We start from the raw sequence: 144,179 nt of genomic DNA on the forward strand, positions 1-144,179 counted from the left end.
CCACCTCAGGGCCCAGGAGGAGGGGCTCTCACAATGAGTTCAAAAGAGCATATGTTTCATAAAATTAGAAAAAAATAAGATATTTTAACAGCAATCAGTGAAGACCACTTTCTCCATCCAGATTTTCCTTTGATGTACTTCCTCTTATGGTGTGTGGCAGTGGAGGGACTGCATGTGTTTTTGGGATCTGGTTAACGGATTTATGAGATAACTTGTGTAGTTTGCAGTCTCTTCAGTATATACCTAAGCCATTGCTAGTTATTCTAATGTATATGTAGCTTACAGGAAACTTCTCTGCTCACTCTGTGCTCATCCAGAATCTTCACCTAAAGGTGCAGCATCAAGATCTTGTAGGGGAGCAAATTTGCTACCCCAAGACATGTTACTTTGGCATATTGATTATTTTGAATTAATGTTACTTGAGAAATAGTCTGTACCAGAAGGACACTGTGGCCTTCCTCTCTCTCCCATTCAAAGCAAGAAATAAATCTCTTATGTGAAAGGTATCCTCTGTGCACCAGGAGATAGAGAGACATCCTTATCACCAGAAATAGGAAATTCAGGGCCCAGAAGGCTGGGTAAACAAACTGTTTAGTTTCTTCACTAATTTTCTGCAGCTGGTTTATATTGTTGGGGAGAAAAACATTTTTCCCCTGACCTTCTGGGTTCTTTAGGCTGGTCTAATTATTCAATTGACATGAGACACATTAAAAGGAGAAAAAAAACAAATTTAATTTGTACATACAGAGGTCTCATAGATATGGAGTCTTTTATACTTTTTAGATAAACAAACAATAAATTTGTGAAGAACTGACAAGACCAAGAAACTTAGCCTTGGGTCTAATTAGTGAAGAAACTAAGCACAGGTGGAATGTAAGGCATGAGAAACGAGTCTGTGGAGAATTCTCCCAACTGTCAGACATGTAAAATTGCAATGGAAGGTTCCTATTGATACCTGTTTAAAGCATAGATTCTTACCAGTTAGCATCACTGCATTTCATTTTTTTGCAGAGAATTACATGAATAGAGTTTATCAGAATTCCTGTGTTAATAGGACACAAATCTATAGCAATAGGATAAGTTGGTGAAGTTGCCTGTTTTATGCATTCTGGTACAGCAGGTGGCATGTTAGAGTGTCTGGTATACCCTGCCTTACTGAAGTGTGGCAGTTCTAAACCAATCGGCAGGTAAAATTGCCTTCAGTACAGAGAAACAATCAACTATGCTAAAGAAAAGACTGATATATTCTGCTAGTGTCTGTATTTTGAAAAGATTTCAAAATTATATTAATAATTGATCAGAAATGTAGGAAAAAGTATTATATAGATGTTTCAGATAGATGATTAAGAAACGTTATATTATTTTTCTGGATTTTGTAGTGTTTTCATTTTAAGTCAGCTTTTTAAAAATTTATAACTTGTGATGTCGTCTCTCATTCTAAATAAATAGCATTTTTATACCTAATCTTGTATTTTCAGTTTGGTATTATTTTCTTAAAGAGGGAACTTTCAAATTGTACAAGTGTCAGGTTGCCCCAAACCTGGATCTGCAATATATCTCTGTGGGAGAAATTTTTGCATTATGGCCAAGCCAGAAAGTATATGGATGGAGTGGGAATTGTGGTCCCTGAGCAGATACTTTTCTATTTTCTTAATAAGTTAGGAAATTGGGTTCTCTTCTGAATTCTGCCATTTATTGGCTGAGTGGTCAGACCCAGATCTCTCAGAGAAGAAAAAGGGAGACACATGATATTTATTGGGGATCCAGTAGTAAAATGCCAGGATCATACTAGCATTTTTTATATATTATCTCATTTAATCCTCATAACTGATTAATGAGATTGGGGGAAGCCAAGACAAATAGATGAGGGACCTGCATCAAGGGGCTTTGTGGACTATGACTTCATCTACGACTTACAGGTTTACGATTCTAAGATTCCTCCGCTGTAAAAGGATAATTATGTCTTATTTATCGGCTTCGTGGGATTTTGTCAGCCAGCAAATGAGGGAGCCTGTGAGAAAGGACTTTAAATATTATTCTATAAATAGGAAATAACATTTATGGTCTGCAGCTCTGTACACAGCCATCTGATTTTGGGGAATTAAATTGTTTAACCTTAAAAGCTCTGAGATCTTGCAGCAAATGGCGCTACTTAAATATATTTCATAGATAGTAGCATTGAAGGTTTTTTGTGCTCACTGGGGTGAATTGTTTCCTGCTTGGACCCCAATAAAGATGTATCTCTTCTCACCATAGTTCTTCACTCCATCCAGAGCAGAGAAAAAGGGAAGAAGGATAATCACAATGACAAAAGGAGACAAAGAGCTTAGAGCTGAGTTTGGAGAAAGAAATGACCTTCTATATACAATATGTTGGAGGAAATCATCATCCACCAAAAGAAATTAATAAAGATTTGCTCATTTCTGTGAACCTTGTGCTTTTGCAGAGTCTCAGAATATGTATCAGTATCACAGGCTCAAATCACAAGGTTCCTGGCAAAACTTGGAAGAATAGAAATCAAAACTGGACCAAAACAGAGTCTGTTCTCTTTGCCAGGCCGTGTAAGGAAGATTAATTTTTTTGTTGACAAGAAACTTTTGGTTGATACCAGGATGACATTGGAGAATTATTTAGAGAGAGTTGTTTATGTTAATGTTCAAGTTAACTGTCTATGGATATGTAATAGGTTTCTCATCTCAACTATGAGATTAATAATTCTCAAATCATTTTTTTCTTTAAATTTGATGAATTTAAAAATGATTCTAGATATTTTCATAGAAAGGTACTTGAACTAGGTGGATCATATGTAATTATTGTAGTCCTGATTCTGTTTTTGGGGGAAGGTAAAAGCGGGTTATAAAACTGCTTTAACAAGGCTTATTACTGAATGTGCTACATGTAAAGTCAGACTGAGATATAGAACTTCATAGGCAGGTTAAATAACTGGATGCTTTTTTAGATGAACATTTAAAAATATATTTTAAAACTTTTATATAGTGGAGGTAGGGAGATATATTTTTCTAAGAAGTTACAGCAGATAGAATCACATTCATTCATTAATACTATCCAAAATATTTGTCAAACGATATTCTATTTTGTCTAGACCTCATCTTTCTGTGTTTCTTTTATAATTTTTTATTGTTGATAGTATTAACTTATAGACATTACAGAATTATAGAGCTATAAGACAACTTCTTTGAAGACATGGTACCAGGTTTAAAATTTAGTTACCTATAGTATTCATGCTCCATTATGGAGACCTATATCTGACTTAAATTTGGTTTTAGAAACTCAGCTCACTTTACTGACATCTAACTCACTAAATTTATATATGAACAGGGGAAAAATATTCAGAATATAAAGTAGTACAGTAAGGGCTTTTTGAATTTTGACTGTTTTATCTACGGTACTGAGAAGGGGAGCAAGTTACATTGTGTGACTACATCCCAGTGATGCTTTACTACTCACTAGAAATCAGTGTCCCAGGCAACTGCCCATTAATCCAGCTCTAGATAAAGGTTACTTTTTTTTTTCTTGTCAGGATCTCTTCTAAATTATGTTTTGTTTGGTTCTTGTTTTTAATTTCTGTTTACATTTTGCTGTTTTATTGCATGCGCTCTGCTGCTAAGTCATCTGAAATCTTTTGTAGAAGGTGATAGGCATCAAACAAGTAATATGGGCTGTTTCCGTGTGTCTTGACTGCTTTCCTTTTGGCTTCATCTTTGCCATCTGCCTCAGCGTTAGCAGAATTCCGATGAGCTGGTGGTCTGACATATCCCCACTGCCCTGACATCCGCTCCCAACTCTAATCCAAGTAGCAGCTGTTTTTCCATAGACACACTCAGGCTCGAGGGTGCCTGTCAGGACTCCGACCCTGCCAGGGCTAGACCTTTAGGATGATTCTCAATCTTGGGCTGGCGGTTGATCTGGGCTGAGCATCTGAAGAGATATTGTACCTCTGGGGTCTGCGCATCCCCAAGAGGAAAAGCCTTGCCATTCTGTGCAGGTTGTTCCAAGAGGACCTGCTAACTGTGAAGGCTTCGGAGGGTCACTGTGCTCCTCCTTCCATCTAGGAGAGCACCCATCAAGATTTTTCCTGATGTTTGCAGGAGGGACTGAAGTGTTTCCAGTTTTCACATCCCTGTCTGTGAACAGCAGTACTTCCTCCCACATGTAGGCTTCTATCACCCCCAGGTACCCTATTAGCTTGGTATGAGAATAAACTCATGAGTATACAAAAGGAATAATTACAGTCTAAGGGAACCCAGTAGTCACCTTGAGATAAAACAAGAAGAGAGTGAGAGAGGGAGGGAAGTAGAGAGAAGGAAAGGGTGAAGGACAGGGAATGATGGAGGGACAAGGGGGGGGAGGGGAACAGAAAGTGGCTGGTGCAGAAATAAAACTGTTATGGAGACAGATGATTATTAAAATAATCACAACGAAATGTTTTTAAAGAAGAATCAAGGAAATTCTATTACAGATTTACAAAGACTTCCTGAAACTTAAAAATCTTATACTTTATAAATTTAAAAACTGAGCAAATGAATTAAGGAGACATTAGTCACTGCAGAGACCAGCATCAGCAGCCTGGAGGGTCAGGTGGAAGGCACATTTCAAAATACAGAGAAGTGAAGTCATGAAGAAGAGGAGATATGGAAGGTAGGAGCAGGTGTCCACAGATGCGGAGAACAGGAATAGTCCAATGAGGAGAAACAGGAACAGATGGGAGGAAACATAATAATCACAGTAACAACAGGGCGAAGTAACATGGGATTGAAATTAAGACTCGTATATTCTGATCAAAAGTACCCAGGCTGGGCTGACTCCATATTTGAAGGTTGGAGGTGAGGGGGAAAGCAGGCTGGTGGCCACTGGCTTTTTCATTCTGCTCCCAGTCTTGCCCCTTTGGGGAGCACATAGTGCTTTTGAGAGTGAGGAACCTTGTTATTTCCTGATAACACCATTACAGCCACACCTTAAACTCCTCATGTGACATGTCAGCGCTTGTTTTACCGGCTTTCCCATCAACTGTCATTATTAATGGATGAAACAAGTTACATAAGAGAGTGGTTCCTGTTAATGTGAATTATTTTGAGCTGCTTTGTACCCTGGTGGGTTCGGGTATACAAAATTGGCCTGAGAACTAAGTTTCAGGTTAGGAATAGAGGAAAGCATATTTCTGTGCAATTTATGGAGAATTTGGCAAGTCAGAAACAATTTGGAAAGTAGGGGTGAGATTGCATGTAGCTGGGATTTGATGTGGTGTAAAGTACCCAAAGATAATAATAAAGATGTCTAAGGCCCAATGCTCAGTTTGAAATTGTGTTTCTGTGCCATAAACTCTTCCTGGTTCTGTCCCTCCCTCCCATTATGTTAAATCTGCGATAATTATGGATACCACTGTATGTATTTGAGGTAGAAAGAGGTTTACTACATGAAAATAGGTGCTTAGAAAATAAAAGGAAGAGGTCTAGGTTGGGTTTCCTGAAACATTTTTAGGAAGAATGTGTCACTGTCCCACTCGGGGAGCCATTGTCTGTGAGGCCTTCACTGCAGCTTCCCTTGGAAGCAAGAAGCATCCACTTTCATTAAACCTAAGGAACTGAAGAGTAAACCCTGGAACGCTGATGGAAGAAGATCTTATATTTCCATGACCTTTCTTCTTCACAGCAGCCATGGCCAAGAGTGGCAGGAACATAGAACTCACTGTATTTTGCCTTGGAATCTTATGAAAGATATCTGATTAGCAGAACCTAATTTGCTTCCAGACGATAGCACCTAGAAGATCCTTGGTGTAAAAGTCAAGAGAGGCAATTCAGTGTAGGGCTGACTTTTCACAGGGCCAATGAAGTAGGGGCAGAGAGATAACTAGTATTCGTGGTACATTATAAAGTGTAGGGGCAGGAAGATAATTCATAAAGAATTGGGGAAAGCAGGATCTGGGGGAGTATGATCATGATGCCTCAATTTAGGTTACAGTTGTCCTGGGTGACGTGGATTGTCTTAAGGTGGCTTGGGATGACTTCAGGCTAGGATGGTGAGTCTTGGAATGACTAAACCACCTCCTTTGTCCCAACTAATTGCAGACATTAAGAATGTACATTGACCTGCTATTCCCTGGGCCTTAGAATCTTCAATAAGCTCTTTAGGAATTCAGTTTACCAATTGACTGGAGGTGACACTAAGGGAGAAATGAAACCTATTTGCTACCCTGCTTGTCAATCCTTTTGAAAAAACTTGCCACAGTACCACAGGGCTATTATTGTTTAAAACTTGACCCAAATCCTGTGAGCAGCACACAGAGCTGCAGGCCATACATGTTATTTTATTTATAGAATTTATGAAGAGGCAGTGGCTATCTATGTATTGCCATAGGTAGAAAACAGCAAGTGAACAACAGCATATGTAGGAAGGGAGGCTGGGTGTAAACTGCCTGTTTCATAGTGGTTAGGCAGTCTAGTCCAGTGGGCAGTGGTCCATAAAAATGAACAGAATCATTGGCCCAGCTGAAGTAACTTAACCTTACCAATTCTGTCAATTATTATATTGTTCCATTTTGTTGGTGGTCTTAAGAAACTTGTTTTCATCTTATGATGAAAGGCATAAAGAAAGTTAATATAAGTCTGTACTAACTTTATAGCTGATGATGTGCTAAACATTTCCTATGTAGTATTATGTATGTGTATGTGTATGGTACGGGTTGAATTGTTTTCCCCCAAAATTCATATAACTGACCCCCAGTAACTGAGAATGTGACCGTATTTGGAAATAGGGTCATTGCAGATGTAACTACTCAAGATGAAGTCATCAGGGTAGGTGCTAATCTAATATGACTGATGTCCCTATAAAAAGGGGAAGCGTGGACAGATGTGCACACAGGGAAGAGCATCATGTGATGATGAAGGCAGAGAGTGGGGTGGTTCTTAAACAAGTCCAGGACCCTCAAGGATTGCCACCAAATCACCAGAAGCTGGAGGAGAGGCATGGAACAGATTCTTCTTCTCAGCCCCCAGAAAGAACCACTCTGCTGACTTCTTGATTTTGGACTTCTAGCTTCCAGAACTGTGTGACAATACATTTCTGCTGTTTATGCCACACAGTTTGTGGTACTTTATTATGGCAGCTTTACCAAATAAATACAAAATATAAGAATTTTTAAAAAGCATATAAAGTATACTGAATTGATATTAAAAATTAGGAAGAATGAACTTAATGACATTATATATGCTATGCATTTGCTAAGGGGCCAATCAGGCATTCACCTTTGGTGAAAACTTTGGCTATTGGCTACAGATTTCAATATGACTGAACCAGCTGTAAGGATAGTCTATTATGCATCCAGGAAGAATTAAAAAAATACATACTTGTCCTCTTAGGAGTTATCTGAAAAATTTTGATTACAAATGGAACATTTGGCAGAAATCTTTACCAAAAGAATTTGAGGCGGTAAAGGAACATGAGTCAGAAGCAGGCGGTTAGTGTCATTTCAAAAATTACACGTGGACATATTGCTTCATTTCTGACCTAAAATGTCCCTTGTGGTGTTATCAAAAAAAGATAATCATCTAGAATGAACATTTCTTGGACTTTCGACATTTAGGTTTTCATGGGAAATTGGGCCTGCTTCTAAGTAGATCTCAAAAGCAGGCTGGTAAATGGATCAACTGGTGGATGTTGTCCCTTGGGGCCTGCCAGAGAAGATATAAAGAGGCCACACCCCTAATTCCTCCTCCAGGGAACACGGGCAGCCTTGTCTCTTTCCATCCATAACCAAATCTTCTAGGCAACACCCATAGTAGGTTGTAGAAAACCTGGGGTGTTTGATCCTAAATATAGGGGAAAGCATTTTTATTAATCTGGAAACCTCTAACAGTTTTACTGAAAAGTTAAAAATTTTTTTCCTTCAGGAGTCCCACATTTCTGAATACTTTCTGTATATTTTTTCTACCAGTGTTTGTGCTTTTTAAGAAACAGCCCCTTTCAGAAATGAGAAGATATTTCAACTTTTTTATTGCACAGGAAAAATCACGATTATATTTTTTACCCCCTTGGGAGACTTTACATGCTGCCAACAATTACCATTTCAATACAGTCAATAAAGGCTTCTATCTCCATAGGATATTATTCTATACAGGGCAATCTTGAGGGTTATTTTTCTGTAAGTCCAAGAAAGAAACCAAAACAACTTCTTGTTAATTTGAACAAGGAAGTAAAAAAAAATCTTTTGTAAAGTTATTTGTTTGTACAAAAAAAGCTAGTAACAGCTTTTTGGAATGTTAATGGGATGTTTACCATGGGCCAACCACTGTATTAAAACCTTATACACTTATCATACCTACAAGATTTTTTCAAGGGCCAACATGATATTTGTGAAAAACTTTGGACACTTGAAAGTTGCAGGGCTTGATGGAGCCCAAATCCAGGGTTACAGACCCTTGTCCACTAAAACACATACCCAAAGGCTGTGTTCACATATTTGAATGTCCCTATTCACTAATAAATATTGTTAAGAAACCCCAAAAGGCTTTTATCTGTTAAAATTAATGAATGGTAGCAAACGATGACAATTGGAATATTCTTCTGCTTTGGGATGTCAAAGAGTTTAATGTAGTTATTACTGATATTGGGGCAGGTGGGGTGCTAAGCCCAATGATTCCATAATTATGACTTAATCACCCTGCAGGCATATTTATTTAGATGTGTTAGTTCAAAACCTCAGGAGCTCCCTGGGTGAAATCTGAGGGCAAGAAGAGACCAAAGAAAGAGGCAGACAGCTCCAGATTGGTAGTGGCAGCTTAATAAGCAAGGGAGCTTATATAGAGCTTGTCTTGGGTAGCTGCAGACAGTAGATCTTTGCACTCCCCCTCCAGAGTCTTAAAAGTTTAGAGACCTTAATGAGGTTCAGTCATGTTTACCATCCAGATGGTCTCAACAACATAACTCAGCATAATTATTTTGAGATTCATCTAAGTTGTTGGCTGTATCAGTCGTTCATCCCTTTGCTATTGCTGAGTAGTATTTCATTGTATGGGTGAACCACAAACTCTATCCATGGACCTGTTGATGGGGATTAGGCCTTTTCCAGTTTTGGGCTATTACAAATAATGCTGCTGTAAACATCCACATACAAGTATTTTTATGTACATATGCCTTTATTTCTTTTGGGTAAATACCTAGGATTGGAATGACTGGGTTATATAGTAGGTGTATGTTTAATTTAAGAAACTGTCAGTTTTTCAAAGCATTGGTACTCATTTACATCCCCGTTAGCAGCGTGTGAGAGTTCCAGTTGCTCCATGTCCCCCCCTAACTTGGTATGGCCAGTATTTTGGGGGGGAGGGGTTGGTCGGTTAAGCCTCACCTGAGGATATTTTTTCCATTGATTTTTTTTTTTAGAGAGAGTGGAAGGGAGGGGGAGAGACAGAGAGAGAAAAACATCAATGTGAGAGAGACACAGCGATTGGTTGCCTCCCACGCATGCTCTGATCAGGGCTGGGGGTCAAGCCTGCAACCCAGGTACATGCCCTTGACCAGAAATCAAATCCGAGACCCTTCAGTCCATGGGCCAATGCTCTAACTACTGAGCCGAACCAGCTAGCACAACCAGGCTTTTTAATTTGAGACATTCTGATAGGTGTGTAGTATCACATTATGGTTTTAATTTATATTTCCTTAGTGATGGATGATGCAGAGCATCATTCATGTGCTTTTCTGCCATCAGTGAATCTTCTTTGGCAAAGTGTTTAAATCATTTACCATTTTTATTTTATTTTTTAAATCATGTTCTAATAGTTCTTTATGTATTGGGATAAAAGTCCTTTATAAGACATGAGGTTTTCAAATATTTTCTCCCAGCCTGTGGTTTGGTATTTATTACCCCTTTAACAGAATTGTTCTGGGGAGCAGAAGTTCTTCGTTTTGCTCTAGTTCAGTTATTTTTATTTATGGATTGTGCATTTGATATTTATCTAAGAAATCTTGGCCTAACTCAAGGCACAGATTTTCTCTTGTTTTGGAAATTTTATAGTTTTAGATTTTACATTTATATCTATGATACACTTCTGAGTTAATATTTGTATTTAGTACAAGGTATAGATTGAAGTTCAGTATACACACACACACACACACACACACACACATATGAATATCTATTTGTTAAAAAGACTATCCACTAAATTGTATTTAAAGCTTTGTGGGCAGTCAATTGACTATATGTGTATTTTCTATTTCTATTCTATTCTATTCCCATGGATCAATTTTTTAAAATCTTGGGCTGATACTGTGTCTTGATTACTGTTGTTTATGATACATTTTGAAGTAAGGTGGAAGAATTTGTTCTTCTTTTGTAATGTTATTTTGGCTATCTTAGCTCCTTTGCATTTCTAAATGAATTTTAGAATCACTTGACAACTTCTACAAAAATGCTGCTGGGATTTTGACTGCAATTGTTTTGAATCTATGCATCCATTTTGGAAAAATTCCACCTTAACTAAATTGTTTTCTAATCCATGAACGTGACATATATCTTCATTTAGTTAGACCTTCTTTAATTTCTCTTTTCAATATTTTATAATTCTCAGTGTTAGGTCTTGCACATATTTTAACAGATTTATCTGTAAGTAGCTCATATTTTTATGCTATTTTAAATTTTATATATATATATATATACATATATATATATATATTTTAATATATCTTTATTGATTTCAGAGAGAGGAAAGGAGAGGGAGAGAGAGAGACAGAAACATCAACGATGAGAGAGTCATTGATCAGCTGCAGCCCGCAACCCAGGCATGTGCCCTGACCAGGAATTGAACCCTGATCGCCTGGATCCTAGGTCGACGCTCAACCGCTGAGCCACGCCCAGCCGGGCTAAATTATATTTTTAATTGCAGTTTCCAATGGTTGCTAGTATATAGACATATTGTTGATTTTGGGACATTGGTCTTTTATCCTGAAACTTTGAAAACCCACTTATTAGTTTTAGTAGCTACATAGATTTTCTGCATAAATAGGTTATCAGGACATCTGGGAATGACTAGATATGAGTATGGGTGGTCGGATAATGAGGGGACTTTGGGGATGATCATCATGTGTCAATAAAGGTAAAAAATATAATATGTTTTGCAAGAATAAATACGATAAATTTAATGCTGGATATGTTGAATTCTAGGTTCCCATGAAAATTCAAATGGAAATGTTTAGCAGGCAATCATATTCATGCTTAGGGGAGCTATTAGGAATGCAACGATCAGGAATGAAATGCACTTGGGAGTCATCATTATAGATGGTGGTCTGCTTTGCAGGAATATATAATGTGAAAGAAAAAGAAGAATGTCAATGAGAGAACTATGGGGAGCATCATGTTTAATTTAGGATAGAGAGGCTTGGAGATTTTCCTGGGCTGAGATGAGAGAGAAGTTGTTAGAGAAAGACTCTTCAATTTCCTTTTCTTTGGTGCTTTTTTCAGAATCACAGATATCTGTTTGGATCCAAGAGAAAGTGTGTTGATTCCCACAGGGGTCATACCTCTGTCTCTGGCTTCTGTCTGGATTCAGGTTTCATGAAAATGAATTTGTTTCTCAGACTGACATTGCATTTCTGAAATTGAAATCTGACTGGCAGATTCTATATGATTGTGAATCCACTTATATGCCATATATTTTTTTAAAGTTTTTATTAAAGTTACTTTTTTTATAGTTACAGAAATAGTACACATGCACTGTAGAAAATTGGAACACACAACAAAACAAAATTAAAAATAAAACACATCACATTACCGGTCTCTCAGGGATCACCACCATTAATTAATACCTAAGTACATAGTAATATTATACATCCTATTTTGTAAGCTTCTTTTCTTAATCAATGATCCTCATCTTTCCTGTTCAGTAAATTTTTATCTCACCTAATACCCGGATCATACTGCAAATTTCCACAATTGGCTAAAAAATGTCCTTTACAGTTCGTTTATCTAAGACCACACATTGCATTTGGTTATTATGTCTTGTAGGTTATTTTTAATTGGCACAATTGCTGTTTTAATAATCTGACTTATAAAAGAGACTGTTTTATATATAAATCTTAAAGACTTAGTTTCTAAAAAGCAGCCACTATTGTTCATTGAAAAATACTATTGTAACAAAGATCAGTAATTAATCTACTTGTCTGTTTACTAGTGTTAATAGTTGATGTGCTGTCAAATCAGGCATATTTATATAAGATGCAGACAAGAGCAATATGTGTGATGGAATAGTTAGTACTACTTCTGTGTGATCACTGGGCTTGGGTTGGCAAGACCTAGATTCTCATATCATCTCTCTGAGTGATTCCAGCACTGTCTCCTCTATTCCTCCAGCACTGGCCCCTGGGGTTCCGACTCCACAGTTCTTGGTTTTTGTAACGTCACCTGTTTCTATCATCCCAGACGTAAGGATGGTAGCTGCTTCCTCTGTCTGGCGGTTTTTGAACATGTCTACAAATTCTCTGACATTCCTACCACTAAGAGATGGGGCCTATGCCCCCTTCCCTTGTATCTAGACCAAACTTCCTGATTAATCAACCAACAGAAAGAATATGGCAGAAGTGACACTGAGTGGCGCTGGGTAGGTCATAAAGGGAGGTGGATCTTCTAACTTTTTCTCTTGGATTTCTTGCATTTGAAACCTGACCCATCAGGGAAGAAGCCTGAGACTGTTGTGTTGTGAGGAAGGGCAGGCCACATGGAGAAGTTCTGTGTGGGTGTTCTGACCCCTACTAAGGTCCCAGCCAACAGCCGGCGTCAACTATCACTTATGTCAGCAAGTAAGCTTTCAAGATGACTCCAACCTGCACCACGGATATAACTGCATGAGGGAACCCAAGTGAGAGCCACCTAACAGAACCCGCCCAAGTCTCAGAACTGTGAAAGATAACAATAAAAAAAGATTGTTGCTTTGAGGCACAAAAGTTTGAGGTACTTTGTTAGGCAAAAATAGGGAAATAGAATACTCAGTTATTCATTCCTGAGTGACCTCATCACCCCTGGTTTTCTCTCCTAGATGATTTAACACCCATTGTAACCAATTCCCTCAAATAGCTTCCTCTCTGAGGAACCTAGCATTGCTTGGTTTCCTGATGGGAACCTCACGGATAACCCTCCCTGGAAGGGCGTACACAAAACACCCAGGGAAGACTGAAAAAAAATCCAGATCACAGGTTGATCTTCTTAGTTACACCGTTTATGATGTGTATTATCAGCTGGTTTTGTAAAACCAGCTTTATAGAATGCTTCTGTACACTCAGAAGTTATGAAGGTCACCTTTCCAGGGTGTGTGGAAAACGGCGCTACATTTAAATACGTACAAGATGCAAGAATCTCAGCATTTTTCATTTTAAGTTCTTATAAATGTGATTCCTTAATGATAATCCTTTTTCTTCACTACAGCAAACTGCCTTTTTGCTTTTGTGCCTCCCCGCTTAAAGGGGGACAAGTTTAAAAATAGATGCCCCTGGCCGGGTAGCTCAGTTGGTTAGGTCACCATCCCATTACACCAAGGTCGCGGGTTTGATCCCTGTCAGGGCACATACAGGAATCAACCAATGGATGCAGAAATAAGGGGAACAACAAATCGATGAGTTTCTCTCTGTCTCCCTTTCTCTCAAATCAATCAATTAATTTTTTTTTTTTTTAAAGTTGGTAAAAACACACCCCTAATTTTATTTTTCTAATGCCTTTTCCTTAGGAAAGTTATAATCTGTGCAATATGAGGAAATACAGTGAAGATGATCCTGGCACAAAGTGGTTCTTGCTACTTGAAAGTTGGCTTTGCTTGTGATCTGCAGCATATGTGGTAAGATGCCTGCTGCTCCCGAAGCAGGGTAATTAAGAAGTACAGATTGGCGGTTACAGAATAGTCACAGGGATGTAAAGTACAGCACAGGGAATATATCAGTAAGACTGTGATAACTGTTTATGGTGCCAGGTGGGTACTGGAAATAGCAGGGGGAACACTTTGTAAAGGATATGATTGTCTAATCGCTATGCTGTACACTTGAAACCAACACAGAATAATACTGCAAGTAAAGTGCAATTGAAAAATTAACAAAAACGACTAGGGGCTTAGATGTATGTAGGCGAAGGCAGGAATTCTAAAGTGAACAGCATGGGAATATTTCTCTAAGGGTGTTAGGCTCTGCTGGGCACTCTAGCGGGTGGCGTTTTACGCCTTGGAGGGCCTGGGTCCTGAGCTGGTCAGATACCAGGAAGCTAGATTTTGGTTCCTGTTCCATGGAGAAAGGAAACTCCTCAGAGCAGGCTTTGCCTCAGTTCAAAGCCCTTCTTTTTTTATGGCCAGCAAGTCTGCTTCCATCATTAGTATTGTGATATTAGTTCAGCTCTCCTGTTTCCCTTTCTCATCAATTTCTTTGTCTCCCCTGATTTCATCTGGAGGCTACACATAACCTGGGTCAGCCTTGGCTTCTCTAGCTCAGCTTTGGGCACTGAGATCCCACTTACTTCCTGACACAATAGAGACCAAAGTAGGAGACTCTAGTCTGTCAGGCAGTAGTAGACAAGTTTTGCTGCCAGAAGCCATAAAACTAGTGCTGGCCCACACCAGGCACTGAACTGCAGCCTTACCTTAATTTCTGCATTGCCAGCCTCCTCTCTGCATCTGGGTTTCTACCTGTCTCTGGTTCACTGCATCAGGTCCTGTTGGTACCGGAGCTTAATCCTGAACCCTTAAATGCTCTGATGGGTCTCTGACAAGCGGCCTAGTTCTGGCCTCTTTTGCTAGCTCCCTCTTTACCACCCATGGCTGAAAACCATCTCCCATTTACTTGGGCACGTGATGGATTCTGTTCCCAGAAAATGCTGACTCAGGATCCTGACCCTGACCCCTCCCCCACCCCACCTTAGCCTTGCATTGAAAATGACCCCTACCGGGAATCTGCTGCTGCTGTGGCCCCCTCCCCCACTCCTTATTTAATACAGGCTCAACTCAATGGAAGATGAGCTTGAGCTTGTCACACTCCTCTGGATACTAATTACTCCTCTTGGTCTGTTTTCTCTGATCCTAATGCTGGCCATTCCGGGTTTCTTTTCTTTTCACTCCCCTCTCCCTCCTCAACTGGTCTTGCCTGTTGTTTGAGCCTACCTGAATTATGACACTCTTCTTTGCCCTTTACCTTTTTTCAGGCCTCTTTTAGGCTTCACTTTCATTCTTGTTGTTCCAAATAAAAAGCACATAAAAAGCTTTGCATTGACATTTGAGAGGGGAGGAAGATAAATGCCAGGTAAATTTGTGAGGCAGATGCTGCAGCACAACAGGTGCTGAACAGAAGGGAGAATAATGGAGAAGCAGGTGACCAGCATTTATCAGGAGAAACTAGCAGGAAAGCGGATCCATAACAGTACTTATAGCTGCAGGTGGCTGTATAGTCAACAATGCACAGAGCTTGCAATGAACAATTGAACTTAAAGCTCTACCTAAGAGGGTGAATATGATCCCTTAGGCATTATGGAGACTTGGTAGCATGGGACAGAGTAATGGAACAATGTCCCCACTGGAAGCCGGTCTTTGGGTGATGTCCCTGACTATCCATGCCACCGATCAAACTGAATTTTATCTCTGTTTCTTTCTAGTTCTGACATCCATGAGCATCGCCTATGGGTCATCCTCACAATTGGGCCTGCACATTAAGGGCTTATTCAATTGTTGTTTGCAGGTCTTCAGAATTACACATGTCCCAGAAATGGAAGAAAAATTATAGTTGTTAGGGGATGATGATGTACGAAACCAGCTATATCAATTGTAAAACATTTGTTATTGTGCAGTATTTTATTTTTGGTTTCATAAAAATCACAACATTTTGACATCTAGCTAATGAATCATCTCCCAGTACCAACTGGGTTTTCCAGCTCCCCTTTAGGGACTTTATTTTTTTCCAAATGATGATTCCAAAAGGTGTTTAAGCGCTGGTTGAGTGAAACCTTTCTACTGCACAGAGGCTGTGGGGAGAACAGGTCATAGAATAAGCACGTATTAAGGATAAGGAGCCTTTTGCATCTTCTGGAGATGGCAGAAATGTGAGAGACAGGAACGTCAGTGCGTTGGCCTTTCAGTTCTGATACCATGATGTCTATAATCTAGAACACAAGATTCAGCCAGATTTGCATTTGAATCCCAGCTCTGCCTTAATGATTTTGAGTAAGGCATTTAGTGTCCCTGAACCTCACTTTTCTCATATGTAAAATGGGGACAATACTACACATTTCATAGGCTTATTTTAAGGACCAAAAGAAGTAACATGGGGAGCATTTTTGGGAAATAATAAATGTAACTTTTATCATTATTATAGGAGATACTGTAGGTTCAGTTCCAGACCCACCACGATAAAGTGAGTATCGTGATAAAGTGAGTCATAATCTTCTCAGAGGGTCTTACCTTCAATTTGTAAAACTGCAACACCTGTGAAGTGCAATAAAGTGAAGTGTAATAAAATAAGACAGGCCTGTATTTACTGTTTATGAAGCATCCAAAATGGAGACTCTTCAGTAGGAAGTTTACCAATACAGGCTAAAGTGAATTTCTCCCTTCCAATTTTACTATCTAAGTATCTAAGTTCTTATTTTCTGTTAGACTGCATAATTTAAAATGAAAAATTTTGATTTCTGAAAAATTAAGGAAAATGAAATTTAGAAAATAAAATGAAAATGCAAGAATATCTGGGCATTCAAAGCAGCAGTCTAAGCTATCAAAATAGGCCATGAAATTGGAATATGCTTTTATATCTTCCCAGTACGAGAGGCAACTTCTCGGTTTCATCTTGCTGTTATGATAATAGCTATAAAATAGCAAAAATATTTTTTGCAGGAACATTTTTATTTAAAGAACTAATCCTGTTTATTGGACAGTAAGTCACCACTGCTGGCTTTTTTATTTGCCCTCCACATTGTTTTATTTGTTAACTAAGTAGACAGTCAATAGAGGTGGTAAAAATATGTCTTTGGACAAATAGTACTTTCAGATACACATGCTCTGAACCGTAGCTCTAAAAATATTTACCCTTTTTATAAAGAAAGCGAGGGGAAACCATGTAGCATATTAAAAATATTAAGAATTCTTGAGAAGGAATACTTGGGTAGATTTTCTAATCTATAGCCTAGCTTGGGAAAAAATAATGACTGTAGTGACTTAGAATTATAAGATATTTCATAGGTACTCACAGGTGTTCAATAAATCTGTATTTATAGGTGTTCTAAAACATGTTTTTGAATGAACGGACTACTGTCCAGTTTTCCTTTCACTGAGGATGAAACTCAGAAAAGAACTTGTTTTTCTTTAAATGTGCAAACAATATTTTGATTTCTATTTGTCTTTACTGGATAAAGTCTTTTCTTCAACATTCTTGGGAATTATAATAGTAGCAACTATTATTAGTTTTTTCCCCGGAAGTTCTCTCTAACCTTCTGTGTCTGAGCTAAGCGTCACTTCTACCTCCCTCCATATTTCTCCATACTTCATTCATCTCTGTTATACAGCTTGTCCAACTATACTGTGAGGATGTGAGGGCAGGAGCTTAATGAGTTTTGAATCCCTGCTGTTTAACACGACATGTGCTTGATCAAATAGGCTGAATGAACATTTGAAAAATGAATGAAATAAGTGTCTTGTGGAAGGAATAAAGGTGATATGCATGCCCACAGATGGATGTGGGTAACAGTCATAAGATCTGGACTCCTGTTTAGTTGACAGTTACTGGGAATGGAGGTATCTAAGAATTCTAGGGTGGCCTTAGGATTCAGGCCCTATTGGATCTATTTTCCAAATCCTCCCAAGGCTAGTGTGGTCTGGGAGGAAAATGAAGAGAAGTTAGTTCAGTGGTTCTTACAAAGGGACATATACCCCTAAGAGGCACTCTGGAAATTGTGGGAGAGTTTTTTTTGGTTGTTAAATATTTGGGTAGTGGTCTCCGTGATCATTTAATGAAGGTGGATCCAGGGATTCTAGATGCCTTGCCATGTGTAGGAGAGTCCTCCACAACAAATGTATATGTAGCCCGTGCAAATTACATATTATCTTAGCCTTGACATGAACTCCATTTGACATGAATACAAGGTGCTTTTTATACAGTTTTATTTTTATTTTGTGTTTTTTTAATTGAATTTATAGGGTTGACATTGGTTCGCAAAACCATACAGGTTTCAAGTGTGTATCTGATAAGGGGTTAATTTCCAAAATATATAAAGAACTTATAGAGCTCAACACCAGGAAGACAAACAACCCAATTAAAAAATGCGCAAAGGACCTGAATAGACACTTCTCCAAAGAGGATGTATCGGTGGCCAATAGACATATGAAAAAATGCCCAGTGTCACTAATCATCAGTGAGATGCAAATTAAAACCACAATGAGATATATAGTTTTAATAGAGTTTATATTTTCCAGAAAGCGCAACTGATGTGTAAATTGAGAGGAGTCTAGTATTTTTTGTTTGTTTGTTTAGGAATCTGTCAAAAGCTATTTATCATTTCAGAAAATGATGTCACCATGTTGGTCACAGTTGACATGAGGCAGCCTTGTCAGTTTGCAGGTGTGCCTGTGGTACCCGTTGATGGATGGTTCTGTATCTTGCTTCAGGCATCAAGCCACTGCAGTACATCTTCTATATCAGGTTCAAGGGCTTACATAATGAAGTGTATGGTTTCTTATAAATTAGTATTATTTTTTTCTTCATGCTAGGGTTAGGCTGTTACATTGAGTTTTTTGTGTGAAGGTAGATTACATGGTTCCAAAAGCCCTTTTCTGAATCTCTTAGCTCCAAGTGTTTTCAGGTATTAGAAAGCCAATGCAGTATATATATCTCTGATAAAGTTTAACAGTCTCAGTGGGATGCGGAAGCACCCCAGTAGCCAAACACATTGCTTTTGCTGCAGCAAATAGTCATAGTAGATGTGATAAAACAGCATAAATCACTTTCATCAGCTCAGATCAAGGGATGTAGCCATGTGAGCTTTGGTCAAACTTTGATAAAAGTTGTCAGATTTCAGTTAATTAGGCTTTAGAATAGTGGAGAAGGAAGGAGAATGAATGTATTATTTCTGTGTAGATGAACTATAGTATCCGTGCATTTCATTTCAAGATAGTAAGCCAGGGTATTAGAATATTTGGTCTAAAAGGAGATTTGGGGTGTGTTATAGTTAGAGACCGTTGATGTAGTTGAAGAAACTCAGGCTTTTAAGTTACTATATGCAGTGAAATCATTGACCGAGTTATGACCCAGACTTGAAGTCTGAAATAGTTCCCTGAGGCTAGAGTCCATTCATAAAATACGGAGATGAACAAGCCAGGTGTTTACCTCCATCTGCTGCACAAGGATTGCACTCCGGGCCACCGGTACTTTGTTCATATGAGAATGTTATATAGTCCTCTACAGAAATGAAACATAAAAGTAACAGTCATAAAAGCCAGATAAACTGTCTTTTTGTTAAAAAGAGGCTTTGTCTTTTTCCATTTCCCCTAAAAGCCCAGCTGTACCATGTTCTAATGTTGGAGCTTATTCATGCGCTCGCCAGGTACCAGGGCATAAAAGTGAAACGTGGTGGAAGCTGCAACAAGATCTTTCAAAAACAGGAAATGGCAATAGGGATAGAGGCAGAGAATGGAAAGGAAAAATAGCCATATGGAAACACTTTAGGGGGGTAAAGTGCACACAGAATTTTATTAAACAGAGTGGATTTATTGGATAAGAAGTGATCATTAATCCATCCATCTAATTGTTTCAGTTGGGTTCACGGCTCATGGTTCATCCATTCAGATTCTCTGAGCTATATTTTTACATTTAAAAGCAGGGGGGGATAAATGGTGATGGGGAAATAAAGAAAATAAAATTTAAAAACAACAACATAGGACCCAAAGCCAGTTCTTCGGGAATTTGGAATAAACCCAGACTACTAATTCTGAGTGCAGTTTTCTTTTCACACAGAGGGTTGGGGTTAAGTGGAGACTCGGAGAATGAGAAAGGACATGCCTGAGATATATTTAGAAGGGGGTATAATTAGTACTTGTGGACTTGGTAACCATGTAGAGGGAGAGACAAAGGAAGGGGAAGGGTTGGGGAGCCGAAATTTCACATCTGTTCAAAGGAAGAGTGCTACCGGCAGAAGTGGGGATGAGGAAGGGGGGTGGGGAGTAATGAGGCTCTACTTTAGGTACATGCTTGGGTAACAGTCACACCTTGTTGGCAAAGTCGGGTGGGCATGGGAATACAAATCAAAGTCACGGAGTAGATCTGAACCATCAATATATTTTGATTCAAATGCTCTGTTTTCCTAAAGCCAGTCTGTGTACCTATCAGCTCCAGAGAGTTCAAGATTTTCCCGCGTGGAATGTTGGGTGCCAGAGAAGTGAGCACCAGGGAGCTTATGCCTGGATGATGTTTTGTAGTAATAAGCAGGGGCGACTCCTTGGTGAATTTTCCCCATTAACTCAGGCAGGGTTTATTCGCTGTAAGCAACATAAAGCTGTTCAAAGCAGGTTTAGTAACCAGGCGGGTTCACTAGCGGTGTGCATGGCAGGGCATTGTGCCAGGCCTCACGAAGAGCCAAGAGCCGGAAACCCCCAGGCAGCAAGACAGCTACTTTCTCCGCCTTGTTCTGGACTGAATTTGTGGCTGTGTTTTGAGAAGCCCTTTCTGTCTGGAGACTTGGCTCACCCGAAGCCCGATGGCTGCTGTAGAATACCAAGCTGCCCCTCTTCAATGGGGACCCCCGTTCCTCACACACGAGGCTCCACTTCCAGGTGTCCCCTAAGAGCTCGGGCTGCTCACTGCTGCTGTCGGCTGCCTCCGTCTACTGAGCAACCTGCAGCTGCTTTCCTGGTGCCACCTGTTTTCCATGTGTCTTGCTCAGTAAGACCAAGTTCTGTCAGGAAACTGCGCTCCGGGATGCGGGATGCAGGATTCGGGATACGGGATGCGGGATGCAGGATGCAGGATGCAGGATTCGGGATGCGGGATTCGGGATGCGGGATGCGGGATGCAGGATTAGGGATTCGGGATGCGGGATGCAGGATTCGGGATGCGGGATGCGGGATGTGGGATGCAGGATTCGGGATGCGGGATGCAGGATGCGGGATGCGGGTTGCAGAAGCTAGGAGCCCAGCAGCCTGGGGAGGCTGGAGCACTTAGGCCGCCTTAGCTCCTCCTGCTCATCAAGGACAAAGGGCTGAAGATACTGTGCTGGGCGCTGATAGCCACACCATGAGGTTAATGGCTCTTAATCACTGGGGGGTACTTTTGACAGACACTTAAAAACATTAAGTGTTAAAAACTCAAATCCTCATTCAGGTCTACTTCTAAGTTCACTCCTATGAAGTTACTGATGCGTTATCATTTTAAACATACAGCAATGACATTTTTATATGGTTAGACCTCATCTTTTACAGGCAGAGAAAGCATAGTTCAGGAAATTAAAAAACAAAACAAAAAAATAAGTCACACATATTGACTCAGAACTGGTATTTAAATACTTGAGAGTTGGCTCCTGGGTTCGCTATCCTTCAGTTGCTGTGCCTCACTGCCTGCTGGATCCTGTCTCGAATAGATTAATTGGTTCTTTCTTTGGAGAGCTTGCAGGTGAGAACACACAGGTGCAGAGGGATTTGTAAGCCTATGAAATCCCCTGATCCTGTAGAGCACTGATGCAGGGCTGGGACATTTGGAGCAGAGGGTGAGACCCTAGTACCAAAGCTTGTGGACACTAAGAAGGCCCTGTGGGGTTGAAAATCAAGAAGGGAAATGGGCAAAATAATCACACAGGGAGTCCAGATAAGACGACCTGCAAGGACATTGCCGTGGTCCAGATGTGAAACAGGCCTGCCGGACGCAGGACACTGGCACAGTTTCCCAATAGGGTTCCTTAAATCCCAAGCTCCTCAACAGATGTGTGGAGCCAAGTAGGCTGGAAAACAGCATTCTCCTGAATCGAGACTGGAACTGTTATAGGAATGAGACCAGGAACCAAGAAATGTCTCCCCATCTCCCTGTCCTGCTGCTGCCCCACCCACCCCAAGCTCTGCTTCTGTTTTCTTCAGGATATCCGTATCTTCTCTTTCCCTGTCTTTACAGTTTCTTAGTTTCTCCCTGAATGGGGTGAAAAATTATCAGTGAGAATGCTCCTGTATTCCAGTGCCCACAAAGACTGATGAGAATCACTACATCCAGTTAGAAGTTGCCCAGAGACAAGCTGATTGATCAAGCTGGAGCCAGGGGTGGGTTCTGCACACACTCTTTAAGGAGGGGACAGGGGACAGTAGGCACATTGGTACAGGCACTAGAGTTGGCTGTAAATAAATTGAGAAGCTAGAGAAGTTTATTTTCATGCTCCCTCCCCCGTCTCCTGGCATCTTTGTGCTCACTCAGGATCCTCATAGCCTGTCCCAATAGTGGAGTCTGCCTTTCCTCTTCCCAAGCTGTCCTGAGTTGTCCCGAGCTGTCCCATGCCACTAGAGGTTGGTGATGCCCTGTTTCCATGCTTCCCTGGGCTCCAGTAGGAAATAAATCCAATAAATGGTGGTATTGGTTCTAAAGTAAAACTTGTTTTGATCTTTGGTAATGTGAGGATTGGTTATAACCTGTAAAACAATAAAAAAGATTATGGGCACATATAAGAAAAGGAATCATCCCTTATGATTTGTAAGAAAGTAAATGTTTGGAGAGATCCCAAAGACAGCCATCCCTTTCTGTCCAGAACTGTCCTCGTTTTGGTACTGAAAGCCCCTCGTGCCGGGAACCTCGCCCACCTCTGGTAAACCGGGACTACTAGTCACCCTAAAAGCCCAATGAATGCCTTGTTTATCTCTCTCGAGTAGCTACGAAGGGTTTTTTCCTTCTCATTGGGTTAATCCACATAGTTTATCCCTGCAAATCTACATTAGCTTTAAAAATGGGTATTTTTTGAGCTGAGGTTCAATAAACATCTAGTTTAGCAGGCATGGATTTATTCCATAATGTATAGCTCTAAGGAATATTCCATATAAATGTTTTAAAAATTCTGTTTTACTTGTAAACTAGCACTTCTCAAACCTTGATGTTCACAGGAATCCCCCAGGGATCTTGTTAACAATCAGATTCTGATTCATTAACTCTGGTTGGGGTCTGGAGGTCTGCATTCCTGACATGCTCTCAGGTCATGTTATACTAATGGTCTGAGGACCACATGTTGTCTAGAAAGGTTCTAAATCAATTGAAATATTATTTTGGGGTATGCTTCTCTATGATAATATAAGAATTATGAGGGCTCATTTGGTGATTGGAAAACGGAGGGGAGGGCTTTGCTCACAGTTTCCCAAAGCAGTGAGAACCCGTGAGAGGTTGACATCTTTATACATTTTCCTGCAACACAAGTAGATCTTTGGGCATCAAACTTTAAACTTGTGCACTTGTTTAATTTTTGAAGTTCGAATGTGCTTTGCTGTATAGTACATATCCAGAACTAGCTATGCTTCAGATAATAAATGTCTGAGTTTACAAATAATTACTGATGGAATATGTGACCTGTTTGGCTGCCAGTATCATCATCTGATGGAAAATTCAAATTTTCTCTCACTGAGAAGTTACTTGGAGGATCATTTTGCAAAATCAGCTTCTTCAGATCCCATTTTTATGACTTGATGTGAGAACCATGGGAAAGCACTGAGAAAAGTGCTGAATCTTACTCTCATAATTTTATGGGTTGAGTGCCACCTGGACAGCTTAGTAGGAAATGCTCCTCAGGAGTCTAGTCTCAGTTGCCCTTGGTCATCCTCTAGATGACAAAACATCACTTGATGATCTTTACATATTTCTGTTTAGAATAAGAACCTGATGAAGAGATACAATTAAAAGTGCTAGGCCATTTTCTGTGCCTCCTAATCGATACTCCTTTGGCGTGTGTGTACTGTGCTGGCTGAGCCTGCGCAGACTTTGATCTTTTGAACAAATGCCCGTTAGCTGGGCTTTAGGGACGGCTAATGTCTCCATGGGCTGCAGAATGTTATTAAGGCTTGATTGCAATCTCCTGACATGATAAAACTGAATGAAAGAACAGGAACTGCCTGCTTGGCAGCACTGAGGGCGGTTGGAAAGCTCAGAGAAGGCACAAGCATTAGGAGGACAGAATGTTGACAGGAGCTGGGCAGGCAGACAGGGCTATTTAATTCAGGGGGGAGGGTGTGTTAATTAATTTATTTGGGGTGAGGGAGATCTGATTTCTAAGCTAGACTACAAGCTGTTGCCAGTCTAGTTAGGGACAATGCCCTAACAGCTGTAGGAATATCATCCGTTGTCTGGGCGGCTGACCTCATATCATATCCATCTTCCTGGGCCCAGACTCGCCGTGTTGTGTCATTTGGACACCAGCAGCTCGTTTTTCTTATGCTCCAACATTTCTTTTGTCGTACGTGACTGTCTAGTTGGTCGTCTCTGCTCCTAATTTCTCCTCAAACTCCCCTGGAGCATGGAAACAATCCATGGCAGGTGGAAGGGAGGAAACCGGGAGAGAATTGGAAATTACTGTTTCTTCCAGAATGGCGTAATTTTAAATGTATGAAGTCTTGGCTTCCTATACTTTTAAGATGGGGCAAATGATAGCTGTAAAAAAGTCTAGTCATTAAAATTTACTAAAGCAATCGTTAGGATCATGGTGTCCTGATTTCCTATCTGGTCTCCTTTTTTGACTGCCCCAAATTATTTTCACTCAGTTCTATTGTTTCACATAACAAAGGACATGCCTAATGATGTCCTCCCACATGGAGTTCTGTGGAGGCTTTTATTATCGTAATTAATGTTTCAAGGCAAAAAATGGTATAATGTATTATGAAATACAAGCAGAAATGAATGAAAGTTATGGGGTAATTTTAAAAGTGTTTTGATGTAGTGGGAAGATTGGATCTAGAACGGAAGATCTGGTTTAAGCAAGTCACTCAAAAGTCTAAGGAGTCCTGTACATATTTATCAAACCTCATCAATCTATAGCATTAAAAGGGTGACTTTTTTTGTATTTAAATTAAACCCGTATAAATGTAACTACAAAAATGTGTTATACTATGCTTTATTTATTAAATATGAAGATAACACATACTCATCTGAAAATACATAAAAACATAAAATAATAATAAAAAACTAGCCATAGCACTCAGCCACCAGCTAATCACACATCTATTGCCTGGTTACAGTGGGGCAGATAATCACGTCCTGCTAATCATGCTGCTCTGTCATCGCTGGTCCCTGCAAACTGCCTCTTTCCCCGTCACCCCCACTCCCACCCCCATTGCCCTCCTCTGTGTTATGTCTGAGATTTATTTAGCTTTTATGTAGAGGGTGAAGGAAACTTCTGAAAAAGGCGAAATAACCATCAGTGATAGCACTCTTTTTTGGTATTATTGGCTCTGGACTGTTCTTTGAATCAGGACAGTAAGATTGGAGTTATTTATGAAGGGCGACTATTTTCCTTGCTGAGGGAGCTCAAGGCAGACCGCACACTAGGAAATGTCTCATATTTTTCTGTGTACTTCCTTGGAACAGAGAGAGTTATTCTCTGTGAATAACACTATTTTTAGAGTATTGCCATTTTAAACGTGATGGCTGGGAAACTTTGGGAGGCAAAAATACCCACGTTCAAGTTGTCCTGTGTTGGTGCTGGAACCCGATGAGGGCTTGAAGAGAGAGCGGAGCAGGCGCGTCCCCTGCGCCTGAGGATTAGCTTTGCCATAGGGTGTGGGCAGGGCCACGGGCCATGCTGGGGACACGGGAAGTACTAGGAAACACCTGCTGAATAAATGACTGGCTTGGGAAATTATGCAGTTGGGTTTCTAAGGAAAAAAGTGGAAGCGTAAAGATGAGTATTAATCTCCTGACTTTCTGAAAGGCTACTGGCGTTCACCTTCCACTCAAATGGTTCGTGTATGTAGGGCGCTGAATGGGGAAAACAATGAAGTAGGAATAATTTTATCTCCTTGTGCCTCACTTTCTGAAGTCTGCAGATTGCACATATTAATATTTACCTCCTTTTTTATTTTTCCCATGCCTCCTTTGTTCTAATTGTTTTAAAGTCTGGTTGCCATATGGTGTGCATTTTTGTAACCTTTTACTTCCTATAAGAATTGGGTAGAGTAACTATAAATTGAAATACTGATAGCCATTTTATTTTAAATCAAGTTAGACCCTCTGTAACTGAGCCTTCAATAATCCTTCATAAATAAACATTTGTAAGCTTATATGAGTAATCATTATTATCACACCCTTTGCTTATTACTGATGTAATTAAATAAATGATTATTTCCCCCGTGTAAGTCACAGCTAATATGCTGCCCTACCTGCTCATTCTATTGGTCCGTGTTAATCCATGACTCACTATGTAGTCTCAGTTTTCCTCTCTGTAAGATGGGTGTTTCATAATCATTTCTCAGGATTGCTATAAGATTACATAAGGTAACAGGCCGTATCCTCTGTTTGTGTTACCCGGTTCATTCCTTCCCACCCTCACCCTGCTGGAGGGGACTCCCCCCGCCCCCACCAGCATTAACTCATTGTGTTTATGCCGTGAGATGTGATCAGAATTGGTGAGAGAACATCTTCATGGATTCAGAGGTGCTCTGTTCTGAAAGACCTGAGCCTATCCCCAGAGAGGGGTGAGAAGAGCCTGATTCAGTGGCTGTTCCCACACAGAGTGACAAATAAATGGAGTGCTGGGGCCCTGGGGGCAGGGCAGAGGGGAAGAAAGGGAAGAGGGGAGCGGGAATGGTGAAAGTGGGGTGGAGGAAATCTTGGGAGACCCTCTGAGGCTGACTTCACTCGATAGAAAGGTGACCCTATGGAGAGAGTAGATAGATGAATGGCCTGTCCTCTGGATCCCAGTGTTTTCCTGACAGACTGCTAGTAAAAATGCATCTTTTCTGGTAAGGAAGGTCTTTCTTGTCTGTCCCTCAGGATGTTGTGCAGCTTTAAATAGAGGTTAAAGATTACATGTATATGAATATTGTGGCATAGGCCCATATTTTATTGAATCTAAGATGCTATCAGCTGGAAGATGCATCCTATTTTATGAACCATTGAGAACAAAAAAAGAAGTCCTGCTAATTTAACCATGGCACAATATTTTAATGTCACTTGAGCTTTTTATCTTACACATATGGGAAAAGCTACTTTAGATGTATTTACACATAGCTTGCTCTTACACATCGCTCCTGAGTATACATATAAGGGCAAATAAATGTAAAAGCTATTGATTAGGATATTCCTAAATGTGTTCCCACACAGAGTTTATTCCTGTGAATTGTTTTCCACTCAGTGTCATTGATCTGTGTGCTTTTTCACACAATTCAGTTGGTCCTTCCTCCAATCAAGAGCCTTGATGGTGTTGCGTTATTTAAATGTGCGCTTTGCTATTGTCTCTGGTTTTCTTCCAAACCAGTGACACTGTCTGCAGGTGTTGATGTGCAGGTGCTGACAGCTATGTCATGACTGTCACCCAGTGATCTGCACACCAACTTCAGAGATGTTAACATGTGAAAAAACAAATGTCTTAGAATTTATGAAATAGGGTAGTAGATACTCAAAAGTGCTCTTTTAACTACCCGAACAGCATTCAGTCGAGTCTTTCACATTTACTCACTGGTGAATGTATGTTGTCGGCTTCCATAGCCTGATAGAACAAATGATTCCGAAATCACTGGTTCTGAGCCTTCAACTGATGGATGGATGGACGGACCTCAGGGTCCCCAACTCTAAAGCCTCCAAAATTATTACTTCTGAAAAAGGGGGTTCAGTGAGTCTCATGTGGAAAACGACACAGCCTCATGTGGTGAGCTTTCCCCCTTCTGCACCTGTTTCTCAATACCCGCCGTCCCTGAGGTTGCCTTACAAATGCCAACTGATGCCCTGCCCCTGGAGAGGCCACAGTGTCCACGCCAAGGTTGTGATCTTCTAATGCTCCCGGTGACTATTGATCTCCAGGGTGTCCAGGGTGTAGGGGTTTTCATGCAGAAGTGGGGACAATGGTATTCCCCTCAGTTCCTCATCTCATTTTATTCCCCAGGTCCCAGAGCAGAAAGCTTCACTCCTGGAGTCAATTGCATCTTCCAAGAGACTCCCAGCTTCTAGATACAGAGAACATTTCTTCCCCTCATTGAATACATTTTTAAATGTTTATTTATTGATTTTAGAGAAAGAGAGAGAGAAACATAACATCAATTTCTTGTTCCACTTATACATGCACACAGAGATACAGAGAACATTTTGATGGGGAGTTGGTGGATGGGTGAAAACGGCAAAGGGATTAAAGTTACAGAACAGTCATAGAGATGTCAGGTACAGCATAGGAAATACAGTCAATAATATTCTAACTAACTATGATTCATAATCTGTCAAGATTTATCGGGATGGTCACTTAGTAAGTCATATGATGTCTAATCAGTGGGGTGTGCACCTGAAACTAATACAATACTGTTTTTCAACTGTAATGAATTTAATTTTAATCGTAGCTTGTTTCCGTCCAGAAGACAATAAACTCCTTGAGAGCACGGATTATCTCACATATCCTTTGTGTACATCTTCTAATGGTGGACATTCAGTATAAGTGATTAAGGAAGTTTTATTTAGCTTCTAATAGGACTTATATGTTGCAAACAGAGCCGATCCAAGTCAAATCGCTCAGATTACCATAGAGTTCCCAAAGCTTTGGAAACTGCATTAACTCATTTTGCAAAAGATGACACAAAAAATATACATCTGCCAAAGCCCTCTCTGCAATGTGTAACTGGGCTTTGGGAGAGGCGACTGAGCCTCTGGGATGATGTACTTGCTCAGCCACAGAGCTCATAATTCATATTCCATCATCCCTTCTGTTTAGAGGAACTTTGGCCTCTTCTGGGCACCCCTCAAGTGCTCTTGAAAACTTTCTAGTTTATCTGTAGACTCAGAACTACAATCCCACCAGAAAAACAAAAACATCTCTAGATTTCTAAATGAACCCAGTTGTTGTTTTCTTTCCTGTCTTGCTGGCTCCCCATTTTCCTTCTCCTTGCCAGCTTTAACCTGCATCTCAGACAGTAGAACCAACAGTCCTCTGTTACCTTGGCAACAATGATAGGATAATAGAATTAGAATTTCCCAGGGGTCCATTCTGTCATCATGCTCTTGGAAGAAAAGATACAATGCAATTTTGAATTATAGTTTGTGATACTTTAAAGTGGGAGTGTCCAATCTTTTTAAACTTACGGCATTTATTGATAAAAAAAATAATGTATGTTAAATTTTCAGTGATTTTAAAAAGTTCAACCACAAAAATAAGGCAGGAAGCTTGTCTCATTTCTTTGTTTTCCATTTCTTTAATGTATATATTTTCAGTCAGTCTTGTATGTTTCCCTTGACATTCTGCTTTTTCATTAATTTAAAGTGAATGAGAAAAATGTATCAGCAGGGTAGTCGCTGAGAGCATTGCCATTTTATCTCCATGGATTTGCAATTCTGAAGGATCTTTTTACACTCTCCACAAGAACATTCTCACTATGGAAAGATAAATTGCCACTCTAGGGATTTACTCTCTCAGGCTGCCACATGAAGCACTGACGTTCTTTTCTGCTGCTGATTTGGAGAAATGCAATTAGTTTCCTAAGCTGGTGTTTCCAGGACTGTGACTTTACTTCCCTGTCCTCTTATTTCTAGACTGATTCTGGAAAAATCTCAAGGATAAACACTGGTCTTTTTGATATTTAGTAGGCTATCTTGAGTATCTCTGGGTCTGATTCAGTATTTTTGCTGGTTTATCCATTAGTCTTTTTTTTTTATAAATATGTCTTTCTTGATTTCAGAGAGAAGGGAGAGGGAGAGAGATAGAAACATCAGTGATGAGAGAGAATCATTGCTCGGCTGCCTCCTGCACGCCCCCCACTGGGGGTCGAGCCCACAACCCGGGCATGTGCCCTGACCGGGAATCAAACCAGGATCCCTGGTTCATGGGTCAGTCCTCAAACACTGAGCCACGCTGGCTGGGCTTTTTATTTTATTTTAGATAGTTTTCTTTTAGCAAGTCCTTTTTTAAAAACTTTTATTTATTGATTTTAGAGAGAAAAGGAGAGCGAGGGAGGGAAGGAGAGAGGAACATTGATTTGTTGTTCCACTTCTTTGTGCATTTATTGGTTGTTTCCCATATGTGTCCTGCCCAGGGATTGAACCCACAACCTTGGTGTTATCAGGATGATGCTCTAACCAACTGAGCTACCTTTTCTCCACCCCACAGCAATTGGATTTGCTTTGGGTATGGTTCCAAGAAGAACTGTAAGAAAGAAACTTCCTATGTATAGGAGAAGAGTAGGCATCATTCCATTCATTGATTATCTCTTTTTTTGAGATTAAAAAAACATCAAATCTATACACCAATACCTTGGAGTAATAATGCAGTTAGTTTACACATCTTTTTACCATAAGACATATTTATGAGTATTCTACGCCTAGTGACGCTCTGATTGAAGATGGACATATAAAAGTGATCTTTTTCTTTCTTGCCCTTTGAAGAATGTTAGCCACACAATACACAAGAAACTCATTATTGCCCGGCTGGGCGTGGCTCAGCGGTTGAGCATCGACCTAGGATCCAGGCGATCGGGGTTCGATTCCCGGTCAGGGCACATGCCCGGGTTGCGGGCTCAATCAATGACTCTCTCATCATTGATGTTTCTGTCTCTCTCTTCCTCTCCTTTTCTCTCTCTGAAATCAATAAAGATATTTAAAAAAAAAAAAGAAACTCACTATTCAAGAGGAAATAGCAGCCCTGGCCAGTTTTGCTCAGTGGTTGGAGCATCAGCCCCAGACTGAAGGGTCCCGGATTCGATTCTCGCCAAGGGCATGAACCTGGGTTGCAGGCGTGATCCCCAGCCCCTGTCAGGGCACGTGTGGGAGGCAACCAATCAACGTGTGTGTGTCTCTCTTCCCCCCTCCACTCGCTCTGAAAAGCAATGGAAAATATATCCTAGGGCGAGGATTGCAAAAAAGGGGGAAAGGGAAATAGCAAAATCCTTGCTTCATGCTTGTTCATGCTTAAGAATGACACTTAACACTTACAGCGGTTAGTGCTAAGTGGTCTGGATGTTTGAGTACTTGGCTTTCGTAAGCTGAAGGCAGCCAAGCCAAGTTTTTAACACCATTTAATAGGTAAACTTCTTTCATGATTCTTTTATTTCTTCTGGCGCTTGGATTCTATAGGCAGAGTATATTATTTGCTGTCCAACATTCAATAATTTCTTATGGAGTGTAGACGGTCCTTAGGCACCAGTAGCATTGACTTAAATATTTTGCCCAAAAAAGATAATAAACATTATTTCTTACCTTGCATATGGACTGGAAGCAGGACCAAAAGAGATGAAAGTAATCGTATTAGTTGTTATTTACTTCTCTCCTAAATGCGAGGTTCATTTGTTCTGACATGAAAATCTAACTTCGCTGATTTTAATTCAGCAAACATTTTTCTAACCTTTGTTTATATGCAAAACACTTTATAAGATCTGGGGGCGGGGGAGAGGAATCAAAGATGAAAATTTATTTTGGGAAGCTGTTGCTCCATGGGTTCTTTATTCAGCCCCCCTGTGTTAATTTTAGAGAGTTTAGGCATACTTGTAAAGCAGAAATGCTCGGCATGTGCCGATTCCACAGCTGAGCAGCCCCAGGATCTGAGGCGGCCGGGCCCATGCAGGATCCACAGTGACAGCCGAGCTCCAGGGTGGGCCCCCCAGCGTGGAGCACAGGAAACTCCAGGGCAGGCCCCCCCAGCGTGGAGCACAGGAAGCTCAGCGGGAGATGCCCAGCGTGGGCAGGGCTGCTGGAAACCGAGCCTCTCCAGGACCAGGTGACGGCAGGCTGGCTCAGCCCTGGAGTCGCAGACTCAGGCCAGCAACGGAACGGCCGCCTTCACTCCCTGCCGGTTAATTATGCTTTTCCCCTTCCAGCCTTCTCGCCGCCCTCCAGACGGCATGCGCCCAGCTAGTTTAAGCAACCAGTGAGAATCCACAGCTATCGTTCCTCGAGCAGCCTGCTAGCCATTCCATAGACATCATTCTATAACCTTTGAGAAACCTCTGTGAAATAGGAACTACTGTTTGACAGATGAGAAAACTGAGGCTCAGAGTCAGTCAGAGGATGGCCAATCCAAGATTCAAACCCATCATTTTGTGGACCCACCGCCCCCATTCTTAGCCTCTGACGTATGCACTAAGAAAGCGCCCATCTTTCCTGCTACATAACCAGACACTAGTCCTGTTCTTGAAGAATACTTCCCTTAATGTACCCACTTTCTTTTCTTGTTAGAAGTTCTCTGCATTTCAAGTTAATTATTGAGCGGTGTGAATTTTGATGATTTGTGTATTAATGTTGGTTAAGAAAGATTCAATATTCTACAAGCTGGAAAGTGTCGGCGATGGCTTGTTTTCCCTGTTTCACCGATGATTACTAAGTCTTTTCCCCTCTAATCATAAATGTAGTTAGAAGGTAAAAATTGATAAGTTGTCTCCACCCAAACAGAAGTTCTGAGAACAGCATTAGGGAGTGAGTCATGGTTTATTGCTTTTCCGGTGACAAGTGTTGCAGGAGAGAAGACAATGACTTTGCCAGTGACTGGCAGAGTTTCTGCTTCACTTTCAATAATTCGTTTTTAGTGTTTTCAAGACCAGAAAACAAAATAGTGGATGTGATAACTTTAAAATAACAACAAATTGAGGCATTTTTCATGTACTGACTGTGATTCAAGTGATTTTAAAAATTATGCTGCAAAGCCAGGCATATTGTTAGAATTACATCTCACCAGGCAATGATAACCACACAGAGAACAGCATGAACGGCTATAGGATAAGGGAAATAATAATTATATTTCACTGTCATTATTTTCCTAGAAATAAGAAAATAATTAAATATTCCTGATTAAAAAACTAAGAGCAACAAGAAATATCCAGGCCTAGGTCTGGCTACTAGGTTACCATTTCTACTGAGAATTGAACAAGGGGTATTTTTTCCTCTAAATTCAGCATTAATAGGATTTTCCAAAATAGTTCTAGTTTGGTTCTACACCATTGTACCCCCTGTATAGTTTTGGAAATTTATTAACTTACTATTTTCAATAAATAGATGCCCAGTGACTATCTGAAATATTTCTATATCGGTAACATAGAAATGGTTTACAGATGTTGGGTTTCATGTGTTGAGGAAGTTGCCTAAATCATGGATTATCCTTACCCGAGAAGAGCTTTGTGGAATGGGAGTCAGACTTGTCTTCAAACACTCTACCTATTTTTAGTTCTTTGAACAAACCGACTGGTTTTCTGCCTTAGGACCTTTACACATGCCACTGCAGCTGAGGAGCTATCTCTACCACCCCTGCCCACCTCAGATCTTTACACGATCAATCTATTCTAATTTCGATAGACTTTCATTTAATGTCTCATTTTCAGAGAGGCTTACTCTATTTTGTTTAAAGTAGGCCCCCTTCTTCATCATTTCCATTCTATACACTTCTTTTTCTTGTTATAATGCTTGTTATAATTTTTACTATATCATAATTTGTTGATTGTATGTTATCTATTGCTAAAGGCAGGGTGCATGCATGTTATTTTCACCTGTATAGATCCAGCAGCTCTCTAACATTGAGAGGGTGCTCAGTAAATATTATTAAACGAATGATTATAAGAATACATCTGAAGGAAGAGAAGGAAATTCTTGCTAAAGGGGGATGCTAACCTGGCAAAGAGATGAACGTGTAGGAAATAATAAACTGAGACCGGGAAAAGGTGGCACATGGAGTAGCTGGAAGTTGCTATATTGACATCAAGCAGTTGGGAACAAATTATAAACAGAATGAGGGTAGAGAGTGTTGAGAATAGGTTGGTGTCTTGTGTTGGAGATGACCAGTACTTTGGTTATTTCAAGGAACAGGGATTTTACATGAGCTTAAAGCACACTGTGTTGATCTCTAGCTGTTTTGTTTAAACATATGTTACCAATGGCAGACATGGGCATAATTTTTATATCTTTATATTTAACATAGTATCTTGCAATGTCTTACCTTTGTGGGGGGCACTCAGCAGATACTTGTAGAATACTCATTGCCTGAATGAAAGAAGCATTGCAAAGATTTATCCACTTTAAGAGCAGCTTATTTTTTATTTTTGCTTAAGATAAGTGTGTGAGTTATAATTATCAAGGGCATATTATATGTCAGGGCACCTATCTTCTCAAACTAGCAGATACTTCCTTATACTTACAGCAGGCTGGTTTCCACTCTACTGGACTTTTAGTTCATCCTTGAAAGAGAGATGAGTCTTGCCCGGCTGGGCGTCGCTCAGTGGTTGAGCGTCGACCCAGGATCCAGGCGAATGCGGTTTGATTCCCGGTTAGGGCACATGCCCGGGTTGCGGGCTCGATCCTCAATTGGGGGCGTGCAGGAGGCAGCCGATCAAAGACCCTCTCATCACTGATGTTTCTCTCTCTCTCTCTCTCTTTCCCTTCCTCTCTTTGAAATCAATATATATTTAAAAAAAAAAAGAGAGAGAGATGAGTCTTAACTAGTCTCATTATTCAAAAATATTATATAAAATATTTTATATGCATGTGTACACGTACATATATACACACTGTATATTTTTAAGGTATCAATGTAAAATATCACAAACTTTCCGGTCATTCTAATGACTTCTCTCCTTCAAATATATTTACTGACTGAGCATGTAGAGCCGTTGTCTTACCTTGTCAGACTAGAGTGAGTTCTTGTCACCTGAAGAACACAGAGGATCTGTGCACATCCCCACAGCCTCACTGAGTGATACCTTCCACATACTTTGCAAGCACAACTCCCTGGGGTGGATACTGTCTTTGGTCTACTGATGGGGAAATTGAAACTTTAGGTGGTAAAAAGCAAGTCTCACTAAGATATGCTGGAATTTGAACCTAGGTTCCCTTGCCTCCAAAATCTTGCTCATGCTGTTTCCAACTCAAAAACATAGAAAGGTAAAGCTGAATCTAAGTGGGGAGCTCAGGACAAAAAATTATAATTGGCACAAACACATAATTTTTACTTATTTTTTCTTGATGAAGCTAATATTCATGCCCTCCCCACTCAGTACTAAGTGTTCTGGAAGATCTGGACATTTGGACATAAACTTGCATTAATATTTTTCTTCTGCTCCAATAAGTATTTCCTCACTTCAGTTCTCATGTTACACACTTTGCTATAAACTCTCTTACTCTTCCCAGTTAAAACCACTTTATACTGTCACTTAGATATAGTTGATACAGAGCTTGCTCTCTCCCCCTCCCTCCCTCTTTCTCTCTCTTGCCCTCCCCCTATTTCATCCCCCCCCTTTTTGCATTATATAGAATTCTCTAATGTTTGATTCCCAATTTGATTATCCATGAGGTAGAGATTCCCATTTTTTTCTATTTTCCCTTCAGTGAGAGTTCTATATGAAGAAAATACTCAGAATGAAAGTCTTCAGTAGTGTTTAAAGTTGGGAAACTATAACATCAATGATATCCTGCTTTTCACCTTGGCAAAATAAAAGTGATTGACAATTGGTAATATTCAATGCTGGCACTGGCACGAGTGCAGTAAAATAGGAACTCATATACTAGTAGAAGTGCAAATTATATAGCTTTTCTTATAAGTGATTAACAGTTTGAATCAAAAGATTTACATTGAAAAAATTCTTACCACGTCAATTTTACCCAAAGGAATTTATGCTAAAGAACTACTTAGATATATGTGCACTAATTTTTGAGCAAGAATATTCAGTACAGTATTATTTTACTAAATATTTTAAGTAATTAAAACACCCAGCTCTCCAGACAGAATAAAATACGGTGCAGCTATTAGAAGGACTTTTCATACACACCTTGTATTCATGTTTTTCAGAAATAAAAATATAGGAAATGACTCACTATAAAGTGCTGAATGACAACAGCGGGATACGAAATAAATGCAATCTGATTTTGTATATGAGAACATTAGATTCAATAATGATAGCTTCTCTAACAACCCTTTAATTTCCATTTTCATTGCTTAACACAGTAAAGTCTTATTTTTTCTCATAACATAGTCCAATGCAGGGTGGTGGCTGTTGTGAATTTCTCTGTAACTCCGGCAAGCTCAGTATATGGCTTCAAGATTGCTGGGGTCATCCAGCCAGCAGATGGGGAAGGAAGAGAAATAGCATGAACAGACTTTAATTTCCTTGGTCCACAAAGGATGTATCACTTTTGCTCATATTCCAACAATAAAAGCTAGTGCCTGGGCTGTGTAGTTTTACAAGTCTTGGAGCATCTCATCTTCAAACACACTGGAAGCAACTCACAAATTGTGAACACCTATTGGGAAATTATTTGTGACTTTAATTTTCAACTTTGTGCTATTATTTTCTGGATTTTCTAAAATAAGAATAAATTAAATTCATAATCATATAAAACTATAATCGTTAAAAAACTTGAGGTGTAGTGTGAGGCCAGCTGCTGGTTTTCTCCCTGGAGAGGCAGACAGGCTGGGGCACTCACCACAGTGTAGGTTTCAGTGTGGCTCTCGACCTGAACAGGTTCTTCAGGCGCCTGCCAACGTGACAGAAAATACACTGAGCACAGCATAAGGAGGACTATTCTCTATGCATGGGTGGTTTGGATATAATATTTATCAATGCCGATCACCTGGATTGCTTTGGCTGATCTGGCTGGCTTGGGGGATTTTCCATTCTTCATTGTTCCATATGTTTCCTTTCCAAAAGCATTCCCTCTGTCCAAGAGAACAACTGTTTCTAATAGCAGAAGTGGGAAAGTAACAAAGCAAAAGTTTTCTCTTTTCACAGTCTGCTAGAAAGTTATTCTTTAGAAAAACCACTTGTGCAGGACGGTGTAGGTTGCAAATTCATCTTATACAATGTCAATGAAGTCTAACTGATGATTTAAGAACCAGCAATGATAGCTCTCTGCAGAAATGTAGCAGGTTCACTGTCCCTTTTAAAGACTGCTGGCTGAGAGTGAAATGCAGAAGAAATAAGCGCTGTGAGAAGACTCTGACGTCTCTGACACTATACATTTGATTCCATATTTTGTCTCAGGCCCCCCACTCTGCATAGTGGACTGTAGAGATATGTCTGTGACTAAGATCCTTTGCAACACTCACTATTGGCTTCCAAGTTCAAGTCTTTCCTTTCCTTGCCCGTAGTTATTTTCTGTCTCATTGCATGCCACTTTCTTGCACTTGTCCTGTTAAACAGCCCACCGTGGCTGTTTAATATTTAAAAGCTGGGATCATTTTGCAGGTTTTAGTTTAAAGGTAACCATAGCACACGCACACATGCATTATTAACAGCAGAGATGCACTGTGCGTTCCTGGGAATCTTCTTTCCTTCGACGCTGGCTTCCCGGGAGGGCTGCTGTGGCTGGAATCGGTCCGATAGCGCTGTGCGGCGGGGTCGCGCTATGTGAGCCCGTGGCCGGGGCGGAGGGGACCGCGCTCCAGCGAGCGGGAGATGAAGCCGGAGGGCGAGCGGCCGCGCAAAGTGCGGTTCCGGGTGGCGTCGTCGCACAGCGGGCGCGTGCTGCGGGAGGTGTACGAGGACGGGCCGCCGGGCTGCCCCGACGCCGGCGGGCTGAGCGAGCCCCGCGGGCGGCCCAACGGCCCCGCGGGGTCCGGAGGCGACGAGCAGGGGCGCGACCAGGAGAACTTGCTGGTGTTAGCGAGGGCCGCCAGCGAGAAGGGCTTTGGCACAAGGAGGGTCAACATCTTAAGCAAAAACGGCACAGTCAGAGGCGTCAAGTACAAAGTGAGCGCCGGCCAGGCTCTGTTCAACAACCTGACCCAGGTGTTGCAGGTAAGTCGCGGCCCGGGCGCCCCGCCTGTCCCTAGCGCCGTCTGCTCTGCAGGAGGGCCGGCCTCCGACCCCCGACGCCCGCACGCTTCACGGGGCCCTGCCCGTCTCAGACACTGTCTCACGGCCGCCGACTAAAACAGGGCCGCTATGCCTAGCAAACTAGACTGACGTCTCAAAGCCTAATTCCTACCATTCAGGGGCTTTTCTTCCAGCGTGTAACGACTAAAACGACACGTCTGTTTCTTAGCCAGGAAAGAATGACACACTCTCATGTTCAAAGCATCTGAGCAAAATTTAGTTAATTTCTGGTTTATCACCCTTAAGACAACAGGTTAGTGTCGATCATTACTTGTATAAATATTTAAACCAGAAATGGAGTGAGTGCCGTGCTCAGTGAGGCTGGATTCATTTGGAATGTTGTAAAGGTATAAAGACTGACTTTGACACCCTTCTATTGCTGAGGAGGTTTCAGGTTCGTCTGAGTTGCATTTCTCCATTAATTTGCTCTTAAGAACTCTGAGAGTAGCACTTGAAAAAATTATTCTGCAATAAAAAACAGACTGAGATCCAGATTTTACAGTAAAAAATTCCCTTTATAGTATGGTAGATTCTGCACAGTAATGTAGGAATGTATAATTCAGGTCCTGGGCCTTTGGCAAGGATCTAATGTTAAGACAGTTTTGGAATCACCTAGAAGCATTAGTAAATGATTTTCTGTTAAAAACAGGGATCATATTTCAGGAATGATATTTATAATCACTATCATTAAGGTAGCAAACCAATGTTTTTCATTGTAATATCATTTTATATTATCCTCAATATTTAAATAAAATGATATCTTGTGACAAATTATTCAATGCCTTGACAATATATAAAGCTGCTGGAATAGTAGGGAGGAAAGGTTTTAAAAAAGGTACTTGACTATTTTCTCATCTTGAAGGAAGTATTTGGAAAGACCGCACCATGGGGACTTTAAAAAAGAAATTAAAGGGTAAAAGCAGTTAAGATCACAGGTTATTTTCATATATAAACCTCATGAAGGACTTCACAGATTAAGGGCAGGGGTGGGGAACCAAAAATCACAAACGGATGACTATGTTTTACTAGGTTGTAAACAATCTTGTATAGATTTCTAGATATGTGACTATTAGGTAGAAATTGTCTCAGTGGCCTCTGTGTTTTACCCAGTGCAGAAACTATTTTTGCCAAGGGTAGACCAAGACTGTATAACAATTACATTTTAAAATGATTGCAGTCATTGTAATTAATTTAGATTGTCATGGTTTGAAAGGCTTTACGGTTGGGAGCATTATTTATAAAACTGCTGTACCAATTTTAGTACTTTGATTTGAATTTGTTCAAATCTCCCAAAAAACTATCTTTTTTGAGTAAATATCTTAAATCTTCAAAGCCTACAAGAGAAAAACATTTTCTCCTTATGGCTTTGTTCTGATGGTGCTATAAATTTGCAAGTAGGAAACAGGAAAAATTCCAAGCAAAAATTTAGTTCTAGATTAGCTTACAGTATTTACTTGTATATTTTTCTATGCATAATTCCATTGCCCTTTTTGGGGGGATAAAAATTTCAATGAAACTGTCATTTTCTAATACTTCAATGCCATTCCATATACACTCTGCTGTAAGAGGAAAATAGTGGTTACTCGCAGAGGACTCTCAAAGTCCTTGATATTTAACCAGTTTCCCCCCCCCCCCATCTGGTTCTTCTTTCTTTCTAACGTGGGTAATCAGCATATTGTAGGTATTCACAAGTTTTGGTCATCTTCAGTTTCATCATCATCATCATTCAATATTCTCTGATCTCTTCAGGACCAAACATAAGTTAAAGGAGCACCTACCTTGGATCAGCACTACCAGTTGCACTATTTCAGGGGGCTCCATTCACATCATTGTGTGAGCAGCACCCCCCGCAGTTGTGCGACACAACCTACCCAGCATTAGGGAGAGCGGACTCGGACACCTGCTGCTTGCTCAGGGATGTGTCATAGGCGGTGATGAGTGTCTTTGGCATATGCCTTAGAATGAATGAGTGGGTTTCCACATTCGTTCCACGGTACAGTAGCAGAGAAGTCCGAGGGGCTAAAAGCAGAAGTTACGTTTCAGTTCCTTCCATGCGTGGGTAGGGGACCAGGTGGGACTCTTCCCTGGATCTCTTCATAGTTTCCATATCCCTTGGAAAGTAATCATCCAGCTTAACTAGATGTAACTGTAACAAAGCAATTTCTCTCAGAGAAGACAAGTGAGGAGTTGCATCTTGGATATTTGATTAAGGTTCCAATGCACAGGCAATCTTATTGAAGGAAGGAACTGTGATTGAAGGAACAGTCAGGCCTGTCTTCTGTTTTCAGTTATAAAATCTTGAAACACTCAACTTGAAACTTGAGAGGAAACTCTAAATATAACTGAAGTCTTTCAAAGGCCCTGTCAGTCACTTTGCTTTCTTCCTCTCTACTAGTTTTCCACTCTGTTATTCCTGTCTCATTAAATATTGGCGTGGGCCGTGTAAAACTTTCAACTGTGCAGAGAATAGTCGCTGAAGTTATTTGCTTAAAACATTTTTACTTTGTAGCAGCACTTATTTAGAAAACTGTCTGTAAAAGAGATATTAGAACAAATTTCCATTTGATTTGTTAATTAATTTTCCATATAGAATTCTGAGCAATTGAGGTTGTGCAATATTAAACAAGGTTGCTAAGGGCAGTAATGGACCAGGAGGCACAGAGAGAAAGGTCACCTGGATTCTCAGGGGGGCCTTGTAGTGGGTGGGTTTTGGGTCCCTCGGTGAATCAGTCAGGGACCTCCAGCTTGTCTAGATTATAGCTCTTCAGATCCAGATGTTTGACTTTCCCAGCTCTCATGGAGATGACAAAAATTTAATGCTCAAGAGAGGCCAATGCAGAAATCTGAAAACCTATAATCTAATAGTGGCCTTGAAATACACATTTATTAGAAGCTCTTCAGGTCATTCTTACATTCATTAAAGCTTGAGAATGACTGACTAGAGTATAGAAGGGAAACTCATACAGTTTCCTAAAGTTAAACATATTCCTTCATGTTTTCTATGTCTTCAGTATTCAGTGAGGAGAACAAAGAAGATATGTATTGATCTATGATTTGATAGATCACAAGGAGGGTCTTTCCTGAGCCAAAAGTAAATAAAGATATCCTGACAGACATGTTTCCTATGGGCATTGTAATTTATCAATTAGTTGGTTTAGGAACAGGCCCAGAAATCTTACCAGTATACTCTGATGTAGGTGTAATGTTTTAGATAGTTTTAAGAAATTCTGCTGTAAGGATATTTCTATCTAGATAAATGATTTTATTCCTCATTAATGTAATATTTTAGGAAGAAGTTATTATTTTTTATATTTTAAAAGCAGTCACTGTTACCCTATGCAAGACAAATTACAAAACCATTGTATAGCTCACAGCTCTCATCACCCAGTTTGCATGATTAGATTTGAGATATACTTTACTCTTAGCAGCAATGCATTTCCAAATCTCTTAGGGTGGGTCAGTGATGCAGATAATTAAGGTCATTAATTTTTTCTAATTTATTCTTACAGGATTAAATTTCAGACAGTAATTAAATTTCAGATAGTAAGCTTTCTTGACCTTCTCAAACGTGTATACTTTGTTGTACACTCTGTTAGAATCTTCATTGTAATTTTCATAATTTCAATTCCCTTTTTTTCTACAAATTTAAAATTATTGTATAGAGAAAAATAGATACAAAGAAGGAAAACAATTATTCCACATACTATAACTTGGTGGAGCCTTTCTAGGAACTGAAATTAAACCTATTTCCTTCATCTCTGTATGTACATGCACATCTGTGGTTAGTGTGCTATATTTATGAGTATTCTAATATTTCAAGACAAGTAAAATAAAAACATTATTGAATTTGCAGAGTGAGTTGCACTTTGCAGAAGGTTTTCACATACATAATTTTGCTTTAGTGTACCCAACATTTTGTGAAATAAGCAAGAAAATTATTACTATAATGCCTGTTTTTAGATAACTGAGTGTCAGAGAAATCAAGCATCTGGTCCAAAGCTAATAACATAGGAACTCTGCCTTCCTCTGTTTTAGCTATGTAAGTTTTTAAAAACATAATGCTATATACAAAAACTCCCAACTTTACCTTTTTGAAGTGCTGTGATTACAAATATGGAGATTTATAAGGCTAACTATATCATGTTATGGTATAATCTGATCTTTTGAAAGGTCAACATTTGGTTAGCAGATTTTAAAATTTATTATTATTATTATTTTAAATCTTTAATGTTGAAAGTATTACAGATGAAATGAATATTCAGCCTTCACCTAGGGAAAGCTTTTTCTGTAGAGTTAAATAGCTTCTATTCATTTTTAAATTCTATTTCTAAAACTTATCAAAACTTATCACATCTGTAACATCATTCGATTAAATTATCATGAAGTTATAAGAGTCCCCATGGGAAGATGATGCCTTGATTATCTCAAGGAAGCCTGCTGCTCGGTGTTGTTCACTAACTTTAGGATGGATAATATGAACAGAAGCCTCTGGCCATACTTATGATCTGTCTCTGGTTCACTGACTCTAGCTTTGTTAGTAGAATAGTATTCCAGTGAAAACAAGGTGATATGCTTTATGAATCCTTGGCCCCAGGGTTTATTTGAACCACTCTGGAAAAAACAACAAGAACAACAATAATAGTAAACATTGATTACATATTTACCAAATGTCAGGCACTGTTCTTGTTACTTATGAGCATTGACATCTTTATTTTTCACAGCAACGTTATGACTTAGTATCATTATTAATCAACTGATAATAACTTGAGCTTCTTCTCTGTGTATGAAACATTAAATTGTAGAATTAAAATATTACTTATCCAGATAAATTTTTATGTAATATTCTATCAAAATAAGCACCCACTAATGGAAATAATTGCCTTTTTAACTATCAGGAAGTAGGAAAGAAACTGTAGAATTTTTGATACAATTCCAAACAATACAAGAAACTACATTAAGAAATTAGATGACTAATAATTCAAGAAACAGAAAGGAAAAAAAAAAGCACCAACAATGAATTGGCACTACTGATATATTTTTATGTATAATTAAAGACTTGCAAACCAACAGACCTTAGAATCCTGTGACCACCTTCCTCATACAGCTCTTTGCTTCTCTTAGTCACAGAATTTGACACTGAGACTGATTAGGGCTTCAATAAATCCTTTCTTTGAATTAATGAATGAAGTGAGGTTCTCTGAGACAGTGGTTGTTTTCGTCTTTTCCATCTCTTTTGGGTTTGGAGATTTCCCATATTGGATAGGAATAGAGTTTGCGAGGTGAAGCATTAGTAGCTTTCTCCATTCAGTCCTTTCTGTTGTGGGTTATCTCCTACATTCTTTCAGTCATTCATTAGCTAACCACTTACTGCCTGCCTGTTATGCAGCAGACACTATGCTAGATGATTTGAGAAATAAAACCCAATTCTTGCCTTCATGGAATATTCACTAGTGTATTGTAAATGGCTGTGTAAAGGGATCATGAAAGAATTCAGATATAAAATGTGATTTTGTTTCTTATTGCTGTAGGATCCTCTGTCTTCTTGTTGGCTTAACATAGCTGCTGCATTTCTCCAATTCTTATCTTTTTCTCCTCTTTCTCTGATTAGGCTATAATTTTATTGCATGCCTTTCTCCAGCTTTTCTTGCTTTCTAATTTAGTTCTGTCTCCAGGCCCAATAAGTGAAGGGTCATCTGTATAATGAATGACTCTTATCTTGATCCTACATGTCTCCAGAAGTCTGTCTTGGTGACCAGACCATGAGCACTGACTTATCCAAGTTCACCAAATCTTATGAAAACCTTCTCTCTTTAGTTCAGTGAATATCTAGTTGGATTATCTCTCCTTCTCTTCATTAGAACCCTTACGTCATCATGACATTTTAATTTGTGGGAGCTTGGTTTTAACTGCTTGAAGCTTAATCCTACAAATCTATCTGAATTCTGTCTTTAGAATAACACACTGAGCAAAACCATAGATTCCACAAGATGACTTGGAGCTGCTTAATGAAATCTTACCAGCAGCCTGTGAGAACCACATAATTAGGGAATTAGCACCTGATGTTTCCAAACTTTATAAAAGCAGTGTGACTGCAGGACTAAACAAACATTCTTTGGGTGGACTGGTCATGCTTGCAGAGTTGCTGATATTTTCTCTAAAATTCAGTATTTTTGAATTGTTGTGTAAGAACAATATAAACATTTAATAGTCTATAAATTGACGTGCTATATAACTATATCAATCCATCCATCATTACTTTCTGGAAGGAATTTTAAAATTATAAACAGGGTAAAATGTCATAAATAAAGTTTTGGTTAGGGGAATTTTATTTATGATCTCTTTGCTCAATTTTGTTTTCCTAATAATTCATTATCTCACCTAATTGATGACAGGGAACTTCATTTTGCTTGGTGTTTCCACATAAGATTAAAAGTGACTCATGGCTCCTATTTATAAGGGTGGACAGGAAGTTCCATATTAGTCATCATTGGGGCTCCTTTCCTCACTCACTGTGATCTGCCGGATATAGAGGCTTACACGGGACCAGAAAACCTAGGAATGGTCCTGGTCCTGGGATCCTGGTGGATCCATCATCGTTGCTGCCGCTTTAGCCCTGCGATGCTGTGGGCAGCCCGCGAAGCCCTTCGCATAAGTCCTTTCCCAGTTCTCACTTCTTCTGACTCTTGGAATTACCCAGCTTCATTGCTTTATGTCCAGCTCTTGAAATCATAGCTCTATCAGTTATTCTCAGGGCAAAAGAAGACCCACGTTTCTAGGAACCACAGCCCACTTTTTTTTAAATGTTTTTATTGATTTTAGAAAGAGAGGAAGGGAGAGGAATAGAGAGAGAGAACACTTGGCCATGTGTTTGGGAGAGGAATCAATGAGAGAGAAACATTGATCAAAACCCACCTTTCTATGTGAGAGAAAGAAGAGACAAGTGCTGTAATTCTCTACTGTGCTTATTTTCTCTTCACTAATGGGCCAGAGTACTGTGCTCTGGAGGCAGATGACCTGGTTTCAGATGCACAGTCCGCCGCGTCCTAGTTGGGTTTCCTGGGGAAATTTACTTCTATAAATGGCAGTTTCTTCATTGATTAATTGGGGATAATGATAGGGACAATTTCCTATAGAAAATGACCTATTGTATATAAAGCATTTTTCACAATGCCTGGAACTTTTAAGGGCTCAGTAAATACTGTTACTATTTTTATTACCCGTCCCTCAGACAAATTGTGAATTAATTATTGCTAAGAACTCTGCTAGGCAAATAGGAATAAAGCATCATTTCTGTCCTCAGAGGAACTAAATTCCTTCTTATAGAGACAAAGTCATAGTTTCTGTAAAATATAAGTATCCAAAAGCTTCCTGGGGGATGGAAGCAGGACACCTGACCCAATTCTGTAAATCTTACAGAGACTCTGTTCCCCCTCATGTAACATCTTTTAAAACTAGGGCTGCATGGGAAGTCCTGGGCCAGTCCTCACAGCATCACGGTGCTTCATGCTTTCTTGGCGCAGCTCACTTCCCTTTGGGAAATCTCAGCCGCTACCTCTAAACTTGGCTTAGCCCCTGCCACACAAGCCTGTTTTCCCAAGGCCAGTTCCTCTGTTCAAGATCCTGTCTTGGCTTCAGCGCCTACCTGGGCCTTTGTCTTCGATTTGTAGTTCTAACCTCCCCTGGCTACTTGGCCATGTGTTTGTCAGCCTGGCTCCGCTGCACTTGGCTCCATCCCTGTGAGCTCTGCCAGCCAGCCACCGTGCGCCTGGTGGCTGAGGATTCCTCTACAGCGCCTGTCGTCCTGGACGCCGGGCCTGCTCCTGGAGGGACATAGGCTCTAGCTCTTCTTTAGCAATAGCCTGGGTTGATTTATAATGCCTGTCAACGCTAATCCGGGTAGTGGTAGTTGTTTGTATCGATATGGGATGTGCTATGCTGTAAGCTGTGTTGTTTAAGAAGCTCAGAAGACGTCTCTCAGGTTGTTTACTGGCTTCATAATGTGATAAACAAGCCAGTTCCTACTCTGCTCTTTCTTCTTGAGTTTATTTGTGATGTTTCCTCATGGATTCCAGATGGCTGACATAGCTTAAAGCCAGGCCAGAATCAAAAACAGAAAGGGAGGAGTGGCCAAAGAGAACAATCTTTGCAGGTGTGCCTCTTCTCCTAGAAAGGAAAATTCCAGAAACTTCTTTGACGCTTTCTTGTAGAATTCACTGGCCAGAATAGAGTCTTATGGCCACCCCTTGTTATACTAGGAGGCTGGGGATGTGAGCTTATGGCATTGCCTAAATGGTAGGAGAGAGCATGGGGCATGGGGTTGGAAACAGCTCATGGGTAAGTAAGCAACGGCGCCTACCATGCCCTCATCCAAGAATGTTGATGAGACAGTTTTTATTTTGTGCAATTCAAACCACATTGGATTATGCTACTTGAATTACAAAACCATTTTAATAGTAATTCTATTTCACAAGCTGTGTACATTTATTTTGCCTGTCCTTGCTTTTTGCTTTTTCTCTCTTTCCAGGTTTGTTTTTCCTTAATTTTTTCCAGTATTCATTCCTTTCGATTTCTGACTGCTATCCATATCTTTCTCAAGCCTCAGGCCTTTTACCTGGTGGCTCTAATTATTCTACCGCTAAAACTTCAGAAACCTTAAGTGACATAGGGGATGCTAAACCATTTATTTTTAACTAACAGCAGTTAAAGGTATAAGTGTATTAGTTATCTCTTACATCTGTCTTAGGGTGCTAATCGTGCAATTTTTAAGAGGTGCATGCCACATTTGACCCAAGCTGAGCAATCCACAACAGAAAGGAACTTCTCCCAAACAGTGAAGAGTGCATGTTGCTTTATTTCCCCCCTCCTGCCTGCTTACATTAAATCAAAACCAAAACAAAATACAAAACACAATGACTGAAGAGTCACAGCCATCACCCCCGCAGCGCCTTCATTCACTCCCCACCTCAGAAGCCAGTCACCTCAGGGCCTGCCGAGTTAGTGGGCTGGAACTCATTTCACATTTGAGAACAATGGTAGCTAAACTCTCTGTATGCAGAGCAGGGCAGACCCTACTCTACAAGCCTTTTAGCAGTGCTGCGCCTGCTTTCCTAATTCTGCTAGTCATAAACAAGCTTAAAAATTATTGAAAAGAATACTGTTAGAATTAGTAATAAGAGCAATCCTTTATTGAATGCCTACATGCAACAAATTATTTTAGGTTCCTTTCTTATAATACTGTTTCTTTAATCCTCAAAGAAATGTACAAGGTTGATTTAACCTGTTTTACTTAATAAGAGCTGACAACACCCCAGTATGATTTAAAGGACCATGAAAAAATGGTCCCCAGATATTTTGGCCTTCATGTTGATCTGCTACCTGAAATTTTTTCTATTGTTTTTCCTACTTCCCTACTCTAGAGATCTCTTTTGTCTTTTTTAAAATTGAATTTATTGGAGTGACATTGGTTCACAAAACCATACAGGTTTCAAGCTCACAACTCAACACAACATCATCTGCACGCTGCATTGCGTGCTTGAGTTCCCTAGGAACAGAACCTGAGATTGGTTCCTGTGTAAAGTGATTTACTAAGAGAGTACTTTCAGAAGAAAAGGGGCGAAGGAAGCAGGTTGGGACAGGGGAAGAACCCTAAGCGAGGGAGTGATCTTGGCTATAAACCAGCTTCAGCCTGGACACTCACCATAGGAATTGCACCATGGATTTGGTACCCCCCCTTACAGCAAAGAGCTGGCATTTTGTAAGCCTGTGTCAGTCTGTCACTGCCCATTGGCTTTGCCCGTGTGTGTTTGTGTGTGTATGTGTCAGGGCATCATTTATTCTGCTGAGACATTTTGAAATATTTATCCAGAGAAGTAGGAAGTGTGACCTTTTAGCAGCCAATGTTTTAGAACCAGCATTGTGAAAGAAATCTGGAAGCATCCACTACAGTCTGCTTTTTGCACTAATTAGAATGAGTTGCTTCTTCCATTAAGTTTATTGCATCCACATGCAGCCTTGCTACCAAGCACTGTGCCTCTTTGTTAGATGTAAAATATGCAAAATACAACAATTTTCCCTTTCCTTTTGAGGGGACTTTCCAGCATGGCCTAGACCACAGACTCCTAAATAATTCACCAGCACCAGAAATTCCAAGTTGTCAGATCTTTGTGGGGTTTATCTCCCACACTCTGGAGCAGTTGTGTCTTACATCCAGATACTTAGTATTTCTTGCTCGTTAGGTCTTAGTATTTCTTGCTCGTTAGGTTACTAATACCCGTTGACCAGTGTGAGGTTCTTTCTAATGTCAATAATTGAGCACCCTCCAATCTCCTGGATGAAGCAGTTCCCACTCATCTGAGGGAACAATTAGCAGACACTATCACAGCAGCCGGAGATAGAGTACCGGCCTAGTGAAAGGAAGGGAGGGGCAGGGACACACACACAGGACCCACTAAACGTTGTCAACAAGATATGATGCTATCTGGAGACAAGGGAGGAGTGGCGGTGAGTGGGGAGGGGATCAAAACTCAGGATCCAGTACTAGGATTGCACATGAAAGTACTGCATTGGAAAGCAGTGAAAGAGGGAGGGAGAAGAGAAGCAAGCACTGGCTGCCAGAGCTCTGAGGAACCCGCCTTTCCTGTGGGAAGTGGCGGAGGTGTGGTAGAGAGAGGGTATTGAATACTCAGGGAATTTGTGAGCCGTTATTAAACCTTTTGCAGTTTGAAAGTGATTTGCCAGCATACCACTGCTACTACAGAGGGGCTAAAAAGTACATCAAAGTAGGGACGGTGATGATTTTCTCCTGGACCCAGAGCTAGTCCCTGCACACGTTCCCTTTCCTAAAATGAGCTCAGAGTGTGCCATCTGGTTAGCTGTTTCTTAAGACGATTATTATTCTCTCATTGAAAACTCTGTTTACCTCCTGGGTTTGGTCAGTAACTTTATGCTGCCTTAAGAGAAGAAATTCTTCCTTTTTTGTTTTCCAGCCTCCAGGCTCACCTCTGGCCAAAGTTTCCTTCGACAACTGAAAAGCTATTCATATTGCTCCCCTGCTAAAAACAAACCCGGGGTCCTCTGTAGCATTTACATATAAAATCAGACTTGTTAGTCTGCTGTATGGGCCTGAGTTCCTCCCAAAAGCCAAGTGTGAAATAGGCTGTGGGTACAAGTCATTTACTGGGGAGGTCACTTCAGGGCAGGAGGGAGATGGAGGAGCGTGGGGGGGGTGGTAAACCTACACAGAGGTGCACCGTCACTGCCATGGGCAATGGGGTTCCTCCCATCCCGGATCCTGAGGGGCCTTCTGGGAGGGTAGAGCATGTCTTTCAGAATCCACACCACCTGAGAACAACAGCAAGAAGCATTTATGGCCTCTCCCCCCTTGGAGAGGGTCGTCCCAAGAGATCTATAGCCCCCACCCCACACAGATGCTCCTGAACTCCATATACTTAAGAGCTGAGGAGCTGGAGAAAACCCAGGGCAGAAAGAAAGGTGGCACAGGCTCACGGTGGGTTTCCGTCACGGCAAGATCACTTGAAGCTCAGGCATATGGAGCTCTCCATGGTTTTCCCTTTTCTCCCCCAGCCTCGCCCTGGGCTTGCTCTCCCTGACAGCCTGCACATCCCGACACAGGTATCCTAAGCATGCTGCGCTATTTTATACATCCCATTTGGGGGAAGAGGGTACATGCTGATCTGCTAATCTCTCTTCTTGAAATGCAGCCACTTGCTTGTCTTTAGGCAACTCAATTTTTTAAAAGTAACCTCAGATGTGACTCTCCAGGAACCGTCCGTGCTTCCCCCAGTTAATGTTCAGTGCGCCTATAGCTCTTGCAACATCCTTGCTGTAGCTCTGCCACAGCCCCCTGACAACACGCTGTAGCTCTAACACGGAAATCTCTGCAGGGCTCAGTCTTCCGCACGGGGCTGAGGAAGCGTATCTTAAATGTCCATGTTTTGAGGGCCTTGCATCGTACACGACTGCATAGCTACATAATAAATGATCTAGAAATACTTGTGGACTGAATGAATGAGCATATTTTGATTTTGCAGTGGATTTCTTTTATAAAAAAATCGAATCGAATCTAAGACTATAGCAGAGCAATTGAAGCACGGGTCTGTTTTCGACGAAATCTACTAGGTACCCACATATGTCATTCGTTATATGTGTAGGTAAATAAATAACACTATATAACTATATGTGCAACTAAGAGCAATAATAATGACACTGTAAGGAACGTCAAGCACTAAATCAGTCACAATGAGTGCATGACTCCTGTCTTCAGCAATTAGGTGAGACACAAACCTAACAAGATAGAGGAGGGGAAAGAGCACGCAGCTGTGAAATGGTGAAGGCAGTGCGGCTGAATAGGGAGGTGAGCGGGAAGCCCGTCTGCTCTGGCATCAGAGGACTCTGCAGTGTTGTGGGGACAGAGGGACGGGGTTGCCAGGCAGCGGTCAGACCTGAAGGGGGCAGCATGGGCTCAGCGGCTGCAGCTGCGACTGGAGAACTCTGCGGTTCACGCTCCTGGGTCAAGATTTGTATCATCTTGGGCAAATTTCAGCTGCCTCATCTAAAAATGGGAGTTTATCATTATACTTAATTCATGTTTTTATTGTAAGGATTAAAATCATATATTTATCGAGATCAAAACAACGCCTGGCATATGACACACCTATTAAATATGACGTCGTTACCTTTAAACATGGGGAGGTTAGTGTCTCAGCAGAGACGACCTGGGAGCCCGTAAAGGGACTCGTTTCCTTGTAGCGGAGAGTTCACGTGGGGAAATGGCAGGATTAAGACTGGAAAGCTGTTCTGATTCTTAGCAAGGATCCTGAAAGTCAGCTAGAGCCAGGAAGGGCAGCAAACAGATAACTGTGGTTTCCCCTGGACAACTGTGGTTTAGTTATTGTCTTGATGTAATTATCAGGGTAACTTTCACTTCCCAAAGTGTCTTATTTGGATAAAAGGTACCTCAAAGAGTGACATTTAAACAGGGGTCATAGGGATTTGTGGAGATTATCTGGCATAAATGGAAGGTGCTCTGGAGCAGAGCAGTGTATGGGTTGGTAGCAAACTGTTGCATGTTTATTTAAAAATCACATTTCTTTCCTTAGAATCAGAAAAGCTCGGGACCTGGGGGGTAATCTGGTAGAATTCATTATTCATTTTTTATATCATCTATCCTGGTTTAATGTTTCCTCATGATTACATTCAGGTTATGCACTTTTGGCAGGAATAATCTATAACTGATATATCTTCTCTTTCTGGGGGTATCGTATCTGAAGTCATATGATGTCCATTTGCCCCCTATTAGTGATATTAATCTGATCACTTTATCATGGTATTGTCTAATTTTTCCACTGTATAGACATTTTTCCCATGGTGATTAATAAACAATGTGATGGGAGATACTTTGAGGCTGTGTGATTGTCCTGTTGGTCATCAGGCTTCTACACCCAAGACTGAGCACCCATTGGTGTTTGCCTAGGTCAATTTTTAGTGTTATGTTTGCAAAATGATGATTGTTTTCTATAGTTATTAGCCAACATTTTTCTGTAAGGATGATTCCTTGTTTCTCCTCAGTTTACAGATTTACTTACACATCTATTTATTATCAGTATGCAGACGCACAGATTCCTACTCACTGGGTGCTAATCCATCACTGTCCTTATGCTAATGCTCCAAATGTTCCAGCCTTGGCCAGTGGAAGCCCCTTAAAACTGGCCCTGGTGTCTTTTTGACGCACTTTCGTCAATTCCTCGAGCACTTTCTTACTTTTGGCGTAAGGTGTTCCAGGCTCACCTTAAACCCCTCCAGCCCATACCAGGAATCAGTCGCTTCCTCAGAGAGCCTTGGCACCCTCTGGTGCGGAATGATGCTCAGAAACAAAACTCCGGGTGATAAGCTTGCTCCCTCCTCCTGCCTTGCCCTTACTGTGCGTCGGTCTTTCCGTGGACAAAGCTGCTGCTGATGGGGAGGGAGCTCTGTTATAATTCGGCATTAATTTCCTCTAAATTGAAGCTTGTGCTATTCTTTCCCTCCTAGTAATTCTGAACGCATGGGACACGTGTGGTTTTATTTCTGCTCCTGGCTGGTCCTATTTTTTGGGGGGAGGGATGTGTGTGGAGTGATTCCGGTCAGGACGCCAGCATTACCTGAGGGCTGACCAGAACCTCCGAGATTCAGTCTTCTGATGATTTCCTTATCTATGACACTCTTAGTCCCCAGAATAATTAACATTTAAATGAAGATTTTTCAGTGAACTAATGTATGTGTCGATGAAATATTTGAGAATAGAAATGTATGCTCTGTCTCCCCACAGTCTTTCATTTTAACAGTGTGTGGTTGCTCTAGGGTCAAAGCCTGAGAGGAAACGAAGCCAAGAATTACCCCCTTAAAATGAACACTAATAGGAGAATGGCGTAGGCAATTTGTCTGTATACAGTTGTCTTCAGAGGCTGCTGTTGTTTACCCAATACATTGGGCATTTTTTCTTTATATAGACGTCCGTGTAACCAGACGTGCAATCTTTGGCATTATGAAAGCCTAATCGGATTTTATTGCTGAAAACAGGTTTATAGAGGAGGCAGAAAGTGTCCCATTTCCTCCAGTATTGATAGTATAAATGAGAGCTTAGTGTTTCTTTCCAGTGAGATTGTGGCTTTCATTAATCTCACACTCAGCTGATGAATGAAAATTGCTCTGTGGCGCTGGGCAGACTGCTCCTGCGGAGTGATTACTCCCGGCGAAGGCTGGCACAGCTGCCAGGGAACACGCCGTCTGTTTGCAGCCCCGCTGAGACCGCCCCGAGGGCTTTGCTGGCAGCGACTCAGGACTTACATTCCTCTCTGACACGGGGAGAGGGCCACATGGAGCTGCTGCCCCTGAAGCAGGTGGCCAGTCCGGGTGAAGGAGGGCTTCTTGGATAAGAGCTTATGAGGGGGAATGAGTTTCACCGGAAAAGATGCCCTGGGCAGAAAGGCTGCCTTAGGGCTTCTGTGTGGAACTGGAACAGTTGGGATTATGAAGCACAAACCATAGTCCTTGAACAGAAAAACAAGATAGGAATGAGACCCAGGGATAGGAGGAAGGCAAGTCCATGAAATAGTCACCGTATTATGCAGGTTTTCAGTATTAGGAGATCGGATATGGGGCCTAACTGGGCAGTGTGCATTTTAAGATTCCAGCACAGCCGGCGCTTACTTATACCTGAGTATGGAGCGGTTTGAAATCAGTTGTGTTTTTGTTTTAATCTTTAGCCAAGGATATGTATTTATTGATTTTAGAGAGAGAGGAAGGGAGAGAGAGAGTGAGAGAGACATCGATGAGAGAGAAACATCGATCAGCTGTCTCTCAAACGCCCCAACTGGGAATGGAACCCGCGACCTGGGTATGTGCCCTGACCAGGAATCGAACACACGGCTCCTTGGTGCACAGGACGATGCTCCAGCCGACCGAGCCACACCAGCCAGGGCTACACTGTCACTTTCTTATACTGGCCTGAGTAGCCTTGTGTTTCTATTTCCTGCTTATATCTGTGAGCATTTGAATTTAAGGTCATGGGCCAGCTTCATAGTCTACCTTCTTGGACATGTTATTTTTATAAACATGCACTATAAAATTTTATTTCTTTCTGGGATAAACCTAGAATACTGTGATTCCAAACATATACAGACAGGGTCAGACCTTTCAGATCAGTGCCTTCAGATGGAGAGCTCGATGGAATATGAAAGGGCTACATTTGGATAATGCTGAGACCATTGTAACCCAGGAAGCATGTTTTCCTGGTTGTTCTCACTTGACCCCTTGGAATATCCTGAACCAGTGGTGGGCACAAGGCTGTTTCCAAGAACATGTCACGTACCAGGGGACAAATAAATCCCCAGAGCTTATCCTTTATTTTATGTCTAGGGCTTAAATTTTAATTGCTAGAGATATAAATTTCTCTGATAATTCTCACTTATATTAGTGATTTGAAAATCTCTTAGTGGACTCCTCCGTCTCTCAAGGAGCCTGGCGCATCCATCCTGCCATGTGGTCTGCTTTGGGAGACGCGGAATGTGGAGAATTCCCGTGTCTGTCCCAGCAGGCCTGCGGAGTGTGCGCTTGGTGCAGAGCAGTAGGACCCTTGTGGCCGTGTCTGAGGGGCAGGCGGGGACTTTGGCTTTGCTGCCCATCCACCAGCAGAGCTTTTCCACAGTGTGCCGCTTCTGCATCCCTGGCAGAGGGTTTGTTGCAGAGCAGCGGACACACTGATGAACCACGTCCGGAACTGGCTGCCTTACTTGGAGTCAGCAATTGCAAAGGTAAAGGGGGAAGGGAAAGTGGATGAGCACTGAGCACAGATAGTGAGTATCTTCCTTGGCGATTTTCTCAACTACAGAGAACTTTTTAATATGCCTAATCATGTGATTGCCCATTCAGCCAAGAAGGCTTTATTTCACAGCTCATGATGAACTAGCTAATTTGCTTCCCCTGCCATGAGCACCTAATGCACACATCAGAGAGAATGGCGCTCAAAGCTGGTTATGAAATTATGATATATATCTTGAGACAAATGTTACACAGAAATAGCAAATAGTAGTGTATTGTGGTAATCATACCTAGAGGAGCTGGAAGCTTAGAGAATATGTTGACATGGTATGTGCAGAGCACACACTAAAATCGCACAGAGTTCTGCTTCAGATCCCAGGCCTGTGCAGCACACTAGAGAGCCCTTCTCCATGTCAAACTGGGTGAATCCAGGAGGATCTAAGTGCCACTCTCTCCCTCCCCCTCCTCATCTCTTCCTCCTTCTCTCCCTTTCTTCCTTTTGTTATTTCTTATAAAATTTCTTGAATATAATTTTCTGCAAATGAAATGTTTCATTCTTGTCTCATTTTCCACACCGAGCCATTACACTAATCCTGATCAAATCCTTATTATATTCCCCTTAAGAGATCTAATCCCCAGCTTTTCTGTTTCAATCTTCTTTAGTCAGCAGAAGCCAATAAATTATTTCCAGCAGCATTATTAAGGCCTGCAGTCATTTCCTTTAAAATCTCAGAAAGTAAATGCCAATGAGTTTTCCACATAGGAAAATTTGTACTCATACCCCCACTTTTACTCATTTTTAGATTTCCCTTTTTTCCCCTAAGGATCTCCTAAATTTGGGAATTCAGAACGGGATCATGCTTCTTGTCTGAAGACCCATGCAGGAAATACTGTGATGGAGGACAGTGGGTCATTTTGTAGTTTGATTTCAGGGGTGGGCATCTTGTACATAGGAGATGCTATAATTTTACACACATAGACATGCTCAGGCCATCTCTACATAGTTTATTGAATAGTGTGAATTTTGTAAGATTCAAACAATAATGGTTTTATATTTTTCAAAACACTGTCTTTAAATGTGTATGTATTTTTTTAATTTTATCATCTTAGACAAATCCCATAGTGATCCCAAACTTTTCTTCTCCTAAAACATCCATTTTCTTATTCAAGGATATTCTTTCCCCCATTACTGACTTGACTTAGGGCTGGAAAGACTTGGAGAAATGAAGGGTTCTGATCTGTTCCTAGAACAAACCATTTGCCTTCCTTTCCTTCACACTCCCTCCTCTTCTAGGTCCCCAGGCCTGTGTTGCAGGAAGGGGAAAAGTGGTTGACAGTGACAAATGTTTCTCATTTATCTTTTGGCTAACACGGATGGGCTGCCCCAGATGCATCTCTCTTCTGTCTCTAACATCTGTGGCGCCTTGGGCATGAGTACAATGAACTAGTACTGTCACTATGGAAAGCATTATGGAGGTTCCTCAAGAAATTAAAAATGGAACTACCATATCATCCAGCAAACCCACCTTTGGGTATTTATCCAGGAAATCAAATCACTCTCTCAAAGAGATATCTGTACTTCCATGTTCGTAGCACTATTCACAATAGCCAAAGTATGGAGACAACGCGTGTCCTTTGACAGATGAATGAATAAAGAAAATGTGGTGTATATATACAATGGAATATTATTTAGTCTTTTTTTTAATCCTCACGTGAGGATATGTTTTCATTGATTTTAGATAGAGAGGAAGGGAAAGAGAAACATTGAGGTGAGAGAGAAACATTGATTGGTTGCCTCCCATAGGTGCCCCGACCAGGGATCAAACCTGCAACCCAGGTATGTGCCCTGACCAGGAATCGCACTGCAGCCTTTTGGTGCATGGATGATGCTCCAACCAGCTAAGCCACCTGGCCTGGGTCTTATAGTCTTAAAAAAGGAGATCCTGTTATTTGTGACTACATGGATGAACCTGAAAAGCATTATGCTAAGTAAATAAATCAGACAGAGAAAGACAAATTCATAGTATCACTTTTAAGTGGCTGCCTGGGGCTGGGGTGGGAGAAATAGGGAGAGGTAGGTAAGAGAGTACAAACTTTCAGTTATAGGATGAATAAGTTCTGAGGATCTAATGTATAGCATGGTGATATAGTTAACACTGTGCAGCATAATTAAAATTTGCTAAGAGAGCAGAATTTAAATGTTCTCACCAAAAAAGAAAAAAATCTCAATATGTGAGGTGACTGTGTTAAGTAATTTGATGAGAGGAATCCTTTCACATGTATACTTATATCAAATTATCTCATTGTACACTTAAAATATCTTACAATTTTATTTGTCAGTTATACCTCAGTGAATCTGGAAACAACAACAGAAGCAGCAACAGCAAAAGAAGTAATGAAATTGTGTTGCAGTTCAGGACCTTCTGACTCCTCAAACCAATTTTCTGTACTACTGTTCCCTTCTCACCCTTTTTTAAATTTTTCCCTTTACTTAACAGAAATCTATAGAAGATATGTTTGTTTGTTTTAATTAATTAAAAAAATTTTAAATTAAAGTTGACATTCAATATTATATTAGTTTCAGGTGTACAGAATAGTGGTTATGCATTTATATAACTTGAGAAGTGATCTCCTCAATAAGTCTAGTGCCCACCTGGCATCATACATAGTTATTACAGTATCATTGACTATATTCCCTGTCCTGTACTTTACATCCACAAGACTATTTGTAACTGCCAATTTGTACTTCTTAATTTCTTTCCCTTTTTCACCCAGCCCCCAACCCCTCTCTCATCTGGCAACACTCAGTTTGTTCTCTGTATCTATGTTTTTGTTTCTGTTTTGATTGTTTTTAAAATTTCACATATAAGTGAAATTATCTGACATTTATCTTTCTCTGTCTGACTTATTTCACTTAGCACAATACCCTCTAGGTCCATCAATGTTGTTGCAAATGGTAGGATTTCATTCTTTTATTGCCAAGTAACATTCCATTGTATACATGCACCGCATCTTCTTTAGCCAGCTATCAATGGACACTTTGGGTGCTTCCATATCTTGGCTATTCCATATGAAATGCCATTCTGTGTGTCTTGTTATCGCCTTTGTTTTAAAGCCTATTTTGTCTGATGCAATATTGCTACCCCAGTTTTTTTTTTCCATTTCCACTTGCATGAAATATGTTTTTCCATCCCTTTACTTTCAGTCGGTGTGTGTCTTTCGATCTGAAGTGAGTCTCTTATAGGCAGCATAGGTAATGGTCTTATTTTCTTCTCCAGTTAGCCACCCTGTGTCTTTTGATTGGAGCATTTAATTTATTAATTTAGTTTATTTAAAGTAATTAATGATAGGTATGAAGTTATTGCCATTTTATTATTTATTTTTTTGATATTTTTATTCTTCTTCAAGAAGTCCCTTTAACATTTCTATACAATATATACAATACTGATTTGGCGGTGATGAGCTCTGTTAGCTTTTTCTTGTCTGGGATGCAGTACTTGTTCTGTGCCAGGTGTATTTCTAGGTGCTGTGTACACAGCAGAAACACTTCAAAATGCCTGCCTTTCTGGAGCTTATAATCTACTTGGAAAGGCAGATAATAATTAAGTGAATAAATAATGGAACAAATAATCTACCTTCAGTTGGTGGTAAATGCTATGAAGGAAAACCCCAAAAGGTAAGGAGATTCAGAGTGAGGGGTGGAGTAACAGGTGGGGTAGGAGTAGGATGGCCTTTCATAGACAGGACTCAGAGAAGTTTAAAAACTGATGTGCTTCATAAGCCACCGGCCACTTTACTGAAGTAGCCAAGTTCCACCATGGCCCTGTGAACAACATGAATTTGTTAGTGGAAACCCTTACTTGCTTTCTGCAATTTGTGTTAGCTCATGGGTTGTTATGTAGCAATGAATACTTTTGTTCTGAGCATCCCCCATGAAAAGAAAAATTTGTGAGATGTTTCTAAATCAGGGGGAGGGGAGCCTGTTATCTGCCAAGGGCCATTTGGATATTTATAATATCATTTGTGGGACATACAAAATTATCAACTTAAAAGTTAGCTGTGAAAAAAGCTCCTGGATTTATTGAATTTTGAGTCCCGCCTGCAGTTACCTTGACAGGGCCAGACCACAGGATTTCACAGGCCACTTAGGGCCTGCGGGCTGGACATTCCCCATCCCTGGAAGATATCTCAGTATATTTAAGAACATTTTAAGTTCTTACATGGCGAGCTAGTACAAATCCTGTGTTTAGGTTGGATGCCCCTTTAACTAAGACCAGTATTACATGTTTGGCAGGAGTAAGAAAATTAGATGGCAGTGAGAGGTCAGTGAGGAATTTGGGAGGGCATGGGCCAAGGCAGCTTCTTAATGAAAACTATAGATCCCCAAATGGAAGCTTCCAGTTTGTTTTACTCAGGAATGGATAAACCTAGGAATAATTCGATTCTAGAAGCAAATAAAAAGTGAGTCATTTTACAGAGTGGATCAGACCCCTAATTAGAGGTTCATTTTCAAAATAAATCGCAGCAGACCAATTAACTGAATTTTTCTAATTTCAATTGCCAATGATTTTTTCCAGCAATTTGATTACCATTGTAATGTATTTAAGCAATTTCCTTAATAACCGTCTCAGAATGACATGTTCAGTTATGACTGTCTTCAAAAATATGCTGGATCTATGCATCTGAAATCTTTGGTCTCTCTCCTTTTCTACAGTTATAACTGAAATGGAATCATTTGGACTTAAGCCCTTCCACCATCTTTGCAGGGGATTTAATGAGGTGGAGCGAGAATGCAGGATGGGGACACGTGCTCACTTTGATAGAGATGAAAAGTGCATGAGGAGGGATTGGAATGAAACATAGATGATTCAGTTAATCCCACCAACCCATCTTCACCACCTCCAGAGATAAGACCCTGAAGCTGAGTCGGGCACTTCTGGGAATAAATGAGCAAGAACTTCAGTGTAGAACACCTTTGGGTGGGAGAAGTTCAGGTAGCTCTGACTCATTAATTACTCCTTTAAATGCTGCCGTGGGAGAAACTGCTTGGACTGTACATTTCAGATCTTCACTAGAGAAAAGGTTTCTTTCCAACCTTCTAACTCTTTTTACCCAAAGATGCTCAACTGATAATTTTTAGTTCTTCCAGCTAATGTTGCTGTTTGTGAGTGGGGAGTGATTCAGCATGTCAGTGCTCTGTTCTAGGTTTTACTAAACTGAAAAGAAAAATGGAAGTAAGACTGTGTGGGTACCTGGACCTGACTCACTGTCACATCAGTGGGAGGTTTTAATTAGAAACCTCTCAGCAAGAAGGAGAAAATGAGAAAAAAGGTGATAGTCTCACCCTTTGACAGTCCTAGGAATTAGGCAAACTACCTAAAAAATGTTTACTGTCTGTGGAGTACAAATGGAATATGCCGTTTAAAATTCTGTTTTTTGGGAAGAACATCAAGAGACTTTAGGTTCCAGTGATGTGCAATCTGCAGTGTGCATCAGAGTCACCGGGGGTGGTTGTTGCAGAGCAGAGCTACCGCACCGGAATCAGTGGGTTGGGGCCTGGGGCCTGCATCCCAGGAGACTCGATGCAGGAGATCTCTGGACCACGCTTTGAGGGGGCGATGATAATGCGTGTTGTCTCCTATAAGAATTCTAGAACATCGTCTTCTTTTCTTCCTTCCCTTCCTCCCTCCCTCCCTATGTTCAACTTTATTTTAGGAGTAGACAATAATTAAAAAGATGAATGACTTGAAGATCTGAAGCTTACCTTCTCACAATCTCCTTGTCAGACATAATGTCATTGATAAATGACATAAGAAAGCATAGGTTGAAGGATAAGGGGCAATAGGAAGATGATTGAGAGCAAAAGGAAGCCACATAGCTCTTGGTGGAAGGACTGGGATGTGATAAGTTAGTGGAAAGCATAGCATTACTGGTTCAGGGGTAGACCTACAAGGGCTCAATTCCATTTTTCCACATCATAACAAGTAGTTTTATATCTCTGAGTCTCAGCTTCCACATCTTTCTAAAAAAATAAAATGAAAGCATTTACATTGTGGAGTTGCAATGCATAAATATAAATGTATGTTTATATTTTTATCAGCAAGTTACTGGGAGGAAGGCTTAAAGAAGAATATTCTGACATTGGTAGTGGGGAGAAAATAGAACCAGATTAGACAGGTGACTTAGCGTATAGCAATCCAGGAAAAGGTGATGATAGTTCAGCACTGCATGGGGGCAGTGAGAAGAGAGCAACACAGGTGTGAGAGAAAATAAGGACACCATCCCGAAACTGGTTTATGATTGGGTTTGATCAATAGAGACAAATGGATGGCAGGTGACTCCAGTAGATGCTGGACAGACCAAAGCCAGAGAGGGAAGATGAGAGATGCTGCATAGATAGCTGGACATCCGACCTGGATTATTGGAGTTGAGTCTCAGCTGAAGATGTATACTTGGAGTTCATCAATCTTTAATTAGCTATTGAAATTTTGGATGAGGTCATCCAGAGAGGAGGAGGTGGCCAGTGGACCAAGTTGAGAATCCATGGGAACCAGAATGGTTAGGAAAGAGCGACCCTAGCTGAACATGGAAAAGGACTGGCCAGACATGTAAGGGAAAATATAGGAAAGGAGGATGTTATATACACCAATAGGAAAAGGTTTTTAGTATTTTATGACCTTGAGCAAGTTTGCAATCTCCCTTTGGCTCATTTACTTTGACAGTGAAAGTGGAATAATAGTATCTATTGCATTATATGTTGTCAGGATTATGGTGACAGTAAACGCATTCATGTGACATAATGCCTGTGGTGTAAAATTCATAAATAAATAATTTTCTGTTTGCAATGTTAATAGCATTACTAATAAAATCTTTCATGATAAAATGTTCCACTTAATGGGACTTATTGTTTAGTTTAATAATTTAGTTAGATCTCTTTCCTAAAGTCTGAATCTCCAAAATTTAATAATCAGCTCTAGTAAGGAGCTCTGTTATCAAAACAAGCAGTGTCTGATAAAGAACATTTCTAGAATTCATTTTCTTTTTTTCCTTGTGATAATACTGTGATCAATCTTGTTTAAAAAGAAACCACCGGCATCTGTTTCTTATTTGAATATGAATCAGTATCAGGTGTTAAACTTCCTTTCCCAAATGACATCAGTCATCTCAAACAACACAGTAGACACTTGAAAAGCGTAATTCCTAGGGTCTTGAGCATTCCCCTCATCTGCTTCTGTAGGCTTCATTTCTCACAATTTGCTTGCTTTTATTAAAGCAACCTGATTTGGGGGAATTTCAGAGAAGAAAGGAAGGCAGCATTTTCATGTTTTTGACTTAACAGTTGTTTGTTCTCTTTGAAACTGAACTGAAAAATTAGCTAGATTCCTTTGTGGAGCACACAGACAAATGGAACCTCTGGCTTTACGCAGGCACTTCAAACATTTTCATTTGTACTTTCCTTTTCACGTAACACAAAGCACCTCTCTCTTTTGGTTGTGCTTAGTGCTTGATTTTCAGAGCATTTTTCTAAGGCTTGTTTGACAATGGGGAGGCAAAGCATATTGCAAGGTAAGAGTAGGAAAGAGTGGAAAAGACTGAGGGGACACAGTAATTGATAAAGGGCAGGCAAATCTTTCTTTAATGTACTTATTTATATATTTTATTTCTTCAGTAGCCACTTAGAGAATAGTCCTGCTCACAAGTAATTGTGTCAAAGGTCTTGGAAGAACAATGTGTTTTGTACTTGCTTTACTAGAATGTACCCTCATTTTTTGATTATAAAACAAGTGGATAAACACAATGAGGAAGATCTAGTCTGGTAATCGGAGGTTTGAATGTATTCTTCACATTTCATGCATTTGTTCAGGCTGGACTAGATGATCTCCAAGTTTCCTTGCATTTTAAGATTGTGTACCTTTTGTTCCTGTACCTAGGATCCAGTACCTTAAAAATCTAAAAAATCTATCATCTATCTCTATCTATCTATCATCTATCTATCTATCATCTATCTATCTATCTATCTATCTATCTATCTATCTATCTATCTATCTATCTATCTATCTATCTATCATCTATCTGTCATCTATCTGTCATCTATCATCTATCTATCTATCTATCTATCTATCTATCTATCTATCTATCTATCTATCTATCTATCTATCTATCATCTATCTATCTATCATCTATCATCTATCATCTATCTATATCTATCTATCTATCATCTATCTATCTAATCTATCATCTATCTATTATCATCTATCATCTATCTATCATCTATCTATATCTATCAATCAATCAATCATGTATCTATCTATCATCTATGGTAGGCTGAATAATGGAGTCATCTCCCCCGCACTCCCACTACCAAATGTGTCCATGTTCTAATTCCTGGAACCTGTGGATGAATATGTTACCTACAGCAAAAGGGACTGTGCAGATATAATTATATAGAGATGGAAAAATTATCCTGGATTACTTGATGGGCCCAATATAATCATAAGGGTTCTTATAATAAGAAGGCATGAAGGTCAGAGTCAGAGAGGAGATATGGTAATAGAAGCAGAGGTTGTTATAGTACATTTTGAAAATGGAAAAAGGGACCACCATCCAAGGAATATCGGCAATTTATAGAAGCTGGGAAAGGCACGGTACTGGAGTCTCTTCTTTATCTGTTGAAGGGAGCATGGTGCTGCCAACACCTTATTTTCTGCCCATTGAAACCCATTTGGAACTTCTGACCTCCAGAATTACAAGATAATAAAATGCTGTTTTAAACCATTTGTTATAATAGCTCTAGGAAACTAATACACTATCTATCTAAAATCCCTATATATTTATGAAACTTGAGGATTCATAAATTTTCTATCTATCCCTCTAACTTCGTGTTCTCGATCAGATGAGATGGGGTGTAGATGGGCTCAAAGAGAGTCAGTGCATGACCAATAGGGTCATATAAAGAGTTAGTTCTATGATTTACTTGAAATAAATACTAGCTCCGTCGTACTTCTCTGTGCTTCAGTTTCCTCAGTGAAAAGTTAAGATAAACCTGGCCTGGCGTGGCTCAGCGGTTGAGCATAGACCTATGATCCAGGAGATCTCGGTTCAATTCCTGGTCAGGGCATGTCCCCGGGTTGTGGGCTCGATCCTCAGTAGGGGGCATGCAGGAGGCAGCCGATCAACGATTCTCTCATCATTGATGTTTCTATCTCTCTCCCTTCCTCTTTCTGAAATCAGTAAAGATATATTTAAAAAGTAAAAAGATAGTGCCTACTTTCCTTAGAGAATTAAAGGATACCATGCTCCTAAAATAATTTTTCTTGCCCTAAATACAGTGTTTAGAATCTGGAGAAGAACATATTTAGGTGAGGTTGTGCTGGTACCATGACAATCAGTATAGTCAGAGGGACATTATATTTAAAGCTGTCAGCCTGAGGAGGAGGCAGGAATGAGGGACTGGCCTGCAGCTGGGTCCAGTCTTCTCAGCTTCTAAGCTTTCACTGGCTCTTTTGCTCTCAGTCTTCAGTCTATTCTGGGAAGCCCACAGAGACTGAGATCAAGCCTTTTCATCATACTGGCCTTTATAAAAGCATCCAGTTCAGGTGAGATGTAGGCATTTCAACCTGTAAAGTAGGTTCTTATCATATTCAAACTCACTAGAAGAGATTGACTATATTTAGCTGATAATTCCGGCATTTTCTTTGATGTAGAAAATCAAGGACACTTTAATCTTTTATTATTTGATTTTTATTCATGATATGTATATATTTGGGAGAGCTGAAGAAATAGAACACCTTTCCCTTTTAGAAAGAGTACCAGGAGCCCTGGCTGGGTAGCTCAGTTGGTTAGAGCATCGTCCTGATATACCAAGGTTTTGGGTTTGATCCCTGGTCAGATCGATGTCTCCCTCCCTCCCTTCCTCCCTCCTTTTCTCATCAGTAAAAACAAAAAAGAAAGAGTGCCAGGATTTTTGTAAAACAAAAAGATATAGGACATTATGAAAATGGTCAAGGAAGGACTATCCAAGCACTTATTACTCTGATGCTGTTGTTTAATGTTTTAATTCCTTTCCTTCTGGTTTTGCAACTTGACTCTTTCATAGGACGAGAGGGAAAAATAATTTTTCATTGTTTTCATTTGCAGAATGTTCCTGATTCATTTGCTGCCTGGCTTTTTTTTTTTTTTTTTTTTAATTTATCTTTATTGTTGAAAATATTACCGATGTTCCCTTTTTTCCCCATTGACCCCTTCCACCCCGTACCCACTCCCCGCCCCAGGCCTTCACCACGCTATTGTCTGTGTGCTGCCTGGGTTTTTACTGTGGTAGTAAGCATATCACTCTGGGATTGGATGCTCCTAAATATGGTGATTTTGGCATTTTTTTTTATATCACTTTTATCTGCCAAGATGAACAGACTATCAAATGCCAAAAAATAATGTTTGTGACAATTTCTATAGAAACCAAAGTATTTATATTGGAAGAGAGATACTTTTGTTTGGTAGGAAAGTCGTTTTCATTAGATCCTAGTTCCTCTTATCCCAGCTGTGTGACTTTGGGCGATGATCATAGCTGGTGTGTTTGTAAAGTTTTATAATTTACAGTGTATCTTCGGGTGCATTTTACATATGATCCTACAATTCCCTTAGGGGCTACATTATAGCTACTCCCATATTAGAAAAGAGAAAACATAGCCCCAGAAAAGAAAACTGGTTTCTCCTGTTTATGCAGCTAAGTGCCAGGGCAATGGCTCAGGATAGATTTTCTTCTACTGCAACATGCTGCTTACCCCATAAAAAAGTTTGATTCAAACGATTAAACTGTAAGTCTCAGTTTCTTCCTATTTAAAGTGTGTGTGTAGATATATTAGACCAGATGTGATGTCATAAATTCAGCTCTAAAGGAGTAATACAGGCAATGTTAATGCAAGGAATTGTCTGTCCAGACATAAGGGAATGGTATTAAATATGGCATCAGGAGACATGTGCCACTGAGTGGGGTAACTGCCGCCAAGCTCCAGTTATTGTTTTTCTGCAGGAATGCAATAATACTAGTGCTGTCAGATTTTTCTGCTTTTTCAGGAGAAGAAAAGGTCTAGCTTTTCAAGTGAAACCTCTGTGTGTTTGATCAATACTAAATTGGCAGAACTTTAGTATTAATGTTCTTTTCAGCGTCTCTGTGGTGGGAGACAGGGGCACCGTCATTCCTTTTATCTCTGATGTAAGTGAGCGTTTTTCTTTTGCATGGAGGACTTATTAGGTTCTCTGACTTTTCAATTAAAGTCCAGGCCAATTCAGTGATTGTTTTGGGCACACAGATAAGTCCTAAGGAAATAACTGAAATTCACTTATTTATACGATTTTGGAGCATTGTGAAAACAGAAAACGTTTGCATATTTTCAAGCATCACTCATGCATTCCTTAGTGCCACCAACAAATGAACTTTTCTGAACTTAGAAAAAGAGGTGTTTTATGACGTCTGATGTGTACACACCACTCTGCTGCTTCCACCCAGAATTGATGGCTCATCACATGTAAGTGGTGATTTTAATTCATTAAAGAGATTTTTTATCATCGTGTAATTATGAAATTAACTTTTGCCATTCAGACTTACGAGGTCAATGACCTATGAATTTGGACTTGGTTGTAATGATAGTTAGTGGTGATAGTGCTGGTGTTGGTGTGTGTCAGTAACATTTTATTATAATAATGATATTAATAATAAAAGATACCATTTTACTGAGTGTTTATTATATATCAGTCTTCATGTCAAGGGTTTTTCTATTCATGAAATCATTTAATCCTCACAAATAGCCATGAAGTGAGCATTAGTGTCCCTGTTTCTCAGATAAGAAAACTGAAATATAAAGAGATTAAGTAAATGGTCTGAGATGATCCAGCTCCTAAGAGGCAGATTCAAACCACTGTGTGGTAACGAGGCCAGAAGATACTTACTGAGCATGTACCAAGTACTGGGTTACTTCCTGGGCTCTCAGTCCTAGTGAACAAAACTTAGTTCCTCCTTCACTGGAGTTATATTTTACTTGTGGAGATTGACAGTAATCCAACCAACACATACAATATAAAGTCCAGCAGTACTAAGGGACAGAGTTGGGTTAAAGGGTAGAGGGCCTGTTTCCCACAGGATGATGGGGGAAGGCCTGGCTGAGGGGTGACATCTAGCAGAGATACTAGGATGAAGAGGAGAGGTGCGCACTGTGAATTTCGAGGTCCGTCCCTGTGACGGTCCCTCGAACAATCCATGGCTCATTTCTAGAGTGGTAGGACCCATTGCTCACTTGTGTTTAAGGGGGATATGTGGTATATTCTCCTACAGCAAGAGCAAGGCCTTAGGAGGAGACCCAGGTCACATTCTGGTTCTGCCGCTGCTGCTTCTGAGCTGTTCGGGCACCTTAAGTTTATTTTCAACTTTTAGTTCCCTCACCTGTAAAATTTGTATAATAAGCCTTATCTCTTATGATCAATGGAAACTGTACATGTAAAGGCACCTTCGAAGTCCCTAGAATTGCATATAAATATGCAGGAGTCATGCAATAAGTAATAGTTACTATCGTTATTTTTACCATCTGTGCCTGGCAGAGGGATGCGGAGAGGTTCCCAGGGCCTGCTTTATCTGTGGTGGGAGTGCGGGGCGGGGATACCGCACGTCACCATTCACTTCAGAGCCCAGTAGGGAATAGCGATGGGATGGAAGCAGACCCCAGGAAACAGGCAGAAGAGGAACCTGGCGCGGGTGAAGTCGGGTTGAAATCACATCAGTTAAGAGCAAGCATGAGATTTCAAGAGGTGATTTGAGAGTAAGGTGCACAGGGAGTTACTTATTTTAATTTAATATTAAGAATCATTCCACAATATACATAAAGCTCCAGAGGCTTACAGAGTCACCTGGAGAGGGAGAGAGACAGGGAGGGAGGGAGAAAGGGAGGAAGGGAAAGCGAGGGAGAAAAAGAAAGAGAGAGAGAGGGATTTGTAAAATTCCCTGCCCTTTACAGGCATGCGTCTGTTATTGAAAATGACAGTTTCTGGAGCCAGGTTGGTCCATTTTATGATAATCAAGAAATCTGGGTCTAGCCCCAGTTTGTCTCCCGGCGAGCTGACCTTGAGCTAATCTCTTGGCCTCTTTGCCTTCAGGTGGAGGAGGCAAGATCCCTGCACTTTCCCATCTCAAAGGGATTTGTTTAGACTGAAAATAATTAGTTTATTATTATGTTCCTCCTATGATGTTGTTTACTGTTAAATGTGGGAGTGTAATTTAGTAAACCCGCAAACCTCTTCAAGTCACAGGGGTTGCATCCCAGGCAGTGAGTTAGACCCACAGCCGCCTCTGGTTTGACAGCAAGTTTATCCAGCATGGCTCACTGGTTCCGTGTGGTGCCGGGGAAAGCACAGACTTGGAAGCCTGTGCATCTGGGTCCAGTCTTCTAACCTGGATGAATTTCTCTCTGTCATCTTGTCCAGGACACTGATCTCTGAGCCTAGGTTTCTAGATCTATAAACAAAGAGTAACACCATGGAAGTTATTGTGAGGATTAAGTGAACACATAGCATTATATCTGCCACTGACATTTTTAAATGTTACTTTTAATTTTTTTATTTTGTTTACGATCTGAATTCCTGAAGTTGTCTAGAGGCCCCTAGTTTCTTGGTGACTTGGGGACACACTGGGATAAGACCAGGAGGCCTATTTCAGGAGGCCTTGTCAAACACGGCCAGGCTGGACAGGCAAAGGGTCAGGTGGAAATGACCCCCTGGGTCTGCTCCTGCCTGAGGAGCTGGGTCTGCTCCAAGTTGACCGTCAAACAAGGAGGGATGGGGTCCAGTTCTTGTCCTGAGTTCCAGTGGCAGCCCCAATGGGTGTGGGGGCTCCAGGATTGTCCCAAGATGACTAGGGGGCTGAAGTACTTACTGTTCCACAGTGACTAGTGCAGGACATATGTGCAGGCTGAGGACATATGTTGGCTATTTAGTAACCTCTTAGTCTCATTCACAGCAGTTTCCATACTTTGTCTACATGTCTAAATTCGCTGCGGGTTGTTGTGAGGCTTCGGGGCACCACTAATATTAATAATTTTTTAAATAAATTTTTAATTTAAAAATACTTAAAATTACAGTTTATATTCAGTAGTACTTGGTATTAGTTTCAGGTGTACAGCATAGTGGTGAGCCAGTCATGTACTTTACAAGGCGATCCCCTTGATATTCCCAGGACCCGACGGACACTAAGATGCGTCGTTTTATTCAATGGGAAGGAAGAAATGGCCTGCCTTTATTAACATCTGGGCCAGCTCTCAGACCAAGCAGGCTGCGAATCCCGGTGGCTCCTGGGCGCTGTCTGGACGCTTCTGTCCTTCATTACGCATTCCCATGGTAACCCTCAGCCAGGGAGGAGAGGGACCGCTAACCACTGAGAGGCTATTTTTAGATTTCAGGCAGATGCTTGGCCAAATCTGTTGAAGGAAAGAACATGAAACAAATGTAGAAGAGGATTTCTTTATGACCAAAAGACAGTATCATTGAAAATTCATATTATAAAACTGGGAAAGACTCGAGAAATCGTTCAACCTACCCCTCCCTACTTTTAAGAAGATCTATTTCCAAGTCATACCAAACATTGTGCAGTAAGACTTTTTTAGCACATTTTACCTAATAGCCTATTCTAATGGGTGCCCATATTTCCTACCCTGAACTTACCCTGTGTTCAGTCTCAGTTCCGGGAGCAAGGGAATTGGGAATGAGACTGAGATTGCTCAAGCTGTGAGGCATAACTCATTTAGACTCTGCTGCTAGTGACACTCCCTGGGTTTGTGCAGTGCACGTCCTATGCAACTATCCGCACTGGCCCTGCTTGACTTACTTTTTTAAAATGTAAGTCCCTCCCACCCTCCTTAAAAACCTTCAAGGATTTCTCGTTGCTCTTAGGTTAGAGGCCCTAGGTCTTTAAAGTGGCTATAAAGCACAACATGATATTGAGCCTGCACACCTGTCCAGAATCAGTTAGTACTATTATAATTCTCTCTGTGTGTGTTTCAGTAAAAGACCTTCTTTCAGAGCCTCAACATGCCACTTCCTCCCATCTCAGGATCCCTGCACTTACATATAATACTTTCCCCCTTGCGCTCTACCTAGGTAATTTCTCTGCTAATTCTTTCTTATACTTCCAATCAGAAGTAAAAAATCAGGAGACACTTTCTCGACCTCTAGGACAAGGGAAGGCACTCCTGCAATAGCCTCTCCTACCATTTTGTGCATTTACTCAACAATACTTTACAGTTTGTAATTCTATATTTATTTATGTACCTTTTGGGTTTGTTTTTTTCATTGCTCCAATGAGCTCTGTGTTATTAGAGAATTATATTGTTTGATCACCATTATGTATCTAGTGTCCAGCACCATGTTTGGCAAAAAATTATTCTGATAACTGAATGAATGACTAGTGGTTATTTTAAAGGAACATAACCCCAGATTCTCTGTCAAGTCAAGCTGCCTCAGTGATTGCACTGGGGCTCCTCAAAAATGTAATGTGCATCCAGCTTTTCCAGAAGACTTGTTAAAATGCAGGTTCTGATTCAGTAGATCTGGGTGAGACCGATGATTCTGCATTTCCAACTAGTATCTAACTAGCTCTAGAACTTGTTTTCCCATTGGAATTACCATAGGAGCTTTAAAATAATCTCAGTTCTGAGGTCCCACCCCTGGTGATTCTGATTTAATTGGTATGTGCTTGGTCTGGGCTTTGGGGATTTGTAAAAGCTCCCAGTTTGTTCTGCTATCTCACACCCTTGGAGATCCACTCCTTCCAGGCAGAGCTCTTCTGCAGCAGTAGATAGAGGGATATTTTGTTATCCTTCGCATTAGACAGCATCCCAGTGACCATCTGATAGGGGTGTGTCTTAGGACTGGTGTTTAAATGCACGGCTCTCAGAAACGTGCAGCAGAGTGGTACCTGGCATTTGCTGTGTGAGTAGAGAGAATCCTCTGTGAGCTGGTGGATGTGGGGCAGCGAGGGCCAATCTTAAACTTTCCCACTTCTACACATGGGGCAAATGCATTTCTTATCAAATATTTTTAAAACTACCTGTACCTGTTGACAAAAATGTAACACTTTGGTAGGACCAAAAGCTGTTATAATGTCTTTGCAGCCAGGAGAACAAGGCATAAATTCTCAGATGGTGACAGGGAACTGAGAACTCCGGTGCTCTCCTAAAAGCTGCCGTGCTTGCGGCGAGTTCCGTGACTCCAGGCTTGCCTGTAATTGTGAACATGAAAAGGAGCTATGGGCTCTTGGGCATTGGGTTGCTTTCTTTGAAGATCAATGCTTCTTAATCTAAAGCATAGTGATAATTACCTTTTCTTCTCATCTATTACCCTTTTTTCCACTGACTTATTTTTGTCTGTGTTTTTAATCTTAGAGATTCCACAATGTAGAATGTAATATTTTTGCACCAGCACAGTACTGTATTTCAGGCCCCATACTAATTGTTTTCATATTCTTGCTTTATCTTCTCAGTAAACCTTTTAGGTAGCTGTTGCTATTATCACATTGTGCAGATTTTAAAAAACCATAAAAACGAAAGCTTATTAGTTCATTAGCTTCTAAAAGACACACAGATGGCTGGTGGCAGAGCCCAAGTATATCAGGTGCTGTTTCTACCCCAGTGGTAATATATTAGCAGTCTCTAGGCCAAACTCAGCCTTTAGATATATGGGTCTGCATGGCCTCAAATTTTAATGAGGTGCCAAAGTTTAGAAAGCAGAACATTTCTTATAAAAATCCATATTTCAAGCTTATATTTAAAACAATCACGCCTGACAACACTGAGTAACATGCCTGCAAAGCCTAAAGCTTACCTGAACCTGAGAAACGTTTTTCTGGGTTTTCGACTTAGCCACTAAGCTCTATTGAGAGAAGAAATGAGTCTTTATCTTTAATAAACTTTATCTTCAGGAAAGAAAGATGTCCTTTCTTTCGGAGGTAGAGAATGTTACTTTGCCATCTTCGTGACCTTGGACACTTTTAGGACTATCTGCACACATGCAGCTGGCAGAGTGTTCTGATTTCGTTGAACTCAGAGTGGTGGAGCTTGTATCCTACCTTCTGATTCTGGTATCTAGCTGGCTGGAGCAGTGTCCACTCAGTTTTGACTTCATGTAGGTTTACAAATTGTGTGGTTGTGTTTGAACAGCTGGAGCCCTGTGAAGACTCACGTGTCCCTTGTGTCATGGTATAGCAGCATTCTGTTCAGTCTCCTGCAAGTAGGACTGTGCTAAGGAGGAAGAGCCTCTTTGCCGATGTCAGGACCAACCTGGTATGGTCTGAGCAGTGCTGGGCAGGGCTTCCCAGGAATGCAGTCACCGATTTCTGATGTAACAGAAGTGCAGAATAAACGATTCTCACACAGGGAGTCTTCTCCTTTGTGTCGAGAGTTGCTTGTACCTATTTTTTTGTTTCCTTGTCATGCCTGCCTTTGACCCACTGCCCATTTTGCTGCTGGGTCCTACGCAACCCCTCCGAGTCACTCCACTCTTCATGCCTTGTGGCAGAGCCCTGTCACTGTACACCGGAGCCCTGTCCTCAACAGAGCCATGCACATGTGTTGTGCTACTTAAACCTCAGAACAATCCCATGATATAGGTCTTGTTATTTCCAAGAAATTGTGGCTCAAGAGACTATGAAATTTGGTAAATTGATAAGTGAAAAAATTTTCAAATGGTTAAATGCTAACCTTGACTAATTTGTTCCATATTTTACTTTGGGTTTAAGGAGTGTTTACAGTTGAACAATGTCTACAAAACATGAGAAAAAGAATTCAACCATTCCTTATTTTACCACATGGCATGCCAAGTGAGACATCACCAGTTTTAAAATGTGCCATTATTTGATGTGCCACTGAGACCAGAAAAAATGTCAATTAAATTATGTCTAACATTTAAATTAGGTTGATTGCTATCCCTATGTCAATTATAGACACTCTAACTTAAAAAGTCCTGTCTGAGAATTGACAGATAGAGCGCTCATTCATCTTGTATTGCATGCCCTTAATATATGACACTTATTAAACTTGTTAATTAAAATAAGATGTAAGAAAATAAATGCAAACATATTCACACTACAATCTTTTCCCTTTAGCAACCGTCAGCCGAGCTAGAATTTGACCGTGTGGTGATTTACACCACTTGCCTTCGTGTGGTGCGGACAACCTTTGAAAGATGTGAACTGGTTAGAAAGATCTTCCAAAACCATCGAGTGAAATTTGAAGAGAAAAACATAGCTCTGAATGGTGACTATGGAAAAGAGTTAGATGAACGATGCCGACGGGTTTCCGAAGCTCCTTCCCTCCCTGTCGTGTTTATCGATGGCCATTATCTTGGGGTAAGGAAAATCTTATTTTTATTAAACTCAACCTGTATTGATAGAAATCTGTAAGCCTATGACAAGGTCATTTGCCAACATAACCACCGGGACACGTGCTGTTTTCCGAATTCAAAGAGATTGAAGCACTTATTCCAAACAATGTGTTGCAAGTGTGTTCATCCCTGCAGAAGCACAGTGAGATAAAATCAGCATGAAATTGCCTTTTTTAATAGGATACATTTTTTAAACGTTCAGTTGACTTGAATTTTGCGTTAGGAAGCTCGACATGTGGGATAAAAACTATTTTCTTGGTACAGGCAAGAAAAATGGATTATTTGTAAGATATATATTTGTGAATTCTCTTGTACCCCATTCATTACCCAGCACTCAATTTCCTACCTAACGAACCTAAGATGATAGTCCTGAAATGAAATCAATAAGAAATGGGGCCTGGAGCCGGAATTTTATCTGCGCGTTTAAAATTGTTCTTGATTTTGGTAATGCAGCAGCTTGAGACACAAATTGAGGCTTATAATAAGCAGAGAGAACTCCCAAAGCAGCAAGAAAGCATGTCTGCTTCATTTCTCTTTGAGTAATACTATTAGCATAATAACTCCCATTGATCTGTGGACATGCTCAGTAGGTAAGAAGCCCAGGAGAGGGCTCTAGAGAGTACACTTTGTTCTTAATTTTATTTTTTTTAATTGATTCTAGAGAGAGGGAGGAAGGGAGAGAGGAAGAGAGAGACAGAGAGACAGAGACATCGATTTGTTGTTCCACTTATTTATGCATTTATTGGTTGCTTCTTGTATGTGCCCTGACCAGAGATCAAACCTGCAACCTTGGTGTATTGGGACAATGCTCTGACCAACTGAGCTACCCGGCCAGGGCTGATAGAGAGTACACTTGGGAAAGACTGGGAGCAAAGAGCCAAGAGACACCAGCAGTGGATCCATTACAGGAAAACTCAGGGAACAAAGAGGGACTGTCAAACCACACATGGATACTTGGATCTAGCTTTTGTTTTGCATCTGGTCTTAACCTTCAGCTTTCAGGGGAGGTTAGAAAAACCCAGAGCAGAAAATATTCATGTTTTGTTACAGGGAATTGCATGTTCTTGTCATATTCTTGTAGGGAACCGGTGTTCTGATTTCCTGTCTGGAGTCCTAGTTATTAGAGGCAGGCTGGCATCTTGTGCAAAGATAAACACAGGAAGCCATGATTCAATAGCTATGACGTTATGCAATCTGACTTGCAAACAGAGCTGGTCTAGCCTGCATTCCCAAGCAGAAGAATTTTGCTTTGAATTATTGAGCCTCATATGTTATATTTCAGCATAGACCCTGAGGTCCCAGAAAGCTCTAACAATGACAGTGATAATTCTGATACATCGTGATGATAATACTAAGAATAATACTAAACTGTGCTGTCAGTGTAACACTTGCCATCTCATCCCGCTCTCAGCTCCGCCTTGGAAATCAGCTCTCTGGTTACGAGGCAAGACCACCTCGGGATCAGATAGCCTTGTTTCAGATTCCAGCTCCCAGGCTTTCATGTCATCCTGGGCAATTTGTAAACCACTCTGTGCCTCGATTTCCTCATTCGTAAAATGAGAATGATGATGGAACTATTCTCATAGTCTTACTGTGAACATTTTATGATATACAGGGTTGGGCAAAAGTAGGTTTACAGTTGTTCATGTGGAAAATAATACAATTAATAAATAATAACACAAGAATAAACTCTGTGTTTCGAGTACTCACAACTATAAACCTACTTGTGCCCCACCCTATATGTGCTTAGTTCCTGTGTATGGAACAAAGTTATGTTTTCAATAAATATTAATAGTATTATTCCTGTTTTGCACAAGAGAACCTTAAGTCCTTTGTGCCAAGTCACATATATAGCTGGTAAGGGGCAGGGGCAGACTCAGTTAGGTATGTCCACCTCCCCAGACCCTTGCTCTTTGGTGCGACCTCAAGAAGGGATCTTTGTTTACTCGTGCATTCTTGGCACCTACAACAGGGCTTGGCACAAAGTCTCAAAAACATAAGTTGAATGGATGTATGAAGGATGCTCTTGTCCCCTTAAAATCTTTCCTTCTCTCCTGGAGATATTTTCCTATAAGGAAATGATCTGATAAACTCATCCACACTGGGGAGAAACTCACTGATGAGGGTTGTGGGCATTTGCCTTTTGACCCAGGAAAAATCCTTCTGACAGTGTAAGACATTTCTCATGGTGGAACTTAAGTCTCTGTGAAACTGCACAAGGAAACTTAGTGGGCCACGCGCAGGGTTGGCCACGCGCAGGGTTGGCCACGCCTATTACACTGCTCCCAGCCGTGCTTATCTTCCTCTTGCTTCTGAGACGATCTAAGAGGCCGGGGCGCCTTTTCAGCTTTTGTCTTTTAGTTTGAGGAAAGGGAAGAGAGAGCAGCAAAGGCGGTAGGGCACAGATTTCTTTCTTAATTGCCTTTGCTCTGCGGTTACTTTATTTTCCCACGTAGAAGCCTAGAGGAGGGAGGATCGCCCAGGTGCTCCCTTGTTGCTTCTGAAATGTGAAGCTAATGTTTCAAACTTGGAGAGAGGCCAGAGACAGAGGTTTTTCACCCTTGTTTTTTTTTGGTCTTGTTTTGTTTGTTTGTTTCCTTATGAAAGGAGAATTACTTTGAAATCTATCATTCAAAATGGAGGTGAACACTCCAGAATAACTTACATAACAGATTCCCCTCCTACCACAAGAGCCTATTCATTTAAACTCCAGCGCACAGTTGTAAAGGGAAAGCCTTTTGGCTGCACTCTTCATGCATCTGAGGTGGAAGGGTGCCCTCTGCTGGGTTTCGGCATGTGGAGAAACATAATTTTTAGCGAGAAAAAGAAGCCGATGTTGGTAATTTCCTTATGTCTGTGATATAGTCACATGAAACCATTTGATTTAGTTAAATTTAGATGCGTGAGAAAACTCTGGATGTGTGAATCATCTGCATAATACAACTTCCCGTAAGGAGGGAGAGAGAGAAATAGAGGGACAGAGAGCCAGAGAAAGTCAGACAGAGACTGAGGCATTGGAGGCAGGCTGCAGGAGACAGGGAGACGGGATGTGCAGAGAAAGAGAACACCTTGCAGCTCCCTTATTTCACTGCCATCATTGCCACTCAACCCCGATGGGTGGCACCCAAGGAATTCAGTTACTTTCACTGAAGAGATGGTAATAGAGTTCAGTGGACAAGAACAGAAGAATAGACAAGGGTGCTATCATCTTTTTTTCCTGAGGACTCTCCCAGCCAAACTAAAAACTGAAGTTGAAGGCAATGCAATCATAAAGGGAGGGAAATTACTTTAGAAAACAAATGTATTCCACCCTGGGATGATTCACTCCCTGGGGGTAGGAGGCGGGAGGTGGGGTGGGGAGCAAGTTCAGCCTGGAATTTACTTAGGGCAGTTGTCCTGCTGTTTTGGCACCAAAAAAAAAATCTTCTTTACACAAAAAGATTGTGTTCCAATAGTTTAGACATAAATTATCTTAGAAATTGCAGTAAAAAATAGGTTAGAAATAGTGTTTTGATTCTGGAGCAACCATAAAACTCTACAGTGGAAATCCATAAAACTCACACTGGAACTGAACTGAGACACACAGAACGAACCTAAGGGGAAAATTTGGTAGCAGAGAGAACAGAAGAGATGTTGATTTAATTAGGTCTCTTAGACTAGCTGATTTGGAGATGTGACTGCTTGATAATTCTATATATAGAATTAAAGTATTGCTTTATCCCATTTAAGAATGAAGAAATTCTTATTAAGCATAGCTAGTTTACAGACTAGAAATGCCACTCGCAAACCTCAGCACAAATAATCACCAAGGAAGCCTCTGCCACAATCAGGAAGTGGCCAGCTCTAGAAACTTGATGTTTTTGCCATGGTTCACTAGCAAAATGAATGATTTGAGAGACTGGTGGGAAAACCCTGGAGATGAGGTTGCAGAAGACTTCCTTTATTAGGTTTTGTAAGGGTGGAGGGGGAGAGAGTAACCAAAGAATTTATATGCATATATACACAACCCAAGGACATGGACAATGGTGGGGAGAGGGACTGGGAAGGGGGAAGAAACGGGGTGGAACGGGTCATTGGGGAGAAAAAGGGACATCTGTAATATTTTAAACAAAAAAAAAAAAGACAAATGCAGATAGATGCACATAGAAGTTTCACACAGAAACATAGAATATTGGATTTGAAAGGAACCTTAGGTGTCATCTTGTCTAATGTTCCTCTCAGTGCAAGAATCTTCTACCATATCCCTGTGCAAAGATTAACAATCTTTGAACACATCCAGTGACAGTATCCTCACTATTGTTTAAGTCAACCTATTTTATTGTTTTACCCCTTTAAATATTAGAAAGTTTATTTTCATGTTGACAACAGACCTGCCTCTGACTTTCTTCACCCGTTAGTCTTAGCCTTCTACCTAGAGCAGTGCAAATTAAAACTGTTTTCTCACCCTTGTAACTAAACCTTCATATATAAAAATGATGGCATACCTTCTCCACGGTTCCCTTGGTTCTTACTCTTATCTCAAGGTTTTCTGAACTTTCACATCCAAATTTCTCTCTTTAGGACACATTCCAGTTTTTAAGTGCAGCAACCAAAGCTAGAGGCAACCTTCTGGATGATTATCTCCCTGAACAGGGTCTCTATCCCTCTAATAATGGAACCTAGATTTACTTTAAGCATCATTACCATACCTTTGGTCATACTGAGTCTGAGGTCATGCAGACTGGTCTCTTGGGGCTTGGCTAGAGCTGGGTGGTCCAGGATGGCCTGTTACACAGCTGGAAATTGGCTCCTCAGATTTCCTCCTTATGGCTTCTCTGGGAGATTAGCTGGGATATGATAAATAGTGGCAAAGGAGTTCCTAGCAATGAAAGAGGACAAGCCCAGCACTGAAGCACATTTCAAGTTCTGCTTGCCTCATGTTTGTTTTTGTCCCATTGACAGAGCAGGTCATGTGGTCAGATCCAGTTTCAAGGCGTGGAGAATAGACTCCAGCTCTTGATGGGAGGACCACCAACGTCATGTGGTAGAGAGTGTCCATACAGTGAGGCATGGACAAGTTAGGACAATTACCACACAGTCTACCAAGAGGCAGACCTTGGGCGTCACCTAATCCTGGCTTTTTGCTTGAGACAGGTGTGCTCACTGACGTTTTCATGTTGGAGGACTGCATACTTTTACCAAAGCCAGTTAATTATGTTTTCACATTCCATGTGCCCAGGAAATTTGTTCGTGGGGCAGTTTGGCATTCAATGAACAGCTGTATGAAACTAAATCAAAGTACCAAATCCTCCTCAAATTTCCAGAGTCGCACACCATCACTTTAGTAATGTTCCTTTAGTAATCCTGTAGCATCACCGTAACACCTTGGGATATCCTTGGTCCATTGGCCAAATGGTCACCTTCACCACAGGTATGTTTCACTACCACCTTGTTCTCAGAAGAAATGCAGCAGCAGGACTTTCTTTGTCTTGCATTTTTGGGTGCTGGAGTTAATTCAATGGCATGACAAGTCCTAGAGTATTAAGTACTTTGAAACCTGTTTATGCACAATTCAGCTTTCACTACAAAAACTCAGAGCCTGTTAAAGAGAGAGAACTTTTGAGGCATGTAGACATTAAGTACTTCTAAATGGTAGGCCCAAGGAACAACTTCACCCATGTAGGCTTTTCCTAATATATCTCCTGGCTTCATCATTTCACCAGTGTCAATCTGTTGTCCCATTTGCCCAACACTTTGGCACTTCTGGTTTTGTCTGGTGTAGTATGCCGAATGGCAGGATACTTTAAAATGTCTGGTAGATCCATTTTCTATTTATTTGCGTAATATGTCACAACCTGAGTCTTAAATTTGGTGCTTTGGATGTGGGTGGTGTAAAGTATAAATCAGTTGTGTTTGTGACTTGGCCACAGTTAAAGAGGCTATAGAATATGCCACTTAATAAAGGGCTCCAGGAGCCAATTTGCCTATATTTCAATTTAAATGTAAATTGCCAACTATTCTCAATCTGATTGAAAGTAAAATGTATTTGCCCGTAATCAGTGCTTTCTTTTTAGGATTTAAAGATATAATGTAAGCATTTAAGATCTTTCTTTTTAATCCATAATGCATAAAAAATAAATAGAAAATGCATAAAAATAAATTGATATAGCATTATACGAATAGGTGAAATTTAATAGAAATTTTAATAAGCACCCCCCCATTTCTAATAGAACTGGAAATCCGTTTCTCAGTAAAGAAAAGCTTTGGTTTGTAATGAGCTCTATTTCTATTCTGATGAGCATAGAGGTTTAGTGTCTTTTTCACCACCAGAGGGCTCTCACAATATAAGAAAATACATTAAATAGGAGAATAAAGGAAAATAGGAGAAATCATTTGTGATATACTTTTCTTTAGAGCTCAATTTAAGTTAAATGTCTTAAATAAATGGATTATAAACAAAGTTTCCAATATATATATATTTCCTTTTAGGAAAAGAAAAAAAAGATAGGGGAACAATTTTGAATTGACTATTCAAGAACTTAAAACAAAAGTAATAAATATTTTACTCTTTGGAGGCCTAAGCCTGAATCAAATGTCTATACCATTTATATTTTGACTGGAAAATAAATAAAAAGAAAGTGCATGTATTTTCTATGAGCGTTTCTGGCCCTTAGAGCCTATTTTTCTATAAATACTTAGTTTGTTACCATGGTATTATATATAATTACAACTGAGCAGACACTTCACATGGGGATTTGACAAAGTAAACAGCTCCTGAGCCAAGTGGCAGGCTGCCTTCCACGGGGGTAGAACTATGATACATTGTGTTGTGGTTTTGTTTTGTTTTTAATCACTCCTTGGGCTCCCAGTTTGCTTGAGCTCATCCCAAGACGCCTGTTTCTCCAAAAACAAAAATTAAGCTAAAGACCTGACCATATGTTTTGGTCCTGATGGTGTTTATTTTCTGGACTGGATTCGAAGAATGAATAGAATGAATGGAATGAAGCAAACGACCTGTCCAACGACAAGCCCTGAAGCGCTGGCTCCAGGGTGCGTCCACTTTGCGTGTAACCTGGGCCCACCCTGCAGGAAACAACATTCAGGCCCCGGGGCCCGGGCCCGTCCTTTCCTGTGAATGTCAGCCCTCTCTCTGACTCATGCTGCTCATTTGAGGGTCTAAAGAGGCTGAATCAGAATTAGTGGTTTTCAGACAGTTCTCTGTAGTCCCCTGGAGGTTCCTTTGACCTTTCCTTAGGGAGCACCTGGTAGGTAGTACCAGCAGGAGGGATGTCAGTTAATCTCTTCTCCAAATGCCAAATGACACCTGCTGATCCGTACACACGTTCTTGTATTCCACATATGGTTTCCCATTGAAAGATTTGAAATAAACAAAAAAGTTCAGTTGAAAGACTTGGGAAAACACAGAAAGAAATGTTTCAAGTTCTTTTCAGCTATTTTATATTATTTGTATTTCTCTGGAACTTGGGCCATATTGCTAAAATACAGGGTGGGTGGTGATGTACAGTCAGATAGGACAGGTGTGGATGTGTCTCTTTGTACAGCTTCCAGACTGTCATAAAAATAGTCACCCTGAGCCTGGCCAGCGTGACTGTGCTTGAGTGTTGACCCATGAACCAGGAGGTCATGGTTCAATTCCTGGTCAGGGTACATGCCTGGGTTGCAGGCTTGATTCCCAGCAGGAGACAGCTGATCAATGACTTTCTCATTATTGATGTTTCTATCTCTCTCCCTTCCTCTCTCTGAAATCAATTAAAACATATGTTAAAAAGAAAAAAAAATAGTCACCCTGAAAAACCTAGGGGAAATAAAGGGAACAGTCCTTGAGCAAACATTAGCACCCTCTGTGTTCAAGGCATTGTGCAGTGTTCTAGAAATTCAAAGATTTTAAATCTCTAGAATCTAGACTCAAAATGTAAAGAGTGTGTGAGGTGGGGAGTAGGGATAGGTACTATGTCACTCTACGCTGGGTGCACTATGTGCTAAGTTAATGGCGAACCAAATTTTATTTAGAAGGAAGAAAAGAGTGATTTCAATCAGGGCAAGGACAGAAGGTTCTAAGAAGGAGGCAGCATTTGTCTGTGCTCTGTGAAATGAGTTAGACGTCATCAACAAGTGGAGGGAATGAGCCCTTAATTCCATGCCGCATGTGTTCTCAGCAACAGAGATTTCTGGAGAGAAGTCTAGTGCTGTGTTAACGTGTAGACATCTTTGATTCTTCCTAATGAGGTGGGATTCAGTTCAATTCTGGGAAAGAGCTAGATAATGAAATGCAGGGTAAAAGAACTCTAGGGAATAACTGAGTTTTTCTGAAAGAACAACAGGTCAACTTAGATCTCTGTAAAACGTGAGTACCTAAGGAAAGAGTTGTGAGCCTTCTCTGACATTCAGCTTAGCTCCATGCTGACTGTTTCCAGGTCCCTGCAATCTGCCTTTCATCGTGGCTGCCAAGTCAAAAGCCCCAAAGCCACAGAGTCCACAGAGGGTCCAAGGGCTCAAGTGTCCCTCCCTGTTCTTCTCAATGGGGTCCTCGGATATGACATATTTTTTGAAGTGTGCTGTGCTTTGGAGCTTGAAATGACTTGAGCCTGAGCTTCAGTCTTTTGTTTTTCCCTTGAGTGAGTCAGGAGAGTTTAAACATGTAGCATAGGGTATGAGAGGTGATTGGAAGGACCTGGGCATTGGAGAGTGGTATCTTTGTTGTGGAAATACTTGCTGAGAATCCTGGCTCTACTCTGTCTACTGTGTTTTGTCCCTGGGCTAAAAAGGGCAAGATCTACATTTTCAAATATTTATGTCAAAATGAGAAATTAATGAATTTCATGCTGCTACTGACTGAGAGCGCTGGTGCAGAATGACACCAGATCTCAGTTCTTTCTCAGGCAGAGGAAACAATAAAAATAACAGTGTGATTTTTCCTGAAGACTGCTAACTTCAGTCCACTCATTGGCATTGGCAGTGCAGAACTCAGGTTAAAGGGAGATTATTCACAATAAATAGTCTTTCAAGGTCACTTTTCCTAGGTTCAAAATCATATATTTAAAAATGTATCACAATTCAAAGTATAATTAATTATTAGAAAATTGGAATTGAAAATATAATTGAATATTCAGTTACATTTTCACTTTTTAGAAAAAGACTCGGTACATTTTCCTGAACATCTCTTCATCATTCAACTAGTTTAACATTTTGAAATGACCAGTTAATAAATGAATGGGAACCTATTATGTGCTGTGCCCGGCCTTTTGGATGATTAAGTAGCAATATAAGCTGTGAGATTTGCGTGCCAGAAACTTGCAGTAAGACGGAAAAGACAGGGGTATATACAGAGTATTGTGAGCCATATAGTTTTTTTCAAATTATAGTTGCTATAGGATATCAGTGGAGAAAAAGATCACTGAAAAGGGGAGTTATCCTAAAACAGTTCTCAAGCTCGAAGCATTTCACTCCTTCATAATCCATCTCCCCGTACATCTAACTTAACTTTCTGATTGAGTGACCTTGAGCACATTACACACTCTATGTCCGTTTTCACATTTATAGTAGAGGAATAATCATATCTGCTTCTTTGGATCATTTTAGATATTGTTTTAAACAATGGGCATACAAAAACTGGTAACATTACAATCTCTGCCCACAAGAAACTCATAGTCAATGTGAAGGTAGACATGGGAAAAAGTGTCTGAAGGTAATATAAATATGCACTATGTCGATATATTGACATCCAAAAGACATCAGGGGTAACTCTGACATGCTCACTGAGGATGAAATGCTAGGTGGGTCTTACAAGTTGACTTGAAGTTCACAAAGTGGGCAGAGGAGTAGTAGAATGTGCAGACTCACAGAGATAGCCATTTAGTATGACTGGGGTATCAAATAGGTTTCAGTTATCACATTCTTTGTAACAAGTCACCCCAAAACTTAGTGAGTTAAAACAACAATTTACTATTTCTCACTGTTTCATGGGTTGACTACGCTCAGCTGGGGGATTCTTCTGTTCCATGTTGCATCTGCTGGGACCACTCAGAAGTTCTAGAATATAGTTCGTTACACTGCCTGTTGGTTGAGCGAGGTCACAAGCACAGATTCAAAGTGAGGGGATAGACCCCACCTCTTGATGGGTGCAGTGACTTATGTGTGCAGGGAGGGGAGAAAGTGATGGTGACCATTATTGTAGATTATATATAAAATGTATGTAAGGAACTGTGGGAAATGAAATTGGAAAGGTTGCTAGAGCCAGTTAATGGAATAATCTGTAGGTTGTGCTCTGTTATATGGAGCTGGTTGGTTTTACTTACACACTTCTAGAGCCAGACTAAACGGATTTTAGTGTCCATAATAATGAAATAATTTTTAATGGTTTTATAAATTTTTTTTGGCATGTACCACATTTTTTTCTTCTTTTCCCTGCTGTTGAGAATTTAGGCTCACCATTGGAGAAAGTACTACAATAAACATCTTTGTGACTGTAATTTTTATATTGTTAGACTATCTTAGAGAAGTTTCCAAAAATGAGACAGTTGGGGCCAAGGGCACAAACATTTTCAGCCCTTTGGAGACGCTTTTGTCCTCACTGAGATCATGTGCTCCACAGAGAGGTCCCCTGACTTCCACTTGCCTCTGAATGAGCAAGTGTGGGTCATGTGTTTGGAAGTATTTCCCACATTTGCTCAGGCATGCAACTCCCTTTATGGTGGAGCTCATGGGCCATTCAGTCCTGTCTGCCCTTCCTTTTGCATCGTATGCGTTAAGCACCTGACTTGTGGGTGTTATCCTGTCCTCATTTTTATCACTAAGTGAAATTTCCCCCAGCTCTTACATTTCTTTTTCTTTTCAGGGGAAATCTGGTTGTGAAGGATAGAAGAGGTAGACTCAAGGGCTTATGTCACCGTCTTACTCGGAAAACCGTATGGCTGTTTCCTAAGAAAATGCTAGAATGTAACCATAGGCATGATGTTAAAAGAAAGCTGAGCAAATGCCCTTCTTCAGAGAGCTCAATAATTTAATACAGTTGATTTAATACAATTTAATACAATTGATTTAATACAATAATTTAATACAATTAATAGTCAGGAAAAAGAAGAGTACTACAAGCCAAGCCTGGAATAACCATTTCATTGGAATGTCAATTTCTCCGCACACCATAGTCATTCTTCAAATCACTTAGAACACAGATGGCTAACTTATTGTGATTTTGTACTTTATATTTTATAATGTAAGATGTATTATGCTGCCTGCTATTTTTTCTACCTTTGAAGATTGCAAATGTTTTATTATTCAGATACATAATTCTCATTCTTTTCTCTTGTCATAATTTCCCTGTTTAGATCTCTAATATTAGTGTGGAAAAGGGTTGAAAGTCAGATTTGTTTACATTACATTCAGTACATTCACAGTGGATCATGCTGTTCCCTCAGTAATCTCAAAACCCTTGCTTTTGTTTTCATATTGGGACCCAGAAGCCCATAGTGTTGAGTAGCTTGATTCAGGCAAATAACATGCTGAGAAAATGACTTGCCATTGTTCATGTTAGTGCTCCCAGAATATTAAAGCGAGGTGATCGTGGGTGAAGCAAAGTTCACCCACAGGCCTCTACTTGTTTTAGTAAAATTACTTAAATAGAAAATATAATTAAAATGGGTTTCTTAAAAAGGATTTAAAAATATTTTTATAAAGATGTTAAATTTTTTTGTAGGGTTTTTTTGTGTGTATCTAATTCTTAAATCTATTATGTCCAATTTGGGGAGAAAATAATAAAAGTGTAGTTTTTTTTTAAAAAAAATCTTTTTTCCCCCTACTTTCCCCATCTTAGCAAACATGACACATACTACATTTCAGCTTAGAAAATGTAAATGCAATTCTAACCAATGGTGGGATTTCCTCCCTTCTCCCTCCCTTCCTTGTCCTTCCTTTCTTTCTTCCAACTAGAGTGTATTTTATCTTTCACAGGCAAAATATATGGGAAATTAAAAGAACAGCTGAAAATGTGCTCCCAGCCAGATTGGAGCAATTCACTTTGGTAACATCTCAGAAACACTCCCTTTATCTTCTTTGGTATGTTTCCTTCTTGCTTTTCCTGGACTCTGGGTTATTTATTCTTAACCCAGAATCTCTGGGTTATTATTCCTTGTTGAATCTCTGAGCTAAAAAGCCTAATGTATCAACTTCTCAACAATAAGCTCTGGTTTTCAATTACTTACTTTCAACTGAGAAACATCGTTAGGTTTCAAGTAGGTATCAGCAAATTTGCTGGATGCTGTGCATATCCTGAAGAGTGGAGCAGACAAATTGTCTTTTCTCTATTTCTTTCATAAATAATCAAGTGTGGAAGAAATCAACCAGAGCTCTGTGAGCATAAGCCTCTATTTGCTAATGCTGACCATGAGAAGGCCTGGAAGGAGCTTTCTTATTTGGGAAACTAGGGTGAAATGTTTTATAGGGCTGTAGCAAGAGTAGGTCAGTGGAAGTTCACCGCACCCAGAGGAATAATTGGCCAAAGATGGTTCTTGAAATAGGCAGTATTATTCTTGTAGATTAGCAACAACTGTTGATCAGTTTGGATTATGTCAAGAAGGGTCAGAGGGCTAGTTAAGGGCTGAAGTCATGCACAAGAAACTATGAGAAGAATCAGTTTAGGGCACAAAGACAAAGGGTTCCAAAGTTAAAATCCTTCGTTCGTCAATGTCTTTTCTGAAGATAATAAGGGTAGTTGATAAACAGGAGCAATGAAGAGACAGATTCCTATTAACTCTACCAAGGGTACTAGAGAATTCTAATATCAAAGTTCTTACGTGGCTCAGTGAAAATGGCCAAAATCAATGGACCGTCCCCACTCCTTGTTCTGCTCCAGCTCCTACGGTAACGGGGACAAGTGGTACAAGTTAAATATCTCATTGAGTATGTGCTGTTATTCAGTTTATTCCACCAATTTTTTGAGTGTTTTCTGTGTACACAGTCTTTCTCTCATAAACTAGTGGAAGAGACAAACTTTAATAATCACCCTAATGAGTGTATAATCCCACTCTGAAGGGAAGGAGTAGGGTCTTTGGAACACATGGTAGGGTAGTTTTACCCACAGTGGAGGGTGAGAAAAGATTTTCCTGAGGAAGTGAGAGGCGAGTAGAAGTTGAAGACAGAGCTGATTAGATCTGAGTTTTGAAAACTCTTTTGTTAGCTTATCCTTACATATTATTCTGAAATAATTTGCAATCTAGGTATTTTTTATTCTTTAACTTTTTTTTTGGAAAGATGAAGGATTTTTAAATGTTAATATACAACACAAAGAATAATTCTACGGATACTACTATGTATGAGACCATAATGATTAATACATGTCATTATACATTTGTCCAAATTCATAGAATATACAGACACCTCGAGTGAATCCTCATGTAAACTATGGACTTTGGGTGATAATGAAGTATCAGTGTAGATGCAACAATTATAACAAACATTGTCACTCTCGTGAGGAATGTTGATAATGGGAAGAATGAACGTGTAGGGTAAGGGTGTATGGGAAATCTCTATGCTTTTCTCTCAATTTTGCTGTGAACCTAAAACTGCTCTAGAAAAACAGTCTTTAATAAAAAAGTATATTGTGCTAGTACAATCATGTTCATTTTCCACACACACACACACACACACACACACACACACACACACATGATTTTATGGTGACTTTCACAATATATGGACCATTTTTATTCTGTTTGTTAAGCCTAATATTTTATTAAAAACATTTAAAATTTTTTCCATATACTTATAATTATCCTTGAGAATGATTTTATTATATACCATCATGAGGACACATTTGAATTGTTAAAACCTTTCTTGTTGGAAATTAATGTTTCTAGTTTTGGAGTATGCTTTATGAATATTGGATAGAGATTTTTGTCCCTTTTGAATTATGTTTTAGGACAAAATCCCAGAGATGGAAGTATGGAGCTATAGTAGTATTTTAGCAATCCACATCAACACAATTTAGTTTTCTTGCTTTGGATACTTTACAATGTGCTTTTTATTATAAAGAGTTATAAAAATGTTTACTTATACAGTGTATTTTGTTTGCATGTGTAGAAATGATCCATTTAAAATATTCCTGGTAGCAGTAATTCTTTTGGAAGGGAATGAAGCAGTATATATTATTTTTTCAACTATTTTTTACTCTCCTGGAAATAGTTGCACAATTATGTAGCAACCACCAGGAGTCACTAGTTCACCACATCCTTGCTGTAAAGAGCTCATACTTGGCAATCCTATGCATACAGCTGAACTGGGTGGTGTTGAGGTGCAAATCTTACTAAAATGCCAATACATTTGCTGCCTTAAAAAATAAACAAACACAAAGTACATTTATGCCACACTTTATCTCAATACAATGAATTGGTAAATTAGAGAATGATATTTAAATTTTTCCATGGTTTTTCCCTTCTAAGGTAATGTGCAGAGTGAGCAATTTTATCTTTACAGAATTGGAAGGTCCACTCGGCCAGCTCAGGACAAAGTCTCATTGAGTCTGAGGGCTTAGAAGTTGTTTGAAGTAAAGCCGTGGCACACTTGCTCAGGACTGATGTCAGGCAAAACCAGGCTTTGCCTGCCACTGTTGATTCTTGCTGGAGAGTACCTCAATACAAACAGCCCGACGCTCTCCGATTCCTCATTACGTTACTGTAGCCATAAACAGCATTTCATCAATACAGGGTGGATATTTTTTCAGACTATTGTCGTTTCTTTAGAAACATGGAGAAAAACCTGTATATTTTTTCCAAGTATGTTTTTAAAGATGAAATTTAGTATCAAAATGAATTCATTAGAGGTAAAATTAATATGGAAGTGAAGTGGAAATTTAATTTGATTTATAAATCCTGCTTTATATGCAATGTCACAGAAACTGATCTCTAACATAAATAGAGTTATGTCTTCTATCCTCGTGACTTGTGGTTTGCTCTGCTGTGGCTAATACTGTCTGATTAAAAATACGCATTGTGGCAGAGTAGAAATAGCTTTGGTTACAAAATGACAGGGAACAAAGCAAAGACATAAATTTACTGTATCCAGTGCTATTTTATGACCCTAATAACTCATCTTTAACTTTGAGGTTATGTGGAGAATAAATCATCTTAGTTTTTCTAACTTGTGCTTACTGATATGTGGGCCCTTTGGTTCCCACAGTGAAGAAATCTTGACTAATAGCCTATGTATTTGGAAACTGTATTTGTAATTCTAGTAAAATAAAAGATTTGCCTGTGACTAATTTTTATTTTTACTTTAAAAACTGTCAAATATTTACTTTTGTTGCGAATTTATACAGCACAAACATAAATCCTACAAGTTTGGATTTATTGTGGAGAGCTGTCATCTTTAATTATAGTGTTTTGAAGATAATTCTGTAATTCCTCTCCCCCCAAATTGCAATTATAAAAGATGGTAAAATAACATACTGACTTATTAAAATATAAACTCTAGTAACTACTATACACTTTATAAGTTAATATTTTATATTAATAAAACAGACATAATAAAATATGAACATCTTGTAATATGCGTATATGTTCCTCTCTTTATCTCTTTCCTCACAACAGTCACCCTTGGTTACAGTCCCTTGGCCAGCAGGTATTCTGGATTCTGCTTCCTGAATATTGTTTACTTCTGTTCTTTTCCCTTAATTTTCACTACATTAGTTCCGTCTCTTGTCATATTTAGTCTTTAGCCATTCTGACAATTTGTTGAGCAATTGAATGACATATAAACTTCTTTGTATTTTATTTATGGATATTTTAATTGTAAATGTATACAAATATTTTATATTAATAGGAGATTATTACTCATAGATATGGTACATTTGGATAGACAATGTCTTAAAATAGATCACTGAAAGTTGGAATTTGGATTTCCTACATGCTATTTTTTTTAACTTATTTTTGTTTAAAATATTACAGATGTCCCTTTATCTCCCCAATGACCCGTTCCACCCCATCCCTCCCCCTTCCCCAGTCCCTCTCCCCACCATTGTCCGTGTCCTTGGGTTGTGCATAGATGCATATAAATTCTTTGGTTACTCTCTCCCCCTCCCCCCACCCGCCTTCCTCCATCCCTCTGACATTTGACAGTTTCATCTATGCTTCCATGTCACTGAATCTGTTCTGTTCATCTGTTTATTAAGTTCTTTAGATTCCACAGATAAGCGAGATCATGTGATGCTTGTCTTTCTCTGCCTGGCTTATTTCACTTAGCACAATTTTCTGCTATATGCTGTTTTTTCCTTGCCATCTGTGGGAAACTTCAACTATTTGGTGGTTATTACTTAAAATTTTTAAAAAAATTATATTCGACACATAACGTTGTGTAAGTTTAAAGTGTACAATATGTTGTCTTGATACACTTACGGTGAAAGTTATTATTGACCACAGAGTAGTTGGCAAATTGCAAGTTTTGTGAGCAGAAATGTTTTATGTCTGTTTGCATAACAGGCAGTGTCCTGGCGAATGTGCAAACTCCAGCTAGAATTTATGGCAGAAGAGAAACATAAAAATCTGTAGTTGAAGATGCATTAAAAGTGTCTCTTACTTTCTGTATTTTCAGATGCTTTGACATCTGGGGCCTTGCTGACACTGGAGGGTCTCCCCTCCCAGGGTTGGCTGATTCCTGGAGACAGCTTGCTGTGAGGCGTGCCCTTGACACAGACCAGCCAATCCAGAGCCCACATCCTCAACCTTGCTCTCTACCACACTCGGGGCCACTCTCCCTTTACTCCAGGGCCCCGTACCAGGCCACTAGTGACAATCCCTATCCCCTAGGGCCCACTGAAATTATTCAAACCGGCCAGTTATAACCTGTTTAACCTCCCTTCCCTTGTCCTTCCTGTGGAAACCACAATAAAGACTCTTGCCCATGTTGCCTCCCCTCACCCCTGTCTCCTGACCAAAACTCGCACTTCTCTGTGTGGTCCCTGCATGGCCGGGCATGCCCCCCCTCTTGGGGACTGGGTATAACAGCCCTCTTTTCAATGGCAATTGTCTCCTGATCTGTTGGCCTCAGCCTATCTGAACAATAATAAAACCTACATTTTAAGATAGGTGAGAATGTAATACTTTTTTAAAAGCTTACATTTGTTGAGTAGTCTGTGACCAGCACAGTGGTAAATGTTTTACAGGCAGGATCTCACCAAATCCTCCCAGCTTTAGGAGGAAGATGCTGTTACCCTACCATTTTACAAATGAAAGGACTGAGGCTGTGAGAGATTTAGAATTCTGATTGGAGAGATTTTGCACATTCAAGCATGTGCTGATGTGCTAAGGCCGGAAGAACTGGAATGTTCTAGGAGCTAAAAGAAAATGAGAGATGGATGGATTCAAAATAAACATTGCAGGTGAATCAATAGGATTTACAGATGGATTTGGATGTGAGGTGATGAAAAGTGAGTCAAGTTCAGCTGCTAGAATGTTGATTTGAGTAACTGCCATTAATAGTTTAAGAACTTGGGTAGTTTTCATAGGAGGGTTTATGCCTCATTTATGCATGCTAATAAAATTCTTTGGCTTTTATTCTTATACCTCATAATAGTTTAACTGCTTAATTTTACATTTTCAATTTTTTAAAATTTTGTTTTATTTTTTAAATGTTTCTAGGGCTCTCTGTATCTTAATTTTCTTAGTTTGCTGCACTGGTATCTTTTCCCTAGTTTTTATTTGCTTAATCTAGTTTTCACTGATTATAATAAATTTCTTTTTATTCTCAGAATCTACTTTTTTAGTTTACTTTGTACTGCTTCTAGCATGCTTTCCTTTCTCATAGTTTATTTCATCTTTTTAGTGTTTGGTATGTTATCTTTTATCTGTGACCATACTTTGCCCTATTAAATGGTTGGTAAGATGAATGGTCATTTCATGGATAACTTTTGTATTAGCCCATCCTCTAAACAAAGAGACTATATATTTAGTCTTTGGATGCCCTAAAACAGACGTGCCTATGTCCCTTAAGAAATGACCTATATTTCCATCCATTTCCTCCTGTGCTTCAGAGGAAGGAAAATAAGAGGTACACAGGTCAGCACTTCACAGCGTAAGTTTGCCTGTCCTGATGGCAAAAATGAAATGCTGAAACGGGCAGTGAGCTGTAAGAAATGACAGGATGTAAAAGCTATGTTCTTTATCATCTACCATCACTGAACATTAGAATTCACAAGATATCACTCTCATGGTGTTTGAGTATAATAATAAAAGTAATTTTAGTACTATGTTTATTACTTTGTTACTATGTTATGTATTAAACTGTGGCTTAACATGTGTTTGTATCATGCTTCATTCTCCTAGTATCTCTTAGAGGTAAATATGATTTCAAGTTATCTATTTATTTATTTATAAATGAGAAAAGTGAAGTTCAGTGAAGAAAAGCATAGACTTTGGAGCCAGGTAGGCCTCGATTTGAATCTTGACCCTGCCCAATGTAAGCTGTGTGATGATCTTGAACAAGCAACTCTTGTAACACTTGTACTTTCATAATCTGAGACTGAGTTTCCCTATTTTTAAAACTGAGGGTTTTAAAGACAGCTTGCAGGGGTGCCATGAACGTTAAATGAGTGATGCTCATAGAGCATGTGGTTAATGGTAGGTGTTCATCAGACTTCTCCTACAGTTTGCTGCTTTCTCTTTGCACAAACCCTCTCCTCCCTCACCCCTTAAGAACCGTCCTCTTTCCATCAGAAATTGTACAGCATTCCATTTTCAACTTGAACTTGTATATTTATTCCTTCCCCTCTCCCAGAAGTATCTCCTAACTTTATATAAGCTTGCATCTGAAAATCTTTAGTTGGTTGCTCTAACATACTTTCCTGTGACAATAAAAAATGTGTATATATAATTTTAAAAATAGGACAGTCCTCTGGGATTGTCCTATTCACTGAAACAGCCAGTGGCCTCTGGAGATGAATCACAGAAGCCTTGTAACTTTGAGGAAATCCCAAGCTTGCTTTCTTTGGAGGCTGAAGAGGCCAGGACGAAGGGAGATGACACAGGAATTCCAGGCTTTGTTCCCGTTCCATTTTTAGAGACCCGAGTGTAGTCATCCTCCCTGAACTTGACTACACAGGTAGTTCCTCGACTTACTTCTTCAAATAAGAGACAGTTCTAATCAGGGGGTCTCTGGAGGAATGGAGAAAAAGAGTCTTAAAATTTCTACAAGAGCCACTCTAGACAAGGTTATTATTGCCACCTTGTTTTACTTTTTTTCCTAAATGTTGTAGCTAAACAAAACAAAAACAAAAACAAAACTCTTCAATTTGGGCAGTACCCGAGATTTTGTGCTGACCTCCAACTCATTCTAGCTAATGTCATCCTCATACTATCACTATCTCTCTCTCTCTATCTATCTCTATCTCTATCTCTATCTCTATCTCTATCTCTATCTCTATCTCTATCTCTATCTCTATCTCTATCTCTCTCTATCTCTATCTCTATCTCTATCATCATCTCTATCTCTATCTCTAACTCTCTCATCTCTATGGCTCTCACTGTCTCTATCCATCTGCATCTCCCTCTCCCTCTCTCTCTCTATCTCCATCTCTACATAAATTTATGCACCTATTCATCCATCCATCCATCCATCCATATACATATATCATGTTTCTATATCTGTCTCTGTATTATCTATGTCTTTATGAACCATAGGCTACTAATCCAGACAAGGCTGGTATTTGTCTCTCAGATAAGTCTGAGTGGTGCAGAGGTGCGGAGGCCTCTGTTCCATGAGTGATGCTTTCCTCTTGTTGCTCCTCCCTTTCACAGAGTCCTCGCCTCATGGTTAAAAATGGCTCAGCTCCATCATATTTTTTCCAGCTTGTTAAAAGGTAAAAAGAGTAAGTATGAGGTGATCAGTTTGCGTTTAAGAGGATGGCCTGGAAGTTGCATGCATTACTGCTGTTCATGCTTCACTCATGGACTTAGTCACGTGGCTGGATCTAACCACACGGAGGCTGGAAACAGTCTTTCACTACATGCTCTGCCCAAACAAATTCCAGAGGATTTTCTACCTAAAAGGGAGAATGGGGAATGGACAGTGACAGTGGGCAGGGGTAATTAGGATTCTCTACACACTATTAATAGAAGTAGGACAGTCCTAATAAGAGAAGGTCACTGTAGTTAATTTTCAAAAGCAATTGACAATGAATCCTTCAAAAAGGGTCTTTGGAATTAGGCTCAATGGAAGATCTATTACTTCTATTAGTCTGCTGAAAATAACAAGAATAAACAAATATTATTCTTGTTGCTAAAGCTCTGTGTGTGCCTGGCACTATGCTAAACACATAATATGCATTATCTCATTTATTTCTTACAACTCTACATGCTAGAGGTATTTTTATTTTCATTTTATAGCTGAGAAAACAGGCCTTGAGGTGTTTAGTAACTCGCTCAAGCTCAGACACTAAATAAGGAGCAGAGGCAGGATTTAATGTATGGCCGAGCCCACAATTTTAACCCCAGTGCTACAGCCTTCCCAGCGGATCTTGTTGCCCACATGATTCCCTCCCCATCACCCTAAGACTATGGGAAGATTCTCACCCTTATTCCATTTTTCTGAAGACAGATATTAAATGGACTCAAACAAGGATCAGCCCCGAGAGAATGGAAGAAATCATCTGATTCACTGCTGGCTGGGCAGGCTACTTTCTGTTTTCCCTTCCAGATCCATTCTCTCCCCTGCTCTGGCCTGCTCTGAGTCTCAGGAAGGAAAACTTTACATCTGAATCACATGGATGCCTCTGCCCTGTGATTTCTAGTTCTTTCCCCTGACTTCAGTCAGAGGGAGGCTGGAGTGGGAAATCAGAGTAAGGCAGGATGGAGAAATTGAGGTATTTATTTTCTCTGATCCCATCATGCTGATGCAGTTTTGCCAGACCCTGTGTTCCTCTCAGCTCTATTTCCATGGCTATGTTTTTGTTAAGATCTGAGTAATACCTTCCCTATGAACATGAGACCAAGGGCTAGTAACAGCTGCTTGTTTCTTCTAGCCCCTGGGAGCTTCAGCAAAAGCCTGTTGGTTCACTTCATGTTATCCACACTTCTTTCGATGGGCCCTCCATCAGGCCCATCTAATAAATAATAGTAAATAAATAACAGTAAATGCCATCTGTTTCCTGCTGGGATCCTGAAAGATGCATTGGGTTATTGTCATGAGTTTAAAACGAACCACTGTTAGACAGTCATGACTCTTTAGCGTTGTAATACCTTATAAAAATGGGGTATCTGCTTCATTTCATGGTCATGAACTTCAGCACACTGCAGAGAAGTCTTTACAGGTGGCAACTGGGGTGGCATCTTCAATCTTTTGATAATTTTACTAAGATAGTAACATGAAAGGAAAAGTAATTGTTATTGAATGTGTAAGCTGCAGCGATGAGTCTTTAGGAACCTATCCAGGCCTAAACATCCTTGGACACCATCTGGGATTAAGGCCCATTCAAGTTGTAGCTCCCTCCTGGTAATGAAATTTTAATTGACATTTTGATCAACTGATTCCATTTCTCAATTTACTCTCATTATTTGATTCTTACTCAAGTATTCGTCCTGCTCAATGATTAAATATTCATATTGTCCCAGAAAAACAAGCAACTCAGTTTTCTTCAGCAATATTGGTCACTAACTGTCCTCACTTTTTCACTCTTTAGAGAGCCCTAGCTGAAAGGTAGGTAAACCCCCCACAGTAAAGAACACTTTAGCCATTTTCCAACTTAGCTGAGAAGTTTTGTGGTCTAAAAAGTCCTCAAAGTTTATACCAACTTTTCTTTTTAAAAAGTCACAAAATTGAGTCTTGCATTCTAATATTTTACACGAGGCCCCTCTTTTTTATCACACACTTTTTTATTTATGGTGACATCATCCAACAACAATGCAGACTCTTGTAGAGGGAAAATGTTTCTGGGCAAAATTTTGTGTGCTCAGCATTGATTCTAAGTTACAAATGCTCTCAGTGAGTTTGATAGAATAATAATAATACAACTACTATTTATTGAATTCCTATTAAGTGTCATGCCATATTCCAGACTCATATATTATCTCATGTAATATTTGCAACACTGTAAACATTATTATACCCAATTTACAAATGAGGAAACCAAGTCTTAAAAGAGTCTGGAGTCTTACACAGAAAGCCTTTGCTAAGCGTAGTCACTGAATTCCAAAAATCAGTTAATTCAAAGAGAATTTTCTGACTCAGTAGAGAGCAATCGTAAATATATTGAATAGAATAGCCTTCTGGCTTCTAGCTCAACCTCCAATACTATATATATATATACACACACACACACATATATATATATGTATATATACACACACACACATACACACTTGATTAATATATTAATTTATTATATTAATATATATGTTAACTTGATGACTTGCTATCACTTTTATATGATTTGATATTAATTTTAAAGAAACAAAAGAGACGGTCTTCTGCATAAAGAAGATAATAATACATCCCCATGATCACCAATTTTGATGATATTTCTTTTTTATTTATTATTAAAAAATCTAGATTGGCCTTTACAGCTACACTGAAAAAAAGTGGCTCAGCATTAATTACATACAACTAAAATCATTTTCTCTGGCAGGCACCCTTTTTGTAATACTCCCAAAGATCTGTATTATATAATCGCACAAAACAAGTTTACTAGTTTAGGTAATTTTGCCATTAATTCTTTCTGCCAAGGACACAGCAATGAGATTGTCCAAGGAGCTTTTTAAGACACTGGTGGGATCCTGCTACACCTGCTTTAAGTGTTTTCCAGACCTGCATTGGTTGTAGAACTTCAGGGCCTTCATGCATTTTGCTCACGACCTGGAAAAGATCCAGAACTGATTCTGGAAGCAAATACTGACTTTGTCAGCAGGGCTCAGGTGGCTGGTCTTGAGGGTTGATGTGACCTCCCATGCTGGTGGGCATCGCAGCCCCAGCAGCACACATTTATTGAGCACATCCTTTGGCAGGCGCTGGTTGAGCTCCTTGAATGCCAGCCCTGCCATCTGCTCTCCTGATTACACAGCAGAAGGCTTCCCTAGCAGCCAGCACTAGACAGCCCTCGCCTCCTGGCTGGCACCAGGCAGTACAACCTCCAGTGGTTTGCTCTTCACTTCCCACCAAGTGCCCAGCTGAGGGAAGTCATGGCTGGAGGAGGTCATTTACAGTGTTCATCCCTTTCACTCCTCTGGCATCTGCTATTCTATCATCAAATCACCTCAGCTTGGTCCCTGTGCAGATTTACCTCCACCAAAGTGCATTCGATACACGCCCTGGCTTGTTTTTCCTTTTTAAATCAGCAGTCCTTATAATAAACAGCCACTTGGAATATAATGCTGCATTTATTCCAAAAAGGCTGAAGTTATAAATAGAGCTAATATGTATTGAGTGTCTATGGTGTGCCACACAAAGTGCTGGATCCTTGAAAGAGTGCTATCCCCACTGTGGTCACTGTGCAGTGGGGCAAAGAGTGATCTGAGGGAACAACTGATTTTTGGCCTGGAAAATCAAAGAAGCTCCACTGAGAAGGTAACGTTTCCATTGGGTTTGGAAGCATGTATAGGCATTTTCCAGGAGAAGGGGGTGGGGTGGATGGAAGAAACCATGGGCAAAGGTCAGAGCATGTATGCATAAAGACATAATATCTCATATTCCAGTAGAAGGGGAGGAATTCAGAGGGACAGGAGCATATGGTGTTAAAGGACAGGGCGGGAGAGATTGATGCAGCCAGGTAGTGAAAGCCTTTGTAGACCATGCTAAGGACTTTGGGTCTCACCCCAGTCACTAGAAGACGTTCCAATGAGCAGTGTAGGGTATACAATAAAATAGAAATAAATTGTAGGGAGGCAATTAAGTGAGAGAGAAAAGGAGCTGTTTGATTCAAGAGCCAGTTCTGTGATGGCATTTATCTGGAGACTATGTTTTTATAGTTAATTTAAAAGCAAGACCATTATTTATTTTATCAGCCAGTTTGTCTAAAGTCTTATGTAAGGCATTGCTTTGTTGGACTACCGTGCTAAGAAAAACTTTGTTTTAACTGAGGAGCTGACTTAGGATTAAAGTCAAGGCTCAATCATAGCTATCATTTTGAGATTTATTTAGGACATTCCCTATGTCCTGAATTCCTATTCAAATTTTATTTTATTTTATCATTGTATCGGTGTTTTGTTGCAAGCTGCTTTCTTAGTAACATGAAGTGTTATGAATAACACGTGGTTGGTGTATGAATAAATGCAGGTAAAAATAAAATAAGATATATAATATATATGCACATAAAGTTTGCATTTGGTTTTGGTTAGTGAGAACATTTTTCTAGTTCTTTTGGACCTCTTAGAAATGTCAGGTGAATAGTTTTCAAATATTGTGTTCCATGTGGAAGCCGGAGCCTGGAAATAAACATGGAGATGTATCAGCATGGAGATGGCTAAAATCTGTATTTGTGATTTCAAACAGTGTTTGAAAAAAATACTTAAGTGTTTGTGTTGTTTATTTTGTTTTTTGATAATTGTGTTTGGAAACTCTTGACCTAGCAACTCTTCCCAGAAATCTAGAAGAGTGTACTCAATACAAGCTGGTTTATACCAATCTATTCTTTTCTTCAGCTTATTGTTAAAGTCGATTGCTTACACTGGTATCTTACTTCTGTTTTCTATAGGGCACTGATCCAAAATGCTATGCAGAATATTACAGGACGTTTCATGAAACATAGATTTTCTCATTTTGAATGAAAGGATATGGTGAATGCAAAGGGTGATGTACATATAATACTTGATAACCTTATTGCCCTAATTAATTTCCTTCCCTTATTTTATGTGCTCAGTGAACTACTATTCTTCCTAATGATTATTTAATCATTATGTTGTGGGGAGAACTTTTTCTAATCTTCTTGATTAGGTTAAGTTCACCTCATTATATGCGTTTATAGCATCTTGTACCAGTGCCTCTTTCGTAGCATTGATGACAACGGCAAATTTACATTTATTTATGTGACCTTTTGTTTAACATATCTTTCTTCCAAATGACTATATTCCCTCAGGAACAGGGAGCCATTTTATTTCTTATTGTTTTATCTTTCACATGTAGTACAGTGTCTAACCCATGATAGGGGCTCAAAATAGTGCTGACCATGGGAATGAGTGAATGGGTATCCGTATAACTGAGTATGGTGCACGCTTTGCACATTCAAGCGTCAGAAGTGAAGGGCATGTGCTCTGGCAGCCCAGGGGGCTGATCTCTCTTCTTACCTTTTCCTTACTCCTTGAAGGTATGGGTTTCTTCTTGAGGATCCAAATATGAGGAAAGATTATGTAGACTGTCTTATCTTTGTCCAAAACATTTGTTACATGTAAAATAAAGTGGCTTGTTCACATGTCACAGCTCACTACTCAGAATTTTAAAGTGGGAACTATTTGAGAATCAAGCTAATTCTATGTATGGAAGAATAATGAAATAGGTCCTTTCCTGGCATATGCAGTGTATTAGAAATAACCGAAAAAGGCATTGTAGTGAGATATAAAAGGACAAGAGCTAAGATGTCCTGTGTTCCTCTGGCACTTTGGTTCTGTTTGGAGTCATTGTGGTGAGTGTTTTCACTTAATTCGCCTCCTTGGGCTTCTGCTCAACAGTGATTCTCACTACAGACTGAAGTGTCTCCTGTTATCTGTACCATTTTTTTTCATTAATACAATTATGTTGTATTAGTGAGTAGTTAGCATTCATGGCACAATGGAAAGAGTATAGATTATGGAGTCAGCAAGACCTGAATTGGCGATCTGGCCAGGCCTTGTCTTGATTAAGCAAAGGCCCTGGGCATGTCCTCTATTCGCTTCAAATTTCAGTTTTTTCATTTTAAAAATGGAAATAATATTGCTTACTTTGCATTGATGATTAAAAGAGCCAATATCTGTAATACACTGAATACATTGCTTTTATCATTATTTTCAGGATTGCATTAATTTTCAGGAAAAAATGATTCTGAATCAATTGAAAAATGTACTAGAAATATTTCCATAGGTATCCTGGAAGTCTCGGTAAATGATGCCAGGTAGTAGAATGATGAATTGAATGTGGGGTTCTATTTAAAAGCTAACAAACTCACAAGTGATATTCTTAGCCAAATGACATCCAGGAAAAGATTATTTCCCATAAATATCAATATGTAAGGAAATGTACTCTTTTATGGACACAGGGTCTCTTTTTCGGCCAAGTAATAATCGAGATACTTTTGATGGAAAACTGTAGAGGATGAGACCTTGGGAATATGTAAATGCAGTGCAGAGCAGGAGAGATTGAGAGCTACCCAGTAAAAGTCCCAAGTCTTAGAATGGGAGGAATCTAAATTTTGCCTGAAACTTTCCGATGATCCTGAAGTCTCCATTTGCTGCTGCTCAGGAGCAGAGAAGCACCATCTGATCGCCTTGTCTGCCTGTAGGATCTTGTGCTTCGGTTCAGCAAGGACAGGGTCAGGCAGACGGTAAGAACATGGTACTATGGGGATACAAGGAGGTCTTTGGCTACTCTTTCTGCTCAGCATGTACACAAAGACCAGAAGCTCCTCCCAAGGGAAAAATTTGAGGGCTGGCCAGATGGAGTTGTGGGTGGAGGTTATGTTGTGTAGCAATATTTGAGAGAGAGACCTCCAGGTCTCTGTTACAGAGCCAAGTTTTTCCCACCTTAAGCACTTGGCACAGCATCTGTGCACTAGACACCTGGGTGTCTTGAAGAGCAATGATCACCATGCCTCTCGGTACATTGCTTGAAGTGGGCAAAGTCCGCATTTCACCTGAAACATGGGGCCTACTCCCATAAGAGTGACGGTGCTGGAGTTATTTGACTGAGGCCGAGCACATTCCATGCATTTGGGGTAATGAGAGTCCTTTTCTGGCCTATGCATTGTATTCTGAACAGCTGACCGAAGCTCTGGCCGCTGGGAGAAGAGCTGGGAAGCAGACATATGAGAGCTTCTGTGGCCCATTCAGTTTGCTTGGAGTTATTGTGGCGCATTTTTTTCATTGAAGAAAAATGACTCGTGTTGTTTCCTTACTGCTTTGGTTCTTATACCAAATTCCCCAGAGGCTTTTCCCATTTTAGCTCAGCTAACTCTTAAAAGAAATGGAATGTAGCAACAGTAAAATATTACTAGATATTACTACATTTTATACTTTAATGTTTTATTTTGGTGATTTCGTTACCTTTGTTCTCACTTTAGGGGTGTCACGTCTATATTCCTGGAGAAACTACCCACAAATAAAACATATAACCTGCCTTGTAGGGCTACATGTGTTCTCCATAGCTGTGTGTATTTTTTCATAGTGCTTTTTAATATGTCAGTTTGACATTTCTGATGGTGATTAAGATGTCATGAATTAGGTAAGATAAAGGGAAGTGAAAGCCAGAATGAAAGGCTTCTGTACTCACTACAGGAATTGCCGAGCCTGCCTTAGAAACCTCACCAAGTCTTCATGGTCCGGATCAAATGCCGCCCACCTCAGAAATCCTTCACTAGCCTCAAGAAGCAGATCTTTTGTTCCCCCTGATGTGATTTCCTAGCTCGCCCCTTTTCTGCATCATTCATTCGGCACTTATTTTCTATTCCACCCTGTGCATTGCTTTTTTGTATGTTTAAATGAAAGTGTATCATAACCTCCTTAAGAACTAGGACCTTTTTGTTTTCTACCCCGCCTTGCAAATAGGAATGCAAAAACTATGTATTGTGTGCTGATATTTTGCTGTCTTGTTGATTAATCAACAGTGGATTTAGCAGTTGGTGCTGGAAATATGGGGTGAGCAAGGCAGATGGGGTCTCTGCCTTTGGTTAGAAACAATTACCCCAAGTTTTCCTTCTCTCCCTCCACCACTCTATGTTGGGAAGCAGACTGGAAGAATGTGAGAAGACACGGGGAAGGAAAGGAAATGGGTAGTCAGAGGAAGCACAATGAGTTTGTTGGAAAGTACATTCGTTGCCTCTATTCTCACTTTCACAGTGAAGTTTTAGAAGTTAGAAACATTGGTTCTGGAGTCAGCCCCCTGCCTGTGTTCAAATTCCCACTCAGCTTCCTTTCTGGGTGATCTTGAATTTATTTCCTCTCACTGAGGCTCAACTTCTGCTATTAATAGTCAACCACATCACATTAGACGATGTTGGGTGCCTACCTCACAGTATGTGCTTAGTGTCGGAGATTATTAATTGTATTATTATTTTAGCTACTGTTATCTTTACATGCATGATTCTAAGGAAGGCCATGTCCAAGACTGCTTGGAATGGGGCAGAGACAGCCCAGGCCTGGAATTTGCTCAGAGGCAAATTCAGCTTTCCCAGATGGAGGAGCTGGCTCCAGGCTCCCTGGACAACCCTGAAAGGAGTGCTGCAGGCTTTCGCATCTGGACTTATTCTGACAGCTGTGGGCTTCCCGGGGCTCACGTCCTGCTGGCCATTTTCCTCTTGCCCCCAGTAAGCCTTACTAGTTGGGAACATGTGGAAGGAAAGATAAGTTTCTTCTCTTTGGCCTCCTGGTTGTAAATTTACTTAGATCTGATGGGAAGAATCATGTTTAGTATTTTGTAGGTTAAACTTTCCTGGCTAGAACTTTGTTTTCTCCAATACTAACAAAATGGATTTTCTTTCCCCCCTACCCTCTCTTGTTAATAGGGTGCTGAGAAAATTTTGTCAATGAATGAATCAGGAGAACTGCAAGACCTCTTAACCAAAATTGAGGTAATTGTGCTTTTAGCAACTTATTTTTAGTAATCAAAATGTTAAACACATTCTGATTGTAATTGAGTTTTCCTAATTGAATTTTCCCATGTTCTTAACAAATATGTAAGAGTATACATGTGGCAGTTTTCATTTGATGTCACCTGCCATTAAGTTTGCTCCTGCTAGAGTGACTTTAGTGTTAGCTTCTAACAGCCTCATAGTATTAGGTGAAAACTCCAGTCTACTTTGTTAGAGCCTAATTCTCTGTAATAGAGATGATGATGATATGTTTCAAAGCAGACACTTGCCTTGAAGCACATTTAAAATTTTTTGCTTAAATTATTTTATTTTTCTCATAGACCGGGTCATCATTTCTAAAGATTACAGAAAATTGATTTCTACAAAAGTGCACATTTAAATTTTGTTCCTGTACTGATAATTACAGCATCAGAGAAATATTTATTCAAAGGTTCAATGTATCAAATCAGTATGCAACCAGAAAGCCTCAATACCTCCCTGCTAAGCTTATTTTTCTTTATATGTAGGCAGACCATGTATTTTATCATATAAACTGGGGTACTTTGAGAGTGCATGGGTGCATTTAGAATTATTCTGGGACAGCAAACATGAACCAGGACTTTCCCAGAGGGAGTAGGCAGTCTGCTTACCTGGAATCTAGTGGATAGTTCATCATGGTCTAGTCCCCTTTGCTGACCTTGTTTTTGATTGTCTACAATTCCTTCCAGTTCAGTGGAAAGAAAGAGCTCTTCATGGTTTATTACTTCCATTCCTCTGTGCAGCTGTTCTGTCTGCCTAGAACGCGGTTGTTCCAATCCCTCATTTCCCTCCCCCATTGCAGCATCACTCCTTCCCCAAACCATTTCTGATCTCTCCCACCTTCGAATTCCTGTGCTTATCAAAGTCTTTTGATTTTTACATTACTCTTCCTTGGGTATTTGACTCATGTCCCAAATGAACTATATGCTCCTTGGTTGTAGGCATCATGTTTTATTCATATTGTGACCTTGCCCAGAAGGACAAACACAATGCAGGTGTGTACTTGATAATCTAAAACTCCTTACAGCTCAAAAATCTGCATAGATGGAATTAATTTCTTTCCTTTTGTACCTATGTTTCCACCCCCATGAAAACATTAATTTGTGTTAATATATACCTATTTATTTAAGTGAGTTAAGTTGGTTAATTTGTGTTATTATTTTCTGTGCACACTTTTAATTTATATAAATGGTGTTATGGGATATATCTAATTTTGTTTCATATTATTTTCTCTAGGCGCTATGTTTTTAGGTAACATCTATATTGCTGTGAACATTTAATCTATTTCTTCTCACTGCTGCAAAGTTCTTCATAACAACACTGTTCCACAGAACTTTCTTCAGGGATGGAAATGTTTATATTTCTACTCTCCAAAATAGTAGCCACTGGCTGCATGTGGCTATTGGGTACTGAGTGTGACTGAGGACCTAATATTTTAATTTATTTGATTTTTCTTGATTTAAATTCAAATAGTCACATATGGCTGGTAGCTCCTGCTTTGGACTGTGTAACTCCATGAAGCCCACCTACTATTTTTTTCTCTACCCTCTTTTCCACTAGCGGGCGCCCAGATGTCCTCCAGCTCCTTCCATCAAACAAACAGTGCTGCAAGGAACAACCCTGAGCATGTTCACTATGGGTTTCCCGGGGAGTAGAAGTTGTTGCATCAGAGCTTAGGCATATACAGTACTTAGTTTTCCAGAAAGTTTCAGATGTCTTTCCGGAATGGTTGCACCGCCCAACACCCCCTCTTGTAGAGAAAGAGGTTTTGTGTGTCTCCCCACATTCCTGACAGTTACTTTACGGGGTTCTCTAATTTACAGTTGTCTGATTTTTGCAAAAGGAGTAGGTATAGAGGTATATTGCTTTATTGTTTTAATTTACATTTTTCTGATTACCACTGAGTTTCGACATTTCATTGTATGTTTGTTAGATTTTTACCATTTCTTCTGTAAATTGTGTATTCTTATACCTCGTCCACTAAATGTATTGGACTTGCCTTTATTTGGGTTGATTTTCAGAAGGTCCTTCTATTCTAGGTGTTAATTTTTGTTAGTTTTAGTTACTGGATGTTTTCTTTCCTTTTTTTAGATCCTTTCATGGTGTTTTCATGCAATAGAAATTCTCTAATATAATCAAAACCATCATTTTTCCTTATGTTTTGTGCTTTTGAATTTTTACTTATGAAATACCCTTCCATCTTAAGGTCAGAAAGATACTGTCCATATTTGCTTATATTAACTTTATCATTTTTCACATCTAGGTCTTTAATTCATATAAAATCCAATTCCATTTTTTTCACATATGGTGAGCCAGGTTCCCAACATCATCTAATAAATTATTGCTTTGCTGTGTCAATTTTATATTATAGTAAATCCCATATATACTTGGATCTTTGTCTGAGCTCTCTAGTAGTTTCCACTCATCTATTTGTTTCTTGTTGTACCAGTATCATACTGTTTGTATTTTTGTGGTTTAATAATAACTTTTAGATTCTTACAGGGAGAATCTCCCTCATTACTCTTTTTAAAGATGGATGATTGACTTAGCTATTTGTGGGCTTTTAGTTTTTTGAGACTGTAATTCTTTAATTCTGCAACTTTATTAACACCGCCAAGCTATATTCATGTAACTCATCTCTCTCAGCTCAAAGAATTTTGTAAAGAAGATTTTTTTTGTTTCATTAAGTCTGTCTCCATTGTACTGATGACATAAATAAGGCACAAACATTTAAGACGATTCTTAATGCTGAAAAGAATGGTATGGTACTGGCTTCTAATATTACAGGAGTTGTAGGGGCTATAACTCTGTTAAGCTGCTTTGCCCATATGACCAAAAAGGTAGAGAATTTGAAGTCATCTATGAAAGCCCTGAACTCTGCCTGTGAAAGGGGCTGGGATTTAAAATAAACTAACCTAAATAAAGAGAAATAAACTAACCTAAATAAAGAGACTGGCTCTGGAGAATCAATTGGAAGAGCCAAACAAGGTGGCTAGGCAGATGCAAGATTCAGATCCAAACCCATTACATTCTTCCGGTTGTCTTTTGGCAATGGAGTTAAACATTCATGATGTAGGAAACACTGGTGTCTTTACTATGTAGCAAGTAATATTCTTGGCATTTTATATATTAAGTCTTTGAAAACTCACAACACCTCTGCAAGGTGAGTTCTCTTATTGTCCCCATTTTGCAGACAAAGTAACAGAGGCACAGAGGATTAAATCACGTTCACAAGACCTTACCGAGAGTGTTCGATTCATGATTCTAATCAGCCTGACTTCAAAGCCATGATCTTAACCTTGACTCTAAGCTATCCTCACTCTGGAATTAAGTGTCATGTAGGTTTCTGGGAAATCTGACCAGATGTGGCAGGACCAAGGCCCAGGTGAGAAGTTTACTGGGAGGTAGACAGAGTATTAGGTCCAGGGAACAGACTGGGTTTTAACACTGGGCTCTGATACTTGTGGGGCATCATGGAAGGTGTGCAACTTGGTGATAACTTTAGAGGGAAATCAGACAGATCCCACCACGTTTTAATTTGCTGTTACTTGGGTGCCACATAGTAGACTTGACTGCCCTGGTCCTCATAATTCAGGCCCCCGTTTTCAGTAGTAATCCCAGATGGTGGTGAGGAAAGAAGCTAACAGTTGCAGTTGGGCCATGAGAAATGGTGTCAGCAAATAATTTCAAGTTTCTGGTCCAAAAATCTTAGCATACATTTCTCCCAAGTGAAAATTGCTCTGGGAAGCTGAGTGGGTCTGATTCGTTGATGAGGACTGTCAATGGCTTCTAACATGAGAAGCTGGCCAAAGGCAACAGAAGCGAGTGAAATATGGTGATAGCTGGTATGAGACATGGGTTCAATAGGCCAGCTGTACCAATAGAGGCTCTGCTCCTGAGACAGTCACAGGGGATCCTCCCACCAGAATATGAGCCCCATCCAGGTTAACACAGACTCTTATCTATTTTGTCCTGTTCTTCACCTCTAGGGCCTAGAACAGGGTTTAGCAAATCATAGACACCGGTAAATATTTTTGAGTTGAATGCTTTTTCATCCAAGGTGTTTTTGAGAAGGGAAAGCAGTTAATTGATGAAAAAGAGGAGAAAAATTGTTGCTTTCTGTAGGAGAATACTTGGCAAAAAGAAGGAATAAAAACCACACCATTTTTTGGTAAAATTTATTTATTGTTATGTTTGTGTATTTTTATTAAGAAGCAGACTAAATATTAGAAGCAAAGAGGTGAGTAAGAATCCCCCAGAAGCAGTAACTGGGATGGATAGCTGGTCCTGCTGGTGTCCGCACAGCGGAAGCCAGGAAGCCTGCAGTGTATTAGCAAACACCTTGTTCAGGCAGATACTGGGTTCAAGTTCTCAGCTGGTAGAGAAGGGCTAAGTAAACTTTTGCCTTGCTATTTTTTTTTAAAGATGTGAGCAAACATTTTGTTGTCATTTCTAGTGAGATTACCAACATAATGTCCATTTTGTGCACTTTTTTTTTTTCTTGGAAAGCCTGATTCTTCCCTAAGGGCTGGGGACTATTTGTTCATGTAGAACAGAGGCAAGATGCCCAGCAAAACACTGAGGATGCTGGAAATGGCACAGGCTGTCTGTACAAGGCATTGGAGCTGTCAAAGCCCGTCCTTGCCCTCCCCGGAGAAGCACCATCTGGATGATGGCCCCTCCCAGTGGGGAGGTGGCCACAGCATGTTCAGAGCTAGAGCACCACCTACTCATTGGGGAAATCAGGCCATGTGCTCAGTCTGCCACTCTCTGAAATTTGAGCATCTTTTTAAGTAGGTTTATGGCAGTATATCCCATTGGGTTCGAGAATCAGGCTCATACATTCAGGCTTATCCGTTTAGTGTCATAAGCTACAGATTTCCTCTGTGTCTGCATTTTGTTCAGTGGCTTCTTTCCCAACTCAGCAAATTGAGGATGCTACAATCTCTAACTGTTCATTAGCAGCTTGGTCAGACAGAGAGGTGTTTATTAGGCACTTAACAAGCATTTGCTGAATTAAAATGTTGACTATAGTTTAAAGCAAAATACGTAAACAAAGCTGAATCATCCGGAGATGATTACATGTCAAGTGTGCACTCTGACAATGTGTTGCACAGATTATGTCTCCTTCATAGACAATCTGGATGAGCTTTATGGTCACAGAGACTCAGATAAATTGCCTCCTCTTTGGTAGAATACTTAAGGGACTTTCAAGCTCTTCTGAAATAGGGTTAGATGTTCTGAGGTTAAGAATAAGAAGTGCATTTATTTCCTGATCTTGAAGGATACATTGAAGATTATGGATCTTAGCATCTTATTTCTATATTAGATAGCAGCAAAAACTTTATATTTCTGAAATTTGAGTTGCTACCAAAAAAAAATCTATTTGACTATCATTTATGAACTCCACCCTTGTATCTTTGTCTGTTGGGCATTTGTTAGAGCTTTGGGAGTTCTTGTTGCTTCAGTTCAGATGATTGCAGTATGGAGTGGACCTTTTCAAAGATCTAAGGTTGGGGCTAAGAGGACAGGGAAGTATCTGTTTCCCTGATGCCTTGCACAGTGCCTGGCAAATGGACACCTAAAAATATTTGTGGGATGAGTGAGTAAGTCTCGCCCATTGAGTATCTATTTTTTTAAAAAGTCCTTCACCAAGAATATGTGAAAAGAAAGAAATGAAAAGGAGGATAATTTTTCACTCATTTTTCTTGGATTGTACTCCAAAGGGGGCATACTTCTGCCCAAACCACTCTTCTGAGGAGTGACATGCTGTAAATTCCATGTTCTGGGTGCTATTCTCAACTAACTCTGCACACATTCTCACTTTGCTGGACACCAGGACACTGACGAGCTACCCTAGATTCCTTAGTGATCGAATGTCAAAGTCCCATAGTGGGACCCTTCATTGAAAGTGGAAATCTGTTTTGTTGCTGATAGTAATGACTATTGTTAACTTTAGTTATTCCTCCTTCCTCCAACTGGAACTTTGGTTAAGTTTGGGCGAATTCCTTAGCTCATTTTACATTTTTCCTTGAGGGCAAATCTGTCTATGGAGGTGCTGGACTTAGGACACAGGAGCATCTAATATAAGCGAACTTTTTTCTTTATAAGGAACTCTTTAAGATGGAACCAGAGTTCCAGTGTAACAAAAGGACTCTGAAGGCGATGGCTAGGAATGACTCAACTGTTTATTTTTATTAGAAGATCAAATGGAGTAGATTGTACTGGATGATGTAACAGGAATGGGATTCCTGAAGGCTGATGGATTACTAGGGGAGCTTAGGGAGTGGTCTCAAGACCCACTTCCTCCCGCCTCCCCCCCCCCATTTCTGCTTTAGTCATAGCATTTATCCTCTTAACTGTTTTACATTTGGGAATCCTACATAATATATTATTTTGGGGGGAAAATGGATGTAGCCTGGCTGTTGTGGCTCAGCAGTTGAGCATCAACCTAGGATCTAGAAGATTGGGGTTTGATTCCCAGTCAGGGCATATGCCCGGGTTGCAGGCTCCATCCCCAGGAGGGGGCGTGCGGGAGGCAGCCGATCAATGACTCTCATCATTGATGTTTCTATCTCTCTCTCTCCCTTCCTCTCTCTGAAATCAACAAAGCCATTAAAAGAATGGATGTATGTAAAGATTGAAACTACTGTTAAAGAGAGAAGACAATGGTTTTTACTCTTGAAGAAAGTTCTTCAATTTCTTCTAATTCCCTGTAACCTGAACATTTTTTTACTCATTCAGAGGCTTTGTTTCCTCATTTGTAAAATGAGGTTAGTGTGAGAATTGGGTATAGACTCTACAGGCTATGTAAGCCATCCTCTCCAAGACCAAAGCTAATTTTTCTTAGGAATAGAAGTGGACTCATAATCTTTCCAACACTGCTCCGACATGAGAGTTCACACATGAATTGAAACACATTTACAGTTCTGTAAGACTTTAAACCAAAAGACTAAGTATAGAAGTGTGTGAATAAAACTTTAAGAATGTTAGAAAATGGTCGTATCATGTGACCAGGCAATTTAGCTTGAGGCAGCAGTTAATAAAAATCCCTTCAAATAAGGATTTCTTAATGAAATAATAGCTAACAATGACTAACTTGACTGAGTGGTTACTATGTGCCAAGCAATATTCTATTCATTTTTCATGAATTAACTCATTGAATCCTTTCAACAACTCTGAGTAAAAGACAGATCTCGTAGTAGCGTTGCATAGATTCTGATGCCATTATTTCAGGATGGCCTTGGTCCATTTGTGATTCCCTTTAAAGTGCCAGTTTAGCTTTTAGTATTTATATATTAATTTTATTTTAGGGAATTTACTTGATCTGACTTGTGGAAGAGATTTGAATCTCTACAAATCTGACAAAGTTCCTTATTTGTGTCATTCAGATTGGCAGCCATTACTTTCCATCAAAGTAGTTCTGTGCCACTAAAACGAGCTATTATATGGAGTTTGCTATCTTGGTACAGTAGCTAAGTCAAATGATAATTGCACATGAATCCTGCAAAAAATGCAAGATTCTGAAAAGTGGTCTGGGAATATATAAATTTTAAGGCAGCCATGTCTTTAATGTTTGTTTCCCAAAGTACATCCCACAAGGTAGTAAACATAAGAATTACAGTTGTTTCTTGGGGAAAGAGTTTATAAGTTGTATGTGCTGGGGAAATGGTGAGTTAAACACAGTTAATCAGGGTTTGTTTTTTCAGTCGGATTTTTGGAGACTTTTACATGTGCAATTGTGAATCTCCAGAGAAGTTGTATGTATGTTTGTCTGAGTATGTGTGTGTGCATGTGTGTGTATGAACCCACATTTCCCAGCTTTATTTTAGCCATTTTTCTTCAAAGCTGTGCTTTCAGACCGTGCTGCAAATTCCCATTTTGCAACTCGGAAGCTTGGTATCCACTCACTTTTTCTCTGTACTCATTTTATAAGGCTCCTAATCTGTCCCCTGCTTATGGATGTCACCAGTGAACTCCAGCAAAGGTTACATGCGCAAAAACCAAATAGAAATGTGTATGGATGATTTCCAAAATAGTATCCTCAGCACACTGCCTAGCTACCATCATCCTGCCATCCAGGTTCTTCATCTTTACTTGAAGTAGGAAGGCTGAGAGCCACTGTGCCAAGTTTTACAGACTTAGGTAAACGTCTTAAGATTTTTATGCCTGTTTCTTCAAATATAAAATGAAGAAAAAGTTGCTTGAGTTATCTGCTTTACAAAGGTGTTTGTATGTGTGAAGGAAGGGGTGAGGGAAGTTTCTATATAATAATGTATTTGAAGTGCTTTTAAAAAACAGAACACATTCATATGTGCATTATAACATTGGATCTCCTTTTGGTAGGGCTCCTCCCCAATTCAGCCTTCAGTTTTCTGACTGTCCAGACTCACTATTATTGATACTATTTTGTAAACAAAGACATAAAACTGTTAAGAGAGACTAGAGAGGAAGTTAACTGTATTTCCCTTTAATGCAAATCACCATCTCCTGAGTTGTTTGGTTCATAAATATGTGTTTTTATATGATGGATTTCTTTACGTGTGTGCCCTTTGACCTAAAATGCACCAAGCTTTATAAATTAAGCTCCTGCTATTAATGGCCATCAATGAGGCAACGAAGGTAACCAGCTAGCTTTCCCCAAGTCTAGTAACATATATGTAGATCAGTGACTCCGATTCATAGTCATATTATGCCAATATTATTTGTATGACCGTCAACAGTACAGAAAGACAGGAAGGCTGATTGAGTTGTCCATGCTAACACCTTTTCTGTTCTCTCTTGTCCCCCTGCCACCCTACAGAGAGTGCAGCATCCACACGAGTGCCCTTCCTGCGGAGGCTTCGGCTTTCATCCGTGCTCCGTGTGCCATGGGAGCAAGATGTCAGTGTTTCGAAACTGCTTCACAGACTCTTTCAAAGCCCTGAAGTGCACGGCTTGCAACGAGAACGGTCTTCAGCGCTGTAAGAGCTGTGCTGGTTAGGCCGAGCTTCCGCCAGGGAAAGCCTCATTAGCCGAGGCAATGATTTGCTTTATACTTTTTTAAAAAATGGTCACGTTTATGGATTAATCAATAAACTTTGTTTATTATAATTGACTTTGTTTTGAATTTTTACTGTGACCATTTTATTTGATTTATTAAATAAGTGTTTATTTAACAACTATGATGTGCCAAGCCTTGTGCTAGATCCTGATTTCTAATTGGAGTTACCCAGTACCGTTCCAAGATATCCAAAGTTTGACTTTCTAAATGGGTTTGATTTTCTAAAGAAAAGACAAAATATGTCTATCTAATCGTGCCTACTGCAATGTCACCCTATTGATGAGTTGTATAACACTTTGAAAAGTGTGTCCCAGTGTCAGGGAAGAAGAGAGCTCTGGATGGTGGGAAAGAATATGATCATATTTATTCTCAGACTGTAGAATTTGTATTAAGTCTTGGATCAGATGATATTAATGATAAATAATTAATGTTACCAGATGGATTTCTTGGTGATGATAAAAAAGCTGCCAGAAGACTTCTCTGGACTTATTTCTTTTCAAGCATCTGCTTTGTGCTATTGTCACAGAAAGTCCTCCAAAAGGCTGCTATTATAGCCCTCCTGAGCTGGACACAGAGAACTACCAATTGAATGCATCGTAGGCAATGACAGCAAAGTGGACAGAGGAAGGTTTGCTGTAATTATTGGCTATACTGAACTGCACACACATCTGTACTCTGATGAATTCCTTAGCAGTGATTTTAATAAATCACCCTCACAATATTTGTAATAAGGTCATCAAAATATTTTATATCTTGGTTTTAGAAAAAGCTATAAATATTTACCAAATATTTTCTAATCAGCTAGGCACAGTATATAGTATAATTTCTGCTTTCATGGTGTTTACCCTCTAAGAAGAGAGGAAGTACTAAATATCTATAAGCAGAATGAGTCTTAAATGAAACAGTGTGCTATGGGAATGTACAGCAGGAGGAGCAACCTAGATGAATTAGAAAATAGTAAGAAGACACTGTTAAGCAACTGATACTTAAACAGACATGAAGGGTAATTGGAAACTAGTTAGTCAAAGAGCAGGAGAGATGGTGCTTCAGGTAAAGGGTAGTGTATGTGGAGATTCTGAGGTCAGAGGAAAGTTGTATGTCTGAGAATCTGTAAGGAATCTAATATGGGGAATTTCAGTCTGGTAATAGTGGACCAGTTTATAGCAGACTAAGCCTACAGCTAATAATGCATTTAGCATGAACAAAATAGTAAAAAAATAAACAACTGTTCAAGGCAGTGGGAAGCAACTGAAAATGGAAACAAAAGGGAAGGGATTCAATTACTAGACAAAGGGAAACAAAACGAACCCCACATTTATCCAGCATATCCTCTGAGAGCACATCCCAGTTTTCACTGATTATAACTCATAAAGAAAGTGCATTGAAACTATAGACATCTTTAAAATGTTGTCACCCAATCCATAAACCTGGTAGATCTGTCCATGTATTTGAATCTTCTATAATTTCTCCGTGATATCTGCACTATAGTGTTGCATTATTTTAGTTTTATATTTTAAATGTCTATTGCTTGTGTATCATAGTTCTAATTTTTGTATGAGGAGCTTGAAGTTAACAACTTTGTTAACTTCACTTCAAGGTTCAGCAGTTTGTAGATTCCTTTGGATTTTCTACATTTCAATTGAGTTATTTACAAATAATGAGCTTTATTTTTTCCAATTCTTATGACTTTTTCTTGCCTTATTTAGGACTTTCATCACAATGTTGAATAGAAGTGATGAAAGTAAACATTCACACACTCTTCCTGAAAAAATAAATATTGGAATTTGGGGATGCAGCATGCCTGGAATTGAATGGAAAATTCTAAGAAATGAGAGGACCAAAGACGAGTCCCCAAATCTGCTCATTAATTCCACTCAAACCCTTGGATGATTCCTAACCTAAGTACAGAGAGTGATATCCTGGGACCAAGCAATTCTCTGACACCACCTGGGTATCCTACAATTCAACTCAGTTCTGACACTATTTTTCTGAAGATAGTGTCAGATTCCACAGATTAAGGACTCATTCCTATAAGACTGCCCTCCCTCCCCACATACTACCTGTGTTTCCAACCGACTGACTATAGATCATGATTCCCTCCTTGGGTCTAATTAATTTGCTAGAGCAGCTCACAGAACTCAGAGAAACATTTTACTTACTAGATTTATTATAAAAGGATATAACTCAGGAAGAGCCAGATGGAAAAGATGTATAGGGCAGGGCATGGGGAAGGGGTGCAGAGCTTCCATGTCCTCTCCAGGTGCATTACTCCCCAAATTTCCAACTGGGAAGTATCTAGACCCTGTCTCTTTGGAGTTTTGTGGAGGCTTCCTTACATAGATGTGATTGATTGAATCATTGTTCATTGGCAGTTGATTCAACCTCCAGTCCCTCTCTCATCCCCAGAGACCAGAATGGGACTGAAAGTTCTAACCCTCTAATCACATGGTTGCTTCCCCTGGCACGGGAGGCCGTCTTGGGTGAGTTCCAAAAGCCACCTCATTGACATAACAAAAGACAATTTTATGCTTTTATAATTTAGAAAATTTTAAGCATTTCTAGGGGTTCTGTGCTAGAAAAGGGTAAGAAGACCAAATATGTATTTCTTTTATAAGTCACAATTTCACAGAGGAAAGAAGTAGCTAAGAGGCCAGAATTGAGCAGAGAGTTCAGTAGCTGCCAATGTTGCAAGTCAGTTTGGACTTCACAAGGAAACACATGAATGTCTCCTTGAAATCTCAGAGGGGTCCCATCTTTAGAGTAAGGCTAGAAATTTAGGGCTGTGTTGTAGAGCTAAAAAACAAACAAACAGAAAAAAACACTAAACAGACTTGCCCTTAGAAGACAAAACCTAACTTCCATGGTATCATGGTTATCTTTTAGTATGTGACTACTTGTTATAAAACTCAAATGAGAAATATAAAGGAACTCATTGAATAGGAAAATCTACAGCTAACATAATGCTTAATGGTATATACAATATTAAATATTTTCCCCTTAAGATCAGGAAGAGTGCATAAATGTTCACTTTCATCACTTCTATTCAACATTGTGATGGAGGTCCTAGCTAGTGAAATAGGAAAGAAAAAAAATCATAAAGATTGGAAAAAAATAAAGCTTATTATTTTAAATAACACAATTAGGATGAGAAAATCCAAAGGAATCTATAAATTGTTGAACCTCAAAGTGAAGTTCACAAAATTGTTGAATTCAAGTTCATTAGACAAAAATTAGAAATACAGTACACAAGTAACATACACTTAGAAAGTAAAACTAAAATAATACAATTTATAATACTGTCAGAAAACATCAAGTACATGGAATTCATTTTACAAAAGATGTGTAGGACTTTTACATTTAAAACGAGAGTGCAGATTTTGATGAAAAATTATAGAAGTTCCAAATACATGGACAAATCTACCATGTTTATGGATTGGGTGACAACATTATAAAAATGTCTATAGTTTCGGCGCAATCTCAATTAAAATCCCATCGGATGTTTTGTAGAATTGACCAATAATTCTAAATTTAAATGAAAATGCAAACAATGTGGAGTATCCAATGCAGAGTACTCCACTTTGAACAAGTAGAGTAAAATTAGTATAGACAAATAGATCTGAGGAATCTAATGGAACATACAGAAGTAGATGAACACAATAAGGTCAATTGTGTTTTCAGGAAGGATGGCAATTCAAAGCAATGGGCAATGGAAAGTCTTTGTGACAAATAGTGCTGGAAACTACCATAGTCCCACATGGAGGAAAATGACTTTGAAACAGCTGCTACTACCACGGCTACCACGACTGCTACTGGCATCTAATGGCTAGAGGCCACGGATACTGCTAAACACCCAAAACACAGGGTGACTCCTCCCTTCCACAAAGGATTATCCAGTCTAAAATGTCAGTTGTGTGAGATTGAGAAACTCTGATCTAAATGTTAAAGCTGAACCAGGAGAGTAACTTCACCATACTGGGGTAGGCAAAGATGTTTTAACAAGTCACAAGATGCCTAACTATGGACAATAATAAACTGGACTTAAAGTTAAAATCTCCTCATTAAAAGACATTATTTAAAAAATGAAGAGAGAAGCCACAACTGGTAGGATATATTCACAGCACAAATCTGCCAAAGGACTCACATCTGGGTAATTTAAAGAACTCTGAAAAATCAATAATTAAGACAATTTAATAAAAATATAGGCAACAGCCACGTCACAAAAGTAGACATGGGTGGCTAAAAACGTAGAAAAATGTATATCACTAGTCATCAGGGAATGCAAATTAAAATCACAATGCGGTATTACTACATCATGTTTAGAAAGGCTAAATTTTGAAAAGTGTGAAAATGTGAAGTGTTGGTGTGGACATGGAGCAACTGGAACTCTCATATGTTGCTAATGAGAATATTAAGTGATTAAAAACATATTTCCACGTGGTAGAAGAGTTTTATGGAATCTCTATCATTAATAGCTGAAAAAGTGGAAAGATCGCTAATGCCCACTGACAGGAGAATTGATAAGCAAATTGTGATGTATTATCACAAGGGCATACCACCGAGCCTCAAAGAGGAACAAGCTATTAACTCGAGCAATAACATGGGTGAATCTCAAACACGTTATGTGAATACACTAAGCCAGACACAAAGGCTTTGGACTATGTGATTCCATTTATACAGGGTGGAGCAAAAGTAGGTTTAAAGTTGCTCGTATGGAAAACAGTACAATAATTAATAAGTAATAATACAGGAATAAACTCTGTGTTTTGTGTACTCACAACTGTAAACCTATTTTTACGCCATCCTGTATGAAAGCTAGAGACTAGGCCCAAGTTAATCTATAGAATAGTTGCCTCAAAGGCAGGAGGGAGCAGGAGGAGGAAATTAAATATGAAGACAAATTACAGCTACTCCAGAGAAGATCGCTCCTCTGTCAGAGTGGGGGGAGAGTTTCCTGCATCGAAGAAGAGTTTCTCATCACAGCTCCAACGTGGTTCAGAGAGTCTATGAATTATCTATGAAATGTCCTGACTACGCAAACCCTGGCTATGTTTCTGCAAACCTAGCCATAGTCCCAATGCCCTTGTCTGGGGCAGAATCAGGGTGGAGAATTGGAACAATACTAGGGATTCTAATTTTCAGGCCCCATCTTGGACAACGGGCTCAGAGAACAAAAGCTCTCTGACTTGCAGTTGTGTTCACAAGGAATTTGTTTCTGTTTGTATCTTTTATTCTTTCTTTAGTGCATTGGCATGGAATTAAAGTGTTATGTTTTCTGCTGATTATTTGTGAGCCTTTAAAGAAGAACATCATGGAAGAGTAATGAAATTTTTAAAAAATCTCAGATACCTCATAGAATTGCAGAAGTTAATGAGAGCAACAGGCTCAGGAAATAAGCTTATAATAGGCTTATTTAAGCATAAATTTATGTTAACTTTCTAAGGGAGCTTGGTTTAGACCTCTGTTTCAGTTCTATAAAATATAAATGAGAGATAATTATACCTACTATATTTATCCCCTACTGTTGTTGTATGGGATTAATTAGAACCCATAGGAAAGTACTTTTAAAATACAAAGCAGTATGCAGAGGCAGAGGGTAATTTCATAATTACAATGAAAATCACACATCGGCAATATATATTTTTATTGACCAGTTAAGGAAATGAACTAACATTTATTGGACACTTTCTGCATGCCTGTTTTTTTTTAGAAGGTATCTCATTTATCCTTCATAATACAGTGAAGAAACTGTAATGCCAGTTGTTCAGTAATTTTTCTCATCTTGAAATTTATGTTAGTTTGTTGTATCTTAAGTGTCCACGTGAGCTGCCTTTATTTCTGGTATAAAGTGGGAAATCAGTCAAGCGCACAACGCACTTGCTCAAAGATGAACACCTGCATAAGCCAGGGAGCTGCAATGAAAAGAAAAGCCTGCGCTGCGCTTTTACAACTTCATACACTCCTCTCCGCAACTCTTCAATTACTTCAAAAGCCAGGCAATGCTTGTTGCTGGCCAAGGATACCTAGTAATATAATCAGGGCTAGGAGTGGTCCATAAATAAATTTTTAAAAAAGATTAAATTGGGGGGAGATCTTAAAAAACTGACACATACCTATAAATATAAATGCATATTTATTTCTAAATCTTTTTTTTTTGGTGTCATTTCAAGGTCTTTTCTAAAAAGATAAATTATTACTATGCTGATTAGAGTTTTGTCTGGTCTTTCAGGTACAAACCTCAGAGGAGCCATTCTGGAATTCTTTGAAGTGGCGTGAAAATTTAAAGACTTTTTTTGGCAAGAAATCTGAATGTAATAGCCCTTTTAATTTGGGGGATTGTTTCTCCTGATCTTTTGTAGTTTCCTCACCCACAAAGACTTGACAGTAATTTTCTTAGTACTGACTTTCTGAAGTTATTTCTAAAGCATTAAACTTGCTTTCCATAGAATAACCATCTTCCTCTTTGTGCTCATATTTAACAAGCCTACGTAATATTTAGTTATAACGAGTTATTTCACTTAATTAAAATTAATATGCTATTTAGGTATACAATTATACACAAACTATAAACGCCATCGTTAGGTTCGCTGATGTGGGAGCAGACCAAGCTGACTCTGGGAGCTGTGCGCGTCTGACGGTGGCAGACGCACAGGCAGAGGCCCCCTCCCCGCTGCAAGCACTGGGCTGGGGGCACCGGGAGGCCGCGTCCAGAGGGAGCGGAGACTCGCCAGACGCGGGTGCTGAGAGGTGGGAGTGGGCTGGGAAGGCTTTCCCTGGCTGAGGGGACCACGCAGGAGCCAGAGGCATTGGGACGTGCCACCTTCCTCACACCCGGCAGGGTCACCGGCAGCTGGCGGAGCTTAGCTGGTGCATTTCCAGCGCAGGCCGCCTGACCTGCAGGGAGGCTGAGGGCCAGGGCCAGACGCTTCCACACCACCTCTTGCAGAGGGACAGTCTCTTCTTTGCGTGGCTCACTCACTTTGCATAATGTCCCCTGCGTGATCTCTCCTGTCTGTGGAATCTACGAGAATCGAATACCTTGAAGCAGAGTGGAGAACGGGGGCTCCCAGGGCCGGGGGGGTAGGGGCACGGGGAGATGGTGTCAGAGGTGCAAACTGCGGTTACGCGGCATGAAGGACATCTTAGAGGGCAAAGTGCCGCGTGAGGACTCCGGTCAGGGACAGCGCCGAGTGCACTGCAGATCTGCTAGGACCAGATGCCAAGGGCTCTTACCACATACGCAAAAAGTGTAACTGGGAGGAGGTGATGTGTTAACTCGCTTGACTGAGTAACCATTTCACTGTGTATATGTATATAAAATCACCAGGTTGTACACCTTAAGTATATACAATTTATATTAGAAATAAAATGAAACACATTTTAAAAAGAATGAGAGAGTCTCATTGAGCAAGCAGTCCGGCAGACTTGCTGGCCTGGCTGTGGTCGCGATCCCAGTGGATTCCTATCAGGAAGCACTCTCCCCAGAGAACCACCGCCTTGGAAATTCTTTGATGAAGGACAAGTTTCTTTTCCACTCTGGAGAAGTACCCATGCCTCAAACAATTCCTCTAGGTAGAGAAAGTGCACCCATTCTGATGAAAATATTTTTGTTCTGGCTCTTCTCTGAACTTTTGGAACTCCCATTAAACCTAGCAGAGGTCACATTGGAAAACTCCAAATGCACGATTTGGTGGCAAGGTGGATGAATAGTAATACAGCTTTTATAGAAGATCATAAAGTGCCCTAAAAGAATTGCTTTTACGTAGCACAACTGAAGCTACTCTTAATATTAATCAATACCTAGAAAACCCAGCTGATTCTCTGCACTGCACCTGCCTCAGTTAGCAGCCTGTGATCATAACCCTTTACTCCCTGCCACCTTGTTAGAGGAATATCTGTAAAAGTCTCATCTGAGTGCCCCAAAATTGAAGTACACGGATCAGTTAAAAAGCAAAGTGTTTGCACAATCTGGAAAATGGTGTTGGGTGTAGGCTTATTTATAACAATGAAAGAAAATGATTAAGACTGATGGAGGATAGGAATCTTTTCAACGCTTTCCTTATAAATTGCCAGTTGTTTTGCATATTGTATTGTTCTGCGTTTGACGGATGAAGACGTTGTGAAGCTGAAAGGGCCCCAGGAGAAGCAGTGGCACAAATCGAAGCTGCTGTTTCCTGGAAGACCAGATGCCACTTCATTGCCCTGGAGTTTACATATTTGCCCTGACCTTTAGAGGGCTGTTTCGAGTGCTTTCCTGTCTGCTGTAGATTTTACCTGGAGACAAAACTGTCAATATACTTTCTGCCACATTTTTGTTTTCTGCCTGGGAAATATTATAGCATGCTTTATTCTTAGGAAAAAGAAATACACCTGCTTTCAGAACATTGCTCCCTAAGGTAAGCGTGTCTGCACTCTTCATTCTTTTTCAGTAGCTGCTATGAGTCCTTTGCTGTTAAAAATGGGTGAACAGCTGCCAGTAGCTGTTACCTCTTCCTACCATGTTTTCTCCAAAATGTCTTCTACTTAAGTGTTTGCAGAGATAGGGACAGGGGAAGATTTTTGAGCCTATTTATGATGTAGGAACACTTCAGTCTCTGAATAAAATATTTAAGTTCATTAGTAATGTTCTTGTGATAAGCAATTATAGAAAACTCCTTGAGTTTCTGGAATCAGGACTAACCATATCAAGAAATGCACCAGGCATGGGGAGGGACGCAAGGATGAATGTGAGGTGGCTTGGTCTCTACCAGGACTGGGAGATAAGACATGTTCTACATAAATAGAGCACAGACTGTCAGGCAGGTAATATATTGTCTACCAGATGGCAAAGGCACTACGTGTTAGCATGCTCAGAAGAGCAGCATAGAGGAAGCAGGAGCCTCCTGGGGAGACTTAGCTTGAAGCAGTGCCTGTGATACCAGCTAGGACTTCTATAGGCAAAAGTCACGGCCCTGCTACGGAATCAGGCAGGTGGAAAGCGAAGTGCTTAGTGCCAGGGCAGGCATTCATTGCACGCTCCGGATGACCCCAGCGATGGCAATACACGGTGTGCTGCTGTGGCCTGGAGCACAGGCTGTGGGCTCTGACTACACGGTGCTGAATCCCAGCTCTGCCATTTACCAGCTGTGCGACTTTAGGCAAGTTTCTTAGATTTTTCTGTGGCTCAATTTCATTGTTTGTAAAATGGAAGGAATGCTAATACTTAAATTATAGGGTTGTTGCGAGGATTAAATTAATACCCATAAAGTATTTATTTTAGTACCAGCCACATAAGATTACAGCTAGTGTGGGAATAGATTGAGAAAAGCTTTGAAAGCACAGGACTTTCGTATTCATTCTGCGAATGAATGCTTTTCCAGCCAAGTTATTTATTCCGTGGAACATTGGTTTGGAGAAAGAAAGTAATTATATATTAAAAGAAGTGAGGAAGTTTGCAAGTAATAACTTAAGAGTTTAGGGTGCAGTATATACTCTTTAACCAAGACAGTAAGTGCTGATTTTTTTTTTTTTTTTTGCATTATCAGAATATTTTGGCTCAAAACCTTTTTTGTGTTCTTCCTGTCCCCATGGTGTTGGGTTATTGACCTATTAGTATCCAAAGCGGGAGTGCTTTCATCAGAAGCCCAACAGCGGCCTGTGGAACTGAAGGTTGAGATTTCCATATTTTTCTCACTGGTTGGAAGTATACACTTTGCTGCTTGTCTTATACCAATAATCATTTAACCTGAAATGTAGGGAAATACTGTGCAAGATAGTCATCATTACTCAAATAGGCAACTCTTAAAAATAAAGAACTGGAATGCCGTTACACTGTGCTTCTTCTAATATCTGGATGTGCTTATAAAGAAAAGTGACATAAGGTTTAGCTATTACTTGGTAGATTGTACTAGCTATGACATCCCATCTGACAGCTTTAAAAGAGGTTTTAAAGTGAACTGTTCAGGATTTTCATCAGCTAAAATAATGATCCAATGAACAACTATGAACAAAAACTTACAACATGTCTAAATATGATTCCCCCATATAATTTTCGTGACTGCATTTGTATGATATTTTTTCCAAAGAATTCTATCAATTCTTCCTCGCATAGGAAGTCTTAGCACAATGGCTACAAGTATTTCTAGGTGTTTGTGTGTTTGTGTGTCCGGGGGGGGGGGGGGTTAGCAGTATAGATTATGAGGATTTGACATTCTGAGATCTGAACAAAACTCACATGATTAGATGATTTGACAAGGAAATTGATGGCAAGTTTTTAGTAAAATGCCTTCTTCTGAGATCTAATATACACATAGGTTTTCTTTTAAAATTCTTTTTGCCTCTTATGTTTAGAGTTTGTACACAGCTTGAGGCAGATCACACTCTACCTCTGCTCTAAAGGACTTTCAGCTTTATTGAACTTTTCTGAGCAGGTGACAGTCTCCTGCAGTCACACTCCATTACTCTGTTTTTGCTCTTTCCTCTCCTATGAAGACTATTTCAGCACATGGGAAGTAGAGATCTTTTATTTTCTTTCATGCTTTCTTCCTCCTCAAATTGTTGTCTTAAGAGACAAGAGATGAACTAAAGTGTTTACTAAAAAGTGGTTGCTTAATGGTATTTAGAAAATACACCATAAATACGTATAATATCTGCCAAAGTTAAAGGGAAAAAATGATTAAGAATCCAAACATGTAATTAGGTTAACATCTTTTTTTTTTTCTTTTTTCAAAATAGTGAACAGGGAAGTTTACCAGTGCATTGAAGATTAAGTGTAGCTGCAATAAAATGGTAACTTTTTGTTTTCAGTCTTACAGACATTTTTCAAACACTGGCCAACATAGCAGATCTGGGTTAATGTAGAGACATTTTTCATGGTCTGAAAGAGGGTTGTGGATGCTGGTGAAATGCGTTATTACTTCTCGGTGGTCAACATACCACATCGTGGATGTCTGTTTTGTTTTAACATAGACATTGTTCTATTGTAATAAAGAAAACAAGTTCAGGAAATTACTGCCGTTTGAAAAACAAATTTTCACTTGAAACTACAGTGGGGCAGTCACAACATAACACAACCAATTGCTGGGTGTCAAATTCTGCTGAAAGACTTTCACAGAGAAAGACTTTGATAATTATCACTCTATCCTCACCGGCATCTTCCAATGAACAATAAATTTTATCTCATCACGTTCATGAATTGTAGCCAAGAGAATAATAAACCGTCAGCAGACATGTTTATTTTAATTCTGAAATTGATGGTGGAATCCAGTGCCTTTGGTTTCAAAGTGAACAAGAGGGTTTCCACAGCTGGGATTGAACGACATGCAAATCTGAGCTGGAGGGGCCACTGAAGTGTGAATGAAAGACTTACTGCCTTCGGCCTGCTCATCTGAAGCTTTTTCCTAGCTGTGCACATGTTTTCCAAACCCATTCATCTCCTATTGAATTTCCTGCAAACATGCAGACACTTCTGCCCCATTGCACAACCCACCTAATGCTTTATTCATTTTATTTGATTTATTTATACTGTGCCTATTTCTCCCAGTGCTCCAATGTGAACTTAATACAAATTCAATATTTAAGGCAAAGCCAGCAGCCGACACTAGTTTTAATGAAAGCAAATATTAGGAAAGTACGGAAAGATGAGTCACATGTTACATGCTAAGGATTCTATCAGTCGGGGGCAATGCAGGTTCCAATGGAGGTCCAAATTAAGATATTTTTGCCTCTAAAAACTTTTAGAGGGCAAATCTGGGTTGGCAGTCAGACCCAAAGTAGTACATAAGAGAGAAAGGTTGAAGTTTTGAAGGCAGCTGTTTGATGATGACTGGAGTGTCTTTATGACTAACTTATAACCGTTGCTGAGTTTCATTCCCATAGTCTTCTGGATATTTTAAGGGGAAATGATATATAAAAAAGGAATAATATTATATCTCTCTTAATAAAATACAAACACTATTTTGTGGGACTTCTGAGTCTGAAAATTTTAAAAACATATGATTACCCTGGGCAAAAGGGATCAGACTTCAGCTCATGCAAGCAGAAGTGAGTATTATTTAAGATTATTTAAGAAGTATTATTTAAGATGAAAATGCTGCAACTGAGTGCCTTGAACTTGATGTTAGAGTGACTAAGAGCATTGACTTTGGAGGATTGTACATTTTATAGCATATGAACAGCAGTTAAAGCTGATGGCACGTTTCAACAGTCTTTTAAATCGGACATGGTATAATCGAGAACACAGAAAAGCCATCATGTATTCTAGGTATAAAAGATTTAATATATGGATTAAGGAGGTACACAATTGTTGGAAGAGCTGGAGTCAAGGAAGCCAACAGTGAAGATCTCAGCATGAAGCGACAAATGGATGGTTCTCAAGTCCTTACCTGGAAGCTGCTGCAATTCTTAAGCATTTTCAAGTGGCTCCCATGACACAGTCAGTTTGAGGCTGGTGGTTCCTGAACTCCCTACGAAGACTCTGAGTCTCATATTTGTCCACACATCAGACTGCAACTTCCCCTGGAAAATAATAGTTCCTTAAAATTCTCATGCAAATGCCTTTCATTGGCAAGACTTACCCCTGAACCATACAAAGAAGAGAATCATGGGAAACAGAATGCAGTCCTTAACTTCACAGTCATTACCTGCTGGATTAAACCTCAGAGGGAGGTAGAAGTCATAGTAAGTTGACATTGAACTCTCCAGCCCAGTTTTCAAAGACAATTCAGGGAAGTACAGGAAACTGTGTTTCAGATGGAAAAACCTAAAAAATACTGACACTGGAGGGAGAAAATTAAACACTCAATTTATAAAGTATCTTACACTTATGTAGGCAAAATATAGAGTTCTGGGAGCCTAACTTCTTAGTGTCTGGAAAATTACTATAAGAATTACTTTAAAATTACTTTATTAAAGGACATGACATAAAATGACAGTTTGTTCTAAAATGTTTTAGCTACAGCTTTCTGTGGTGGACCTGTATTGACTACCTGCCCAGCTCCTGAACCAATAAATTCTTCCTTTGCTATGGAAACTTATGACAACCCTAGTCCCCAAAGCCACATAATGAAATCCTTGTTCAGAATTGATTTAGTGATAAGAAGGCATTTGGCTCAAGGGAGACTGATAAGATTCTTCCTCCAGGGAATTGTAGGTGAGTCTGGGCTTCTTTTGACCATAGTGGATCTCACCTTGGGAACTCCGGGTTAGCCAAGTGCTGTGTGCTGTGTGGACTGGGAAGCCAGTCTCCGGAGAGAGGGAGATAAAGAGGCGGGCCAGAGAGAAACAGGCCAAGGGTGTAGTGAGAGCTCTACGACTTTCCGATTCCTCGTCGCACTCTTTTGGTGACCTGGACTTGTAGCCCTTAGGTTCTGTAAAATAGTCCTGGGTCCATATAATAAATCCTATGTCCTCAGCCTGTCTCAGCTATTTTTTAAAATTTTTCCTTAAGGTACCTTGAGTTGGCTTCTGTTGCTTACAACTATAAACCACTAACAAAGGATGTTCGTTACATTTAAAATACTATTCAATTCAGAGAATATCTCACTTTAAGAAAATACTTAATGAACAAAATAATGCCATTATTGCTTATTTCCTTTCTGATTAATTTAGTCACTTCCACTTTCTTATTTTTCTTACTGTTCTGTGACTTTGGGACTTTTAACTGATCTCCCCCCTCCTATCTCCCACCTCCTACTAGTAAGATCAGAAGAGAAATGAAATCTGGGGGATCCGAGATGGCGGCAGACTGAGCGGAAGCCACACGGACACTCTCCCGGGACCAATCTGGATTTACAACTAAAACATACAAAAACCATCCTGAAAACCAACTGAAGACGAGCTGGGGAGCACCCCATAACCAAGGAGGAAAGAGGAGACCACACAGAGGCTGGGAGGAAGGGCGGACGCGAGAGGCCTGGCTGGGCTCCCGCAGGCAGCAGCTGGAGGGCCGGAGGGAGATCTCAGCTGGGGGGTCCCACTGAGCACTCTGGGCCTAAACCCCAGGCTGGGCTCCCACAGGCAGCAGCTGAAGGGCCGGAGGGGGACCTCAGCTGGGGGGTCCCACTGAGCACTCTGGGCCTAAACCCCAGGCTGGGCTCCGCAGCCCAGAGCACCAGGACTGAGAAAGGTGCCCACATGACATCTGGCTGGGAAAGCACCGGGTTTCTGTCGGCCAGGGAGAGGCGGCTGGGACTGCAGCCTCTTAAAGGGCCAGGGCGTAACATTTCAGGTGCAGCCACTCACCTTGGGCCCCAGCAGAAGGGAGAGTGGAGTGGACTGGAGCTGGGTGGGGAGAGTCTGGGGTTGTGGGCTCTGCAGAGTGAGATCAGGGGACGCCCATCTGGGTTCCTGTGCCAAGCCATTCCCCGAGGCTGTGGAGGACAGCTTTCTGGGGCAGCAAATTTTCAGCTTTTGCCAGAGGGGGGGAAAAATTGCCCCACCCTGCTGGAAAGCCTCCCGCCCTGCCCAGAGGAGTTTCCACAGCCTGAGGCTTGTTAGGAGACTGATAACAGCCAGCAGCCCCACCCTGTGGAGCTTCTACAGCCTGTGGCTCATTAAGAAAATCAGATTAATCAGTCTGCAGGAAGAGGAAGACCTCTCGGTGCTTTGTCTTTGCCTGATCCGCTTCGGGACCCGGGCCTTGGAAAAGCAGGACTTTGGTGAGCATCTTGGTCTTGTCCAAACCCACCGAGCCCCAGCAGTGGAGACCTCAAGCCTAGGGTTGTTGATAGCTCTAAACAGGGTACTCAGGGCCAGGCACAAACTGTGTCTGACGTTGGTCTGTACCAGAGACCCTCCAAAGAGACTGAGAGTCCTAGCAGATCTCCCTAACACTTAAAAACAAACCCCAAAAAGTAGCCAAGATGGGGAGACCAAAAAACAAGCCCCAAATGAAAGAACAAGAGAAGTCTCTAGAAAAAGAGCTAAACGGAATGAAGATAAGCAATCTCTCAGATATAGAGTTCAGAATACTGATTGTAAGGGTGCTCCACAGCATGAAAAAGATATGGAAACTATGAAGGAAATGAAGAATGACAGCAGAAATAAAGAATACATTGGGAGGAATAAACAGCAGATTAGAGGAAGCTGAGGATCAGATCAGTGAATTAGAAGAAAGAGAAATAAAATCTGAAACTCAGGCCATGTGGTTTTGGACTTGCTAAACATGGAGAGAAATGAGACAATTAAACTTAATGACAAAAATGAGGTTCTAGTAATGCTTCAGGGTCGTCTGTTCCTAAGCCTGTGGGATATCTCTTATCAATATAATCAAAGCTATGCTACAGAGAGAACGCTCTGGATTCCACCTCCAACGAAAGATTGCCAACTTCTCTTCAACAAAATAATTGGCCACACTGGTAAGTATGCTATTGTTAATATAAACCACTGTAATAGGTAACCAGAAACCTGAACTAGCAATGACAGATTTAGAAGTGAGTTAAAAATTTGGCATAGGAATATTTTTTGCATTTGACTTTCATATAAGGTGAGATGGGGGAGGGGCAATTTCTTGTTGGCACAAAACTTTATTAAAAAAAATAAGTAATGTATATTATTGCCACTATCTACTTCATCATTTTCATAAGAAAAAAGCAATTCCAATCACTTCATGTATTATTTCTAAACATTCCTTTTGTATTATTGCATTAAAGCTAATTTTATTCACTTAGGCGAAGACACAAATTGTGACCACAGACGCATTCAACAGGAAACATTTATGCCCTAAATAATTCAGGCAGCAGTAGAATTTAGATTACTTAGTTTCCTCTAAATAATTTAGGGGTGGCACTTAAGGGCACCAAATAATCCACCCATGAACTGAGGAGCAAAATTATGGTGCATAATTTTTGATATTTAAATCTTAGAGGCCTTTCCTCTTTTTTTCCAGCATAGGGAATCTGAAAAGAATTCTTTTAAAATAAATGGGTTATGAGTAGACTCTTAAAATATCAGCTCTTGGCACCTTACCAGCGCTGCTTTGAATGAGTGCTCTGCAAGGAGCTAAACGATTGTAGCCCCACATAAGGCCTAGTGAGCACACACCTTGTTACACCTTTCCTGCAAGAGTCACTACACGTAAATCATTTCCCCTTTTTTGACACCATGTATTTCTTTTATTAAACACACACACACACAGACACTGTCCCCTAGAATGTTTGGTATATTGCTCATAAAAGAAATTAGTGCTGTTGCAATTAAAAATGCTTTCAGTTTTAGGAGAATAAAATAAGTTGTGTTCAGATAGACTAGAGTCATGATAAAGCTTTTGGTTCAAAACATTTTAAGTACATTTTAAGTACTTTATAGAAGATGTGGATAATGAGATCACAGAGTCCCTCCCCTTGACCAAGCCAGTTAAGGCATTTGCTTGACTCTTTATGCAAATTGAATTGTTTGGTGTTAAAACATCATTGTTTTAACAAAGCATAATCAAAATAAAGTTAAGCTACTAGGATAAGGAATACTTTAAATTAATAAATTTACATAATAAAGTGGTTTGGTTTAGAAATTTTGTTTTTTAATAGAACTTTATTAAATACATAATATTAAAATTAAAAGAGATAAGTAAATTAAATGCTTATAAACTTATTACATTTACTGGCTGAGTAAGTTTCAGTAAATAAACAGGTAATTTACCATTTCATAACTTAATTAAAAATACTTCCAAAGAGAATAGTTGCAACTGGCTTTTTAAATTTTATTATTTTTATTGATATTTTACTTGCTGTTTTATTTCCTGTTACTATTGTGTTATTACCAGCAATATTTTATTTTATTTTAAAATAAACTTTAATGAGGTATAATTGCATGCAATAAAGTTTAGATTTATGACTCTCGACAACAGTATACACCTGCCCAACTACCATCGCCACAAACAGCACATTTCCACCCTTTCAGAAAGTTCTCTTGTCCCCCTTTGCTACCAGAGCTCCCTGATTCCCCACCCTCCAGAGCCGGGCAACTACAGGTCTGATTTCTATTATTTTATATTAGTTTTGCTTAGTTTGATATTAGTTCTAGAATTTCTTATACGCAAATCACACAGCTTGTGTGTGTGTGTGTCTGTCTGTCTGCCTTATTTCATTTAGCGTAATACCTGTGAGATCCACCCATGCATCAATAGTTCATTCCATTAACTTACCTAGTTGTATTATGTGGTATGAATACACTACAGTTTGTTTATCCAGTTGCTTTTTGATGAACGTTTTGGGTGTCTCCAGCTTTTGGCTTTTGTGATATTTAATTTAGTTTAACTGTTTATTAAAATAATTTTAATTCTGATATAATTTCAAACTTAGATAAAAATTACAAGAAAAGCACAAAGAATTTCGTTTCCCTAGTCATTTAAGATTTAGCTGATGCTCTGATGTTTCATTTTCGCAAATACCTTGGTGTATATTTCCTATAAACAAGGACATTCTCCTACATAATCACACTACAGCCAACAAAATGAACATTAATACATTCCCCGTAGAATCTACAGATCCTCTTTAAGCTTCACCAGTTTTCCCAAGAGTTTAAACCAAGGTTGCATGTTGCAATCTGTTTCATGCCCTTCAATTATAAACAATTCCTCAGTCTTTCCTTGCCTTTCCTGATCTTAATTTTTTTTTCTGATCTTAATATTTTTTGAAGATTAGAGCCAGTTAGTTACTATAGAATTTCCTCAATTGGGATTGTGCCTGATGTTTTCCTATGATTAGATGCAAGTTATGCATTTTTTTGGCAAGAGTATCAGAGAAATAATATTGTGTTCTTTTCATTGTATTCTAATAAGTGGTAAACAGTTTTAATTTGTCCAGTGATTGGTGATGTTAACTTTGATGATTTGATTAAGGGGGCATCTGCTAAGTTTCTGCGTGTGAAATTACTCATGTGCCCTTTTGTGATTAATAAGTATTTTATAGAGAGGTATTTTGAAACTCTGTAAATTCCCATTGCTCATCAAACTTTAATCTATTCATTTTAGCATCCACTGATATGAGTGGATTAATGTCTTGAGTGAATTAATATTAATTACTAGGCCAGTGGAGCTAGATCTTAGTTTCCTTACTTTCTCAACTAGGAAGCCTCACTTTCATTGCTTTAGCCAAAGGTTTTCTCTGTACCATCCTATACGTTTTTTTCAAATGAGAGAGCTCTTATTCACCTTGAGGAATCAGAGATTTTTTAAAAATTAAAATCTTAATAAAATAAAGTTAGTTCTAGCTGCCTCATATAGAGGTAATTTTTCAAAAGTTTTTATATTTAAATATTCTTTTGTCAGCTCAACTTTAATTTCAGGGGTTTTAGAAAAAGAGTAATTATATGCTGATTCTGATCTCAAAATGTCACTGAGAATAATTAACCAGAAAAAAGGGGATATTGTATTTAAATATTTTGTACCAGAATAAAATTTTTTAAAATGGGTCTCATTCTTTTGGATTTTGAGCATTAGCTATGGATGCCTCTATTCATATTATTTAATGTTTCTAAATATTTAAGTAAAATCTAAGAAGATTGAGGTTATAACAACTATATGTAAAATAAAATTCATAGTAATTTCATTGATGTGGGGTATTATTGAAATATTCTCTAATTCACAACATACATATTTATAAAATAATGTTGGCATAATGCCAATAGTTTAATGTTACCCACAGATAAAAACTATGAGCTTAAATTATCCTCGTTTTTAATTTGTAATTTCTTGCTAACATTTTTGTCCAGTTAAACAATACATATAAAACACTTAGAAGAGTACAGAGCACATGGTATCATTAATATTTTTTGTTGCTGCTTTGCTACACATCTTCTCTGTTTCTCTTCAAATATTTCTCCTCAAATACTAACCCTGACCCTAACCCTAAGCCCCCTTTCCCCCCACCCCATTTCACTCATCTGGCCAAAGCCCCCTGCCCTTAAAGTTCCTGAAGGAACCTTACTGACACCCTGTGGGATCTGGGCCCAAATGAAAACAGCTGTCTTTCAGATTTCCAAAGTCATGCCAGAGCAATGCTCCTTGTACCTAGAGATTTACAAAGCTGTTCCTAAAAACAGATATTTCAGCTTCTCTCTTCTCCCCCTTCTCTTTAACAAATTACTAACTTTTTACTGTCATTGCCACCCCTTTCCATTCTATTTTTTACAAGAATACTCAGTAATTGAAGCTGGTGCTTCACAAGTCTCAATTCGTGTATAACCAAAATGCACCTCTCCGTTTCAGTACCTCTGCTAAAACAGTGCAGGTGCATCTCGGAGATAGTGCAGGTTCGGTTCCAGTATCACAGTGAAGCGAGTTGTAATCTTTTTGCTGAGAGTCTTGGGTTCAATTTGTAAACAACATATCTGTAAAGCACAATGAAGTGAAGTGAAATAAAACATGATATGCCTGTAATTGTGGTAGGCAGAATAATGGTCTCCAAAGACGCTTGTGTCCTAATCCCTGGAATCTGTAAGTATATTGCCTTACATGGCAAATGGGAATTAAAGTTGCAGATCAGCTGACCTTAAAATTGAGCTATTAGCCTGGATTATCCATTGGGCTTAATATAATCATAAAGACCCTCATAATTGGAAAAAGGATGCTGAAGAAGAGAGTCAGAGGGAGATGTGACTACCTAAGTGGTCAGAAACGTGATGCCCTTGAGTTTGAAGACGGAGGAAAGGAGCCACAACCATGGGATTGGGTGGCATCTAGAAGAAGGAAAAGTCAAGAAAACAGGCCCTTCCCCAGGGCTGCCTGAAAGGAATGCAGCCTTACCAGCACCTTGATTTTATCCCTGCGAGGCCCATGTTGGACTTCTAAACTATAGAGCTGAATGACAATAAATTTGTGTTGTCACTAAGTTTTTAACTTGTTCATGAGGAGAGAAAAAAGAAACAATGGAAAATTAATATGGTAATCAAACATATAAATGAAAACCAAGAAAGTGTGAAATTATATATTGTTGAAGTAAAAATTTTAAGTAATATTATCAATGTAAAACATATGTACAGACCTATTGAAGTTAATGTTTACATCACATTTTAATTTATGGCTTAATAATTGCATAATTGAAGAGCCAGCGTGCTTGGAGCAGCTTTCCTTGGGGGAAAAATTGACTGCATTAAAGAATTAAAATCTTTAACCTTGGGAACTAGAAAGCTGTAACTTCATGCTGTAGCTTTATTTCAGTCAATTTTTCAAATACCTCAGGGTCTACTTTTAGCTGGGGCACCAGAATAGAGAGAAAAACAGGATAAATATTGCAATAAAGTCCCATAGGGAGTGGGAAGCGATGAAATATTGTGGTAAACTTTACATAAGAGGACACTTTTAATAGGCAAAACTGGTAAAATAAAAACAATGTCAGAGGAGGAAGCTTATATGGAATGAATTTGATCTTTTCTGAGATGTAGGAGGTATATGTTAAAAGTGGTGATTGAATGGAAGGAGGAAAATCATTGAATTTTGTAAAGCAATAGACTTGTGTCTATGTTTAGGCTAACACCTACTTACCAGCAGTAGAGTGTCCCTGGACAAGACATATTCCCCCCCCCCCCCCCTTCTTGGCATTACTCTCCTTTAATTGAGATTAATTGTTAGGCAGACATTTCCCATTTGATATGCGGTGATTTTTAGTAGAGCTGTGTTTCCAGCTAACCGACTTATATAGCCCCAGAAGAAAAAAGAGATCCCCCTTTGCTTAAAAAATCTAGCAGGAATTCAAAACACACCCTGAGTCTATGAATGGAAAGAGCCACATTAAAATCACATGATCAAAGAGAGCGGGAGTGGTGGTTCCCCCAAACAAAATCAGGGCATTGTTTCCAGAACAAATAATAGATGTGGAGCAGACAAAAAATACAGCAGATGCTCACTCTAGACCCAGTCGTGAAATTAATTAGCTGTATGACCTTGGCTGAGTGACCCAAGCTTTCTGGATTTCGATTCTTCAGCTGTATAATGGGGGTTGATACCAACTCTGCCTCATTCACTATGTCAATGGAGGGTTAAATGAAAGAATGTGAGGGCCCTTTGTAAACAGCCTCTGAGAGTGTCAGGAAGCAATATTATTTTCTGTTTGACTTCTCTTGGGCTTAAAACATCTGTTACCTCCACTATCTCCTGTTTATTTCAATTGATGTGCTTTAAAAGACCTTCTTGAATCCATTTGGGACAATATTAAGCCACATGAAAGGCAGCCTGGACGTCTATGGATCCCATTCATCACAGCACCCTAACGCGGCACGTCCTCGTTTGTCATCACTCGCTGCTGATTGCGTGTCAGCCAGCCTTCAATCCATTTCATGGGAGCCCGGCCAATACTAATTCATTCTAATTAGTGAGACTCTGCATCTCTGTGACAGCAATAGATATTTGCTCAAGAACATTTTTTACTTTCCCAGCAGAAAGCAACCGTATTCCTTCTTTTTGTCTGTCCTGCTGGTGGTACTTAAAACGGCCCTGGGTTTACGTGTCACTTGGTGCTTTACCCTTCACAGTACTGTCTCAGGGAAACGTTGCCCAATTTTCATTGCTTTGAAAGGTATTTAGTTATTTGGTTAAAACTGGAAGTGATACAAACACATGGAGACCTCAGGGCTGTCCTCTGACACCTCAAGGATGTGCTGCAGGACAAGCTCCAGCAGCCTCCTTGGACCAGTGGGTCTTACTGTTGCAACTAATTACAGGCGCAGAGTGCTTTCCTGAGAAGTTGACTCTACATACGTCGCTTCACTGAATCCTCACCAACAACCCTCGGGGTGCTGTGCCCTCTTTCTGCAGATGAGGAAAGTGAGCTTCTTGGGACACGTGTTCATCACAGGGCTACACGCTTGGACGCAGTGGCAGCCGGACTCCGACACAGCTGGCGCAGAGGTGCAGGGCGGCGGCCTGCATCCCAGACGAGAGGGGCCGGTGCTGAGTCCTGCTGTGCCCAGAGCAGCTGCTCCCCCGCATTTCACGCACAGCGGGCCGTCTGGCTCAGTGCTTTTTGAGGCGTCAGTGGCAGGTGTAGGAAAGGGCATCCGCCAGGCTCTGGGAACTATGGATCAAGTCATGGTTAGCCCGGGTGGGTCACTCTGCACCTGATGGGCTGCTTCTGACCCCCAGCCACAGGTTGCTAAGTTTTGGACTGGGTGCTGGTGTTTAATCATTTCTGTAATGTACCCTAAGAATATTTTAGCAGTTTTATTGAGATACAATTGACATAATAAACTGCAATATTTATATTGTACAGTTTGATATCTTGCCATATTTAAACATCCGTGAAACCATCACCAAAATCAAGATAATAAAAAAAATTGTGGTACATTCACACAATTGAATACCATGTAGCTGTAAAAAAGAAGGATCCCTCACCCTTTGAGACAGCATGGAGGGACCTGGAGCAGACTATGCTAAGTGAAATAAGCCAGGCAGACAAATATCACATGATCTCACTTATATATGGAATCTAATGAACAAAGTAAAATAAATGATGAACAAAATAGGTCTGGAGACATGGAAACATGGAACAGACTGACAGATCTCAGAGAGAAGTGGGGGGGGGTTCCAGATTAATCAGAGAACTTAGATGCATAACCCATGAACACGGACAACAGGGTGGCAAAGGCCTGGGGTGGGGCAGGAACTGGGTGGTGGTGGGCAAGGGGAAAAAGGAGGGGAACATCTATAATACTCTCAACAATAAAGATTTTTTAAAAAATGAACTTTTTAGACATAACAGTACATTCTGGCCCCTAAACCTGGAAAAGTCTATTGGCCATCATTCATCGTCACTTCAGTATCAATGGCAAACCATAGTCTGCTTCTGTCCTTGGGAAAGGTAGAACCTCAAGGGAGGCATTCATTCTGTCTCATTGAGCATTTAGCTTAAGCATGAGGAAATGGCAGAGACTTTTTCCTTTCATTCCCATATACCATATTTCATTTTGAAGTTTCCAGTTATAATCATATCTCAAGACAAGAATTTTGAAATGTTTTCTCTTAAATTGAATTGCATCCTGCTTAAAGTGAAGCCGAGTTCATATTTTTTCTGTGGAATTTGGCAACTTGTATATGATAGAGTTCAAAGTAAGTAAAATTTGTCATCTTTTTGTTGTTGATGCTCCTTCAAAACTTAATTTGCAGGACTGTTCCAATAGTAGTATATATTTTTAAACATATGTGACATGTAAAGGATTTGAATTACTAATTCTTGCAGGGTTTTTTTGGAAAAGTCATGTTTAACAGAAACCAAAATGCTGAGTGTAGTCTATTTCTAAAGATCACATAAAATAAAATTATATAGATTAGTGTCAAACCGAAGAAAAGAAACCACATCAAGAATTTATATCTACAGGAATTAAAGATAGGGGAATGGCTACAAAACAGGCGAAAGGATGGCGAAGCCTAATGGAGTTGTGAGACTGTCCAGAAAGTAGCCATGAAGGAGGCCAGGTCCCCTACAGTGGGAGGAGCGGGTGTTATTGGAACACAAGTGTCTTGTCCCTCCAACCTCCCTACCAGCCACAGTAGACCATGGAGGTGGTGCAGGGAGGGGAGAATTTCCCTGGCTTCTCCCTGCCTCCCCATGGCCCAGAGGCCTCCCGTTGGCTCAACCCTTCTGGATGCTGGTGTAGGAGGAGCCCATGGAATACATCCTGCAGTGATCAGATCTCCTGTGATAGGAGCAAAGGAGCAAGGGGGAGGCACAGATGAGAGCAAACTGGTCCAGCATCAGCACAAGAGGATAAGAAAGCCACCTACTTATTGACATATTTTAATAAACGTAAAATATGAAACATATTTTACTGAAAATGAACCAAGATGGAGACTATATTATTACTAATAAACATAAAACAATAAGTATTAATAAAGCAAAGATTTAAAAATTTTTAAAAATGATTTAGAAAAAAGGAAATAGATAATAAAATGGCTTGGATGGCTTTAAAAAAGGGCAAAAATAATTCCATGGTTTGAATTCTGGGATCAATGGAATGGGTTTGGATATATATATATACATATATATAAAATTTTGTGACATCTTTTCATTACGAAAGAAAAGGTAGAAGGTAGAAGAAGGCTGATGATTCAGAGAGAAGAAACCTGAGTAGGATTCCTCTAAACCAAGGGTCTGCAAACTTTTTCTGCAAAACATGAGGTACTAAATATTTCAGGTTTTGGGGGCCACACAGTCTCTGTTTCAACTACTCAAGCCTGCCACTGTAATGCAAAATCAGCTATGGACAGGTATAAATAACGAATACAGCTGTGTTCCAATAAAACTTTATTTCAAAAACAGGTGGAGAATTGGAGAATTGTAATTGACTCATGGACTGTAGTTTGCCAACCCTACTCTAGAAAAATATCTATCAAAAACATTTTTTTCTAATTCTCCTTGGTTACTTTAGAGACAAATATTTCTTATTTTCAGGTTTTCATGGTGGGCTCTGGTTTCACACTGCTTTGGTTTGAATTCCAGCTCTGTCCTTTGCCAGCTGTGTGGACTTTGGCAAGTTCCTTAATCTCACTGAGAAATAAGGTTCAGGATGGCACTGACCTCACAGCGTTGTGGAAATCATAAAATTATACGAGTAATATACAAAGAAATCCAAAACACTAATTTGAAAGAGTATATGCACCCCTATGTTCATTGCAGTGTTATTTACAATAGCCAAGCTATGGAAGCTACCCATGTGTCACTAGATGACTGGATAAAAAAGCTGAGGTGCATATATACAATGTAATATTACGTGGCCATAAAAGAGGGCAAAATCATACCATTGTGACAACATGAATAGACCTAGAGGGTATTCTGCTAAGTGAAATAAGTCAGTCAGAGAAAGATAAGTATCATGTGATTCCACTTATATGTGGAATCAAAAGAACAATATAAATAAACAAAACAGAAACAGACTCATAGATACACAGAACAGACTGACTGTTGCCAGAGGGGAAGGGAGTTGGGGGACTGGGTGAAGAAGGCGAAGGGATTGAGACGTACAGATGGGTAGTTACAAAATAGTCATGGGGATGTAAGGTACAGCATGGGGAATATCATCAATAATGTAATAGCTAAGAATGGTGTCGGGTGGGTACTGGAAATGTCAGAGGGGACACTTTCTAAAGTATGTGACTGTCTAACCACTGTGCTGTACACTTGAAACTAATACAAAATAATATTGAGTGTAAACTGTTATTGAAAAAAATTAAAAATAAATAAATAAAATTACACCTGTAAAGCACTTGAAATAATGCCTGGCACATAAAAACAGCTAAAGTTATATTTGCTGATCTTATCACTTCCAGCTTTCACTTATTTAGATATCTAGATTCAGTGGACCTAATATGTATATTAAACATATTCATCACCAAAAAATGAGGCAATAGTTAAATTTTATACTGGCACTTACTACTCATCAAAAATTGCAAGCTTTTATTTCAGTACTTGTTATCCACAAATTTATGAATAAAGAGGTATTCCAAGACACTAAACAATTTATCTAGGCCAGCAATTTTTCAACCGGTATACCGCAAGAATGTTTAAAACTTGCCATATCGACTGTTTAGTCAGGGGCACTGGTCTCTTTTCCCTGAGATTGTCAAATAAAAAAAGTGACAACAGCCAACACAGTAATAGCCATCCAGTGTAAATGAATCAGAATTATACTTATTTTTTTTGTCACATTGGCAAAAAATATATTTTTTGGTGTACCACAGAATTTTAGTAATTAGTTTATGTGTGCCATGAGATGAAAAAGGTTGAAAATCGCTGCTCTAGGCTGTGAAAACTATGGGCTTCATGGACAAAAAATACGACAACACAGTGTATTTTCTAAATGCCATGTAATTGGTGCATATACTAAGCATGATGGGTGCTCAGAAGAAAGAATAAGTCACAAATGGCCAAGAATGCCCATGTATTAACCATGCTAATAAGTTAAATTGATCCCAGTTGTATTTTTTTCCCCTCCCCCCATAATGTCTGCAACAGGATCAACTGTGCCATGATCAGCTCCAGGTGAAAAGTGAACCAAATAAATGAACAGCAGAACTGTACATGTAGCCATGTGTTCAGTTTAGTACATTTTTGAGCTTCAAGCGAGATTAAAAATTAGAGAACAGGGGTAATTGAAGATTTAAACATTTCAAGTTTAGCAACCTGACTTTAGAGGTAAAACTAAGCACCAGCAAGTGAGAGAGCCAGGATTGGAACCCTAGTCCCCTAGCAGCCAGATCCTCTAACTCATGTTTCAACTTACTTTCCGTGCGGAGATTGAACCTCTCTACTCTCCCAAATGCTCAATTCTAATTTTCTAGGTAAATTGATTTTGTTTCTTCCCATATGTCAAATAAGGGTGTTGTGAATGCTGATTCAGCCTAACTGGCTCGACATCTTCCACCCAGGAGCCCGTGCTCGCTCCTTGATAGTTTATAGCTGTGGAAAGACGATGGTCTCTCTACAGCTGGCCTGTGTGTACATGATGCTGGGACCTAAGGCTTCACAATGGACTTGCAGCTCATGGCAGAATCATCAACCAGCTGACCTTTCACAAGGTATTTATAAGCTCAAATGAACACATCAACGCATTCTTAAGTGCAACTGTGCATGGTTAAACCCATCACACCTGAGCGTTTTGTGTATGCTCAATCGGTGGCATTACTTAAAGAGCATTTTCTCTTCTTTGTCTGATTAAATAAATCGGTCAGGGCCACAGAGATGTTCAGAACTACCTTCCTGGGAGGAATGGCATTGGAATAAACTGTTATGCATTTCTTAATCAAACTAGAATAAAATAAATAGCCACTGTATTTACTCTAAGACAATAACTGCTTTTATCGTCATCTTATAATTTTTTAAGAGATAATTTATTTCTAGGGCCAAGACAAAAAAAGCACCAGCTGCCTCTTTCGGCTTTTGAAAGGGTTAATTGTGAAATAAAACCTTCAATACAGCACATAGCCAAAACAAGGTATACAATAAATGTTATTATTTTGTTGGCTTTTATGTTTAATCTTTTGAAGTCCTCATTCTTTTGAAGTCAACAGTATTACCTAGATTCAACAATAAGTGTCTTGGATATAAAGTAAAAATAACCTGTTCCAATTATGACAACCAGTTGAGTCAAGTCAATATTATTAGGATCCCTAAACCTCTGTTTAGAGATTTAGCACAGTGGACTGTAAAGCTGTAAAAAACCAAAAAAAATCACACAGAGAACTTAGACCTGGGAGGAACCCACTGAACCATCAACCTATCACTCACTTAGGAAAGCATTTCTTCCTAAAATATTGCTTACAAGTGTGACCGTTTAGTTTTAAATGGAATTTCATTCCAATTTCTAGGCAAGCCTCCATGGCCCCCGTTTCTCTCTAGAGCTCCTGACTAGGAGCCATATTTCAACACATTAAATAGAGAATTGTCTAATGCAAACTGTGCTACTATAATTCCCATTGAAACTCCATTAAGCAAAGGAAAGCTGTCAAGTATAAAATCTGCTGATCCTTAGGGATGACTTGAAGGACATTTTTCCTTTAATGGCTTCATGCTTTGCCAAGCCATAACTCACTTATATTTCTGTCAACAGCTTCATCAGTGTGTGTGTTTGACTTTCCTGAAAATGACATTATGGCACCTTTCCTTACTATGCAAAGTTATTGCCTTGAAGCCTCCATGTGGGAAAACAAAAGCTTTTAGTCAATTCTGCTGTGAACGAAGACATTAGAGAAGTTGGCTCCTGTGTCACAATAAACATTTTAGTTTCTGAAGAAACCTCAGGAATGAATCAGAAAGCACGAGCTGAAAGCTTTTAATCACCAGAAACTGTAGTAATTCCCTTCAAGTGCTTTTCTTGGATTGCTTTTGTAGCATTAAGGGATTGAATTCCGTAATAAAAGTCTAGTAGATTTTCAGAGTTAACAAAGTACTGAAATTATTGATTTAAGAAGAGAAGGGACTAGTTTTGTTCTTATTTATTTTTCACCTTTTAAAATAACTGACATTGTGCTTTACATGTTTATCTACAAAACTAAAAGACATATATTCTCTTACTTCACCAGAGAGTGGATTGAAATAAATTAACATTGGACTGAAACTTTGTATTTATATATAGAAAACTTTACAGAATGAACATACAATGTCACCTGCCTAAGGGGTGGCTGTGGGGTTCTACAAGCATCTCCTCTAATGTACAGGGGAACATCTCTTGAGGCTTGAGTAGCATAGCTGGTGATAAAGATTCTGGCTCTTCCTGGATACAATGTGAAGGGAAATGACTGCCTCACCAGAAGTTTATGTGGAGAGACATGTACTAACTTAAACAAAAATAAAACCTCTCCAAGTGTATTTATAAACAAAATCTGGCATTGTTAATGGGCAGGTAAAGTATATATTCATTGGAGAGTTCATGTGCATTCCTACCTGTGGTCAAGTCATAGGGAGGATTCTTTGCTTCCAGGACTTTAATCCTGGCCTGACTGGTGAAGCCCGTTCTCCACCAGTTGTTTCCTTTAATGGACTCCCTCCTGGATGTAGAATTCCCTCCTGGATGGCCCTGAATCACGTGCTCTCTTTTTGCCTTAGACCCTTGGGTTGCTACAACAGGATACCATAGGCTGGGTGGCTTGTGAACAGCAAAAGCCTATTTCCCACAGTTCTGGAGGCTGGAAAGTCAGATCATGGCACCGGCAAGTTCAGCCCACTGGTGAGAGCTCACTGGCTGGTTTACAGGTGGCCGTCTTCTTGCTTTGTCTCCACATAGGAGAGGGGAGAGGAAAGTCAGGGTCTCCTTTCTAGGGGCACCAATCCCATTTATGAAGGCTCTCATCACCTCCCAAAATGCTTCACCTCCAAATATGTTGGGGATTGGATTTGGGGGTCGAGGGACACAAACATTTAGTCTATAGCAGTCAGTCTGTGAATCAGCCGGACTAATCCTCATGCCTGTTTCCTCCTTAATCCTTTCAGGTTTGAGTTTCTCAGGCAAATATTTAAATAAGGAAACAGTGGGCTTTAGGAGTGACTATTCTGCTAATTAACCACTCTTAATGCATTTAGATATTTTTAAAGAATAATATGATCATTTGTAACTTTTGTTGAATTTTTCTCAAGTTTCAAACTGTGGACAGAAATATAGTAATGGGAGTTAATCAGCATGAGCTAAAATTTTGAACTTGGTCACCCATGCATTTTATCACCATTGTGAGGAGCTGGGTAGGCAAGGATGTTCTCTTGACAGATTATATAATTATATTGAATGACAAAATTGTAGCCTTCCCTGGTCCCAGCTCTTTCTTTTAAAACCCTTACATCTTTGAATGATTTGGATATATTTCTTCAGATACAGAGAAAAATGCAGAAAAATAGTTGAAAAATGTTTTTACAAATTATGGGTAGAACTATTGATATCAAACTAGCATCAGAAAGAATGACATTATAAGTACCATAATATTAAGTTTATTATTTTGACATGTGTCCTGGTAGTTGCCTAAACAGATCAATGGGTTTTGTCAGAGGAACATTTTTCAATCCATTCCGTCTGGCAAGCAACATTGTTTAAAAGTGGAAATGCACTGAATTACATTTGAAATATGTGTTCTTAAGCTTTAATTGAGGATCTCTAAAAAATCCCATATTGCAGGGGATTGTTGATCATATTATCTATTACTTTTCAGGGTTATCTTCCTTTGTTGGGCATCATTCTGAAAAACATTTTTAGAAATGAGTTCTGGAAGGAGCTTTGTTTTCCCTAAGAAGCTGAGAGTATTTTCCTTATGGAAGAAATAAGAAAACCATGTGTCATATACCTAAACTTATTTCTGATTTCCCTTTAATGGTCACGAAGTCAAGAACCCAATTTCTATTCCTAATTTTTGCTGTGTAGGTCCTATGATATATTTATACATATCATATATAAAGTGATATATCTATATAACATACATATGATATATCTATACATCATTATATATATATTTAATAGTTTCCTTCTATCTTGCTTTTCTGTCTAATTCATAGTTTTCTTTATCTTGAAAAATATATATTTTATTTACATTTTACTATATGTAATTTTTGGAGACATTTAAAATATGTTAATTAAGGCAGGCTTAAGTAATAACAATATAGCCTGCTATTCATTTGGTGAGCATATATTGAAGCACTCTACATGCATAGCACAGTTATCACAGTTCTAGGTACAAAATACCTGCAATAGGTAAATTCCTGCTTCCGACACCTTACAATTTAGTAAGAGGAAATAGATATGAAAAAATAAGTAACTATACAATGTGAATCAATAGAAAAATTAATGTGCAGGTAGTAAGTTGTACAAGAGATCAGAAGAAGGGTAGATAAGTGACATCTTTAAGATTATCTTCAAAATATGAAATTGGGTTTAGATCTCCTTTCCTGTCAGTTGCAATAAGTAGTGAACACATTCTCTTAATTTTTACCCTTGTTTTTATAGTTTTTATCTTTATTGCATGTGGTTTTCATTAATGCTTCAAATAACTTTTTGATGTGGTTGAATAATAAAAATATTAGATTTTTAGAGTATATACTAAGAGTTGTTGTTTCACAACTCTTAGTCAGTCACAAATCAATGCCATGGTTTCCGTTGTGTGCATGTACCCCTATTATCATTTACTAAATATTTATTTTTAAAATTAATTTCTTTTTACTAAAATAAATTTGTTTTTCAAAAGAAACTTTATTATGCTATCATTGAGGGAAACAGTATAATTGTAAAGTGTAGAACTTTAATATAACTGTTAAAGTATAAAGTAAAAGAATTTTAAATTTAAAGTAACTATGAAATATAAGTAATATTAATTCTAATAAATTTTACAAAGATATCCCCTGAAAATACTGCTTAATGATGGTTATTTATGTTTAGTTTATAATGAAGGAATATTTAGGTTGATTAGTTTGAGATGAAGATAAGACTTTAAGGCAAAAAATGATTTGTGTGTTAGTTTTTATGAAATCCCAACCCAGTGGCACAGGTAATTGGCAAGTACTGAAGATATTTAACTACCTTGTCTGTTAAGATTTAAGATGAGAATTATGTCCAAAGAAAATGATGTGACTTTAAAAAATAATTTTTTGTTTGATGAAGTGATTTGCTGTAAATTTTTTATCTGTTTAATTTTCGAATAGGTCAGATTTTGGAAAACAAATGAGAGTAATGGCAAATATTTCCTTATTCATGAATTACTGTCATCTAGTTTGGAAAATATTAATATAGACTATATATAACATCTCTCAAATGGAATACCTCTGCATTATCTTCATAATATATTTAGTGAACTTTTCAGATGAGATCATTAACAAGCCATCTAGACACCAAAGGTCCACCCCAGCTCAATAAAGTGGTGGGCTCCATAGCTCAGCTTCTCAATTATTCCACTCCCTTGTTCTTGCACACAGAAGGTTGATTAAGTCTCTCTTATGAGAACACCTGTAAGTTGTTCACATGGGCAAATTCGTCTGCACTACATGGACATTAGCAAAACCAGTGCTGTTTTTTAAAAGCACCTGGCAGGTGGTAGTTTTCTCCAGAAAGACTTAATATTCTTCTTACAATTCAAACAGATAAATGAAACGCCTCTACATAAAAGCCAGTGAGCCCCAGTGTAAAATAGTAGTTGGTATTGATCATCCTTTTCTTCATAAAGCTGAGAAACAAGTTGGAAACTTAATGCTCCTTCCTTAACATAACTGATGATTTTAGTAGATTCATTCACTCTAGCCTCTGGGGCCTATACAAGTCTTAATGTTGGCTCTATTCTATCTTATTAGCAGGATAAACTTGAGCAAGTTTACAATTCTGTGCCTAGGTTATCTCATCTGTAAAATAGTGATAATAATAGTAGCTAGTCCAAAAAGTTGGTGGGATGATTAAATATATTGGTGAACATTAGCTCTTAGAATAGTATTTGGCAAATAATAAGTGTATATGGGTTTCTAGTTGATTTTTGAAATCTGTTCTTAAAATGCCATGAGTTATGAACCAAAATGTGTCCCCTCCTCCCCAAATCGAATGTTGAAGAGCTAACTTCCATTGTGACTGTATTTGGAGATAGGGTCTTTAAGATGGTTAAGGGTAAATGAGGTTATAAGGATGGGTCCCCAACCCTATAGACCTGGTGTTTTTATAAGAAGAGGAAGAGACACCAGATTTCTTTCTTTCTCTTTTTTTCTGTCTCCCTCCCTCTCTCCCCTTTTCAGCACAGAAAAATGGCCATGTGAAGACACAGTGAGAAAGTGACTATCTATAAGCCAGGGTGAGAGCTCTCACCAGAAAAAAAATTTGCCAGCATCTTGATCATGGACTTCCAGAACTGTGAGAAAATAAAATTATGTTGTGTTAGCCACCAAGTCTGTTGCTATTTTGTTATGGCAACCCTGTAAGACTAATACACTGTCCTTAAAAAAAAAAGTGTGAGGGAGAGAACAGAGATTTTTCTTGGTGTAAATTAATCAATGCTCAGGAGAGAAATAAAATATGGGTTAAAGTAAATTTGCCTTTACAAGTACAAAGATATTCATGTATGGAAATTAATATATTTTAGACTGAATATAGAGGAAAGAGAATACCCATTTCACAGAAACATACATAAACAAGGAATAAGGGAGGAGGAAAGGAGGAATTTCCCACATCTAATTGGCCTCAAAAACCTGTTTATTGACCACAGGTATGAAGCTTTCTGTATTGCTCACTAGGCTGCACCTGGTACACTAATTTTACTTTTTATATCATAAATAGGAATGATATTATTATAATTAGTTATTAATAATAGGGAAGGAGCAAAAGTGAGGCTAGACATTACAAGCATGGACATTTGGGCAGCTTCACCAGGAAGCTGCAATTTCACATTCTCCAGGGAACCATCGGCCCATTCCCTGTAGGTCACTGGGGGAAGGGACTGGACAAAGGGGAAGATGAGCTCATACACAGGAAGTAGGGATGACATAGGGAAGGTACTTGCCTGTCAGTGAAGCCTGGGGAACCATGGATTGGCTAGAGTAGGCAGGGCCATGGCAAGCCTATGAAAATTTGGGAATACATAATCCTCCAAACAAAGGAGTTTGCTTTCTTGGCTCTTGGCTCACTCTTGGCTCTCTGGTTCCTTTGGCTTTGCTCCGGCCCATGTTCCCTCCATAGCCATGTGGCCGGGCAGACTGCATACACAATGGACTAATGGACTGCAGCTGGGAACACAAAGTAAGCTAGCCTTATGCTGGACTGGACACTGCTCCAACATGGAGCAAAAACTCTGGACACTGGCTTTGATTCTAGTTCTGATGAAGCCACAGCCACAGCTACAACTTCTTCCTTGGGGGTACGAAGGGAAATGGGACCTTGGAAACTCAGGGGTTTGATTACACAGAAATAAAGCTTTCTACAATATATCTCATCCTCCCATACAAGTCTCAAAAAATTCCTTTTCTCAGGATATCACAAGAAGCCCACTCCCACTAGCAACTAGCGGGGATGTGGAGATCTCACTGTTAATAGGAACACTTTCCTTGATAATTATAAATCTATGCAAGAGGACTGGTATATACTGAAGCTGGTCTTAAAAATCTTTTTGTATGATTTCAGTGAGCTAAGTTTATCTACTCTTTTAGGGCATCATAAACAGAGAAAAATGTTGACTGGCGTGGTCATATAATTAGAGAGAAATCAGGGACTGGGAAAAATGTGAATGCCAAACTGAAAAATTATAACGAAATTATGTTAGAAAACAAGTGCTAAACAATTTGCTAGCTTTTCTCTGGCA

At 39.6% G+C, this 144,179-nt stretch overlaps 1 protein-coding gene across 1 annotated transcript; it reads left to right on the forward strand.

The window, feature by feature from the left end:
- Positions 1 to 20,928: 20,928 nt before the first annotated feature.
- GRXCR1 (glutaredoxin and cysteine rich domain containing 1) lies at positions 20,929 to 110,439 on the forward strand (the record flags this gene model as incomplete). Its single annotated transcript, XM_081162234.1, has 5 exons — positions 20,929 to 21,123; positions 37,446 to 37,859; positions 72,394 to 72,636; positions 101,329 to 101,394; positions 110,237 to 110,439. 5 exons carry the CDS (start codon positions 20,929 to 20,931, stop codon positions 110,414 to 110,416), a joined length of 1,098 nt encoding a protein of 365 aa, XP_081018360.1. The 3' UTR covers positions 110,417 to 110,439.
- Positions 110,440 to 144,179: the final 33,740 nt, after the last annotated feature.

The sequence above is a fragment of the Miniopterus schreibersii genome (assembly GCF_964146895.1).
Source record: "Miniopterus schreibersii genome assembly, chromosome: 1".
NCBI classification, from domain to species: Eukaryota; Metazoa; Chordata; class Mammalia; order Chiroptera; family Miniopteridae; genus Miniopterus; species Miniopterus schreibersii.